Source organism: Arvicanthis niloticus, chromosome 28 (genome assembly GCF_011762505.2).
Source record: "Arvicanthis niloticus isolate mArvNil1 chromosome 28, mArvNil1.pat.X, whole genome shotgun sequence".
In the NCBI taxonomy this organism is placed as follows: Eukaryota; Metazoa; Chordata; class Mammalia; order Rodentia; family Muridae; genus Arvicanthis; species Arvicanthis niloticus.
In genome coordinates, this window is record NC_133436.1 from 23,483,526 (window position 1) to 23,627,704 (window position 144,179).

General features: G+C 38.1%; 2 protein-coding genes and 1 non-coding gene across 5 annotated transcripts; all 3 read right to left on the reverse strand.

Annotated features, from left to right (window-relative positions):
• Positions 1-32,677: 32,677 nt before the first annotated feature.
• Vta1 (vesicle trafficking 1) lies at positions 32,678-89,268 on the reverse strand. 3 transcript variants are annotated; one of them, XM_076926915.1, is made up of 8 exons: positions 89,099-89,268; positions 68,796-68,890; positions 65,699-65,826; positions 64,546-64,621; positions 53,829-53,937; positions 43,940-44,116; positions 38,439-38,525; positions 32,678-33,181 (listed from the first exon to the last, which is right to left on the reverse strand). In XM_076926915.1, exons 1-8 carry the CDS (start codon positions 89,208-89,210, stop codon positions 33,036-33,038), a joined length of 930 nt encoding a protein of 309 aa, XP_076783030.1. In that variant the 5' UTR covers positions 89,211-89,268; the 3' UTR covers positions 32,678-33,035. The 3 variants fall into 3 exon arrangements, with proteins under 3 accessions (XP_076783030.1, XP_076783031.1, XP_076783032.1); XM_076926916.1 differs by lacking the exon at positions 38,439-38,525 and having other exon boundaries at positions 32,816-33,181; positions 89,099-89,261; XM_076926917.1 differs by lacking the exon at positions 68,796-68,890 and having other exon boundaries at positions 32,816-33,181; positions 89,099-89,260.
• Positions 89,269-92,974: 3,706 nt separating this feature from the next.
• Positions 92,975-93,093, reverse strand: LOC143440191 (5S ribosomal RNA). Its single transcript, XR_013108034.1, has one exon. It is a non-coding gene; the product is annotated as a 5S ribosomal RNA (ribosomal RNA).
• A 3,142-nt stretch (positions 93,094-96,235) lies between these two features.
• On the reverse strand, positions 96,236-99,461 carry Gje1 (gap junction protein epsilon 1). Its single transcript, XM_076926530.1, has 3 exons — positions 99,167-99,461; positions 98,313-98,495; positions 96,236-97,869 (listed from the first exon to the last, which is right to left on the reverse strand). The coding sequence occupies exons 1-3, from the start codon at positions 99,203-99,205 to the stop codon at positions 97,474-97,476; spliced, it is 618 nt and encodes a 205-aa protein (XP_076782645.1). The 5' UTR covers positions 99,206-99,461; the 3' UTR covers positions 96,236-97,473.
• Between the last annotated feature and the right edge of the window lie 44,718 nt (positions 99,462-144,179).

The window sequence follows — 144,179 nt, forward strand, 5'->3', positions numbered from 1 at the left end:
ATCTCAGCGTCCTTAACCTTTTATCTTTTTCTTGTGAATGACTAGTAAGTGGTTATCACTAGTAATTCAGAATGCCCTTCTGAGCACTTGATAATCATTTTCTTCTTAAAGCAAGGTCTGGCATTGTAGTCCTGGCTACCTAGACTAGGTTAACTTCAAGCTCATAGTGCTCCTTCAATCTCTGTCCTAAAAGTGCTGGGATGAAAAACCATGCCTGTGCTTCGGAAGGCAGAGTTTGGCCTATCTCTAAATTCAAGATCAGCCTGGTCTACAGAGCAAGCTCCAGGAAAGTCAAGCTTAAGCAGCAAAGCAAACAGAAAGCTGGTGAAGATGTAATTGAACGAGGAGGTCATGTTCTGGTCCTGGCAAGCAGCAGAACCTGGCAGTTTCAGCCACATGGTTCTAGATTTAGAGTCAAAGATAGAAGAAAGGGGTTATGGAGTCTCCCTCTGTGACTAAGGAAAGCTGCTGTGGCCAGGCATATTTCAGGCATGTCTCTGCATAGAGACCTAGAGAGGCCATTGTGTGAACCTGCAAAAAAGAAACTTGAATGGCTTTGCAGACTTCAAAATGTTAGAGATGCCAGAGCTGTGGGATACCTGCCAAGGAGAGCTGCTAACAGGGAATAGAAGCATCCCAAGACAAAGGAGTGTACTGCAGTCAACAAAGCTGTAAGGAGTTGAATATCCGAAGAGCACTTTGACATCAGACATGGAGATGCAGAGTTTGGAGTTTGCCAGCTTGGTTTTGGTCTTCTTTTGGTCCAGTATTTCTCCACCATGCTCTTTCCTTGAACATGGAATGGTAATGTACATGCTGTGCCGTTATATGTTGGAAATATGTGATCTGCTTTTTCATGGTTTTACAGAGAATTACATGACTCTCATAAAAGACTTTAAACTTTTAAAGTCATATGGAATGCATTTCTGCATTACATTAAGGCTGCAAGCCTAAGGGGACCAGGGTGTGGAATGTGGTAGATTGAATAGAAATGGCCCCCATAGACACATGTGTTTGAATGCTTGGTCTATGGCGAGTGTCACTATTAGGAGGTGCTGCCTTGTTGGAGTAGGTATGGCTTTGTTGGGAAAAGTGTATTTCAGTTCTTTTCCCAATCCCTGTGGATCAAGATGTAGAACTCTCAGCTGCTTCTCCAACACCATGTCTGTCTGCACACCACCATGCTTTCCATTATGATGATAATGGCCTAAATCTTTGAAACTCTAAGCCAGCCCTAATTAAATGTTTTCCTTAGTGACATGGGTACAGGAACGTTCTGTACAAGTCTGGATAATCCAGGTAGGGAAATAGAAACAATTAGAAACTTGACATCAAAAAAGAAATCTTTTGAAGTAGGAGGCTCATTATGGTGGGGAAAACCTATAAAATTTCTATACACAGAATGCAAAATTTTATAGAATTTGCCTCAACCAGGTGTATCAGATAGAAGTCATTTAGTCTGGGAAAGATGTGATGGCCACTGAGATATAATTATATCACAAGGGTTCATATTTTCCAACCCACAGGTATTTGGCTTGTTCAATTGAGTAAGTTTACTGAAGGCTAATTACATATTAATAGGAGCTGATACAAAAAAAAATAAATAAAGCTGTTTCTTCATGCAGGAGTTTGGCAACTAAAGACCTGATGAGCTGAGTTCTGAGTTCTTACCAACCTGCCTGTCAGTATTATATGTCCATATGGAGCCTTTTGCTTCTAAAGATAAAATGAACTCAAATTACTTTGCCTAATGGGACGTCTTCATCCTCTCAGGGTTCTTTGTTGAAGAGGGGCAGCTCCCATTTTTATGTGTGCCTTGTCAGGCAGCCTGACTGGATTTAGAATCATCTAGTGAGACAGACTTGTGGGTGTGTCTATAAGGGCATTTCCAAGGAGGATTAATTAGTTGAGTGAGAAAGATCTCTGAATTTGAGTGTCACCAGCCAGTCTGCTAGGAGGCTGGACAGAATAAAAAGTGGGAGTGGCTCACAGGCATCCTTGCTTCTTGTCTGTTGGGAAGTGAACAGCTATATTCTGCCTCATTCTCTCTACCTTGACAGATTGGGCTTCTGAAGCTGTGAGCTTTTCCCTGTCTTTCCTCTCTTAGGTTGTTTCTGCATGGGGATGGGAAGAGTGACCAATGGAGTATGTGAGTCTAAAGTTTGCCATTTTGCTCATGGTTCTTATCTTCCTATTACCTATATCACTTGAGTTTTACCACTGGGCTTTTCTGGATCTTATTCTATTGACATTTGTTTTATTCTTCTCTCAGATTTCAGTGGTTTTTTTTTCTTGATTTTTTTTCCTTTGTGTACAAAATAAACCCAAAAGAACCTTTCTATAAAGTTAAAAGTAAGGTTTTTAAAATATAAAAATATTTGAGTCCCTCCATACAAATACAACAGGGTATTTGGTTAACAGATTGGGTGGAGAAAATTATGATAACTAAACTTCATTTATAAAAAAGACAGAGAAAGAAGTCAGAAAAATGTTACTACAGTCCTCACTAGCCAGGGCATTTAGGAGTTCTATCAATGGTCAAGGCAGAGTAAAGATATTTACTTGTGGTTAATATCTTAACTGTGACGGTCTTAGTGTTTTATTGTTGTGAAAAGACACCATGACCAAGGCAACTCTTATAAAGAAATTTATAAGAAATTTATATTTAATTTGGGCTGGCTTACGGCTTCAGAAAAACAGTATGTTATCATCATGGCAGGAAAGATAGTGGCATGCAGGTTGATATAGTTCTAGAGGAGCTGAGAGTTCTATATGCGGTGACCTGCAGGCAGCAGAAGGAGACATGTACCACACTGGGTGTATCTTAAGCATATGAGAGCTCAAATCCTGCCCCAACTGTAACATACTTCCTTCAACAAGGTTACACATACTCCAAGATTACACCTCTTAATAGTGCCGCTGCATTCAAACACATGAGTCTATGGGTGTCATAAGTATTCAATCCACCACAGTGTCTATTGTATTTTACTCCTCAGTGAGTTTTTCCCTTGGAACCTCACTGCCATGGAGACTAGAACTGAACCTAATCTTTTTGCCCAAGTATAGCAGAGGCAACGGATACTGCCCAGAGAACAGAAATCAATGCTTTATTTTGAACCTCAAAATAGAGATTCTTAGAATCTGTGATGTATTAATGGCCTGAAGGTTTTTGACTTGGGAAACACTTGATTAACGGGAGCTATAAAATGTTTTCTCAAACAATTGCAGATCTCAGATTTGAATCTTGAATCATACTTGGACTACCACAATGAAGTTTTAACATTGAGCTAGGAAGAAATGGTAATGGAAGAAGTTTCCACTAAGGAAAAAAAAAAGTAGATAAAAGTTCTTTGGGATCTGGGGATATGATCCAGTGGTAAAATTATTACTATGTAAAATGCTTAGGTGCTGGTGCCATGCATCTATAATATCAGCACTGGGAAAGTAGAGACAGGAAGATGCCTGGAGTTAACCAGTCTACTTGAGTCAGTAAGTTTCATGTTCATTATAGCACATCTCAAAACAGAAGGTGGTTAACGATTGAAGAAGACATATAACATTGTCCTGTGGCCTCTACATGAACGTCATGGAGGAGCACAAGTGCCCAAATGTATAAACAGCATGTGTGTCTGGGTGTACACACCTAGATGCTTATACACACACACACACACACACACACACACAGAGAGAGAGAGAGAGAGAGAGAGAGAGAGAGAGAGAGAGAGAGAGAGAGAATTGGATGAAGAAAGATAAAGAGAGCATGTCTTCACTATTAAATTAAATACAGCAAGATGGGAGTCAATTGGATGATCTAATCTATAATATATATATATATATATATATATATATTATATATATATATATAGTAGCATTCCTTATTTGTCCATATGAATGTTGTGAAAGCAATCCAGGACTTTCTGCTTATTGTGGAGATGATGTGGAAGTGTGAGAGACCAAGATACAGAAACTGAGTGAGGGGGATGCCAGCACCAAAGACCATCTTCAAGACATCAGCATGGGAAATGTTGATGCTGAGGGACCAGGATATGTCCAACTATGCCTCACAGTGCAAGTCCCATCTCATAACTAGAGACCAGGGTGTCCATCTGGATCATATGAAATGCCCCTAGGGCAGGGATTGGTGACAGACTAGACTGTAATTTCCCTCCATGTGACTGGGCACATAAAGTACTTGAGGCATGAAATGATGTCTAATATGACAAGTAGAAAGGAAACAATGAAATGGGGCTGGGCAGATATACAAAAGGTAGTTTCTTATCTAGGGAAATTGTGTGGGATTTGAATTGGGAAGACTAATAAACTTAAGGTGGTCTGGGGAAATGTGGAAGGGAAGACTGATAAACTTAAGGTGGTCTGTGGAAATGTGGAAGGGAAGACTAATAAACTTAAGGTGGTCTGTGGAAATGTGGAAGGGAAGACTAATAAACTTAAGGTGGTCTGTGGAAATGTGGAAGGGAAGACTAATAAACTTAAGGTGGTCTGTGGAAATGTGGAAGGCTCTTTGGGTTGACGTTTGTAACATAGTCTGATGAACTACAGGAAAATATATTTGCAGGGTTCTGGGTCATTGAGGGTTCATCTTAACATTGCTTTAGATTGCTTCTACTCTTTTTTTTTTTTTTTTTTTTTTTTATTTATGGTCCCCAAACTACTTGCTTTAATTATTTGTTCTTGACGCTAAACTCACATATTGGGTTGTAATTTAATACAACTTACAAAAATCTGTGTGCCTTGTAAATATACATACCCAGGGCAGTATCTCATTATAATAACACAGCAAGAACATGGAATGTAAGAAAGCCAGAATGCTGGGAGCTAAGATAATAATTTAGGTTTTAAAATAAAAATATAGTTTTAGAATACCTTTAGATGAATAGAAAAAAAAAAACAAAACAGAAAAACATCACATAACACAGTCAGTTTTTATTAGGTTTGTGTAGCACATTCATCACAACAAACAAATCAATGTTGAGACCTCATTACTAGACAAGAGCTACTGCTCACTCAGTTTCTTAATTTTTAACCAGGCATCTGTTTCTGTCCTGCGTAGGGTTCTACATTACGTTTACTTGCCTTGTCTCTTTGCTTCTCTTGGAGATGACATTGTCAGATTTTATTAGGATACTTCCTGCAGCTAGCAGGCATCCCATTAAATGAATACATTATTCATAAGCTGTATGAGTTTTTCTGCATGGTTATTGCTTTACTCCCTTAGAGATGAGCTGCTTAGAAGTGATGAACAGTAAAGTAGAAGATGAAAAAGGAGGAGGAGTAGGAGAGAAGGGGAAGGGGGAGGGGGAGGGGAGGGGAGGGGGGAGGGGGAGGGAGAGGGGGGAGGGGGGAGGGGGAGGGGGAGGGGAGGGGGAGGGGAGGGGGGAGGGGCAGGGGGAGGGGCAGGGGGGAGGGGGAGGGGCAGGGGGAGGGGGAGGGGCAGGGGGAGGGGGAGGGGGGGAGGGGGAGGGGAGGGGGAGGGGAGTGAGAGGGGAGGGGGAGGGGAGGGGGAGGGGCAGGGGGAGGGGGAGGGGGAGGGGGAGGGAGAGGGAGAGGGAGAGGGAGAGGAAGAGAAGAGAAAGAAAGAAAGAAAGAAAGAAAGAAAGAAAGAAAGAAGAAAAGTTAGGAACAGAAAGTTTTGCTTTCTCTGAGACTTACATCTCATTTTACCCCTGATTTTTTTTATTGTATTGCTAGTCTGATGCTCTGATGTCTCACATAGTGAAAGACCAGTAACTGTCATTTAGACCCATTTGCTCACTTATTTGAGTAAAAGATGAGCTTTGTTGTTTTGTATTATAATAAATAGTTTGTCTTGACTATTTTGGGCTATTAGTGCCAGTGCACAATGCAATCTCCTTTTGCAAATAAACATCAATTAAGTGTGTATCAAGAATTCCGTTTTAATAACTTTTCACTTGGTTTCAATGCCGACTCATTTACCAAAATAAGAAAGTGAACTCTTGAGGTTTGGTCTGTGGTTATGTACTGTAATGCTAAATGCTGGCCCTAAGATTTGGTTAATTCTGATGATAATGAGAAGATCCTCACATACACCAAGTGATGCTATGTAACCTTGCTCCTTAACTTAAAACTATTGGTTGGATAAAGATGTTTACAGCCTATAGCTGGGCAGAAGAGAGGTAGGTGGAGTTTTGGTTCCCAGACTTGGTGTCTGAGGCAGAGACCAGAAGAAAAGAAGAAAGAAGAAGGAAGAAGGTACCATGGGGTAGGTGGATTGTGAGAACATGACCATGAGGGCCAGCCTGTTAGAGTAGGAGCAGCCCAGGCAGAACATGGCCTGTTAAATTTCAGGGTGATTGACAGAGAAGTAGACAAGATAGCATAGAGAGTTGATATCTGCCCAGCTCTAATGCTTTTAAGGTTTATTATAAATATAAAAATTTCATCCTCTTATTTGGGAACTAAATGATCTAGTTTGGGGTAGAAACCCCCAGTTAATATTTACCACAACAATGAACACATGGACGACTAATTGACCCACTGAATAAAACTTCATAACGTGGTTCCATCTATTGAACTGAGTATCAACATAATAACTGAGGTAGGTATTTTATGCACATTATCTCTGATGCTTGAAATAACTCTTCACTGTTATTCAAAGTCACCTTCAGGTAAATCAATTGCTTTTCTTCATTTTGTGGAGTCTGCAGATAACCTGTGACAGGCCTATTGGGCCAGCCTATTGAATGCAGCTAAAAGCAGATATTCTGAAGACTTTATACAGAAGGTCTCTTATGACTACAGGGGATGTCTAACATTGCCTGTCTCTAGGTTAAAATCTTTGCCAATTTATGATATGAATCAGAAATGTTTCCCTTAAAAGGGGCAGAAAGTATCTACCTTAGCTTTTATGGATGATACTGTCACTGTCTATACAGCTATTCACATTGTGGCCTAAAAGCACAGCAGACTATGCATTAGTGAAAATGTATGGCTGTGTTTCAACAAAACTTTATTGAAGAAGAAAATTAATGATAGGTCAGATTTATCTCATGGATAAATCTGTGTCTGTTTTCTATGTCTGATACATGATACAGAATCCCGGAACTTCTTCCTAATGGTAGCATTGTATTAGCATTGTTTTGCCATTGCTAATGACAAAATCAGTCCTTATCAGTGAAAGAAAGCTCTTCTAGGTAAATATTCAGTAAGTGTTCTTAATATTTATAATACAGTGTTAGCTTTAGAGTAAGATATGCCAAAAATCATAAGCAGTGAACTACTCTCCCATGCTCTCTAGCAGTTGTTCAGAAAAACTCTAAATCTATAATTAAAGAATTTCTATTTGTAAGTAATCAACAAATCAAATACCTTTAAGTATACAATAAGATACTTAAATATCTGGGGTTAAACATGAGGAAGATTGAATTACAGTGTTGTGATTTGGAAGATAATTGCCCCCATAGGCTCATAGGGTATGGCACTATTAAGAGGTATAGCTTTGTTGGAGTAGGTGTGGTCTTGTTGGGGGAAATGTGTCACTGGCAGCAGTCTTTGAAGTTTCCAAAACTTACTCCAAGCCCAGTGTCATTCTCTCTTCATCAGTGCTTACAGATCCTGATGGAGAACTCTCATCTCCTTTTCCAACACCATGTTTGTCAACATGTTCCTATGCTTGCTGATATTATGACGATGGACTAAATCTCTGAAATGGAAGTCAGCCCCAATTAAATGTTTTCCTTTATTCTAAGAATTGCAGTGGTCATGGTGTCTCTTCACAGCAATGGAAACCTTAACTAAGAAGGTGGTACCAGATGTGAGTTTTTGCTGTGATATGCCAGACCATGAGTTTCGTTGTTGTTTGGTTGGTTTTTTGTTTGTTTTGGAGAAATATGAACTTTGAAATTTTACATTAACAACTGGATATTTTAAGCTGAATTTAATGAACCATAGTAGTAGGAGTGTAGAAGACAGTGATGCTGGGGGTGATTTGAACTGTGGCAATCTGGTTCAAATGGGTTCAGAGGAGAATAATATTAATATGTAGACTAGAGACCATACTAGTGATATTTCAGTGAAGAACATGGCTGCTTTCTGCCATCATCAAAAAAAAAATCTGTCTGAGGCTAAATTGAAGAATTATGGATTAACAGCTTTAGCAGAGGACAGTCCAAATTTAACCATGCTGCATGGCTATTAGTGGCCAGCCTTATGCAGATCTATCATGAAAAAGAGCCAGCTGAGCAAGGAAAAATACAAAATGCACTGTTGGAAGAGAAAAGGAGCACAGAACCAGGAAATGTTGTAGGATATTTAATAACTCTATTATTTCTTAGTATGAACCAGCCAGTCCTTCAATAATCAAGACATAGTCCTACTGATTTATTTAATCAGCCTGAGCACAATTACTAGACAATTACTCCTAAACTATTTTTCTTATGCTAGCCTGGCTATTTCCCAACTGGCCTCCCCAAGTTACTTGCTGTTTGATTCTCGACTGAGTTATTTCTGCTCCATCAGTCTGTTCTCAGGGGCCACTCATCTGGCCAGGTGCTCCTGGCCTATTCCATCGCATGGATCTCTCCTGCACCCTCCATCTTCTTTCTCCTTCTTCTCTTGTTTTCCCTTTCTCTCTCATGGTACCTACCTGTGACCTCCAGCCTGGAAACTGAAGACCCTCCTACCTCTATTCTCTCCAGTAGTTAGCTGTAGCCACTTTTATTTAACCAATACATTTAAAATGGCAAACTATGTTTACATAACAAAGGCTGGCATACCTGAGAAACCTCTCCTCTTGGGGCAAGCATATCTTGGGGTTCAGGATATAGTGGTTTTATACACAGCACCAGACCAATCCCAGTCAAGGAAGTACTAACAGATTAAAGACAAGGCTGATGGTAAGTGGAATAAAAGTACTAGTGACTGATAGACTATGGGGAATTGAACTGAATGTATTTCTGCATTATAAGATGGCTATAAACCTATGGGAGCCAGAGAATAAAATGTGGTGGTTTGAATGAAAGTGGCCCCCATGGGCTCATAAGGAGTGATATCATTAGGAGGTGTGGTCTTGTTGGGGTAAATATTGGAGAAAATGTGGCTTTGGAGGTGGACTTTGAGTTTTCAGAAGTTCAAGCCAAACCCAGTGTCATTCTCTCTACCTGATCCTTCAGATTCAGACATAAAACTCTTGTTTCCTCCAGTACCATGCCTGCCTGCATGCTGCCTTGCTTCCTGCAATGATGACAATAGACTAAACCTTGGAAATAGAAGCCAGCCCCACTTAGGTGGTATTCTTTCTTAGAGTGTCTGTGGTCATGTTTGTCTCTTCACAGCAATAGAAACTCTAAGTAAGATATATAGAAGGCATGGAAGTTCTACAACAGAAATTTTATGTAAGCATTGTAAAAGAGTTTTTCCTATTGAAAAATTGAAATTTCTTGTTTCTTTTTTATTTTGTTTCTTGTCTTCATGAAAAATGACTATAGTAAACATGAACGTCAATGGATTCACTCTCTAATCAAAAGTCATGTAGCTGGCCAGCCATTGTATTATGAACTCGCAATTCTAGCATGCAGAAGGTTGAAGATGAAGAATTATGAACTATTCTATGTATGCTATATAGTTTCAACCCCTCTGTTCCCACAGAAAAGGCTGAGAGAGACTGAATGTATATTAAAATTTCAACTTAACTACATGTTGCATATAAGAAACTTGTCTCATCTCTAAGAATATAAGTAGAGTAAAAATAAAAGTAAAAGATATGCTCCACACAAACCAAACCCATATGAATATATGAGTAGCCATTCTTATATAAAGTAAGTGTCTAATCAAAAGCAGCAAAAAAAAGAGAAAATGTCCAAGAAGTTATTGTGGTAGTTGGAATGAGAAAGGTTTACATAGATTCATGTATTTTAATACTTGGTTCCCAGTTGGTGGAACTGTTTGGGAAGAATTAGGAGGTGTGGCCTGTTGGGGGAGGTGTGTCAATAGGGACAGGCTTTGAGGTTTCAAAATACTGGTGTGATTCCCTATGGTTTCTCTTTGACTTGTGGTTGTGGATCAAGATGTGAGCTCTTGGCTATTCCTTTGTTCCACCATCATGGAATCTAATATTCTGAAACTGTAAGCTGAGTTAAACACTTTTTTTTATATGTTACTCTGGTCATGATGTTTTATCACAGTGACAGAATAGTAACTAAGATAGAAGTAATTATATTATGGTTAGGAGATATACTCATTAATTGGAATTAACATTTCTAAATATATATGCCCCCAATACATAATTTATGAAACATTCCCGGAGAATGGTATTAAAGTTCTTTAATATTAAATACAATATTATATTTAATATATACCATATTTATATATTTAATTTTTATGTATAATATTATATTTAATATTGTACTATATAATTAAATAATTAAATGACATATTTAATATTAAAGATAGTTAATATTCTATTTTTAGCAACAGAAATATTGTCTAGAAAAAATCCAAAAAAAAGAAATACAGTTAAATTGTATTCTAGAACAACTAGACCTAACACACATTTACAAAACATTTTAGCCAATGGCTGCAGGATACACACTCTCCTCATCAGTACATGGAACATTCTCTAGGAGAGATTGTATGATAGACCACAAAATGGTCCTTAGCAAATTAAATAGAAAATTGAAAACACATTCAGTATCTTTTCTAAACATAATGAGGTAAAACTAAAAATCAAGAAAGAAAAATACTTAAAACTGCAAATCATGGAAATAAAACTACTCATGAGAAAATAATGGGTTATGGAAAAAGTCAGGAAGAAAATTGTAAAAATTTTTGACACAAATGAAAATGTAGTGAATACAGCAAACACAGTATTGAAGGAATTTTATAAGAATCAATAGTAAATTGTATTCAAATATTAATGACTATTTCTACATCTCAAGAAAGTAAAGAAGTAAGAGTGCATAAAACTATTTGAAGAAACAGCAGTGGTCAAGGCAGAAATAAATGGATTAGAGGATTCAAAACAACACAAAGCATTGTTTCTTCAAAAAAATTAGTGAAATTGGCCAAGGTATAGTAAAACTAAGAGAAATAGAAAGACTCAAATAAAATCAGGGATGGAAAGGGAGTTAGTACAAATATCATAAATATAAAAGATAATTTGTATAATTTGAACAACGTACTCAATTCAATAATGTGGAAGAAACAGACAAAAACCTGGGACTATATAATGTATTGAAATAGAATCTTAAATAGAAACTGGAACAGACCACTTACAAAGAATATGATTGAATTACGATAATGCACCTTCTCAAACAAAAACATAAAACCAGTTTCTCAGCTGACTTCTACCAAACATTTAAGAAACTAATTTCTATCCTTCTTATAAAAAGAATTATTTCTTACTCAATTAACAAAATTAGGATTATCCTGATATCAAAACAACTTAAGATGGAAAACTACACACTAATATCTTGAACCAAGATGCAAAAATTCCTCAAGAATACACAAATAAGTCAATTCTGATAAATTAAGAAGATTGTTCACTATGATCAAGTAGAATTTACCTAGAGATATAAGTATATACACACCCCAATATATAATATACCTAATAAATACACATAAGTCAATGTTTGCATCTTGTTACATCAATACAATGAAGAACAAAAACCATATGGGTAGCTCAATAGATTCAGAAGAGAATTTAATGAAATGCAACATTTATTAATGTTAAAAGTGAACAAGTTTGCTCCTTCTGGTCTGGGCCAGAGCACTGGGCAGATCTTGGATGGCAGCTCTGTCCCCAACCTTCATGAACCCAGAGGAAGCAGGGATCCCAGGCGCTTTAACTTGGACAGTGTCTTAGAAACTAGTTCTCAGATCTGAGGCCTGGATCAGACCTCTGCCAGGTCTGCTGTTGTGTGGACCCCGGATTCCACCTGAGACATACTGGAAGGTCCACTCAATCCAGAGCCACAGAGGAACAAATGAACTCAGAGCTTCAGATAACATATCCTGAGATATTCTAGAGGAGACACTGCACCCAGAACAGCAGACACCTAGCTGGACTACTACCTTGGAGGCACCATATCCTGAGGCATCCTAGAGGTACCACTGTAATCAGTGCAGCTGGAAAAGATCACAGAGACATCTGGACCCCTAGGAGATCAGACACAAGCTAGATAACTAGAAAGACAGGCTTCAGTCAGAGACAGCAAGTACAGGCAGCACTAGAGTTAACCAGATGGCAAAAGGCAAGAGCAAGAACATAAGCAACAGAAACCAAAGTTACATGGCATCATCAGAACCCAGCTCCCCCATCAGAGCAAGCCCTGAACACCCCATCACACCAGAAAAGCAGGAATCAGAATTAAAATCACTTCTCATGATGATGATAGAGAGCTTTAAGAAAGACATAAATAACACTCTCAAAGAACTTAAGGAGAGCACTGGTAGACAGATAGAAACCCTTAAAGAGGAAACACAAAAATCCCTTAAGGAATTGCAAGAAAATGCAACCAAACGGGAAAAGGAATTAAACAGAATCATGCAGGATCTAAAAATGGAAGTAGAAACAATAAAGAAATCACAAAGGGACAATACCCTGGAGATAAAACCTAAAAAAAAGATCAGGAGTCATAGACACAAGTATCACCAACAGAATACAAGAGATGGAAGAGAGAATCTCATGTGCAGAAGATACCATGGAAAACATTGACACAACTGTCAAAGAAAATGCAAAATACAAAAAGCTACTAACCCAAAATATACAAGAAATCCAAGACACAATGAGAAGGCTAAACCTAAGGATGATAGGTATAGATGAGGGGGAAGACTCCCAACTAAAAGGACCAGTAAATATCCTCAACAAAATTATAGAGGAAAACTTCCCTAACCTAAAGAAAGAGATGTCCATAAATATACAAGAAGCTTACAGAACTCCAAATAGTTTAGACCAGAAAAGAAATACTTCCCGCCATATAATAGTCAAAACACCAAATGTACAAAACAAAGAAAAAAATACTAAAAGCAGTAAGGGAAAAAGGCAAAGTAACATATAAAGGCAGACCTATAAGAATTACACCAGACTTCTCACCAGAGACCATAAAAGCCAGAAGATCCTGGACCAATATCATACAGACCCTACAGAGAACACAAATGCCAGCCCAGACTACTATACCCAGCAAAACTGTCAATCATTATTGATGGAGAAACCAAAATATTCCATGACAAATCCAAATTTACACAGTATCTCAACACAAATCCAGCACTTCAAAGAATAATTGGTGGAAAACTCCAACACAAGGAGGGAAACTACAACATAGAAAAAGCAAGAAAGTAATCTTCCAAAAACCCTAAAAGAAGATAGTTACACAAACATATCTCCACGGATGTTAGCCCAAAAGCTTGGATTAGCGAAGACTCAACCCACAGACCACATGAAGCTCATGAAGAAGGAAGACCAAGAGGGGATGCCTCAGTTCTACTTAGAACGAGAAACAAAAATGCTCAAGGGAGCAAATAGGGAAACAAAACATGAAACAGAAACTGAAGGAGGGGCCATCAGGAGACCATTCCACCTGGGTATTCACCCCATGTACAGCCACCTAATCTAAACACTGTTGTGGATGGCTGGAAGTGCATAATGTGAGGAACATGATATAGCTGTCTCATTAGAGGTCAGCCAAAGACTAAAACACTCAGAGGACAATGTTCACAATTAACCACTGATATGATCAGGGGTTTCCCAATGGAGAACTTAGTGAGAGGACTGAAAAAGCAGAAAGGGTTATTGACCCCAGGTGGAAAGCAACAATACCAAACAACCAGAGCCCCCCAGGGTCTAAACCACCATTCTGGGAACCCATAGGGAGGGACCCAAGACTCCAGAGGTATATGTAGGTGAGGATGGCCTTGTCGGACATAGGTGGGAGAGGAGTTTCTTGGTCCCATAAAAAAATGAACACACAGTGTGTGGGGGGGGATGTGAGGGCGGGGAGGGGATAGTGAGGGGGGGTAGGTGCGGTCACTGCCTCATAGAAGCATGAGGAGGGGGATGGGATAGGTTTCTGGGTGGTGGGAGTTAGTAGGCTAAGGGGATAAAATCTGAAACGTAAATACTACAACCAATTTTAACAAGCGGAAAAAAAAAGTCTTCAGAACCAACATCTTTAAAAAAAAAATGTCAGCCCCCCGGGGGTGGGAAATTTTTTTTTCTTGATACTTAAACTTGTTCTGAGAATTGTATATTGCAGAATACACAGCCTTGGTGTATCTACTCATCAAGCATACTGAGAAGACCTGCCCAAACCTCTGATGTCCTGGAATTCCATCTGGATTCAGTGAAGACACAGCATCAGAGGCTTATCAACTTACTTTCCCCCCACCCCTCTTCTAAAATCTCAACGCCCTTAATCAGCTTGAAGAAGTTAAAGAGTCAGTGCCCCTATTCCCTGAGCTTGGGGACTAATGTGGTTAATAATGGTCTGTCTTTCTAGGGACAAGTAGTGGTTTTGTTGGAACAGGGGGGATTAACTAGGACTTATTGCATAGCCATAACCTATTGGTAGAAATCTGTATAATTATTATCAAGATGAAGTTATAATTTCTTAAATGGTACAAAATTTACTTTGATCTCAAATTTAAGGTTTTCATTGGTACAAGCCTCTTATTAATATAAAAATGAGATGAATATTGATACACTCATGGGCATTGTGCCTGTATAACACATTTAGGAATACAATGCCTAGACCCAGCCCTTTTTTTAACTTTTTTAACTGATTTGGGACGGTTAACCTATGAGTTAAGGGACTATAGCAAATTCACATTTTTGAGTTTATTGTTAGGGTGTTTTCCATATTTTATTTAGAAATAGCTGAGAGGAGTGAACAGACAACAGTCCAGGTTACCTTACATGGATAGTTGGTTTTCAAAACATCAGAAGTCCATAGAACTGATGCTACAAATATTTATATATTAATGTTCATATTGATTAGAGACCTGTCTGCTCCTGACAGCTTCCTGTCATGGATTCTAAGAAGAAATTCTTGGAGTTACTCCAGTTGTGTGGTAACAGCCACTAGGCAAGAATTGCCTCTCTCCATCTACAGACAAATTACTGTCCAGAAAAGGACACACATGCAGAATAGTCGACTGATTATATCTGCCTAGACAGAGTAATCAGTCCTTAATAATCCTGCATCACCAAGGTCTGTCAGATGATTCTGGGCCAGAAGGCTGAAGATTTGATGCTCCAACGTTCGGTTGTACAGGGGCTTTTCAGGTGTTCAGAGGTCTCTATAAATTGGCTAAGTTTTAGAAGCTATGCTTTGTGCTTCCCACAATTATAGTTAACTCAGTCATTCTGGATTTCTGACGGGGTTGAAAACTTATAGCTATTTTACCGTAAGAGAAAAGATTTGAGTGGATGGTCGTCAGCTGACATTCATCCTAAAGCCAGGTTCAGAACTAAATGTTTTAGTTAGGATAGATGACAGAGGTGCTGGTTAGTCAACAAAAGGATGGACGGGGTATTAGGACTATCTTGTACCTCACTGGTACAAATTGGCATAATTATGCTCTAATTGTATTTTGAGAGAAAAGTTTCATTTTAACAGGAAGGGTGATGTGTAGGAGGAGCTAAGGTAGGAGGAGTACTGAGAGGAAGAAAAGGAGTAAGAAGAGGAGAAGAAGAAGGAGAGGAGAAGCTAGGTGATGAAAGAGAGAAAGAGGGGGGAGACAGGGAGGCAGATATTCATGTATCTCCATCAGTCAAAGAGAGTTGTTATATCTAGGTTGGTCAGTGGGTTACACCTCTGATTGAACAATTCCAAACTTATAACGCTTATGATTAACATTATTTAAAAAAATGTATAAATGCAAAAAGGAAAAGGGGGCATGGGATAGGGGTTTTCTAAGGGGTGTGGATGGGGAAAGGGGATGGCATCTAAAGTGTAAATAAAATATCTAATAAAAAAATAAAAAAAATTTTAAAAAAGAACAAAAAAAATTAAGAAAAGAGGAAAAAAAGTGAACAAGTTTGAAATAGAACTAATATATGAAAACATGAAAAGCCATATACAATAACCAACAGCTAATATAAGACTGAAACTTTTAACATTTTTGGGAAATAATACAAAATATATGTGAAACCATGAAATGTGCAGATTCTTTTATTTATTTCACTTTAGAAAAAATTTTAAAACTTAAAACAACAACTCACCACAAATTCTGTAATGGTTTGGGTATAAAATGAGCCCATGAACCTGTGTTCAAGTTTTGATCCCTAATGCAACGTTCAGATTTGGATCTTTGGAGGAATGTTGGTTCCCAAGAGTTTGACCTAATGACAAAATATTTTATTGATGAATTCAAAATTTTATGCAATCACTGGGAAAGGATGAAAATTATTATACAGAGCCTCCATGGAGGAAGGAGGTCAGACTTGAAAGGTAGTCCTTGGTCTGCAATTCACTCATTCTCTCTGTTTCCTTTCTGGTTGTCATGAGTTGATGGCAGGCACATATTCCTGCCAACGTAATGTTCTGCCTTAGCACATGAGCAAAGTAATAGAGCAGCCAACTACCAATCAAAAGCTCTGAAAGTTTGAACCAGAACAACTATTTCATCCTTTAATATGTTATCTCAAGCATTTTTGCCATCATGACAAGATAAACAAGACAACAAACCCTTGAAGTTAATCCTATATGTTTCAGGCTATATCCAATTTTTACTTAAATAATTGTCAGTGATAGGATAAAGGAAAGAGATTAATTAAATTATGTTACTCATGCATATAATACTAAATAGTGAGTTTCACAAATCTTGGTGATATAGTTCAGGTGAACTCCTGAAGATTTTCTTTAGTAGTTACTATGAAAAGGCAACAAATGCTCACAAATAAAAATGATCAGGATGTAGGTCTATGTGAGCAATGATATTGTATAATACAAACTTATACACGTCTTCACATAAACACATATAAAAGTAGAGATTTCATCAAAATATGTATAGTGCTCTATGCTTCAAGGAAGTGTTCATTTCCTTATTCTTTCCTAGAGTGTAGATTTTTCTCATTGAGAATAAATTATTTTTCTAAGATGAAATTTATCTAAGATGATAACTATGAAGATCAACCTAAAATAATGTTAATACTAGTTGGAATTGGGTAAAAAAAAAATGAATCCTTTTATTCTGGGCCATACATATATTCTGGGAAGAAAGATCATGAACCTCAGGCTAGCCAGTGCTACATAATGAGATCTTGTTTCACCCGCTTGCTCCTATGAGAAAGGCATAGAGCGACTAAATGGATGTAAAAAAATAAAAGTCATTCTATGCTGCTTAATAGAGGTGCTATTTTGTTACTCCTTCTAAGTAGAACCAAGGCATCCACACTTGGTCTTCCTTCTTCATGAGCTTCATGTGGTCTGTGTGTTGAATCTTGGCTATTTCAAGCTTTTTGGCTAATATCTGCTTAACATTGAGTGAATACCATGTGTGTTCTTTTGTAATTGGGTTACCTCACTCAGGATGATATTTTCTAGTTCCATTCAATTACCTAAGAATTTCTTGAATTCATTATTTTTAATAGCTGAGTAATACTCCATTGTGTAAATGTACCACATTTTTTGTATCCATTCCTCTGTTGAAGGACATCTGGGTTCTTTCCGCCTTCTGGCTATTATAAATAAGGCTGCTATGAACATAGTGGAGCATATGTCCTTGTTATATGTTGGAGCATCTTCTTTGTATATGCCCAGGAGTGGCATAGCTGGATACTCAAGCGAACAAATATGGAGACAAAGTGTGGGACAGAAACTGAAGGAGGGGCCATCTGGAAACCATTCTACCTGGGTATCCATCCAAAGGTAGACACTGATGTGGATGGGAGAAAGTGCATGCTGACAAAAGCCTGATATAGCTGTCTCCTTAGAGGTCGGCCAGAGTCTGACACATTCAGAGGCAGATGCTCACAGTTAACCACTGATCTGATCAAGGGTTTCCCAATGGAGAAGTTAGAGAAGACTGAAGGAGCTGAAAGGGTTTGTGGTCCCATGAGGAGAGCAACAATACCAACCAACCAGAGCTCCCCAGGGTCCAAACCATCAGCCTGGGAGCACATAGGGAGGGACCCATGACCCCATCTGTACATGTAGGGGAGGATGGCCTTGTTGGGCATAGGTGGAAGAGGAGATCCTTGGTCCCATAAAGGCTGAACACTGAGTGGGGGGGATTTGAGGGTGGGGAGGTGGGAGTGGGGGGGGTAGGTGGGAGCATATCCTCATAGAAGCATGAGGAGGGGGGATGGGATAGGAGGTTCCTGGGTAGTGGGGGACATGGGGTAAGGGGATAAAATCTGAAATGTAAACATAATATCCAATAAAAATTTAAAATGTGGGAAACACCACATTCTTTACAGGTAACTGTAGCATGTGATTAAAAGTCTGAGTAGACACTACAAACTCTACTGGGCAGAAGCTTTAAGGAGATGTAGATCTCTTTGGAGATCTCTCTCCTCTTTGCCCAGCTGTATGAAGATGGTAAAAATACTCCAGGTGGTGGTGCAACAGCAAGCTAGAAAAGGCTGGCTCCATCAGTTGCCATTAATAGAAGGGCCGGCCACCTTTAAGTAGATATGCCCCTTCTGGATCTTCAGAAATAGGAGAAATAATCCTGATAATATCTTTGTGATGCATTTTGAAGCATATGTATATTCTAGTAAAATAACCCACCTTAGCAAAGATGAACTCCAGAAGATTTTATTTAATATTTTGAGACACTACTTCCTTTATTAGAGTAATTGAATTAGGTCAATTGAAACACAATGGCCATTATAAACTAATTCTGTCACTAACAAATATAATGTTATTTTATATCATTTACTGCTACAACACTCATACTTGCTGGAAATATTTTTTTTTTTAAATGAAATACACTGAGGGCTGGGGAACTAGTCTGGTGGCAGCAAACTTGCCGAGTGTAGGCCAGGACATGAACTGATCCTTAGCCAGCAAAACCAAACAGACCATCTTAGTTGAGGGGATTAGCAGGCATGGGACTCTCCTCCCAGGCATTGGCATAGACCACTGCTCTGAAAAAAAAAAAGTAACTGAAAACTCTATGAAGCACAATTCCATGTTTTGAAGAGTTTCAAAATGAATTCTAAGAGTGAGTCACTTTCCTTTTTGAAGAAAGCTTTCTGCAAGACATTTTGCAAGTGTGCCGTGTGCAATTTAATAAAAATGACGAGTGTTCAAAGTAATGGTAAATATTGGTTCCTGAAGTATGAAAAGTGGATTTTTCTGTTTAATTCTTCACCCTCTGCCCACACGGTGGAAAGCCGGAAACATTCCTGTGGTGATTCTCTTTGGTGCAGTCGCCAGATATCACACTTTATCTTACACTGTATATTCTTGACCTGGCTACAGACATCAGCAGCCTATTTGCCTTCCTTTGGCAATTCTTGGAAACAATAACTATATTCCAGTACTCATGGTTTCTAAAGCAACTTGATAAATAACCTTTCAATTTGCAGTGTTTGCACGGTCAGTTTGAATTTTGTCCTTTTTGATTTCTAATGACCTGTGAGCCCACTTTCTACAAGATTGTCACTATAGACTCCTTCTCCCTCCTCCCTCCCTCCTTTCCGCCATCCCTCTCTTCTTCCTTCCTCCCCCTTTCTTTCCCAGCACTGGGGATGGAACTCGGGGCCTTATGCATGCTATACCAGCTGCCTACCATAGACCTATATTCTCAGTTTTCAAATGGGTTGTGTTTTGTTGCATTAGAAAGGAATACACATTTTTTTAAATATATTAAAAACCAAACTTACTTCAACAGAAATAAATGAGTTTCAAATAAAACAAACTTCAGATAGAAAAAAAATGCACCTTTAAATTATAAAAAGAATTCCTGAGAAATATAAGGCACTTGGTGATAACTGTTAATTTTACTTAGCCAAACACTTCAAAAAGTGCTATTTACACTTAATAGAAGAACAGAAAGTATCTTAAAAGTTTATTTTGACAGTAATGGAACGGTATTAGGATGATCCCAAGAATTCCAATCAAGAAATGTCCGAAGACCCTGTCACCACTGGCTTATGTCCTCTACAGCCATTACCCAGAATGACACTGTACAAACCCATGGGCTCACTGGAAGCTCTTAAAGCAACAATGCCGATTAACAGGGCTACAGTCATTCTTCCCTTGGCCCTCATTCCTGCCTGAATGAACTGCATATATAAATGTAATCCAAGTGCAAGAATGATGGAAGCCAGAAAAAATATGAATCACTGAGAAAGTAGAAGGGAAGGTCAGGCCTGGGTAAAAATTATACTTGCAATTTTACTACAGAAGCTTTATCCAAAATGTTTGGAAAATTGCAAACACACACACACACACACACACACACACACACACACACACACACTGTTAGCTAGCACTAAACACTTATGTCAGTATCAGATCAGTACAAATTTAGTTTTAATTTTATTTTCATTGTAGCTTCAGATATTCCTAGGCAGGTTTTTTTTTTTTTCTTTTTTCTTTTTTTTGTTAAATAATGTGTGCCTTTGTTTAAAGTTCCTCAGAATAATTTTTAAGCAAATACAAGAAAATGAATAGCATATTCACTTTCTAGTGCCACTCTAACAAGTCCCATAATTTTGGTGAACTAATCAGAATAGATTTATTATATGACAGTTCTGGAGGTCAGAGTCTGATAGAAATCTCAGGGGGGCTAAGAGTAAAGTGCCAGCAAGACTGAGTTTCTTGGAAGACGTATGATTGACTCTCTCTCCTTGTGGTTCCCAGCTTTCTTTCCCACCCATATTCCTTGGCTCTTTGTCTCCTTTTCCATTGTCAAAGTCTACAAAGGCAGATCAGTCTTTCTTAAGTCGCCCACTCTGCTCTGCTCAAGTCTGGAAAAGTCCTTTGCTTTCAAGAAAGCATATGCTTAGCCAACAGGGCTATCATCTCAGCACTCAGGAGGCAGGAGAATTAGACCATATTAGCAGTTGCTGCAATGATTACACCACTATCATAATCTGATGAGGATAGCTAAAGAAATGGCCAATAGCACGTTGATGTTTTAAATTCATACTTGTAGGTAATGCTGCTTCAGATAAAGATTTAAAGCACTCAAGATGTTCTTTTGCCCTTATCTTATACCAGAGGCTTTGTTGTGGGGCTCAGCTCTTATGCTCGAAGGAAACATCAAGAGATGTTACAGCAATGTCCTCCCTACAGCAGGTAAGTGAATTTCCAAAATGTTAGAAAAATCCACTTATATCTAAGGCCTATTTTCTGTTGCCATGAGCATTTGCAAGGGAGAACACTTCAAGCTGTGTGTGTGTTCTTCTACTAGGTTGGTGTTTTATCAGACCCAAGAAGTACCTGTTCTTGTGGATTCTTCTTCCTGTTCTGATGAAGTTGGGAGACTTGCAAGCAGAAGTGATATCCTTTCCAGAGTTGGGAGCATTTTAACACAGTGATTGAATATTTGTGAAGAGACTAAGAAATTAGCCAGTTAATTATTTGCACTAAATTTACATATGTAACTTGGCGACAACAGCAAATTTCAAGACTTACTTGATTAGTTGACTGGCATTATTTTTCTTCATCTGGTTCATATTGGACTCAAATTAGCTACAGATGAGATGCTGACCTTGAACTCCTAATCCTGCTGTTTCTAAGTCCTAATACTCCTGAGAATAAAAGTGAGCACCACCATTCAAGGTGGTTCGTGGATTATTGATGTGTTCCTCACCTTCTCCCTTCCCAACATCCCTGTGATACTGAGCAAGTAACTGCCTTCATTCTGTCGGTTTCATTCTATACTAAATAGAAGCTTTTAATTAGTTACTAAGGTTGCTTTATCTTAAAGTTTTTGTGAATGAGTGCCAGCATCATTGCAACCCTTCATTCTTTAGGACTGAAGGAAAACTTCCAAGATTATTGAACTACTTCAGGTAATAACAACGGAAGTGCTTAAACACTACAAATTTCTTGAGAAATAATTTGTGACTCTATCAAATACACCTCAGTTAAATTAATCCCCATTGTCTGAGCGTGGTGGTACAGGTCTGTAGTTACAGGCAGGAGGATTCTTAGTTTAAGACCAGGCTGGACTAAAGAGAAAGACTTTATTTTGAAAAACAAACAAGCAACAAACCAAGCAGATAACAGTAATAAGATAGATATTTACTGCTATGAAGTTTATCTGGAATGATGTTATCTCTACTTCTAGTCCAAAGAGGCAAAAAGCTTAGTTAGCTTGGGAAGTCCTGTGTTTTCTTTTGAAGACTTTTTTTTTAATGTATATGGGTGTTTTGTTTGCATGCATGTATGTGCACTGCCTGTGTGCCTAGTCCCAAGGAGGCATGATGAAGGTGTCAGATTCTCCTGAAACTAGAATTACAAGCCATCATGTGGGTGCTGGGAACCAAAACCAGGTCTTTAGCTAGAGCAGCAAGTGCTCTTAAACACTGAGCCATCTCTCCAGTTCTCAATTTTAAAAGAATCGCATGCTGTGAATCATCATTCTCTTAAGCACTACTATAACATTTTAGATTGCCCCTAAGTACTTGTGAGACAACAAAAACCTGTTACGGAAGGACTTCTTGACTAGAAGAAGTCCCCTAGAGATAGTGGGGCCTAAACTACACATTTACTTTTGTCTTCTATGGTCCTTTGTAAAATATTTTCTCCCTTGATCCACCTCTTTCCCAAATTCCAGCTCTTCTGCCTGCTTCACAGGCCCTTCCTTAGGGGCCACCCAGTGCTCACTTTGACAGTTAAGATGCCTTAGAGACCTAAACCAGGAAGAGTGGAAGACACTAAGAGGCAGAGACTCTACAATATTGGTATATGCAGCTCAGCTCTAGAGAGGAAAAAAATACAGTTGAATGTATCTATGTATCTATTGTTGTTTTCTCTTGCTTTTTTCTTGATGTTGGCTAAGAACATTCTGCTGTGTATCTGGTTTTAAATGCAACGTTCATTTTTATTGACACAATAAAAACTACAGCTATGAAAATGGACACACTATTTTTGATGGTCAAAGAACTTATATTTATGTGCAGAAAGTGCACCGTAAACAATCTATTGTCTGAAACTTTGCCTTTTGCAAAGTTGCACATTAAATGAATCCCTAGGGCAGCAGTATAAAGAGTTGGGGCCTTGAGGATTAACGATTTTTGTCTAACAGCTGGTGGTGTTTGTTACTTCTTTTCCATATGAAGACACAACAAGAGAATTGGCCTTTACTAGACACTCAGTGGGCTGATGCTTCGATCTTGGACTTGCCAGTATCTAGTGTTCCGAGCCCCTCCGTGTCCCCTTCGCCCTCGAAAGAGACACGTGAGGCAGTGTTCGGGTGGTTACCACAGCGAGGCTTTATTCTTGTATCAGCAGAAGCGGAAAGACCCCAAGCCTGGAAAAGGCACTGCTATATGTACCCTAGAGTGGCGTGTTCACTTCTGATTGGATGTTCTCTCATTATCCATAATACGCCCCGGGATGGGCAGTGACTTTGGCGCGCTTTTTGCCTTTTGCACCTGCATAGTTAGTTGTTTACTAGTGGGAGCACAGGATGCCCGCGCCATCTTGTAATGGCGAATGCTATCATGCTCACGCAGCTCCTAACAATCTAGAGCTATTGGCTATTTCTATTGCATACAATTATTCTGATGTTGTAGCTTTACAGTCTATGACAAGGCAGTGGGTGAACATGAACATTCAAATGAGTAGAACATAAAAAGTTAGTGATTTTCCTTCAGAATATTATTTGGTGATACATTGATGGATCTGTAAACTAATGAGGACACTGAGATTGACACCTTCCTCACTGTGAACAGTGTGATCCATTGTACCTATTCTGTTAAGAGTTCTTAGGATCAAATGAACATTTTGTCACAGTTGTAGAGTCACATATCTTCTCATAAAATCCATTTTTCTCTAACACTCCCCTGTCATTCTTAACTACCACCAAAGTCCTCCACTGAATCTCTGCTCATTTTATATAGAACTGGAATAGAATAGAAAATTGGAATATACCTCTTAGATTTGAGAAGACTAAACCATGGGAAGATTTAGTTTTGGATGTATCTATTGGTTTGTGTCTTGATTTTCTTCATGTTTTCTTAAAAATATCTTTACGTTTTATAGCAGTTACCCAGCTTTGGGAAATAATAATTGCTCTAATAACATAGTGTTTTCTCAAGATCACTGAACGAGGACCATCAGTTACTTTTCTACTTGTCTTTAAGTGGCCAGAAACATCTAATTGGAATGTTGTGCTTTTAGGTCCACATGGTGCTTGGCACTTTATAACTCCTTAGCCAAAGCTGGCTGATCTGAAGTTGACTAAATACCCACTGGATCTATACAGAAGTTCAATATTATTCATCAGAAATGTTCTAACCTTCATCATTCACAGTATGAGAAGACCAAAACATCGCACCTTTACATTTAACAAATGTTATCAGAATAGCACATAAGCTACACATTCATTGCTTCTGTTAGATTAAAGTGTTTTCAATATGATTGCAATTTCATCTGTGTATTTGTTTTCTGATACACATACAGACAGACATGCAGTTATGCAATATAATAAGAGGACTCTCTTTGATTTTCTACCTGCAATACTTTGTTTTTTTCTTTTTTATTCTATATTTTATTCATATACATTTCAGTTGTTTTCCCCCTTTTCCACTCCCCCCCCCATTAACTTCCTATCCCATCCCTCTTTGCCCTTTTTTGCTTTTATGCCATTTAAATAACATGCTAGTATTATGGTCAGTTCTAGGTTGAGGAACTAGCAATACGATAGATGCAAATAGTCAAGAAACAAGCAAGACAATAAACCCAGATAGTCAAAGAACACACAGGACAATAAACAAAGTCCCATGATTGCTTTTTCTAAGGGCTTATCAGGATGACCAAAATATCTGAGCCTACTTCCCTGCCGTAGCCCAAAGTCATTTTCATGCCTGAAGCCTACTTCTTTGTTCTAGCTTAAGATTTAGATACCTGCCTGTGATTACTTCTTTGTTCTAATGCCTAATGTCAGATTGCTGTCTGCAGTCCATTTCCTTGTCCTTGGCCAATGTCAGATTCCTGCCAGCAGCCCCAAAAGCTCTCCACATCTCCCCCTTTATTATTGCATAAACCAGACTGAGCCTGTTTTAGGTGGTTCTGACAAGAATGCCTTCCTTACCTGTCGTGGAATATGCATTATCAAAAGCAATGCACTTCTGTCAAATTATTGGAAGGAGGTTCAGAGTTTAAGAGTTAGGAACCATCTTGAGTGTTATGCCAAATACCATCAGAGTTGTTACTTCTAAAATTTACAATGATAGTCAGTATAATTAGAAAAGTTTAAAGACACTTGTAGGTTATTTGGCATAATTCCAACACCACTCTGGATGTTTTAACTTTGCATAGTGATATTATGAATTTAAAGAATGCTGCTCTGCTGAGCTTTGATGCTGCAGATAATGCTGATAAAATTATCCATGGCCTGAGGTCAGTATTTCCATTTTGGTCAAACCTCAAAAATGGCATATATAGCTTGATCATGCTAGCCCTTTTTGTCCTGGAAATACTTTTATTTTTGCCCATCGTGTTAAAGCTTGTCTCTAACTACATCAACATGTTGGCAGCCAAAGTACATGACTTGAAACTTAAAACGGACTCCCAGACAGTTATTAATTTAACAGGCTGGCAAGCCAAGGATGGGTAAGATTCTGCACAGAGCCTTACCAACCTAATACTTTGATTTTTTTCTCCTCATAAATATCAGAAAATAGTGAGTACAATGAAGAGTCTGAGAACTTTTGTTATAGTGACTTGCAATAAAGTTCTCTTTAAAAGCTGCTAGACAGTCCTTCAGATACATTTATGTAATATCCGGAAATCTTTATAAAAAGACTTTGAGAGGTCTGGAGAGTATTGAGAAGTATATATCTTAGATATCAAAAGTATATAAACACATTTGTAACTAACTGTGTACATCATATTTCCTTCTAAGTTCATGTCTATCTATAATCTTTGCCTATGTAAAATTAAAACAATGAAGAGCAAATACATACCAGCAAAGAAGAGAAGAAGCCCTCTCCAGAAACAGAAAGTGATGGCTGGCTTTGAGTTTCCTAAGTATAGGATACTACTTACAGGGATATTTTTCTAATTGGTCTACATCTTTTGAGATGGTTTTGAAAAACCTACGTCTCCTCGGAACTGTTGAGCACAGGCTGAGCGTTTCTTCTCTGGAATACTCAGGACCAGATTAGCTTGATGTCTGGAGGTTTACAGAATTCAGAATTCTTCTAAGGCATCACTTGCTGAACACTTCTAATCTGAAGACTTCGTATCTAAAATGCTCTAAAATCTAAACTTTATTGAGAGGGTTATGTAGGTAACTCTGCTTACACTTTTGATTTTGGATATTCTGACAACAGGGATGTTCAACCTCAATAGTGTTTGCTTTGCATGTTATGAAACTCTTGGGAAGAACAGGGGGATTGTGTCCCTTTGGGTAACTTGATTAATTACCATTAATTAATTTGGGTAACTTGATTAATTGCATAATGATTAATGCAATCATTATGGTTTAACTCTTTATCCCTGGTTATATTTTTGCTCTAACACCTTCATCAGACTTACTTTCTAGCAGCTTGAACCCTGGCAGAGAAACCTCCCTGCCGCCCAAAGAGCAAATTTTTGTCCGTCGTGGTCTATGGTTTCAATTTTTCTCAAAGGCATTTATTGACCAAATTCTTGGCATATTATCATACAGTGTTCAAGAGTATTTACTTACTCACTAGGACTCATGCCAGGATTTAGGTTTTGAAAATATGCTATGTTTCTGGTTACAATGAGAAGTCGTTCAAGGGCCATAGCCTCTTCTGAGTTTCGTATGCTGAAGCCTAAGTATTTGGACTTGAATTTCAGTTCTTCCAGAGATGCTAGCACAATTTAATTCTGCAGGATCATTTTTTATGTAAGAAAGCTAACAAGAAAGTAGCATGGGAGGGTCAGGAGGGCAAATTTTCTTTAGTTAGGGAGAGCAAATTAAGGCAACGAGGGAGAGAGAACACATTTCCTGAAACTAGGACACTGTACTACCTTTCCTTCCCCCACAGCTTTATAATCTCCGTACTTTGTCTACAATTGCTTGGCATTGAACTTGTGGGCAGTCTATTATATACTCAGGGGAAAAATAATCAAATGACATTTGACTTCGATCTTCAAAGCTCCATAGTAGTTTTTGTATTTTAAATTATTTGCCCATTTATCTACAAAAATGTTATTAATTTCTTCAGATGTCATAACTATATTCTGATCTAAATAAGTATGTTTTATGATCTCAGTAGGTTTTCTTCTACAGTTTGCTGACTCCTATGGGCTTGAATGTATATACATGAATATGTATGTGTGTGTATGTATGTATGTATGTATGTATGTATGTATGTATGTATGTATGTATATGCTTGTAGATTTTTCAAAGTACTTTCAAAATATTTACCAACCCCAAAATTGGGGATAAAAGCTATGCCTTTGCACATAATAAGCAAATGGTTTGCGACTGAACTACATATCCAGCCCAGATATAGAAACTTTAGATGCAATTATCATTATAATTTCATCTCATACTTTGATATTAGAGAAGATAGGTTTTGGAACATTCATTTTTTATTTGGTGATTTCTATTTAATTCTTTCACTCATTCATGATTGAGGAGCTGAAATATGCACCAGACTACATGTGAGTTACTAATGATTACACATGAGCAAATACCTTTTAAAACTATTGGCTCACCATGTGATGGAGGGACAAACATAAACTAGTGTTCAATTTATGTACAGTTAAGAAGCAGTAGTAATTCTTCCAAGTTACTGGTAAAGGATCCTTGGTGATTTTAGAAAATAATGTGTGCCCGTGTCATGGACAAATGTCCTTTTCTTCCTCAAGGGGTAGTGAATGTTCCTTATACCTACACAAATGACAAAGTCCTGGAAGAAGAAAATTCCATTGGTTACTAATCAAGCAGGCAACCCCTATGGCTAAGAACCATGCTGTTTCCTCATATGGCTCCTCTGTTCTTATGCAGAGAGGGCTCTTGTGTCCACTGTGGGGATATCAACCCCATAGAATTGAGGTCTTATTCATCTTGTGGCAACTTTATTCTCTTAAAAGCTTTACATTTTAACAGTCATATTGGGAGTTAGGCCTTCTAAGAATGTATCTAGAAGAGATACAAGTGCAACATTTATAACTCCTGTTCTCTGCATAACACCACCAAGTAATCAATTTTCCTGAATTTTGAATTGTTCTCCTCTGTTTGTAACCTCTTTGTTTATTCATTGTTGCTCTGGGAGTCATTCAGATTCAACCTGTGTGGTGAAATCTTTCTTGGCTTCCTCAGGCAGAACCCCGGTGCTCCATATCCCACCTCCAATGTAGAATTATTGTCCCTATTCCTACCTTACAATGCATCATTATCATGCCCTGTACCCAATTTGAATGTGGCATTACCATGCACCATACCCAACTTCCAATGTGGCATTACCATACCCATTCCCAAGCTCACCATTGACATGTCTTGTACCTAATGTCCAATGCAGCAACACTATGTCCTGTTACCAACACCCAAAGCAGTGTCACCATGCTAAACTTTGATAGCAGATCTTGAGTACTTTATTTTTCAACAAGTGACTAAAACATTTCATATCTTCCACTTAAGGTCACTCAGTTATGAAACCATTTTTCCATATAATTATAGACATGGGATAGTACTATACATTCACTTTTTTAACCCTTTCCAAACCCTGGATCTGAACAGAGCCTTGCTCTTTCAAATGGAAACTTCATAGAAGTGATTATTAGCAAACGTTTTTGTTTGTTTTATATTGAAGTCCACATCCCAGTCTGATCCCCAGTTAGTTGAAGGCTAACAAGGAAAAGCAGTGATGTTCTTTAACGTCAGAAAAAAAAAAAAAAACTGGCAAATTTATGCTCAGGATTCTCTTGTGATGTGGTGTACTTTCAAGACGACACACTAGCCTACTGGATCAGTTATTTAAACCTACTTTTTATTTCCTGGAGTCTTTGCTTTCAGGCCATAGTTCAGTGTGTGTCCCAAATATGTAGGTGTAATAGGACTTTCAAGTTTATTCTTAAAATGACCTTTTGTTCTCAAGTACAGCACCTTGTCCACTAAAATATATGGCTCAGACAGAAAAAAAAAAATCTAGCTTCTGTACACATCCCCCCACCTCCACTGCCCTCAATGGAACTGTTCGTAGATCTCCATACTATGGAGTTCATTCCTGGGAGTCAACGGAGGTGACTGTAGCTGGGATTCCTAGCAGCTGGAGATATGAAGACTCAAGAGGCCATCTCCTGTAGCCAAGCAGGACCTCCAGTGGAGGGAGGGGGACACCAATCCATCCACAAAACCTTCAACCCAAAATGTATCCTTCCTACAAGATGTGCAATGATTAAAGAGGGAGCAGATAAATGGCTAACCCATGACTGTCCGGACATTAGACCCATCCCATGGGAAAGAGTCAACCCATGATACTATGATACTCTGCTATGCTTGCAAACAGGAGCTTAGCATAACTGTCTCCTGGGAGGCTTTGTTCAGCAGCTGATGGAAACAGATGCAGAGACCCAAACATTAGGTGGAGTGTGTTGTGGAAGAGTCGGGGGGGAAGGATTGAGAGAACCAGAAGGGTCAAGGAAGACCTACAGTCAACTAACCTGGCCCCATGGGGACTCAAAAAGACTAAACCATTACTAAAGAGCAGCATGGGCTGGGCCTAGGCCCTGTATGTATTTGTAGCAGATGTGCAGCTTGGTCTTCATGTGGATCCCCTGACAATTGGAATGAGGCTATCTCTGACTGTTGCCTGCCTTCAGATCCCCTTCCCGTAGCTGGGTTACCTTGTCTGGTCTCAGTGGGAGAGGATGGACTTAGTTTTGCTTTGAGGTGATGTGTCAGGGTAGGTTGGTATCCATGGTGCGGGGGGCTTCTTCTCTAAGGAGAAAGGAAGGAGGTAGTGGGGGGAGGAGCTTGTGAGGGTAGGACTGGGAGGAGAGGAGAAAGGGGGGCTGCTATAGAGATGTGAGGTGAATTAAAAAATGAATGAGAAAACATTGCTATCATCACAGCAGACATTTCTGTTCCCCACCTGCTTGCTGCTCTCCATATTCGAAGCCAAGTTACTTATATTAACCCTGTACTGTCCTAAGGCTGCTTCTGGCTAGCCGGTCTTCCTCCCCCATACACTCTGTGACATTATTTCTTCCCTCTTATCAACCACACCGCACTGTGGCTTTGTGCTACCACTTCCGCTTTCCTCTGTGAGGCCTACCTGAATGACCAATTCAGATATGCACACACTGCACATACCCAGTCTCTTAGTTCACACTTTAGTTTCTCCACATTTACAACTACAACATGGAAATTCCCTGAATGTAGTAAGTGAACTTTCTCACTAGTGGCAATTGTTTCTGATGTCTTGTGGACCTGGGTCTGCATCTTCAGGGAGTACAGCTCTGTTGATTTCACCTTTGTTGCCCCTCCTTTTGATCTAGATAGTACTAACCCAGTGAAGCTGTAGATCATTAGACAAAGTATTTGTGAGAGCACACAAGGCTGTGTCCCACTGCTTGGATTTTCTGAATGAGACAGCAGAGGTAGCACCTGAAAACTACATTTCTAACAAGCATCCTTGAGGAACATCAAATATATAACATGTGGTAACTTTTATTTATTAAGAATGGCCATTTCCTCCCCTTTAGAATGTAAACTGAGGCAGATTTTATTTTCTGCCATTTCCTTTTGAAAGAACAACACCTGGCACAAAGCAGCAGCTTAATAAATACATGTTAAGTCAGTGAAAAATGTTTATCCAATTACACCAGAAAATGTGCCCTAACTTATAGGAATACATATGAAGATATTAAATATAGTTTAGTTCCCTCATGCAAGAAAATATTTCTTGATACTTGGAAAACAAATTATCATTAATCTCTTACATAATTTTAAAGCATTCAAATGAATAATCCATAAGTATAGAGTGCTACTGTGGGCGACACACCTTACACATGGCATGGCATGTAATTCTTTAAGCAAACTCCAGTGGTGGCCCTTCTTACAGAGGTTCTCTAATTTGTGTCAGTGAACTTCATGGCTGTCTCCTTACCTCTGCTAACTAGGAGTGAAACAGGAAGTGACAGTTTTAACTCCAGTGTGCAAACATGTCTAGGTGTGTGCTAAAAGTTGCTACACTTTATCAGTTATACTTGTTGGGAAGATCAATCACCCAAGTCATGTTTTAATTCTGATATTCTATAGAACCGTACCAGAGTACTGGGTTTCCAGATGCAAATGCTGAGCCAGAGTAATGTTTATGTCTTGAGAGCACTTTCCAGGAGATATATGCCATGGATTCTTTGTGAGGATGCTGACAGTTCAGTCACTATGCATATCTGTTCTATCTAACTGTGCACAATAATATACTGATGTGCAGAAAATGGACACAAATTATAAGGAGTTAGTGACGTTTTCACTCTAGTAAGTTAGATTTTTCAGCCAATTTTTTAAAAATGGGCTAGATAGAAATAAACATTCAGATGTATAAACCATGTAACTCTGCAACTCTGAAAGCCATCCAGACAAAATATAAATGAATGGGTACTGTGTCGTTAAAATAAAACTCTATATATGACAGGTGGAGTCCATAGGCCATGGCCTGCTGTTTCCTGTGTTAAATACATAGTGTAAGCCATGGCCTGCTGTCCCCTATGTTAACAAAGTCTATGGGCCATGTCCTGATGCCCTCTATGTTAACAGAGCCTATGTCCTGATGCCCTCTATGTTAACAGAGCCAACCTATGTCCTGATGCCCTCTATGTTAACAGAGCCGACCTATGTCCTGATGCTGTCTATGTTAACAGAGCCTATGTCCTGATGCCCTCTATGTTAACAGAGCCTATGTCCCGATGCCCTCTATGTTAACAGAGCCGACCTATGTCCTGATGCTGTCTATGTTAACAGAGCCTATGTCCTGATGCCCTCTATGTTAACAGAGCCTATGTCCCGATGCCCTCTATGTTAACAGAGCCGACCTATGTCCTGATGCTATGTTAACAGAGCCTATGGGCCATGGTCTAACATCCTATAATAAGAGATAATGTGCCCTAGCGAATTCCAGTCCAAATAGCATAAGTGACAAAGACCAGAAAAATTTCAGGTGAATCTGCCAAATTCACCTTCATGCAGGCAGTGCATACGCCCTATAAAACATATCAATTTGAGCAGGAATCCAAAATCCTATGGCCTTCTTTATCATTCCATCTACACTCTATGATTCCACAAGAGCAGAAGAGAATCTTTAGAGCACTGAGTATGCAAACATTTGGACAAAATTCTTTTCTTCACTTGCTAATACACAAGTTAACTGAAGAATAGCAATCCATTGTATGTGCCAGCGGGCAGGAGGATCTTGGGAAGCCAGTGTGATTTTCTAGAGTACAGTGATTCTACCTCTCCACTTGGGTTCTCCTTCCTTGACTTTTATCTAAACATGAATATAAACTGCATTTAATCTCTCTAATCATTCTGGATGCTCACATTTGTCTTGCAAATCCTAAGGAGGGAAAAAAAAACCAGGATCTCTAACCCAGAATATTCTGGTAACCTTTATTAAAAGTTTAATTTAGAATATTAAAGCAACATAATATGGTTTGTTTGTCCAAATATTACAGATTTTTCAAAAACTTCCTTTAGTGTGTATAAATTAAGAAAGCATATTATACCCAACATGATTTTCTACAAGGACATTTTATAGCAGGGTTTGATAGCTCTACACACTCAATGACAAGTGGCCGAGGCAGCCCATAAATGCTTCTGAAACACACAGGAGTCACTGTCTTACTCAGGGGAAGTGAGGTCTTCTGCAAACCCATGCTCCTGAAAGGCTGAGGAGAGTATAATGGACTTTGTTAGTTCTCTAGGTGGAAAGCACACGGTTCCGAGAAGAGGCCTCACTCCCTGCCTGTGGTCAGCAGCCTGAGAGCCTTCTGTAGGTTCTGCACAGCGGTGCCCACATCTTCGTACTGCAAGGCGCTGCCAGCATATTTGCAGTACTTCTGAGCTCTAGCGAAGTCCTCTGGGGTCAGGCGGACATCCCCTAAAAGAAGCACATTCAGACACAGCACAAATTACATCATGTTGTGCTGTTCCTTAGGTACCTATTTCAACTCAAGATGCAGCAATGTATTTACACTTATGTAAAGAGAATAATCCTTGTTTTGCTACGATTAAAAACCAGACACTTGCTAATAAAATACCTCATATGCATAAAGCTTTCTATCAATAAGTAATAAACCAGAAGTCTGTATTTTAGCAAATTAACTGTGAAGGGAAATAAAACCAAAGCCCTGGTTGTGTGAAACAAGAAAAGCAGGTTGGTATTTGCCATGGACTGCCGGGCTCTCTTCATGGAACACTACAAACAGACTAAACCCTTCAGCCCTCATTTGAGCTAGAATAAATATATCCTCCAAAAAAGTGTATGTGTGTGCAGAGTCTGCAGAGCTATGGTTCCTTTTTTAAGCATTAAAATATTCTGCATTTCACTTTGTCCATGGAAAAAGACACTTACTTCAGGCCACCTCCACATTTTTATCATTAAAACATACCACTAACAACAAAAACAGTCATTACAAAACAATTTTTCAAACTTTATTTCCAGCAGTTTTCTATTTATAGATAAATAACATGCAAGAGCCTAACTAATTTTGGTAGAAATACATTATTCATTTAATATAAGATATGAGTATATATGTCTTTATATATATGTATTTCTATGGTAAGATAAAGAGCAGATATAGTGTATTGTCTTTGGAAAAAACCAAACAATCATTCATTCATTCATTCATTCATTCACTCATTTATGGTGTTAGAGATTTTGAGGATGGTAAGGCACACTTCCTGACAAAAAGGCAGAAGCACAGAGAGATGGGCAGGTGGCTTACTTTAGGTGTTTTAAAGGCTGTATTGACTCATAGGTTATCCCCCCTCCCTCAGGTTATTTTTAAATGGTATTTATTTATTTATTTATTTTTGCCATTGATGCAGATAGCGAAGTAGGACACTACCTAGTAAAGAGGTAGCCACGGTAGTAGGCACACAGTAAATCTTATCAACAGTGACACAACGAATGTACTTTTAATATTAACTTGTGCGAGGAAGCTGGTGGTTCCCAGCTCAGTGGCTCACTGAACTGAGTATAGACAGGCTGCCTTTGTTGTCAGTAATCCCCCACATTCTAAATCTAACCCATGAACACTTAAATACTTATTAAATCCAAGATTTTAAGATCATGTGCTTACAAATTTATATACAGTAAATGCAGGGTGCTACATGGAGTAAGCCTTCAAAAAAATCACTGAATTAGTAAAACATTAAAGCAATTAGACATTCTCATTTTATCAGAAAATTCTTTTAATTTCCTTGAATTTCTCACTTGCTTTAAAAGTAATTCAAATCAACAGATGAGTAAAACAACAACTGTAAATTAAATATTCAAGCACAATCCACTACCATTTCTCAGTAGTTTGTGGAGTTGTTATTCAGCACCCACTAAAACCTAAGTACACTAATCTTCAGTTCTGTTCACAATTTTGTCAGGTGCACTTCAGTTTATGTTTTGCTTGACAATAACTACAAGATTCCTCAGTGATTTTTCAAAATTACTGAGGCTCTGGCCACCTGGATACACACAACTTCTTAGAGTACAACATTTTGTAGATGGGGTGCACCTTAACACTACCCAGCTCCTCGCAGCTTCTCCCTCTGAGTGAACGTCAATGCAAAGGCGAAGGCGAAGGCTGTCTGTACCACACTGCCGGAAGGAGCTGATGCCCACAACAACCTCCTCTTTACAGTATCACATTCATTAGTAAGAGAAAAGGTACAAAATAAGAAAGCATCACTATTTTATTTTCATAAACTAAACTGATCTACCAATAATAAAACTAAAGCACACTGCATTTTCTTATAAAAATCATTGCAATATTAATAGTGTAAATGAAATATCACTACCAAAAATACAGACATATGAAGTTTATGGAGACCCATAAGACATTAATTAATTCACATATAAAAGATAGTAACTAGATGGTAGAAATCAACATGTAGATTCATATTCAAAATTTCTAGACATATAGAGATGTTAGGCTTTTTTTCTCAACAATTTAAAGAAGTTAACCATGCCATGACAAATAATTACTTTTTGTAACACATCAGGCTTTCCTTCATTTAAGAAATATAATTAAGTCACCCACAATGAAATACAGAAACTCAACTTTTAATATGAATTAAAAATAAAATCTTGTCACCTACTTATGATTCTTGAAAATTATCATATAAAATTTCAATAGTGAAGGCAGAAACAACAAGAGAGGAGAATTTAACATCTGTGTACCTAACTTTTTACTCAGTATCATAAAGATGGTCTCACTGTACCAAATAAAGCCGTTTTCTTAGGCAGCACAGGTGAGAAAACACGACATGGTCCCAGGGGGTGATGTCTAACCTGGCATCTCTCTCAGGTAGTCTGTGATCCTTTGGACCAAGCCCACTCTATTATGAGAGTGTTTCTCCCCTCAGAGCAGGCCCAGAACAGGCAGAGAATAGCTGCTCAGCTGCCAGTCTCTGTTGCTGTGGTGAGGGAAGCAGGCCAAGCACTGCCAACGACAGTTTCAGGTGTAAAGTGAAATCACTGAGTACACAGTTGACAAAAGCACCCTTTTTCAAGATACATGTGCACTGCAGAGCATAACCAGAAATATTTCCAGGATAGACTTTCCAATATCTGTAGACAGTTTTATAAATTAGTATGTCAAGGGCTCTGTGTAACCTCACTAGCATATACTCCATTACTGATTTGAATGTGCAACACAAGACACAGGCAGAGAAAACAGAAAAAAGTTCTGAATTCTTATAAAAAGGCATTGTTTAAAGATGCCATTTATGGTAAGAGGAATTATGGATAATTATGGATATAGGTAGTTTCATTTTTTTCAATATTTTGTAATTGAATATAATGACAATATTCAATATTTTTCAGATATAACATTTAAGACTCAAAAACATTGAAATTAGTTTTAATTCATATTATAATAATATATAAGGTAAAAAAACCATACTAAATTTTGAAACTTTTCAGCTTTCCATTTTCCTCTCTGTAATCAGTCACATTAGCACAACAGGTGTACTTCTGAAGCATGGGAGTTATTAAACACTAAGAGAGAAGGCAGAGTAGAAAACGGGCACAGGAATTGCAGATAGTGAGAGCTGGAGTCAATACAGAACTCTCTATTACTTTTCTGATAATAGAGAACTTCTTAAGATTAGTTCTAAGTTCACAGCTAAATTGAGAAACACAGATTTCTCATACCTGACTGCATTTCCAACTGATGAGCCTTCACTGACACACTGCGACCCCCGAGGCCACTGTGTGGTTCCCTTTTGGTTTTGTGCATTTGATCAGCTTGGACTAATTTATAAACCCCTTCTGTTCCTAACAGAATATTTCTTACAGCCGTGAAGTTCTTGTTCTTTACCCTTCTCATCCGTGTTTTTCTCACCACAACTGATGACTACTAATCTGTTCCCTGTCTCCACTCTCTTGCCTGTCTGTGTCACAGTTGGGATCACACCGTATGTATGAGCCCTTTGCATTTGTTGTTTTGGTTCCTCAGGCCTTGAATCAAGCACTGCGTTGAATAAGAAGCACATCGGAAGTAGCTGCAGAGACGTTTCACCACGGAGGTCTGGAGGTATTTTAGTTTCGGTTCTCTACTCATATACTGCAGCTTACGCTCTCTGTCTTTACAAAAACCCATCCCAGCCCTCCATATAAACGTGGGGTCATATAAATACACTGTTGCAGTGTGTTTAGATTAGTGAGACACTTGACTACTTAAGACAGTGGGCTGTTCATACAGTAATAGACACCTTTCTTTTCCTTTCTTTTCTTTTCAAAGGGTGGGCAGCTCATTGGTACTTCACATGGGAGAATATTATATCAGGGTATTCAACACTTTATCCCTTTATCAGTGATAGAGATCTTGACTTCTCCTCAGTTTCTGAATAAGGACAGCATTAACAAGTAGGTGTATAGTAGTTTGTGGGCACAGGTTCTCCGACTCTCTGGATAAACATCAAAAGGGGTGTGACTTTCTTTCTAGGCATGAGGTTATTTTGAATAAAATTTTTCAAAGTTTTTTTTTTCTCTTTCAATGACTTCATCCCTGTTTTATTTTTACTTAACAGTTGACTAGTTAGGAAATATGTTCCCCATCCTAAGGGCTGTCTCCCATTTGTCAACTCTGGCTTTCACTTGCTGTCCCTCAGGAGCCACATACATATAAAGTCACTGGTCCATCTGCATCTATTAGCATTTCCTCTCTCTTTTCCTCCAGTAATTTTCAAGTGTTAAGTCTTGTCTTCAAACAATCTTGGTTTGATTTTGTACAGGAGTTAGGAAGGGATGACATTAGCCTTCTGTAAGATATCCAGTTTTCCCAGCACTGACTACTTAAGAGGTGTCTTTTTCCAATGTGGTTTTGGCTTCTTTGTTGAGAATAGGTTAACTGGAGATTCACAGATCTAAGTTAATTTTTCTACTATCTATTCTGTTACATTAGGGTATGTGTTTCTGCTAATACCATTCTTTGGTTTTATATCAGCCATAAGAAGATTTAAACTCTGAATGAAAAGTTAAAATATACCTCAAATTTAACTAAAGGCAAAAAAGTAGAAAGAAATTAAAAAAGTAAAAGATTACATCATCATGCCAGTCACTTAAAGTGTGAGCCAAGCAAAGACTTAACCGCAGACAGGGATGCTGATTTTTATCATGGTTAGCTCTTTCCTTTTTGGACAATCTAATAGTGTAGTGTAGAAAAGAAAAACGATAATGACAGGACATATTGATTTTGAAATGAAGAAAGGTAACCTTAAGCTTCCACAGTAGCTGTGGCTAGACATTGGTGTCATTATATCCAGTACAGAACAAACAAGAGAAACAAAAGTACAGAAACAAAACAGAAAAGACAGAGCAGAAAAGGAAAGAAAAAAGGAGAGATAAAAAAGAAGAAAGGAAGGAAGAAAAGAGAGAGACAGAGAGAGAGACAGAGAAAGAGACAGAGAGAGACAGAGAGAAGAAAGAAAGGGAGGAAGGAAGTATCTTTGGATCTTGGTCCCTGGGACCATCTTATAGAATCTTGGTTCCCATGACAATCTAGCAGACACAGTGAAAAATGCTTGTTTCAATAACCTAGATACTCAAATTTATATGGTCCTTTCAAGGAACAGTTACAAACACCATCTCAAATAAGGAGTGAGACAATGCAGCCTATAGCCAGCAGCTGACTCACCCTGGGAAGCTGTGTACAGGTCAGGATCAATGGCTGGCACAGCTGAGACAGTCTGTGGACTAGGCTGGACAGCAGTACTCGTTACACCTGTGAATCAAAACCAGAGATATACAGAAAGTGCTTCATTCCCTAATTTCATTTCAGGAAAGAAGACAAGGGTTGACAATTATGTCACTATTTCAACATTTTCTTGAAACCTTAATTGATTCTGACACATCAATTTGAACTTATTTTACAAACTGGAACAGAAAATATGCAGGAAAATATGAGTGTTAACCTTCATGACTAGTGAGTCAATTTTTTTGTTCTTTGAAATTAAGGTTTAATTACATCATTTCCCCATTCGTTTTCCTCCCTCTAACCCTTCCTATGTACCCTCTTACTCTCTCTCAAATTCACTGCTTCTTTTTCAATGTTTTTACATATTACATATATCTGTATATATAAATATATACACATATCCTCACATTCATAAACATAACAATGAGCTGTTCATACCGTATCATATTACTTACACATACATGACCAAGTGGTCAACTGCTTCTTAAAGCTTGCCATATATCTTTAAAGGAAGAGACTCCCTTCTCATCTTTTAATCTCTTAGCCTGCTAAGTACCGTGAGGTCAAAGAGACATAAATGAGATTTAAGTCAGCAGAAAAATATAGTTCATAAGTATGTGAAGCTGAACACTGAAATTCTCCAGCTGATGTGTCTAAGGTGTTATTTTATAGGTAAATGAATGATTAGTTTGACTTCCTGTCAAGACTTGTCAAAGCTTTCATGTCAATGAGTACCTAGGAATAGGCTCCAGGGACTGCCTGTTACTCATCTAAAACAGCAGAACGCACTGAATTCATACACAAGACTGCACTGACTCAACAGCAGGGAAAGTGTATGAAGACAAGCTGATTAACTCCAGAAGTTAAGTGATTTCTGAAAACTCAAAATTCTGTATGCATGTGTCTTGCAATAAAATTAGTTCTACATAGTATACTACTCTGTCTGCTTTGCTGCTCTTATGGCTTAGCAGCTATAATTCCAGATCAACAATATAATTCTTGCTTTCTTTTTAATGGCTTTACAATGCTCCTTCTTTTCTATTTTAAAATCACTATTTAAAAGCCAATCCACTATTTAAAAAAACGACGCACAGAACTACAGTGGGTATACCTATTACTGAAAAGCCAGGAGACATATGAAATTTATGCTGCACAAATTCAGTGACCTTTTGTTTAATTCTGATAAGTGCTAACAAAGTATACTGAGCAATTAGTACTTGCCATACTTTCCCATACAAACCTTTAAAGGCATATATCAAGGTGACATTAAAAAGGATGTTAGAAATCAGGTCGTGGTGGTGCATGTCTTTAATCCCTGGATTTGGGAGGCAGAGGCAAGCATATCTCTTTCAGTTTCAGGCCAAGCAGGGCCACACAGTGAGACTCTGTCTCAAAAAACAACTAAATAAAACAAAACGAAAGACAAATGTGAGAAAGTCAGGAGATGTGAGCGGGATGTTTGGAGCCTAGGAGGGCGTTTCATAGCTATATCTTAAGTGCATGCACATGGCTATGCACATTCTCCAAGCAGGTAACACTACTCCTTCCCCAGCAACCCATACTCATCCACAGACTAACACTTTCAACAGATTCCTTCATGGGAGGGCACACTTTCTGGCCAGCATTCTATGGCAACTTTTAATAATTCCGCGTACAGGTCCTATGAACAAGCTGTATTAAGAACACAGTAGGATTCACAGAGGCTGCTTATTTCCACAGCAGTATGTCATGTGAATAATGCTTTAAAAGGCTATGTGAATCTTACTAAGTTTTTGGTCAGTCGTTCAGCTGTCATCTGCGCCTGAGGCAGGATAGTCTGGACATGTCTCTTCCTGTTTGTCTTGAAGCCCTTTTGCCACCACCAGGAGCTTAGAATACTGGACTGATGTAAGCTCAAAAATATCTCGTTAGTTGGTAATGTTTTTTAGGCTACTATTTATTCACTAGGTGCTCTAATCTGTTATTTTTTTTCTCTGTTCTGGATTTGGATAGGACACTCTGGGCAATCTACACAACGATTGCAACTCTTAGACTATAATATGTTGGAGTGAGGTGATCTTTTACAATGCACTCCTGGGAGGAAAGCAGTGAGTTTGGACATTAATTCCTTATGTTACTCATTAATAAAATGCAATAAAATGTTATAGCCACACTTATGCAGCATATTAAGAAGGCATTCATACATGTTCAAGAATACTGTTAACATTGTTTTGTTAAGTAATATCTTGTTCTACAGGCTAAATGGCATAGAAAGAAGGGTGACATAAGAGGTAATTAGGAAGCTAAGGAAGATTGTCTCCCAGCTTTCAAAAGAACCTTGAAATGGAGTGGAGTTAGACCCTAGCAAACGTAGGCAGACACAGCTACTTTAACCTATAAAGAACACCAGAAGCAAAGGTAAGAAAACAGAACGGATATGACAGATCCCCCATCTAACCAGGGGAAATGGCACTGAGAGAAAAACACAGGCTAGGATGTCAACAAGCAGATGATGACACCTCACAGAACCCAAGAGCGTAACTTCTCCCTCCAGTTCCTCACAGAGCTCAGGTTTGCAGTGGAGTAGGTGAGAGGTCAAAAGACTAGCAGAGGTTGGGTGTGGTGGTGCCCATCTGTAATTCTAGTACTCCTGAGGAGGGTGAATATGAATTAGGGGCCAGATTATACACATAGAGAGTTCCAGACCAGCCAGGGCTACATAGTGAGACTCTGTCTCTGGAAAAAAAAAAAAAAAGGCTAGCAGTAGTAATATAGTTGTACCATTTTATCAAGTTAAATTTCTGGTAAGGCCTTCTGTGATACAGCCTACGAGAACCACACATTTTGAATTTTGAGAGACACAGTGAACATTACTAATGTCACCATGTGAAACAACCACCATTCCTGCCCTCCTTTTCTGTGGAAGAACTAAAGCTTGTCAATGAGTACATACTATTCTTTTCAGCTATCTGAAGGATTTCCCTTTGATAAAAGTGCATCCTGGACCTATTACATGAGAGAAGGTAAATCACTCTTAAAGACGGCCAGAGGGGAAACATCTGTTATGTTTATAAACTAAAAATGTTATTGCTTTCTTTTATTTGACAGCTACGAACTGAATAAATGTACCAGAAGAAAAAATAAGTTAAGAGGAGATCCGGCATCAAAAATCAGTAACTAAATAGAGGCATGCCACTGAGAAAGCAGGTTTGAATTGGAAAAGATTTAGGTCCTTGTCTCCCAAGGATCACACATAAGGGACACAGACAGAAGGAGGCAACTTCCTAACTAACTCAATGAAGCCAGAGTCTTGAGTTCAAATTCTGACTCTTCACTGGGTATGTTTCTTAGAAGGTCTTTACTTTTATTTGCTTCTTTGATGAATGAAAGAGGATGTGGGGAAGGGATAATCAGGATATAAAAATGTGCTACATTCATACACATATGAGCAGGTAGGGAGAGACAGAACACACAACCAGCACAAGTCTCAGATAACCAGCTCAAGATGCACTGTGCACACTAGAACACTTCCTAGAGCCTACTTTCTAATATTTATTATTATCATGAATATTCACAATAATAAGTTCTGACTATTAGTGTGACCACATGAAGCTATCAAGATTTTAATGATTTCACTGTACAAAATGTTAATTTCACATAGGTCAATTAAACAGTCCCCCAACTAAAAGTATGGTTTGTTATTTCCTATACATACACCAGGTCTGTATGGATCCAGCGTTAGTAACTTTACTCCAGAACTGCCCGCCCTCAGATCTCTTTCTACAGTAGTACCTTCCAGATAATCTTTCCATACACTCTACACTCACATATGACATTTGTCTTGATTCACAAAAGAATTTGGAATGCTCACTAACTTGTCACAAACAGCTCTGTTTCTCTGGCACAGAGGACGGAAGAGGAAAAGAAGGACATGAATCTGTGGAATGCGTATTTTTGTGTTATGTCTAAGTACCAGTCAATTTTATGCTTTCCCCTCTTTAATAATTAAGCACGAAAAATAGGTACTAACTTCACCCTAGAAAGAAAAAAGCCATAGGGTGAGGGAAGTGGATGCTAGCTGAGCTATGGCAATGTTATACTCTAGTGGGAACCAGAAGACACTGGGATCTGCTTCAAATGCATGGTATGCTGCTTCTGAAGGAATGCCAGAGTTTACTCAGTCAGGTACATTCTGACCAGAATTGTCTTCTTGCAGATTCACTGGGGTAGCTGGTTTTGCTTAAGCACTCTATGTGAGGAGTGGGTGTGGCGGCCAACCCAAGATGGCGCCCAGGACGGCTGCCAAGTCTCAGGACTAGCGCCTGACTTCCTCATATACCCGAAAGAGCCACATCCACAGTTTGCTACTGCGTAGAGTCGCAGCTACGCAAGATCAGGCCATTTGACGCGCACCTATGATGAGGGCCCATGTGGCAGGCTGGGAGTGGACAGGCACGGGGTTAAAAGGACTGAGAGACGGGAGAGGGGCTTCCTGAGAATTGTTGTAAAAGGTTCCTGAATAAACTGGGTTGAGAAGAATCCCGTGTGTTACATCGCTCCTTTCTGCGGGTCAGAACGGGAAGCGACAACTCTAGATTAAAAACAATGAATGTTTCCCACATTCGAAGACTATAAAACATTCAAAACAGTGTTTTATAATATATGTACTAAACCAATTCACAGTGGCTGACCTAGCTGTGTCACGACACAAACCTTAAAGCCTTGTAAGCCAAATAAATTACACTACACAATAACACAAGAGAGATTGAGGATAAAACGATCAGTTTCATCAATAATAAAAGCAATATATTAACAATATGAACAGAAAACATTAAGTTTTAAAATGGGAAGAAAAAATGTAATTGCTATTTTAATGGTGAAAATAATTTTTAACTAATTGTGAAACCCATATAAGATGACCTAAAAAGTTGTGATGAAATGAGGCTGGCAAATGAAAGCCCAAGATGTAAGGGCACAGTGTCACAGCAGTTGTCAATGTCATTATGTGGACTAGAGATGAGTGGAGTGCCTTCCTAAAAACACTCTGTGTGTACGCCTGACTGTGGCATACGTGTGAGTATGTGGTGCATGTGCACGGTGTCTGCGTATGTGTGAGGATGGTGCTTGTGTGTGGTCTAAGTATATGCAGTCTATGAGAATGGTTGTGTGCTGAGGCCAGAGAAGGACACTGGTCTCCTGTGCTCTGTTACTCTCAGCTTTTCTTTAAGGTAGGATTTCTCAAACAGCCTGGATGTAAGCTACCAGCTAGCAAGCCTCAGCAACGCTTGTCTCTTCACTTCCTGATGTTGGGGTGATAGCTGTGTGTGTAATCATGGCCAGCTTTTTATGTGGGTGTTGGGATCAGAATTTAGGTCCCCATAATTGTGGTTACTCATTAACCTATGTGCAGCTTCAGAACTCTGCAGTTTTTATGAAATGGGGACAGAGTATTGTGTTTATACCTGTGCTGTGTGGCACTTCTGCAGGGGTATTAGCTGGAGCATGTGCACCTGGAGGAATCTGTATCCCACTGTAGCTGCCTGTTGTCAAGTTGCTTGGGTCATATGTTGAGGATGACGATGGCTGAGGTGGCTGGGTGGGCAGAGAGGTTGCACCAACATCTTCATTTTCTTCAACATCTGTATATAAGACATGTAAACTGTTGAAGCAGGGATTTGAAATTCAACGACCAAATAACTTTCACTTTCCTCTACTCTCACATGACAGAAGGAATCTACAAATACAATTTCATCTACACGTAGCTAATAAGCAGGCTATTTCTTGAAATCATTGTTACATTTTTAAATTGTTTATTTTTTAAGAAGTTTGTGGCTGACAATGAACACCATTTCTTTTGGACAGCGTCCACCAGGTCTACACATTCGTTACACACACGGTTATTTCTATAAAACAAACAAACTTCAAATGAAAACTAAGGTCATTTTTGGTAAAATAGGTCACATTTGTGCTGTCAAAAATGGACTTTTTTGATAACCGTCTTTTATCTTCTACACGTAGGCTATTAAATGATGATCTATTACTACTGTTCAAAGTAAAATGCAATATTTTGCTTTCTATCAAATTTCTAAGTATTTGTCTGATTATATATACCTCTAAAAGTAAAATTTTAAAAAAAGTATATCAAATTACTACTCTGAGATAAACACTTTTCTAGACAACTTTGTGAATATATTTATACTTCAAATATACTGAAATCCTTTTCCTATATCCAGAATTCTTAACAATGACATATAGTCATTTTAGTATCTGATAAGACGAACTTCAAACCAAAATTATTGAGAAGAGATAGGGAAGGACATTACATATTTATTAAAGGTAAAGCCCACCAGGAGGATATTACAATTCTACATATTTACACACAAAACACAAGGGCACTATATTTCATAAAAGAAACATATTAAATCTCAAATTATATATTAATCCTCACACACTGATATTGGGCACCTAACTCCAATATCCCACTCTCATCAATAGATAGACAGACCATCCAGACAAAATGAAACAGAGAAATGCTAGAGTTTAGTAACATCATAAATCAAATGGACCCAACACACATCTACAGAGCATTATAACCCAACACTACAGAATACACTTTCTTTTCAGCAGCTTATGGATCTTTCTCCAAACTGAACAAATATTGGGACACAAGGCGAGTCTTAGCAGATATAGAAGAACTAAATCCTATTTGACTACCATGGATTAAAGTTGGATATTAACAACAAAAGAAATGACAGAAAGTACACAATGTTACAGAAGCTAAACAACTCACTAGTGAATGTAAATTGGGCCAGGATAGTAATGAAGTAGGAAATTAAAAACATTTTAGAGTTAAATGAAAATGAAAATTGACCATTTGCAAACTTAAGGTAACAATGTAGGCAGTTCTAAGAGGCAAATTCATAGGACTAAATGCTACATCAAAAAACTGAAGACATCTCATATTAATAACTTAATGATACATTAACATCATTTCCTCAAATTATTCAACAAAAGTGAAACTGAAAGAACATTTCCAAATTCTTTTTAATGAAGCCATTAGCCTAATGCTAAAACCACACACTCAAAAAAATTATACAGCAGTATCCCTTATGAACATAGATGCAAAAGATTCTCAATAAAATACTTGCAAACTGAATTTAAGAAAGATTATCCACCATGATCAAGTTTGCTTCATCCTGAGATACATACACACAAACACACATATTCAAACAATATACATAAGTTCCTAAGTGTAAACTACCATATAAACAGCCCCAAAGACAAAAACACATTATCATTTCATTATATGCCAAAGGACCTTTGTCAAAACATAAGATCCCTTCGTGACAGAGGTACTGGTGAGGCTACGGATAAAAGGGACATACCTCAACATAGTAAAGAGAAATACTTGCAAGTTCGTATCCAGCATCAACTTTAATGGAGAGAAACTCAAAACACTTTCACTAAAATCAGTAGCAAGACAAGAATATTCTTTACCTTCCTATTCACTAAATTACCTGAAGTTTTGCTGGAGCAATAATGTAAATGAAAGAGATCAAAAGGATAAACATGAGGAAGAAGGCAAAGTATCCTTGTTTGTAGATATGATTTTATGCATAAAAGATGTTAGAAACTCCACTAGGAACCTTTTACAGCGGATAAATACTTCCAGCAAAGTAGCAGGATTTAAAAATAAAATCAATACAAATTAGTATTCTTATATACACCAATGATAATTAGACTGAGGAAAACAAAATCAAGGTTACAGTATCTTTCACAATAGCACCCCAAAATATACTGGATAACTCTACCCAAGCAAGTGAGAGACTTGTATGAAATAAACTTTAAGACACTGAAAAAAGAAATAGAAGATAATAGAAGATGGCAAGATTTCCCATGCTCATGGATCAGTAAGATTAATATTGTGAACATGACTATCCTATCACATATGATTTAATACATTCAAGAAAATGTTCCTTGAAATTCCAACACAATGCTTCATAGAAACTAAACAACAACAACAAAAATGACCAACTTCATATGGAAATGCAAAAAAACCTCAGGAGAGTTAAAATTACTCTGAAAAATAAATGAAGTGCCGGAGGTATCACCACTCCAGACTGTACTGCAAAGCTCTGGTAATAAAACAGCATGATATTAGGAAGACAGACAGAGAGGGAGGAGAGGAAGAAGGAAAATGGAAGGGAAAGAGACAGACATTGGTCAACGGAAATGAACTGAAAACCCAGAAATAAGCTCCCAAACCCCACAAGTCTACTTTTGATAAGCATGCCAAAAATACACACTGGAGAAAATACAGAATCTTCAATAAATGGTGCTGGCATAACTCAATAGCTGCCTGTAAAAAATGAAGATAGATCCCTATTGATAATCCTGTACAAAACCAACTGCAAATAGGTCAAGGATCAACATAGTACCAGATTCCCCGAATCTGCTAGAAGAGAGGTGACGAATAGGTTTCAAGTCACTAGGACTAAAGGGACTTTCTGAACAGGACACTTATAAAACACTTAACAAGTGGAAACTCATGAAGCTAAAAAGATTCTGTACAGCAATGGACAGCATCATTTGAGCAAAGCAGCAGCCTGCCGATTAGGAAAAAATCTTCACTAATTAGATAGGGTTAGTTTAATAAGAAAGGGTTAGTATCTAGAATATATAAAAAACTTAAAAAACAAAAAAACAAACCCATGAGCATCAAGAAAATAAATAACCCAATTAAAATATGGGACCTTAAAAACTCAATAATTCTCAAAAGATGCAACAAAACTGGCAGAGAAACACTTAAAAATGTTCAGTATCTTTAGCCATCAAAGAAATGCAGATCAAAAGATTTTGAGATTTTGTGTTACCACAGTCAGAATTGCCAAGACCAAGCAGATGCTGGTGAGGATGCAGGCAAAGGGGAAATAGTTATTCACTGCTGGTGGCAGTGCAAATTGGTACAGCCACTAAGGAAATCAGCATGGCAGTTCTTCAAAAGTTGAGAATCAATCCACCTCGAGAACAGCTTGGCATATACCCAAAGGACTACATCTTACTACAGAGATGCTTGCTCAGCTATGTACATTTCTGCTCTATTCATAATACCCAGAAATTGGAAACAGACTAGATTTCTATCAATGGATAATAATGAATGGATAATGAAAATGTGGTACATTAGCACAATGAAATTATTATTCAATTGTTAAGAAAAATAGATTATAAAATTTTCAAGTAAATGGATGAAGCCAAAACCAACCATTGTGTGTGAGGTAACCTATATTCAGAAAGATAAATATTACGTGTTTTCTCTCATGTGTGGATGCTAGTTTTTAAGTGCTAGATACATATGATTTATTTAGAATAACTACAGAGAACAAGTAGGTAGCAAGAGATGGGTTGTGGGGATCTTCTAGGGGAAGATCTTTCCAGGGGAAATAATATATGTTATAAAGAGATAGTGAAGAGACTAGAATAGGGAGATTAAATGGGGGATACATATGGGGGGCTAGGATAAAGGGCAACTAACACTAAAAGCTTTTAAAAAGTCATAAGGAAATCTATTACTGTAGAAGTCCCCTTAAGTATATACACATATGAAAATAATTAAGAAGAATTACCATATAAAGTGGGAAACAATAACCTAACTAGGTATCTTACACCACTAAGTAAAACAATTAGTACCAGGGATGGTTATCTTTTGTAGAATCACTGGCCGATGGGGTTCTTATACCTCCCCTGTCCAAGTATTATATCTACTGCCAATGCTATTTCTATTGCTGAAGATACCACATATGTTATCAAACATGGAGAAATTGAGCTGGTCCCAACTAAAAGCTTCACCTCTGCTTACTAACAGCATACATTGTGTTGGAGAGTACTACACACAAGAGAAAAATAATCATTATATTCAAGCTACGCACCCTGTGACTTACAATAGTGACCTGCGTGCAAATATACTGTTTTTTTATATTTAAATATACTGTGTAACAGTGGCACAATGCTATAGAAATGACTAAGCAGTTTTAAAATTTGACTAAGGCCTACCCTGTAATACCAAACCAATTCCCGATACTGCTAAAGTGGCCAAAAATCTGTAACTGGGTAAGTTTCAGGCCCTAGAGCAGTGGTTCTCAACCTGTGGGTAGAGACTCCTTTAGGAGTCAACTGTCTGTTTTATAGGGTTCAACTAAGACCATCAGAAAAAAAACCACAAACACAGAGTTACATTATGATTCATATCAGTACCAAAATTACAAGTATGAAGTAGAAACAAAAACATTTTATGGCTGGGGATCACATGGGAAACTGTATTAAAGGGTAGGTACAGAAGACAGGTGATAGGAAAACCGAAGAGTAATACTAAGGATGAAGAGATACTATGACCAGGGCAACTCCTAGAAAGGTAAACATTTGATTGGAGCTGGTTTATGGTTTCAGAGGTTTAGTCTATTATCATTATATTAGGAAGAATTGTAACATATAGGCAGACATGATGCTAGAGAAGGAGCTGAGAGTTCTGCATCATGATTCAAAGGCAATCAAGAGAGAATCACATCCTTGGGAAGCTAGGAGGAACTCTCTTCTATAGTAGGTAGAGTCTAAGCTTAGGAGACCTCCAAAGACCACCCCCACAGTGACACACTTGCTCCAACAAGGCCACACCTCCTTACAATACCACTGCTGATGAACCAAGCACATTCAAACCACTACATTCCATTCTCTTTGACCCACAGACTTGTTCAAACACATGAGCCTATTGGTACCATAATTAGCCATAGCATAATGCAGAATACATTTATTCTAACTTCCAAAATCCCCATAGTGAATCAGACTCATCAATGTTTAAAAGTCCAAATTTTCTTCTGAGATTCATGCAATCTCTTATATTTGTAATCCCCTACAAAATAAAAATAAAAAAGCAGATCAGATACTTCCAACATATGGCACAGGATCTGTATTATTGTTCCAAAATATCAGAGCCTGGAAATACTTGACCAAAGCAAGACTAAAACCAGCTGGTCAAACTCCAAACTCTAGGTCTCCATGTCTGACATCAAGGTCTCCAACCTCAGATCTCCGACTCCTTTCCATCCTTGTTGACTGCCGTTCTTTTAGGTTAGATCTACTCCATGTTAGCAAATTCTCCTTGACAGGTGTCCCACAACTCTGACATCTCTAACATCTTGGGGTAGCCAAGGCAACTTCAACTTCACAGCTACTTGTTCCAATGTCTAGGATCCACACATGACCTTCTGGGCTTTTCCAAAGGGCTTAGGCCACTTCCCTCTGCCCTCTGTAGCACTATAGCTAGGCTCTGGTTGACTCCACTCCACTGCTGCTGCTGTTCTTGCTGGTCATTCCACGGTACTGGCATCTACAATACACTGGGGTTTTCCATTGCAACTAGGCTTTACCAACTGTCACTCACAGGCTCCTTTCACGGTGCCAAGCTCAACTTTGCATGACCCCTTCAGTCCTGAACCATCCGTCAACTGCAACTGAGGCTGCACCTCCTTCAACAATGGCCTTCTTTGGCCTCTCACAGTGGCAAGCCTCAGCTACTCTCCATGGGTGATTCTTACACCTTACCAAGTCCAGCTAAAGCATGAAGTGCAACTTTGGTTATCTCTGGAACACAAGTTCTCTGTACTCTTGGAAAACACTTCACAGAAGATTTCACCTCAATGAAGCTAGTCTCTTCTTAATCACTGCTAATTTCTTAGCTCCAGTTAGCCAGCATCAATTGTCTCAGTGGTCTCTACTATTCTTGACTTTAAAGCCAGAGGCCTGTGGCTCAAGCTCCCAAGATCTGCTGCTTACTGGAGCTCGAACGTGTCTCTCATCATCACCACCTTTCTGTTTTCTAACTTATTCATTGCCCAAGCTTGGCTGTCCTGAAATTTGTTCTGTAGACTGACCTTGAACTCAGAGATCTACATGGGTCTATCTTATGAATGCTGGGATTAAAGCCATGTAACACAGTATGCTTGGACTTAAGCTCTTCTCTATTTGGAACTTGCTCTGTCTCAGGCTGGCCTTGAACTCAGAGATCTGCTTGCCTCTGTCTCCTGGGATTAAAGGTATATACCAACATGTCTTCACCTAAGCTTTCATTATAGATCTTAATCAAGTTGAAAACCAAGAACAGCCATCACAGCCATCCCTTGTCAATTTGACACATAATTATATCTCCTTATGTCCAAATGAAAACAATAACTAGGCTATAATAAAGCCTACCATAACTATCTCTCTTGTACAATAGTAAATGCATAAGTTTTAGCTGGGTGGGATCTTGCCTTGAGAACAAGATATAGCTTCATTCTACCTCCTTGTGCCCCTTTATTTTGAACCATACATTTTGTATTTTTCCTTTCTAAGCTTGTTATGCTTGATTAAATGCTCTTTATGAGAGTAAACCAAAGGACCAAGTCTATGCTGGGCTTTTGTGAGACTTCTTTTGTCAACGCAATTAATATAAATTTCTTTACCTTAGCCTCAGGCAGACTTTCCAGACAAAGGCAAAAACCAACAACATTCTTCATCAAAAATCATAAGATTGGTCTCCAGAGTTGAAATCACTCTCAGCCCCAATGTCTTCCATAGTCCTACTAGGAATTATGCCCATTAAGTCCTAACGTATTCCACAGCTTTACAAAATTCAAGTCTCCAAATCCATATTCCTCCAAACAAAACATGTCAGACCTATCACAGCAATGCCCTAGTTCCTGGTACCAACTTCTGTCTTGGTTAGGGTTTCCACTGCTATGAAGAGACACCATGCCCAAGACAACTCCCAGAAAGGCAAACATTTAATTGGTACTGGTTTATAGATTCAGAGGTTTAGTCCTTTATCATCGTAGCAGGAAGCATGGCAGCGTGCATGCAGATATGGTGCTGGAGAAGGAGCTGAGAGTTCTGTACCTTGCTTCGAAGGCAATCAGGAGAGACTGGCATTCTCAGGAAGCTAATAAGAAGATTGCTTCCACAGTAGATAGAACTCAAAGCCCACCCTGACATTGACACACTTCTTTGAACAAGGCCACACCTCCTAAGAGTACCACTTCCTATGGGCCAAGCATATCCAAACCACCTCAGCAGTCATTACTTATACTTCCTTGTCTAGGGGTGAGACCCTGCAAAAGTTTCCCTCTTTTCCATTAACATGTCCCCTGATACTGTCATGTTCTGGTTTTCTTTATGTAGCCATTTCTAGGAGAGACTGCTTTATAGCACACTTCCTAGTATTCTGGGTCTTATATTCTTTCTGTCCCCCCTTCTACAATGTTCCCTGGAGCTACAGATACTCAGCATCACTGTCACATTTGTCAGTTGATACATACATGCAACCTTGTACAGGTATGCTTGTCTCTGTAGAGAACTAGAGAACTGTAACTTGGAGTTAATGGGAAGGACCACATTTACATCCGGAGATTACTAAAACGAGTTGAAAAGATTATTAATTTCGTTAGTGTAAATCTACTTACTAGGTGGGCACAGATGAAGAATAGTGCCAAAGAGAGTTTCACATCCCCCATCCCCAAACACACACACTTTTTTGTCTTTTTAATTTTTCCGAGGTAATATCTGCCAAATAAACCTGTTTGTCTTCTGCTCAGAGAAATCCTTTAGTCTCAGTTTTCCAGTGTGCTAGAATTAAATGGTAGGCAATGGCCACCATACTCAGCTACACAGAAAAAATTTCAAAAGCATTAAAGAACTAATAATTGCAGTCTATTTAAACTGTTCCAAAGAATAAAAAAATGTATGAGTACATTTCAAGTTTTATTTACAAATATATTTATTTATATGTATGTGTCATATATGTCCCAATGAGTGTAGGTGGCCATAGAGCCTGGAGGAACTAGATCTGAAGCTGAGCCTGAAACTGGGGATACAAGTGTTCCTGAGGCAGTTCATGAGTATAATAGTTTAATCCTCTTAAAAAAAATTCTAGGTCAACTTTAGTTATAAACATCAACAGTGCAAACATTCTCATTATAATAATAGCAATGAATGAAATTCATTTGTGTAATAAACACCATGACAGGTGAGATTTAGTCACAATGAAAAGTTGGACAGTCTCATCACTCTATTCAATACAATGAGAAACTAAGTTAGACTGTAGCTAACATGATACTGAACAGAACGCCATATCCCTGGCTGCTCACTGCCCACAGTCACTTTTCCATTGTAACAGCAGAACTGAAGATATGCAATAAGGATATGAAGTTCACAAGCTTCAAGTATATACTACCTCATCCTTTAAGAAAGCTTAATGAGTCCTATAATAAATGATGATCTCCACAGATGTTCTCAAATCATTTCATAAAGTGCAAGGATCATTTGGACTTTTCTCAGTTCAGAGAACAGTGTTATTCTCTTTTATTTTATTTTAATTTATTATAAGTTATTGACTACATGTCTAATTTTTTTTTTTTAACGTGAGAAACATTTTCTCCTTTCTTTTTTATCCCATATTAACTGACAGGTCAAGTAAAGATAACAAGATATTTATATTTTTTGTTATTAAATAATATAAACCAACTTACTATATAATAATGTCAAAATTCTCCTGTATGTAGTTTTCATTTTTCATAAGTGTAAAACACTGTATTCTAAACTGTGTAGGAAAAGTGGAGACTCCATGTATGCATATATCCATCCATCCATCCATCCATCCATCCACCCACCCACCCATCCACACATCCACCCACCCACCCACCCACCCACCCATCCACCCATCCACCCATCCATCCACCCACCCACCCACCCATCCATCCATCCATCCATCCATCCATCCATCCATCCATCCATCCATTCACCCATCCATCCATCCATCCTCCTATTTGTTTAAAAATTCATAAAACAATAATCTCTGTAAAGATAAACAAAAGGTAATGTGTTTATGAGTTTTGGTAGGGTCTAGGAAGACAAGTATACGGAAATGAGAAATCTATTTCTCACTGTTGTACACTCTGTAATTTTGGAGCCATGTAAAGTATCACCTCCTCCCCCTACCAATACACATCAAATAAATATGTAAAAATATCACAGCACTAATACAATATTCATTGGAGTTTGTGACTACTTCTAGGTCACATTGTAAGTGGACTATCTTTCCTATGCAGGGATGAAATCTGCACAGATATAGGAGTCAGCCAAGCCACTTAGCTAACATGGACAAAGAGAACATGGAAAGCCTTAACCTTACCTGTCCCTAAATTCCTGGTTTTATAATTACTATAAATGAAAAAATTGCTAGTACCTTCTGAAAACTTTAGATTCTCCTAAAGCATTTCTACTAAAGACTCTACCAAAACTTAGGATTAACAAATAAATACATACCGTTCTCTTCCTCTATTCCAACAGGGCCTGCTTGAGGAGTCTCCCCATTCTTTAAGCAGTTATGAATATATGTTGCCTTCCACCTTGCGTACTTTCTATGTTTCACATTCTAAAAGGGAATATATTTGCAGCACCATTAGACCAGGGTAAAATCAAAAAGAGAAGTACTTAACATGGGCTAAGCCACATTTCTGAGAGTCTGGCTATCTCTATATTCTACTGCTGATGATTCTTCAGTGGTCAGAAGCTGGGGACTCCATGAGAAGGCATTTTCATTAGAGCACAATGGCATCACATCACCTCACAACGTTCGCCAGAGAAGCATATGTATGTCACGCCAGCAAAATTTCTAACTCTTGAGTACCTAAAAAATTGGTTAAATAGAATTTTAAGATAAAATATAAAAGAAGCCGATAATGGTTCTGTAAAGATATATACAAATCCTTGAAAATAAGAATAAGACTTAAATGATAAAAATGATATGGTGGTTAATTTTAATTTCTAAGTTGTCATGTATTACCTAAGTACTTGGTTTGACTACCTTAGTTCTCAAGAGGGAAACCAGAGTCAGTCTCATTCTGTTGTCTAAAGAGGAACCCAAAACACCACTCAACTAAGGAGGCCGGAGTGCTTTACTGCCCTAAGACTGGGTCCCATATCCCTCCCTCCCCCAAGTCTGACTGCATTCTGCTCCATTTCTTTAACAAGCTTTTCAAAACAACTGTCTACACTCAGGGTTTTATTGTTTAGCTCACTGGCATGTGTGTTTGCTTTCTTTCTTTCCTGTCCACTCATACACAAAGTCATACAATCTGAACGTACCCACAAGTGGCATGGTCTACACCCCATTACTCATCAGAGGGGCTTTTTTTTTTTTTTTTTGATAATGTCACCAATAACCTACTCTTCTGGGGCAATCTCAGATGCCATTTCCAGCCTCCCCTGTTGGACCTGACAGCAGTACCTGGACCACTTCTGTTTGTTAAACCTTAGTCCCACTTTGTGACACACCTTTTCTTTTGCTACCTAAGTTGCTATCCAGCCTTCAAACACTTAGAAGGCTTCTCCTGTTCTAGCTGAGACTGCAAGCCAGTGGAGCAGTCAGAGTTGCTTATAAAGGACATTACTTATGTTTCCCACAGTAATAGCAAAGTGACAGGAATCCATTATTTCTAATTTTCTAAGAAATGAAGAACACTGGGGCTACCTTTATATTTGGCAGTTGTCTGAGCTCCTTCAGATGTACACTCACGTAGATTCATCAACATATCATCTCTCCCCTGCTCTCCCACTGCCTTCCCTCTCCCCACATCCCAGGTTCACATCTTAGCATTTATTATCAGATACAGTTCGTCACCTCACAGCCATCTGTCTTTCTTCTATCAGAACAGCACTCATTAAACTTGTTTCTGTCAGTCTCCATATTGATTTATACGGCTTCTGCCATCTTTATTAATCTTAAATGTATACATCTAGTCTGAATTTGCATCCAATAAATATCTGATGATGTGGTATTTCACTTCAAAGTCACATACACAACTAAATTAATCTGCCCCAAACTGCTTTCTTGATCCTCCCCAGCGTCTCCTCCTCCCAGTTAACTTCATTCAGTGATTTCTATTAGTGGGAGTCATGTTGAGCACCCATACCTTATCTTTGGCAACTTCCATCTAACTCACCAAGAATTCAGTTCTCTACCTGATGCTTCTCTCCAGTACTTCCCTGGTCCCCTAGTATGTCTCTATATTTTAATTTCCTCTCCCCTGTTTTCCTCATCCAGTGCTTAGACCAATCTTCTAAAATATAAAGTCATTCAGACCAATCTTCTAAAATGTAAAGTCATTCATACCAATCTTCTCAGTGGCTTCTCCATGCACTTGGGCTATAAAACTCATTCCACTTGGGTCATGGCTGTCTGGGGTTCTGTTTTCCTATCCCTTTTACTTTATTGTGTAGCTTTCTAGATAGATCTTTCTGTAAACATGTCCAGGCTATTGCTGTCTGTTTCTACCTTTCTCACAAGGTATATTTATTTACCTCTACTCATTCCCTATGGGGTGCATCAAATATTAATGCCTCACAAAAGTTTTCCTGATCTATCAAACATAAAACAACTAAGTAATCTATTTTTTCTAGTATTTGCTATAATTTATCATTACATGCTTGTGTTTATAAAATATTTTCTTGTCTATAAACACACTCATATCACCAAAGGCAGTTTATTCCAGTCTGCCCTTTGTAACATGCATCTTGTTTTATTCTAGCACATACTAGCTGGTTAACAGCATCCCACATCCAATGAGTGGACGCTAACAGAAACTCGTGTTCTCCACTAATGTAGTAGAGTTACTTGGCATTTCCCAAATTTGGCTGTTGAACTTTTTTGGGTATGGGGTGGGATGAATTGTGGAACAGAGTATCATTCCAAAGCTTATGTTTGCTGGGACTCAATGTATAATTCAGGCTGGGGCAATTCTCTTGCCTCAGCCTCCTATGATGGTATTATAGCATGAGCCACAACACAAGACTAGGCATTTTAGGCCTAAAGAAACATCATCAGGATACTGGTTGCTCTGTTTTCCTCCCTTCTCTTTCACTATATGAAATAGTAATAATAAAACGTCAAAGAACTGAGTTTCCTTTAGATTTAAGTTTTCAAAATCCCATATAAACTGGGACTAACGGTGGGCAAAGGTTCTTATCTAGCTTAAGAACCTCCAGGTTTAGATGCCCACTTGAATCCCAGATCTACAAATGACATGACTTAAGAGTGTTCATTATCTTATCTTCCAGTTGTAAAATTAAAATTACCTATTTTAAATATATGTGGAAACTATGGTTTTTTTATAGCTTAATAAACATTTTCTATTAAGACTTTAAATTAGCAAGCAAAGAGATATAAAGTAAGTCATAGCATCCATCTGCCCCTTGGAGCTAATTATCCAGCTACACACACAGGAAGCCTATTACATCAGCTATAACAAGTAGAAACATTAAACCTGTCTCTTGTCATATGTGTTTGAACAATTTAGAAAGAAAAAATAATGATCAAAGATGCCTGGTAGCAGACACGTTATTTTGCTTTGGTCTCCTAAGACAAAGTTGATATAGAAAGGTGGAGAGGATGGCAGGAGAGACTGGGGAGAAAGAAAGGCCTGGGTAGTCAGAAAGGTAGAGATAAAGAGAAGGAAGAATGAGTAGAAAATCAGTATGTTTTGGGTAAGAAGATCATGAATGAGTTGGATAAGAGAAATCCAAGGCAAGTTTTAGCCAAACAGTAAATATCACTCTCCAAAACACTTCTATATACTTTACTGTTTGGTCCTCACCCTGTAGAGTAAGCAAGTTATACTTTACTTCCTTTAAGACTGAGGCATCATGGGACCAGGTGAACAAAACCACTTTTGTCCAGCACTCAAAGCCTTGACATTCAGGATTCTGCTTCAGTCTCATCCATGCCATTTCCTGCAATCCAGAAGAGGCAATGTTCCTTACGCTATTCTCCCTTCCCTACCATGGTCACCATGTGGTCAAATGTCTCCTCCTCTTCAGGCTCAGCTTACATTTTTAATCTCAAAATAGCCTCCCTGGATTGCAGGAAGTTAATTATTTGTCATCTCCTCAAGGCAGGCACTATGCTAACTGCTGAGGGAGACAGGATGAAGGAGACAGCACAAACACTACATACACTCCAACATGAAGGCCAGCAATAACTGCCATCTCTAAATGTGAGCCGTTTTATCAAAATTCTATTGTTAGCTTCTCCTGGAGAGGGAAACCACATAGTTTACCACGACTAAACAAGAGAGAAAGGCCTGGATCCCACAGTATCCTTAGTGAACATGTTTTCAATGGCCTAAAAGACTTCTACAAGGTCCCACCACTTCCACATACTGGCTGTGAAGGAATGAGCATTCTAAAACTTGGCTATTTGGAGAGACCTTATCCAAACCACAGCAGGTACTTCTGCATCCTTTCCCTTAGGATTGATTAATTCCATCATTACAGAGCCGTCAATAGTCATGATATTTTAGTAAGAAAGCCAGGCACATTATTTGGAAATGATTTTGTAAGCTACAACAATCATAATAATGATTTAATTTGCAATTCAGATAGAAATATATAAACCACAGGGAAATAACTTTAGAAGGTCAATTACTTAATGCATGTTTAAGATAACAGTTGTAGTAAAAAAAAAAAAGACTACTTCTGCAAACAAATGATTGCATTTTATAGAAGTTAACCGTGCCTGTGGATTTACTGGAAGAGTTATATTATGACTATAAGATTCACTCCTAATTTCATATTGTGAAAAGTTTAAATCACTCTGGGTACCTTTACTAAATATGTAAAGTTTTAAGAAAATATTAGTTTAAGCTAAAGAGGGCCTATTTTGTAAATATATAAAAAAATTACCCAAAGCACATAAAGAAAAATATCTGTTTTTATTCCTATTTTTCAAAACCTTGCCATAAATAATATATAGCAGAAATTTCTGACAGTTTTTAACTTGAGTTAATACACATCTGAATACTGTTGTAGCAAAAATAAATAACATTTGATGATACACAGTATTTTAAGAGAAGAATAAGATGTCAATATTTGTAAAATTCACTCACTCCTTTGGGCTGATTAAGACATCCTTTCTGGGAAACAGGAATTGTAAAAGGAGCTTTTACTTTTGTCCCCTGGCCCCAAGTTCCTGTTTTGTAACTGAATTGATGAAAATCACTGACAATGGCAAATTTCAGCTCGTAGCAGCAGATACAAAGGTTTCCACTGAATTCTCAATTCACTGCCTGTACTAGCCCTCTGTGTTTGGACTGGGAGGAAAACACAAAACTGGATCAGGTGGTCTTGAACTAAATGCATACAGGAATGAAAAGAGATTTAATTAAAAACAAAAACCACATTTGTGTCAAACTTGCAAACTTGCAAAAGCCAATATGATCTATTTCCAGCACACAGGGCTTCAGTCTGGGGAAAGCTCCACCGACTTGCCTTTAATTCTTCCTCCTTGACTTTTCGTCTTGAACCTCGTAGATACAACATTACAAATACCCTCATTGCTCCCGATAACTGCTATTACCCAGGTCAGCTCTTTCTGAGCACTTCTGTACTCACCCTCACTGGTGCCCTCTGTGGACCATGAGACCATGCTGTATCACTTCCATCTCCATCTGTAGTTATTTTACTGGCTCTGTAGGTTTCCTAATCTTCTCTTTACTTGATGTCTTGCAGTCAGTCTTTGCTTGTTCCTTGTTACGCAAGGCCTGAGCTGCTACCACCTAGTTCTCAGATACCCTTCCTTCCCCATGGAGCCTTCCCTCCCCTATCCAGTGTGCTGCTCTGAAGAAGAATGGTACCCACAGCTCATGTTTGAAGGCTTAGTCCCCAGGGATGCACTATTGAAAGGATTAGGAGACATGCCCTTGTTGGAGGAGCTGTGTCACTTTTGGAGGAGGTTTGTAGCTTAGGGTGACTTTAGAGATTTCACAAGCCCAGGCCAGGCCCAGGTTTGTATTTTCTTTGTGCCACTGTCTGATATAAAGCTCTGAACTACTGCCTAGCGCTATGCCTGTCTGCTTCCAGCCATGATAATGGACTAAACTTGTGAAAATGTAAACTAGCCCTCATTTAAAGTCTTTCTTTATAAGATCTGCCTGTATCCATGACGGCTTTAACAACATACAGCACAGTCCCAAATTGACATCTTCTGTTCAGACCTCCTGCAAACCCCTCAACACTGAACCGTTTCACCCAACATTTCACTTGGAGGCTTGTAGCCTTCCTTACATGACAACCCCTGCCTCCGCCCCAATCCTACCTGTTGTTTTACTATTTACAGGCAATATGTGAGGAACAGTCACAGTTTAAAACCTAGTAAAAAGTGACAGATTTTGGGGGAAATTTTTCTTTCTCTTCTTTCTTTCTTTCCTTCCTTCCTTTCTTCCCTTCCCTTCTCCTTCCCTTTCCTTCCTTCCTTCCTTCCTTCCTTCCTTCCTTCCTTCCTTCCTTCCTTCCTTCTTTCTTTCTTTCTTTCTTTCTTTCTTTCTTTCTTTCTTTCTTTCTTTCTTTCTTTCTTTCTTTCTTCTTTTTTAGACAAGAATTTCTCTGTACAGGACAAATTGTCCTGGAACTCTCTCTGGTCTGGAACTCACCTGGCTCTGCCTCCAAGTGCTGTGATTAAAGGTGCCCAGCTTTCACACCACTGCCCAGCTGTGAAATTTTCTTATTATAGAATATTTTCATATTAGAAGAAATAAGTTACTTATGGTTCTAAATTAATAAATTTATAATGACCTTACACACCTCAATGTTGTATTTCAACTGGCAATAAGCCACTACTATACCTAGAGTCTTAATGTTCAGCTCCATGGACTGATGCCCTCACTAAACTTGTTCCTTCTCATGATAATTCTTTTATAATTTTGCAGTTTTTCTGAGGTACTAAACTTAAAAGAGGTTGGCCTTGAACTCTTGATCCTTTGGCCTTTGCCCCCTTAGTCCTGGGGTTACAGCATATGCAACCACCCATGGCATGCGACACCATTCTTAACACCTGCTCACAGCCAAGCTCCCAGTAATGCCCACTCATATCATTCCATTCTGTCGGTGTATGACAGGAACACAATCAGAACATGACTACTTAGAGTCACGCCCTCCACTACTAATTCTGGTCTGAGCAAGCAGTATCTAATATTGATTATCTAATGTCTGCTTTCCCATTCAATCCTGGTCTACTACACTGAAAACAGTTAACTATTTCAATAGACAATTCTTATCAACTATGTCTGAATTTCCCTCTTCATTTTATCCTCTATTATTCTTCCTGTTCTTATTTTTAATTCAGTCAAGTATCGCCCTTGCTACTTCCCCGTCATGGATGAGAAGAATCATCCATGAGCTTCAGAATCATTACAGCACTTGATAAGAAGAAAGCATAAGTCCCACATAATCTGCCTCCTCCCAGACTCTCTGTGATTTTCTCTCTTACCACTTCAAGGCTTGCGAAAATGCAGCCTGATTCTCAGCAAGGCCTTCCTTGAATCAACTTACTCACCAATTCTTATTTCTATCTTCAGTCTCTTAATTACAGATATCTCAAATGAGATCATCATGTTTACTGTCTTTACAAACACTGTCTGTTTCTACTCAGGAAAGTGATTCCCAGCCCTGGCTGAACTGCAATGTGTGAAAGAATCAGTGGACACATTTGGAATGCATTCCTTTTATCAAATACTGTAACAATCCTCAAGCTGGGTATTTAGAAACCACATTTAAAAATCATTGAAATATGGCAGTAAACTTTTTTTGTTAATAAATATAAATTTATTAAACTTGAATACATATTCAGACTTGGGTTTCAGTGGATAGTATTGAGAATATTCATAAAATCCCCAAGTTATAAATAGAAGTTAAAAAAGAAAAAAAAAGGCTAGTAGTCTCTTAGTGCCTATAACATAATTACTTTTGGTCCTGAAGATGTATCATACAAACAATAGGTGTTCTATATAATACCAGGAGCAATAAATTGTAGCAAGAAATAGTTGAGAAACAAGCAATAAAAATTATTATTATATACTGAAATTCTTAATAATTACTTATTCCATGTTTCTTGACAGCTTTTAGACAAGTTTTATAGTTGCATAATTTTTAAAGCTACCATAATCTCATAAAACAAAATTTTAAAGAGAAGAACAAAATTCTACTACAAAAGATAATTAAAATTTAATCCACATATTTGGATTTATCTACTCTATTATCATAACACTGGAATGTCATAATATCTTAACACATTCAAGTTAGATTTCCAAACAAAGTATTTCCAAACAAAGTAACTATTTAATAATATAGTTTCATTAAACTTATAAGAAAGTTTTAATAACAGGATATGCTATATTATATAGATATGTTATATCTAGTCAAGGTATTCCACATATCTTGTAATCATTCTAAAACTGTTTAAAATACTGTCTCCCTATCTTTTTTTTTCCCTCAGATGAAAGACAATCTCATATACAACAGACATCAAGATCAGGAATATTTACACACAACAGTACTGTGTGGCTCATAGTCCCAACATCTTGTCAGCTGAGACAGTAATGTCCTCTGCAGTCATTTCTCCATAAGGCAGAGACAGAATCTAAGAAGCATGCATTATTTAATAATCATAGTAATCATGTCTATTTAATTTCAATCTATAAAGGCTATTTTTCTGACCCCAATATAAAAAATGCTAACTGATTTATAAAATGTATATTGATTAGATCTGTTGAATGTTACTTCATGTTATATATTTTAAGTAGCATTGCCACAGACTATTTAATACTGAATAAGATCCTAGTGGTGCTGGCTTGCTTCAATACTAGGGATGCCAGGTTTCACAACCTGGTTAAAAAGGTCCTTTTGAATTTACCGTTTTTCCCGTTCAAGCTATAAACTAATCTGAGGGGAGAGACGTAACAGAATCTAATACTACAAAGAACTTTCTCTTTTCTGCCATCACTTGCTTGTTTTATTATATTTAGCTCTATGCACCAGTTGATTTGCAAAAATAGGTTAGTGTCCATTGTTATCAGACTTGCACTGAGGTTCAAGTTTTTTGTCTCTTTCTACCCCATCTATCCACCCACCCATCCAATCCATCCATCCATCCATCCATCCATCCATCCATCCATCCATCCATCCATCCAGAAACAGGGTTTCAACACAGCTTAAGGTGGCCTCCAGCTTACAATCTTCCTATCTTAACTTTTGAAGTACAGAATCATAAATGTGTGTCAGACTCAGTTGACCTTGTTCTTTATACAGACAACGGGGCCCTGCTAAGGAGGCTGCCAGGTCTCTCAATTATGGCAACACTTAATAATTTGTTAGCACAAGAAGGTCCAACCTAATGCAGTATTTTCTTGACCAGAATTATTATATAGTCATTTGTATCAGAGCACTGGTTCATGTTAGAAAAGACTAGTATTCAAAATTAAATCAGGTACTCAGGGTGTTCTGGTTTTCATTGTTATTAGACTGTCTTGAAATAGAGAAATAGGAACTAAGTTGTGTATGGTTTTGCACATTTTACATACACACTGTAAATATGTATTCAAGAAAACCTGCTATTTACATAAATCATAGTATGTATACATGTGCATGAATGTGTATAATAGAAACTAATGTATTCAGAAGCATGAATTAAAGTCCTTTAATTGTGCAATACAATACACCTGCCTCTCTCTTCTTGTGCTTAATTTTTCCCAGTGACAAACCTGTTTCCCTCTGTATTTACCCATTTGCTCAAACACAGAGTAAGCTGCTTTATAACAACCACCACAAATAAGCCTAGAAATAGTTCAATAATAAAAGTTTTGCAATAAGATTGATACATAATTTGAGATGTACAAATGTTAAGTTTATAAATTATAGCCTCGATAAAGAGATGTCAGTGTAAATCATACGCTTCTCAATATACATAATTTCCAACTACGCAAAACATTTTATAGCCCTTTCCAGATCCATTTCCCTTGCCTCCCTAAAAATGCCTTGAAAGTATTTTTCATTTTTTATTAGAATGAGCTTGTCTGTAGCTATACATTATATACAAGCAACCATGGACAGTATACCACTTGATTCTTCTTGATCAGCATTTCTACAAGATCTATCCAGATTCTAGGCTATGTAAGTAAGTTGTCAATTCTGTAGTATATTGAGTAATATCACAAATTTGTTTAATATTTATTCAGATGTAGATATCTACATTGGGTCAAGATTTTAGCTATTATGAATAAGTTTCCAAAAAGCAAGGTCTTTTTCTAGACATATGTTTTTATTTCTCTTGGAAAAGTACCAGAAAAGGAACTGCAGGGTAAAAAAGATAGGAGTATGTTTAATTTTATAAAACCTGCCAATTCTTTCCACTAAGCAGCTGTAACATCTAATATTTCCACCAAGCAAAGTCTGAAAGGTCTAGTTTTTCTTCATTCTAAACATTCCAGGGCCAGTGTTTATTTGTTTGGTTCATTTTACTGATTATTAAAGAAACTGTTTGTTTTTTTAATCAGTGACTGAGGTTTTAAAAATCTCCAACAAAAATGACACATTTTTACGGATTTCATGTAATTTGAAAATCCTATTATCAAGTGCACAGACATTTGTAACTGTACATTTTCTTTATGAAGTGACGCTTGAGCACTAAGGGATGTCTTGTGCTGCCATCACTGATCTGTTCTTTAAAGCTCTGTTTATTAACGTTACTTGGCTTTTGGTCACTTAGTATTAGCTATCGGACATGCCCTTTTCTATATTTTCACATTAGAGAGCAGCCAGTACACCTAATTGCCAAGCTGCCTCTCCTGCCCATATCTTCATTTTTCTCAAGTGAATATCAAGTGCTATCAACAGAATTCTGGTGAATAATTTTTTAATTTCTGCTTTTTTCCTCCATTTTTTTCTTTAAGCACTTGAATATTTAATTATATTATTTTCTGGTTTGTCTGTCTCTCTCCATTTTTTAAGTGAAAAATCAAGTATTTGTCAAAGTATTGTTATCCTGTGTGGAAAGTGTGGAAAATCAAATTCATTTGATTTTCAAAATGTATTTAGAAAAAATAATTACTTTTTTTGTTTCCATTACTGTTCTGACAGACATGCTTTTCTGAATAAATAATGCAATCAGAAAACTGATAACAAGTGACATTACTTGCTGTCAGCTAATACTCACTTCATCTGTGAGTTCACCAAACACTGTGATGACATCTATTAAAAGGCTGGCAGTGTAGAAGGACTTGATCATGTTTCTGGAAGAGAAAGGGTATTCTAATTTAAATTAAAAAACAAACAAACAATGAAATGTAGTCATGTACAAAAAATAACTTTTAAAAACACTGAAATTAATGTTTGAAATTAAATCTGTTCCAAGAACATAGATGAGAGTCAATTGCTAGTACTATCAGAAGTCGCTCACACACACAGTCAATCCCTAGTACTGTCAGAAGCCGCTCACACACGCAGTCAATCGCTAGTACTATCAGAAGCCGCTCACACACGGAGTCAATCCCTAGTACTATCAGAAGCCGCTCACACACGCAGTCAATCCCTAGTACTGTCAGAAGCCGCTCACACACGCAGTCAATCCCTAGTACTGTCAGAAGCCGCTCACACACACAGTCAATCCCTAGTACTATCAGAAGCCGCTCACACACACACAGTCAATCCCTAGTACTGTCAGAAGCCGCTCACACACGCAGTCAATCCCTAGTACTGTCAGAAGCCGTTCACACACACTCGAAGTAAATGCTGCAAGGTTTTATGGTGGAAGTTTTTTTTTTTTTTTTTTTCCTTTTAGGAATGTCAAGCATGGCCTGAATCTCTATCAAACCGCAATGTATTTCTACGGTTTTAAATACTATGATAATGACTAATCAGTCAGCTAACTTGGCTGATATAGTAGTCTTTCTTGTTTTTGTGTTCACTTGTTGAAGCGGTGCCTTGCCTTGCAGCCTGTTGGCCTCTAACGGTTGATGATCCTCCTATCTCAAAATAGCTATGTGCCACCACATCCAGCTAGGCTGGTATGTTTTTAAATTTTACTGCCATCAGGAAAAATTTGTTTTGACTATTTTTACTAAATGTAAAGAATGGTTAATTGGAATAAATTTACTGAGAAATAAGTTTGACATAGCTAGGTCCAAAAATTATTTTCTTTAAATAGAATGGCCCACATCTGTAACCTAAAAATCATTGTGGATTTACAATTCCACAAAATATAAACCATTACTCGGGTGGTCAGAAAGTATTCAGCTGGAAGCTGTCTGATTCTGGTCAGAAGGTAGACAAGCTTGCAAAAGCCTTTGTATTTGCCTGTGCTCACTTACTTGTGAAACCGTCCAGCCCGATCTTCATTGTCTGCGTACAAGAACATTTTCAAGGCATAATTTTCCAAATGGGCACAACCAACTATTTCTTGAGTAACAGCTTCATTATCTCCCAACTGTTTCTTAAGCTAAAATAAAATCAGACACATAGCTTATGATGTGAATTCTCAGAAGGCTCTACTTATGCACAAGTAATTCTAATAAATACTTGAAGTAAATTACATTCATTTCAATAAAAGCTGTAACAGCAAATTTTATAAAAATAGGTCTAAACCAGCCTTCTGTATTCAAACAAAAGCCTGATTCCCTCACAGAGCTGAAAATGTAGAGTTACAATTGAGGTCTAAAGATGAAAATAACCAAAAATAAAAGACAACATTGCCACGTATCCTGGTGAAGAATCAAAACCTGCTTAAGTATTACCTAGTCTCTAACAACTACCCTAAAATGGAACTAGAAACTTCTCAAGCACATAATTTAAAATTTAACTTTGACCCATTTCAGTTTGTATCAAATATAAAAAGACTAGAAGTATCACTGTGCCCTAAAATAGTGCCTTGAGAACAAGTTTAAATGTGAGCTCACACCAAACTAAAAGTATACAGTGACAAACTCAGTACCACACTAAACCAGGTACAGTCCAAGTCAGCAGAACTTCAGCTATGAAGAATTTTAGTTTGCATATCCCTCCACTGCATATACAGCAATTTGAAATATTTACAATCAAAGGAGCTTCTGTTTTTCTTGTCTAGGACCATTATATTAAAATAAATTATTTTCAGGAATATCAGATTCAGGCAACCATATTATTACAACTGCTTCTATTAGAGTCTGATTGGAGAGAGAGCTGAGGGGTTAAGAACATTTGTTGTTCTTGCAGAGGACATGGGTTCGGTTCCTAGCACCCACAGGGTGGCTTACAATAATCTGTCACTCAAGTTCCAAGGGACCTGATGCTCTTGTCTGGCCTCTGCAGGCACTATACACATGTGGAACATATACATGCATACAACCACACTCATGTGCGCAAGCACACACACAGACACATGTGATATCAAGATTGGCTACTAAGCAAGCTAATGTAAAACTCTAAAAATTAAAATATAATAATTTAAAGATCAGAAGTGATATATGTAATGTTGGAATTTAAGGTAATTTTGACTAATCTGATTCTGAAAAACAGCAAAAAAAAAAAAAAACAAAAAAAACCCAAAAAAACAAAAAAAACCCCAAAACAAAAAACCACCCAAATGCACACATAATACAATTTACTATGTTCAAGCTAAAAAAAGATTTGCAAAACCAGATTTCATTCTAAAAAATTAGTGAGAATATGCCACTTCATCTTATTCTCATCAAGCAAGAAAATTCTGATAAAACCACGACATATTTGATGACTTTACGGTATAATGCAAACAATGCATCATAGATATAAGCATTCATATGAATAAACTTACCTGACATCATTTAAACTCCTGGTGAGTCTCTATATAAATGTGACTATATGAACTACAAAAAACTGAGATCTGCTTATCCTGAATTTTTTTTTTCCCAGAGTTGAGGACCGAACCCAGAGCCTTGCGCTTGCTAGGCAAGTGCTCTACCACTGAGCTAAAGCCCCAACCCCTATCCTGAATTTCTATCTTAGTTGTTATTAGTAGTGCGAAAGAGACATGTTCTGTATAGATGTGTGTACAAATTCACTTCTACGTGTGAAAGTCATTTCCCAGCTTCCCCAGCCGCATCCTTGCTGTAGCACTCTAATTCACCTTACAACCAGGGAAGCAACACTAGGAACCAGGAGATAGTGACAGCCCGTTAGCCACAGGGGGCACTATAGCTATGCTTGCCAATTATCACTAGGCTCTAAGTTTTTACCTTGGACTGGCCCTTTCATATGAATAGTAACTTTGGAATAATAACGAAAAGCAACCAAAACCTTAACACGTTCTGGACTAACATCAATTATTTAATTTTAGTATGCATGATTGTTATTTCCTTAAGCAAAATAATGCAGGTGATCCACTTAACATATCCCTAAGTAGACAGTGTGCCCACAGCTGTCAGAGGACTCGGAGTGTGTGCATGGCTGCCTCACTGTTTTGCCTTTCTTAAGAGATAAATCAGGTGGTCTGGTTTGCTTTTCTGTTGCTGTGATAAGAACAATGACCAAAAGCAACTTGAGGAAGGAACGGTTTATTTGGCTTGCATTTCTCGGTCACAATCCATGTTTAAGGGAAGTCAGGGCAGGAATTGAAGGCAAAATTCTAGAGCAGAAACTATGAAAGAATGTTTTTAACTGGCTTGCTCTCTGATTCTCTTAGGTAAGTTTTCTTACACACCCATCTGTCTAAGGATGGTATCACCCACAGTGGGCTGAGACTCCTGGACCAATTATTAATCATGACAGTTCTTCATAGACATACCCATAGGCAAATTTGATCAAAGCAATTCAACTAAATTTCCCTCTTTTAAGTGAATTAAGTTATATCAAGTGCCAGTACAAAGTAACCATAACACCCGAGTAGCAGGGCAAAGGGTTACTAAGACTGTTAATGGTTGGCTTTGCAGTCTTTATTCAATGGCATCTAAGCAAACAACTCCACTTTCCCTCAAACGACCTGCACAGTGACCTGTAAAGTTAAACCTTGTTAGCTGCCACCAAAACCATCCAACAAGTATAGGAGGGTATGTGGCCTTGCCAGTAAGAGGAAGGGAAAGAGAATATGTAATTGGTACTTCTTTCTTCACGATTCCTTTCACTAAATAGCCCATTTTATTACAGTAAGAGCTATTAGAATTGTTCAATCAACAATCCACATGATTATGTAAAGGGAGGCAAGAAAGGCCTTACTACTTAGGAAAGGATGAGCAGAAAGCCCTCTATAATAATGTGGATGCAACAATGATTGGGCCTACTTTATACCTGAAACTCTCCTGGATATGGTGTGGGTTTTTAAGATTCCTCATTTTTCTCCAGGTATAATGTGACACAGCTAAGAGTTTCTAGGGGAAGAACAGAAAATACATGCACGAACATACAAAATGAAATGCCACATAAAACATCCAGATAGTAAGTTATTAGTGTGTAACTTACAGCTTCTAACTGATCCATTAGCTTTGATAAAAATTTACGACATTCAGGAGTTTTACTATCGATCTTCATTCCAGTTTGCATAGCATATAAACGACCTATGCAGAAAAGAAAAATATGTTGGTTTTAAATTTCTATACTTTAAAAAAATCATCCATCAGTTATTTAACTAGGTTCATGGTTAAGAAATTGACGACACCCATTCGTGAGGATAACTTCCATTGGTTAGGATATACGCAGATGACACACAGACCTGGAGCTGGGGAACAGCTTCGATTTTTGGCAAAATGTCTAAATCATGAGTCCACAGCTTTCTGAGAAATTTTAGCTGCTTGATAATTTGGTATTTTCCTTTTTCCATTACCTCTAGCTCATCATCCTTGTATCTAGGCTTTGACAGTTGCTGCTCTTGAGGTAAGCAGTACTGACTGGACACAGGAGTTGTGCTTACTGCAGGGCTTGTTTTTCTTTGCCCCTGGGGCTCAAGAGCCTTTGCATCATATCCTGAGTAGAAAAAACACCTAGAAATTCTGCTAAGCGTACAAGCTAAGGGAACACCACTCTTGTTCCCAGCAAATGGTTTGTGAACTTGGTCTTCATAACTTAGCAGCTGTGCATGTCCTCTCCTACATGTCCTTTCCAGAACACACAGCAAGACTGGGAACACGGGTCTTGTCTCGTTTGCCTGTTGAAACACACCAACAACACTGCTTTCTTGGGTCTAGGCTTTACCTTTGGTTCAGCTTCCTGGATTTTTTTTTAAAGCACCAGCGTATGAGATAGGAAGCAGTTGAACTTTAATAAATATTTAAGTGACTGAATGTTTAAAATATATTTTGCCTAGTAAAAAATTCAGAATTTGTATAAATTTAAAATAAAGGTTAGATTTCTTAAGGATTTTATTTATAAAAACCACAAAATCCTACCTAAAAATGCAAGACAGGCATCATGTTAACACATCTTTACAAGTAAGGCCTTCTTTTTCCATCATGTTAAAAACAAATAAAAAACTTAGTAGGCCCTACAGTGTCAAAAGGATATGTAATTTAACTGGTGAGTCAAAGCATTAAAAGACAAGACATGACAAGACAAAACAAAATAAAATAAAATACAATCCCACATAAAGTGTGCTTGCCAAATTAGTGGAGCTGACAGACAACTTGAGCTAGGGTGGTGCCAACAGAGGCTTGAGCTGAAGTTTATAGGGAGAGCTGGTTCAGTCATTTCAATGTACTTTTTCCCTTTAAATAAATAAACCCCTTTAAAAACTAATAAAAGCATTTGAGATAAGGCTAAAACTGAAGCCCTCTCTAACAAACATCCCAGTTTCAACAGTTTCCAGTGTGGAGAACTAGAAATGTTTATTTGGTGACTTTACAGGATCAACATACACATAAAGTCTGTATTTCCTCCTCCTACACACTCAGCATGTCCCAGAGACAGCAGGGCCACTGTTTCACAGCACACATGGCTTCTAGCAAATACATACTGGGGCAATTCTAAAAGTCGACTGTTATAATTAATTTTGTGTTACAGTACTTCCCATGCACATATTTACAAGTTCCTTGGGTTAGAGAAAAGAGAGAGAGAGAGAGAGAGAGAGACAGAGAGAGATAGAGAGAGAGACAGAGAGAGAGAGGTAACATTCCCTAGTGCCATTTGCACTGACAGATACTTGAAGGTGTGCTTTAAAACAAAGTACCACTATCTAGTTATTTCTATGATATATGCAAGTACCCGTATTTCTTAAACTCACACAAGCTGATACTGAACAAAATCCTGTCAATCTAGGGATTGTTTCTTGTTGCATTTCCTGATGACTAAACTGACATTACATATTTCCTAGATATCTTGGTATTCTACTTTATGAATCAGGACTTCTTCCAATATTAAAATCTCTACCAAACATGTTTTCTTTGTAATAAATAGTTTGAAGAACTATTGTTTTTGGCCTTCTTTGGGAGGTGGGGAGGAAGAGGTAGAGATTAAAACTGGGTTATCATGTTAGGTGAACATAATACCATCATCCTTACTTGAGATTAGATAGCCAGAAATGTTCTCACCCAAAGACACAATACACTCTTGTCTCCCAAACCCCCAAATTAGTCCTATTTTTTAGTAACTTGTCCAGGGCGTTATCTGGGAAGACTACCTTAGTTAGTCTTCAGCCACTCTGACCTCTTTAGAGTATGGTTGAATACTATCTCCTTGTTAAACCACTTTTATTTCTTTTTAGTTGGTCAAACTTGGGTCTATTTTAGTTAGTTCTTTTGTACTTAAACTTGAATTCTGACCACTTTTTTTTGATGAGCTGCCCATGTCCTCTTATAGGGTTTGGTGAGATTTCTTCTTACAAGTCTATTACAGAAGCTCTTCAGATAGAAATATGTTAGCTATAAATACTTTGGGCACTCTTTAAAAAAAAAATCACTTACGTTTATGACACTTCTCCAAATGAACCTAAGTTTAGGAACTTCTTTTATCTGCACATTTACAATTGAGGTAGATGACTTTACTGGTTTTCTTATGGTTTAATTTTCCAAATTTAACTCTATCTTATATTCTACCTTTAAGTGACTCATAGTGGAAAGTCATTTAATACATTATCTTTTCTTTTTTAGTGATCTGTGAATCTTTAATATATTTTACTTTGTATACTTTCTGCCTGTTTGAGTTTGTTGAAATCTTGGATGAATGCCTTTGTAAACATTACATGATGATGTCCGTAAATGCATTAGCCGTTTTGTCTCCTAAAATTAATCCATGTTTTACAGTATTTTTAAAGTTACTTAAAAGACATTAAGTGTCTTTATGCTTATTTTTAAGAGTAAGGCTTCCACAAGGAAGGAATAAGTTCAATGCCAGTGCCCAGGCCAGACTGCTTACATCTCTCCCAACAGTCAGCATCCTCAGCTACACTAAAGTGGAAGCCTCGGTATGCACGCAAGCCTGGGTCAGCAAGACAGCTGAGATGAACTGTGGAAAGATCTAATGACATTTTAATCTCGGTTTTCTAAAATAATTACTTTCATATATTCATTTAAAGTAAATACAACAATATGTAGTCAATAAATTATAGACAATATTAATGAAGATTGGGGTTCAATACATATTTTTAGTCCTTCAGGGTAGATGAAAAATTTGACAAGCCTCCTCTTCACATACTGCTTCAGACTTAGCATCTACCGAGTGTTTCCTCGGTCCCCATGCTTTGTCCTAACTGAAACCTGCTATCACTTCAGGGCATCAGGACTGTAGTCCTCAGGTAACCATTATTCTTTAAATCCCTCCCCCCCCCCCCCAAAGATTGCCTATCTGGGATTTACAAATTCTGCTGTTATCTAATTTTAATCTCTCCCCAGTGTCTTCCCAACTCTCTCAGGCTGCTTGTGACCTCTCCCACCCAATATTATCATGTCTGCAATGACTTGTGGATCTCAGGGTCTTTCCTTGTCCATCCAGCATACTCCTGATACTTTCCTGGTTACATGGATCCTACTGTAGCAGAGACTTCTGGGTGCCTTCTCCTATGCCTGCTTCCAAGCTTTTTGCAGACATGTATACACTTTGAAATGAGCATTAAATTTTGCAATGCTCAAAACAAAAGTATGGCATTGTATAAGAGCCAAACCTAACTTTGCAGAACTGGAAACTGCTGGAGTATACTTTCATAAAGTCTCCTTCCAGCCATAAATGGCAGGGCAAGATCTAACTTTCTCACTTGTTCCTTGCCATCTAGAACATTACCACTTTGTAACTCAACTCTAATGTTCATATCAGACTATATGCAACTTTTGCAACGTGCTAGTTGCTAGCTCTGAAACTACACTTAGCTTGGGGCCTAGCAACTTCACAGAGATTCACTGACAATGTATACTGCTAACAACTCTTTCTTTTAAATGGGGAGTAGATCCTTATTTAATTTGGTTATTAGTTTGAATGTTCTGTAATAAGCAAGCCAATCTAATTTAAATGTAAAGTGGCATGCTTACTGACCTCTAAACTGCTACATGTTCTGCCTGCACACTCATTCCACAACTCAATTACCATCTCCTGCTGATATACACAGGGGAAGGAAGTCTGTCAAACACAGCTCTATGAATGCAATACTCTGTCTTCTAACATTTAACTATTTGCACCACTCCACGCTTCCAGTTCTTGAGCATCTTTCCACTTTTAAACTATATTCTGTCTTCCTTCATCTATCTCTGTAACCATATTTAATATTACAATGCATTTTTCTTTTAGCTTTTTTAGATAAGAGTCTTGCTATGTATGTCAGGCCAGCCTGGGACTCCCTCAATATGTAGCATCCTTAACGTGGTAGGACTAATAGTTTGTTTTTATAAATAAATATTATTTGATGATGAGTAATGAGGTATGTTTACAAAAGGATTGAGTACTTTCCATTCCAACTTTAATTTAATGTGAGGCAGTCAGGAGATAAATATCCACTAATCATGAAAGTATGCATTATTCAAGGTTCCACAGACGCTGAACAGAAATATTCTAACAGATCTTGCTTATCCAAGAGAAATGTAAAAATACCTAACATAAGTATAAAATTTTAATATATATGTATGTATGTATACACACACACACACACAAGAGTGAAGAATAAGGTTTTATTATGTTAAAAGAATATGGCTTTGAAATACTAGGATATATATTGACATTAAAAAACAAAATTTATTTTTTATTTATTGAAAAATAATTAAAAATACTATACTATTTTCAGTATGTACCTGCTATATGCTCAGTATTATCATTTGTGCAGCAACGACTGAGTCAAACACTGAATTATATGTACTATTTTTATAGCAGGTATAATTTTACTACTTCCCAAAGTAAAACTGCAGTAACAATCTCTTCCCCTGCCAATATACACAGTTTGACCACAAATCAAATCAAAACAATGAGAAGAAAGGCAGAAAAAATGAATATCTACTATAGAGTATACATTCACCCCTCATCAAACAAGGATTTTGCAGCTCCTGTCATGACACAACTACTTTCGACGTATCAATTAATATATCTAGGTTTTAAATATGTACAAAAGCATGCTCACACCTTAGATTACGGATAGCAGCGTTGTGCTGATGCACAGCAGGCAGGACATGACAACTGATTACTCAGATGACACCATATGCCACACTGGGTGGAGCAGGTCTGTACTCTAAGACACTTTTATGGCTGAGGCAAGAGAACTGCTAGGTTCAAAGTGGGCCTGTAAAACTGAGTGATTTCAAGGCCAACCTAGGCCTTAGAAAGATATACGAACAAAATACCTAAAATACATTTCCTAACAGCAGAAACAACAATCCATGGTATCTAGAGAAAAGACACAAGCACGGAACACCCAAGATCAGCCCAGAATTGTGCATGAGGCACATTCTAAACTCAGAGAAACGACCACAGTTCCAAGCAAGGACAGTATGTCTTCTGGTTGAACTGGGAAAACAGAGTTCACTCTTAGGAGCCTCCCTTATCCCAGGACTCTGTTTCTTCCTGGAGATGCACTCTACCTCCCCAACCCTGTCAGTTGCAGATCTCCATTCATTCTCATGGCCATCTGGCCATCCCTCCTGTCCCTCCCCACACCTGAACCTGAAACCCCCATTTCCCCCCATTCCCCTCACCATCAATTCCCTCTCAATTGCTTTCCTCTACCTGTCTCGAGAAAGGAGTGGGGGATGGGAGGAGGACTGTGGGAGGGGGTGACCAGGAGGGGGGCAGCAAGCACTATATAAAGTGAATAAGTAAAATAAATAATTAATTAAATTAAAAACAAGAACGACAACAATAAAGAAAGAGTTCAGTTAAAGGCCAGAGTAATGACCTGGAGGAACCTATACAAAAAGAAGTCCATTGATCTGCACAGTTAAACACAGTTGAAGTTGGCCAAACACTACTACAGGTCTGAGCACGGGAAAACTCCACAGGGCCAAAGAATGCACAAAAGCTACATGTCTACCTCTTCCTAAGCATACACACAGTGCTACAATACATTTATATTCCAACTAGACTGTGGAGAGTCCTGGATATTTACCCAGGATATTCAGGAGACTCCGAAACCATACTTTAGTAGTGGGGCAAACCTGTCCTTAACCTGTCTTTTATCCATCCTCTTCAAAGGCTACTGTACTCATGTTCCCTACAGAGCTAGAAACATCAATAGTGACAACACTGGGAAACAAACAAAAGAACAAAACACAGAAGGCCAAGGAACCACAAATACCTTGAATATTGGCCAGATTAAATCTCTTCAAAGTGTTGTATGTCAAAGCAAGAATTACTAACCATACAGGTGTGAGAATATGACAAAGCAATAGGCCAACATAAATGAAGGAAATATCAGATGATAATCAAATACTAGGAAACTAATATTAAAGCATTTAAAGGAAAGCTAGTAAAGAGAAGAAACAGAAATACACATAAAGGGACTCAAATGTAATACCTAGAAAAAAAATTGTCCAAAGTGAAAAATTTACTTGATAGGATTAACAGTACAGTATAAACACAATAGCAAAAGAGAGGGAGAGGGAGGGAAGGAGGGAGGGAGGGAGGGAGGGAGGGAGGGAGGGAGGGAGGGAGAGAGAGAGAGAGAGAGAGAGAGAGAGAAAGTGAGTTTGTTAGTAAGCCTTAGAAATAGCATCAGAAACCACCCAAAATAAAACTGGGAGAACCAATCTTAAGAAAAGAATAAAGACCTAAAAACCAGCCTCTGTTGGTTCAGGGAAGTGTCAAGTGTCTAGCTTACATGTGACTAGATTTCAAATGAAGGGATCCAGCCAGAAAGGTGTCCAAAAGGAAGTGAAGGGAAAAACAAACTGTCAAGTCCAGTACACTGCAAGTGCATCTGTCAAAAAGAAAGGCTGAGGTGAAAGCTTACTTCCTGCAGTAGAGGCTGAAATAATCTCAGCATCAAATGAAGTAGGAAATGACAGAGTTCTGGGAGAGAAATGGAATGCCATCATTCAAAAAGGAAGGGGACTGGTAAAAATGGTACTTATGTGATCAAACACAGGAAAAAATACCTTCTCACTTTATAAAACAGAATGGTTTAAAAAATGTAAAAAATATAAAAAAGTAAAATAAAAATACAGGGTACATAACATATGTATGAACACAATACCAATTATAGGCAAAAGGTAGAAAAAAATCAGTAAATACTTTATGTGTAAAGTTATATAGTGTATGATGGCAGACTGTAATACCTTAATACAAATTTTATAATGGTTATTAACAAATAAGAAATACTTATTAATTATAATATAAATATTATTTGAAGAATGACAGGATTCTTAAAAACAAATGCTTGAGAGAACTGAAGAGCTGTCTTAGTAGTTAGGAGCACTCTAGTTGTTCTTGCAGAAGATCTGGGCTCTATTTTCAGCACCTACATGGAGGAGCACAAAACTGTATTTTCAGTTCTAAGTGATTCGATGCCTTCTTCTGGCCTTTGCAGGCACTGCATGCATATACTACACAGACAAACAGGCAGATAAAAATACTCATTTATACACACATACCCTTGCCCCCCCATCACACCAAAGAGTACCCCAATTATCTGTCAAAGAGGAAGAAAAACAAAACCCAGAAAACACAAATACAACACTCTTGCGATCAGTGTTATATTTGTGTTTTCTAGTTTCTGCAAGAGTATTTGAATTCAAGCACATTAGTAATTTGTAAAACAAATGATTTACTCCAATTAAAATGGCGAAGGATATTGTAGGAGGAGCTAAGGTGGGAGGAGTAAGGAGAGGAAGAAAGAGGAGGAGTAAGGAGAGGAAGAAAGAGGAGGAGCTAGGAGAGAAGGATGAGAGAGGGGCAGATGTTCAAGTGTCTTTCGCAGCCAAAGGCAGTTGGTGTATCTAGGTTGGGTATTGGGTTACACCTCTGACTCAGTGGGCATCTTGTTATTGATCATTACCAAATATATAAGCCTTTGGATAATCTAAGCATTAGAGTCTCATTTGTACCGAGCCCACGTGGTTGGCGGGATGGTCTGGGCAATGACCAGCTTTGCAGAGACAGTGTGGATGATTGGCAGAGCCAACTCCCATGCTGGCGTCTTGTGGGTGGTAGGGCTGGTGTTTCTGGCTGGCTGTTTCTAGCTGTGGGGCACATGTGGCCTCTGGCCACGGAACATGGTGGCTGAGCTGGGCAGAGCCACCGCAGTTTATTAGTTGGCTTGACCAGAGGCCATTATATAACACTCCAGAATATATGTTCTTCAAGACTCCAGTGATCTGGAATAATAGTAACTTAAAGATAACTAACATTAAGTGAGTATTTAAGAATCATGTACTTAGTTCTATACCCCATTTTTTGATCAGGTTGTTTGGTTTTTTTGGTGGTTAGCTTCTTGAGTTCTTTATATATTTTGGAAATTAGCTCTCTATCATATGTGGGGTTAATGAAGACTTTTTCCCCAGTTTATAGGTTGCTGATTTGTTTTATTGGCTATCTCTTTTGCCTTAGAGAAGCTTTCCAGTTTCATGAGGTCCTATTTATCAATTTTTGATCTCAGAGCATGAGCCATTGGAGTTCTGTTTAGGAAGTTTCCCCCTGTGCCAATGAGTTCAAGGCTCTTTCCCACTTTCTCTTCTATTAGATTCAGTGTATCTGGTTTTATGTTGAGGTCCTTGATCCACTTGGACCTGAGCTTTGTGCAAGGTGACAAATACGGGTCTATTTTCATTTTTCTACATATCAGCAGCCAGTTAAGCCAGCACCACTTGTGGAAGACGCTTTCTTTTTTTCCATTGTACGTTTGCCTTCTTTGTCAAAGATCAAGTGCTTGTAAGTGTGTGGTTTTATTTCTGGGTCTTCAATTCTACTCCACTGATCAACCTGTCTGTCTCTGTACCAATATCATGCAGTTTTTAATCACTACTGCTCTGTAGTAAAGCTTTTGACCCTGAGATTCCACCTTACACCAATTAGAATAAGTAAGATCAAAACCTCAGGGGACAGCACATATTGTCGAGAAAGAGGAACACTCCTCCATTGCTGGTGGGATTTCAAACTGGTACAACTACTCTGGAAATCAATCCAGAGGTTCCTCAGAAAACTGGAAATAGATGATCTACCTAAAAACCCAGCAATACAACTCTTGGGAATATACTCAAAAGATGCCCCACCATGCCACAGGGGTACATGTTCCACTATGTTCATAGTGGCCTTGTTTGTGATATCCAGAAGCTGGAAACAACCCAGATGTCCCACAACAAAAGAATGGATACAGAAAATGTGGTTCATTTACACAATGGAATACTACTCAGCTATTAAGAATGAGGACAGCCTGAGTTTTGCAGTGGATATTAGCCAAAACAAAAAAGTGCCAAACATTCAAGATACAGCCCACAGAACTCAAAAAAGTCAACAAGCTGAAGGCCCAAGTGAGGATTCCCTCAGTCCCACTTGGAAGGGAGAAGAAAGCAACCACAAGGGGGAAGGGAAGGATATGGGAGAGAAACAGTATGAAAACATGATCTGGTATTGGGTGGGGGGAAAGAACTGAAATCTTTGAGGACCAGCAGAAAGAATGGAAACATACAACCTCGGGAGGTAGGAGGTTGGGGGGGGGGGACCAGAATGTACCAGAGACCCATGAGAGACTCTCAGGACTCAAAGAGAGGAACCTTAGATGAAATGCCCTACATTGGGGAGAGGGAACCTATAGAGCCCACCTCCAACAGTGACAGATAGGGTTGCCATCCCACAGTCAAAACTCTGACCCATAATTGTTACTGTTGGAAAGAACTGCAGAGATGTAAATGAAGAGGAGACTGAGGAAAGGAAGGTCCAGTGACAGGCCCAAAGTGGGATTCAGCTCAAGGGGAGGTCCCAAGACCTAACACTATTACTGAGGCTATGTATGGAATGCTCACAAAAACGGACCTATCATGACTGCTTCCCGAAAGACCCAACAAGCAGCTGAATCAGATACAGATATTTGCACCCAAACAATGGACAGAAGCTGTTGTGGTTGAATTAGGGGAAAGCTGGAAGAAGGTGAGGAAGAGGGTGACCCTGTAGGAGGAGCAGCAGTCTCAATTAACCTGGACTCCCAAGATCTCTCAGACACTGGACCACCAACCAGGCAGCATACACGAGCTGATATGAGGTGCCCAACACATACACAGCAGTGGACTGCCGGGTTTGGCTTCAGTCAGAGAAGATGCACCTAACTCTCAAGAGACTGGAGACCCCAGAGAGTTTACAGGTCTAGTGGGGTAGGGGGATGGGGAGTGGGGACATCCTTGTGGAGACATGGGGGCAGGGAGGAGGTATGGGATGTGGAACAGTTAGATGGTGGACCGGGAGGGAAATAAAATCTGGAGTTTAAATAAATAAATAAATAAATAAAATCATGTACTTATATAATCATTTAAAAGTGTTAAGTAACATCAAAGTAGTTCACCACAAAAATATTGTGAAGCTGATGTTACTTTCGGCCCATGATAACTAATAAAGTACACACTTCCTGCCATCTGATTCTTCATATGTCAGAGACAGATGGACTCTTAAACAAATAGTGCTAGGAAACTGGATAGTCAGGTGTAAAAGTGTCAATCTCTATCTTTATGGCTCTGAAACTCAACTAAAAATGGATGCAAGTCCCTAATCAAGGCCTTGAAATCATAGGGGAAACACTTCACATTAGAGGCACAGGCAAAGACTTTAAGAACAGGATTCAAAACAGCTTAGGGAATAATACCAAGAATTGATCAGTGTTAATTATATAAGATTTCACGGCAAAGTAATTACCAAAGAGGAGACAATCTGCAGAACACAAGAAAATCTTTGCTATCTAAATATCTGGGAAATTAATATTCAGGATATATAGAACTTTAAAAAAAATCTAAGAAATAAGTCAACAAATGCGTGTTGTTCAAAACAACTCAAGAGTCAATCCACAAATAAAAAAACTTCATTATTGTCAGTCATTGTGGAAATGTAAGTCAAAATTATACTGAGGTTTCTTCACCTTATCCTGATCAAAATGACTAAGACGACAACCAATGCTGGTAAGTGTGGGGGTCACATTCATGCATTAGGAATGGGAATATAAAAAAGTTCAACCATCATAAAGATCAGGATGGAGCTGCAACATCTCTGCTTCCTGAGGAGGCTTTTTTTTAGAACTGCGTGGCTCCTGGGCTCCTGGGCTCTTATGTCTCAGGATTCCCTTCTATTGGGACACTGTCCCACTTCAGAGCTGTGTGGTTTCTGGGTTATTTCATCACAGGATAACCTTTTCTTTAGACATAGTTAAGCATTTTTCGCTCAAAAGAACTGAAGTCTAAGGATGTTGTCAGTTGGCACATGAAGTTACAGAAGATAGGTGTGAATTTGCACACAATTTTACATTTTAATCACTCCAAACAAATAGTATGTGTAATGATTTTAAGTAGAAAGATAGTGAGATTCTTTATTTTTTTGTATTAAAAAGTTACTAAAAACAAACAAACAAACAAACAAAAACAACAACAAAAAACCCCAAGCATTATTTTTGAACAATGTTTCTCAAAGGTGGCAAAACAGTACTGTCTATTGCTTCTAGAGGGAACAGGAAAAACATGGGGGTACACTGTAAGTTATGGGCACATGAATACCAAAAGGCAGTGTTGGGTGTTTACCTTCAATGTCTGCCACAGTTTTTGTTTGCTCTTCTGTTTTGTTTTGAGGCAAGGTCTCTTAATTGAACCTAGAGCCTGCTGATTAGATGGACTGGCTGCCTAATCAGTTCCTGAGATTCGCCTGTCCCTGCATTGCAAGTGCTGGGATTACAGAGGAGTGAACTTGTCTTGCTTGGCTTATATGTGGGTACTAGCAATCAAAGTTGAGTGGTCATGCTTGCATGTAAGCACTTCACAACTGAGCCACTTTCCCAGTAAATGCAGTGTGGGGGAATTGTTGCCACTTATAATGACTTTCTTTCTATTTTTTTTTTTTTTAAAGATTTATTTAAAGTATATGAGTACACTGTCACTCTCTTCAGATACACCAAAAGATGGCATCAGATCGCATTGCAGATAGTTGTGAGCCACCATGTGGTTGCTGGGAATTGAACTCAGGACCTCTGGAAGAGCAGTCAGTTCTCTTAACCACTGAGCCATCTCTCCAGCCACTACAATGACTTTCTAAAAAGTGCTGGGCGATCCTGTCAACAGAGAATTGCTCTTCCATGATGTCCAGCCCTCTTTCCAAAAGGAAACCATAATAAATTGAGTCTCAATAAACAAACGCACCCCTCCCAAACTTAATGAGCCCCAGGATAGAAAAACAAAAGTAATCATAACAGCCAAATGAAGTGGAATTTAGCAAGCATGCCCAGTGAAGCCTACTATAGACGGTCCACTGCTGTTCAAAAAGGATGCAGGTTTTCACCTCTGAGCAGCCAAACGTAACTATTATGAAAAGCAGGCAGTACCAGCTGGCTTGAATTTTCTGAGACGGCAAAGAAAGAAATGAAAGCTGAGGGGCTGCACAGGCTCCAGGCCTGCAATCTCAGCTTTTTTCTGAAGAGCTTTATTTAAACAAAGAGAGTATTCGAATGACTAAAATGACTCCAGTATAGGGCAAAATATGGGTGCCCTTATACTTGCACAAATAAAAGTAATGCAATTATAATGCATGGAGCAGGGATTGGTCATCCAAAATATTAACTGTTAACCTTTCACTGTCACATACAGTTGGCCTATAATAATAAAAATTTTCAAAAAAGTCTATGGTGCCAATTTATTATTTAAGTTTGGAAACCACAAAGATAACAAGATTCTTCCCTTATCTAACTTAAAAATCCATTGTTTTCTGTGTGATTAAGAACAAATTAATGATAGTTTATCAATCTTTAATGTTAATTTCCATATACTTTATCATCATTAGCAAAAAAACCCAACATTATTGGTATTTAAGTTACACTTTTCTGCTTTTATGTTATATAATATCTGACTGAAACAGTTGCATGTATCTACAACTTCCTTAGGAATTACTTAATTTTTCTGTGATCACAAAGACAAATGGACTCTCAAGAAACTGTTCTCAAGGTCGCTGAAGGTTTATGGTTTTACAATGCCACCCTCTAGAGGAATCTTTAAAAAGCCAAACTGGAAAGTTCATATTTTTGGTTACAGTGAACGTACTGAGAGATCTTTCTGGATTTGGCCTATATCCTCAAATCTGGTGGTGTCAAAATTGTTATAATACAATTTTGTCAGTGAGGACTCAAATATTTTCTGGTTTTCTTAAAGAAAGGGTGGGGGGAGCATAGACATAAAAGACCCTTGATACTTTTTGATTAATATTTGAAGCTCCTCACTACCTATGCCTTTTAATAGTTTTGATTTTAGGTTTTAATAGCTTTATTTATTTTTACAACATGAAATATGTCAACTTAGAGAAAGGAGACAAAGCAATCAAAAGCAAAAATTCCATACATATACAAACATTCTATTGCTTATAAATGTATATGAGATTCTTTGTCCTGCATTTTCATATAACTTGTCCTCTTATAAAATGCACTTTGCCATTTTCGACAATAATTTCTACCAGCAATGCCACTTACACCATTTTCATAACTTATTTATATATTTGTGATATAGTTAACACACACACACAATTTGTGCTTTGAAAATTTACACCTTTATTTATAGCAAAGCCTGTGCAGTACTTGGGCCCCACACATGCTAGGCAAATGCTCTAACAGGGAGCCATTTCGCTAGCACTATTTCTTTTATGAGGCAGGTTTTCACATAGCCCAGGTTGGCTGTGAACTCTTGATCCTCTTAACTTTTATCACTTGACAGGTGTAGATTATGATGCTCAGAAAGTTGAGAACGTTAAGATCTTCCTGCATTTAGTGTTACCCATAAAAACTTTGTGCCAACTCACTCAGCTATGTCAGTGAAGACTTTAGTACATTTAGCTGCACCAAGTTCAGTTTTTATATTAAAAAAGGGCACTCATTTACCTTATACTTATTACTGATCATTTTAGTTGGGGTTACTATTGCTGTGATGAAACACCATGACCAAAAGCAACTTGGGGAAGAAAGGATTTATTTCCTTCATAGTTCATCACCAAAAGCATCAGAACAGGACTCAAACAGGACAGGAACCTGGCAGCAGGCACTGATGCAGAGGCCACAGAGTGCTACTTAATGGCGTGCTTCTCATGGTTTGCTTACTTTGCTTTCTTAAAGAGCTCAAGACCACCTCCCAGGGATGGCAGCACCCACAGTGGGCTGAGCCTTCCCTCATCCATCACTAACCAAGAACAGGTCCTACAGCCGAATCTTATGTCGGCATCTTCTCAATTGAAGTTCCCTCCTCTTAGATGACTCTAGCTCTGTCAAATTGACATAAAAACCAAGTGAGACACTGATTAAGCAGAGTGTTAATAATTAGCACTTCATCTTTCATTAGTTTGCATTTTTGTTTACTTATTCACAGAGATTTACATCTGTAAAAACTGCGGCTAGGGAGATAGCTCAATGGTAAGGTTCATATGCAAGCACAGGGAAGTTTGTGCAAGCAAGTTCAGATTCTCAGCACCAACTGTCATTCAGACTGTTTGTAAATGGGAACTAAGATGATAAAAGAAGTAATTTCAGTCTTTATATCTCCGAGAAATTCTTGGTGACCATGTTAACTTTATTCATAATGTAAATAGGAAATGACCTGAATGTCCTTCATCAGTTAAATTGCTAAGCTGTAGTAAACACATAAAACATTATATGTCTATACATACACACATGGAGAGTAAGGCAGATATGGTAAATCGCACCATGATGGATGTAAGGAACATATAAACCATTCTGTGTAACTTAGACACCATTTATGTGACTTGAAATAATACGATGACTGAGTCTGCAATCAGGCATCTCCGATAAGAGCTATTCCTCAAAAGCAAGCTCTAGGCAGGGTAGCTACCTGGCAGTTCAGATACCTCAGAAAGGAGCCTAGCACAGGACAGGCCTTGACATTTTAATGACCTAACTCCAAGGTGGTGTTGATGTGCTAGTGAACCAGTCCCAAGCTCCGAGAGCACAAAGTTACCAAATAGTCTCTAGGAACACACTGCTCCCAAAACACGGCTTCTCTAGCTTCTGTGCTGATACTCACTGGCAGAAGGACCTGAGACTATGCACAGATGGCCTTGGCCTTGGTGACCACTGACCTTTCCAGCATTGTCACTGGGCCTACTTGTTAGCACTAGCAATTGTCCTATGCTTTCAAGGACCTCCAGTACTTCCATCAAGTGCCACCCTCACAACCTGCCACAACTGAAGATGGAGGCTGTAAGCTTCTTCGAGTCCTTGCAGGAGACGAATCACCACTGGGATCCTGCAGCAGCATTTCGGCCCCAACAACTGTTCACCACTTGGGAAGATGTCTATTTAACTTAGATATTATCATGACTTTTATAAGGAATCTTTGTGTGAATAAACCAAGTGTATTCCAAGGACAAATCCTGTTTGGGCATCCTATTGCTAATAGGTCATGCTTTCCATAATAAATTCTTAGGCTGTTGTGTCTTGACTGTGTATAGGAACCTATACAGATGAAACTGCTTGGAATTAAGTGTGTATACACATAAATAAATGTGTAAGACTTGACATCTAAGAAGAAAATTGGTGGACTGCACCAATTTCAATTTTCTGGCTAAGCCATCATAGGACATTTTTGGGAACAACAGACTTTCTCTGTATTGTTTCTTACACCTGCACATGAATCAAATGTGACCTCAAAAGAAAAATGCCTAATTAAAAACAAACTTGCTGGCATGGTGTCTCACACCTGTAATCTCAGCATTCAGGAGGGAGGGGTAAGTGGGTCTCCTTGAATTGGAGGGAAACCAGAGTTACAAAGACTATGTTTAAAAAACAAACAACACAAGACAAATTTATGGGATTCATTCTTGGAATGGACAGATTTTTCAATTATGGTGAATTTACTATTTTTCTACAACTACGTTAAATAGTTCAAGCAAGTAAACAAAAAACCTTAGTACTGCTACAGAGGAACAAACATAATCTAATACATTATTTTAGCATTATCTTCTGATTTTAAAGAACAAAAGAGCAAGCAACCTAGAAATGTAAGACTACTAAGGTAACAACAACAACAACAAAACAAAATAGGAGTCCAGGAATCATTTTTTTTTAAATCACATAATTACTCAGGAATAAATATAACAAACATAACGTATTTTGAATTTGAATACTCTTAGAAATTTTTAATTATAGTGGTATCTGTACTAAGGATCCAAGTGAATACATAGTTTCATTTCATGAGTGTTTTATACACAGAGACTGCAGATAACTTTTTGTGCTTATGTCTGAATCCTTCTGCAGGGATGTATGCCGGCAGGGGTCAAAGATGGGAGGTTTCTGCTGTTGCTTTCCATTTTATTTTCTGAGACAAGGTCTCTCATTGAACCTGGAGTTTATCCCCATTGGCCGGGTCATATGGCAGAAAACTTCTGTCCAGCTTCCCAGACTCACACTACCATGAGTCTTTTATGATACATCATGCTATGTTTTATGCAGGTGCTGGATGTCTGAACTCAGTTCTCATGTTTGCATAGTAAGCACTTCATCTACTGAGCAATCTCTCAGCACCCATCTCTCTAGCATGGGAGGAAAATTTATATATTTCAGTAGTCTGAAGCATGAGACAATGTTTCTCAGTGAGAATTTTTTTTACTTGTGCCATCATGTTGACATTAATAGCCTTTTAGATTTTAGAGCCTGCAGGTACGTGTGGAAGAATGTAATTAAAAGGTTTAAAGATGAACTCAGTACTAAGAAACTACCATAATTGGCCAGACAGATTTGAACACAAACAATAGTCAGAAATAAAAAATAAAAGTTGATATCAACTCAATAGCTGTGTTAAGCAACAGATATGTGGAAGTTAAGAGAAGGCTTTAAGGATTTACACAACATACCACAAATGAAATATATGAGAGAATTAAGACAAGACAGTTAAGTGGAAAAGGATTACACACATGCAATAGAAACTTCACAATAGCGATAAAATAGCATCAACAACATTAAGTTTCTATAATTGATAAGAGATCCATTTACAGTCTTAAGAAACAAAATCCCAAGTGAGGACACAAAAGAAATCAAGGCCTAGCCAACTAGAATGTATCCTAGAAACTGAGGATTCATATCAAGTATTTTGGAAAAAAGACTTCTTGAAGAAAAACCAGACTGAACTGGGAGAAAATAGCTGCAACAAAGGATGAGTATACATTATTAGGAAATGACATTTCAATAGAAGCAAGGCAAAAGCAACAAAAGGCAGTTTAAAAGAAAATCACACGCTCAATTAACATATGAATAGATGCTGAACCTCATTAAGACTCAGAATTGCAAATATCACTTCAAAGAGACAGCATCCACAGCCACCAACTTAGCAAAAATTAAAAACTTCAGTAACATTCTTCCTATCATTCCTTAAACTCTGTATGGATATTATGCAGGTCTCATATCAGAAACCGCATGACAGCCGACTTTGTAAAAAATGCCTGTATATGACTCTAGGGAGAAGGGGTTCCACTGAAATTAAAACACCCATAAAAAGCAGATGACAGCAGGCAAAAAGGTCCTCACCAGAGAGGGCTAGGACAAGAGTGGACTCCCATTTCAAATTTACCTATGACAGGAAGCTGTAAGGCTTGATTTTAGGGGAGTGTCATGAGAAGATCTTCTCTTGTTGTTGTTGTTTTTTTGTTGTTGTTGTTGTTGTTTTTAGGGTTTTTTGTTGTTGTTGTTTTTAAACAAAGAAAACAGGGGAAGAAGCTTAGAACAAAGGGCAGGAATGGACATAATGACACAGGAAGGAAAAGTTCCTGGGTAGTCACAAAGATGCGCAGTAATAAGTGCATAAATAAGAATTAGCTTAGAGGGAAACAAAGGATCCTGGCTCACAGTCCAGAGTCAGCTTCTTTGTCCTGTACTAGTTTCTCTCTGGCTCTATACTCTGGATCCTAACTCCTCCTCTTTTAATCTTGCTTCTGGACCTTCAGACTTTTATTCCTTCTAACAGTATATTCTAGACAATTGTGCACAAAGATCTGGCTTCATCTGTCACCTGAGCAATGTGTTTCTTTTTTTTTCTTTTTTTTATTTAATATTTTATTTACATTTAAGATGCCATCCCCTTCCCCCATTTCCCCTCCCTAGAAAACCCCTGTCCCATGCCCCCCCCTTTCTTTTTGCTTTTATACAATTTTTTAAATGTTAATCAAAGGATTTATAAGTTTGGTAATGCTCAATCAGAAGCATAACCCAATACTCAACCTAGATATAAAAACTATCTTTGACTGGTGGAGACCTGTGAACATCTGCCTCCATGTACCCCCTCTCTCTTTCTCTCTCTCATCATTTTCTCCTTCATCTTCTCTCCTTACTCCATCTCTTCCTCTCAATACTCCTTCCCACTTAGCTCCTCCTACATATCACTCTTCCTGTTAAACTTTTCTCTAAAATACAATTAGAGCATACTTATTCCTAATTGTACCAGTGAGGTACAAGATAGTCCTAATACCCAGTCCATCATTTTGTTGACTAACCAGAACCTCTGTCATCTCTTCTAACTAAAACACTTACTTTTGATCCTGGCTTTATTTTTATTTCTTTTTTTATTTTTTTGCTTTAGAGTGAATGTCAGCTGAAAACTATCTACTGAGATCTTTTCTCTCAAAGTAAATAGCCAGGATTGGCTATGAGACTATAGGTCTTCAACCCCGTCAGAAATCCAGAATGACTGAGTTAACTGAAGTTATGGGAAGCACTAAACATAGCTTCTAAAACTTAGCCAATTTATAGAGACCACTGAACACCTGAAAAGCCCCTATACTAGTGAACGTTGGAGCATCAAATCTTCAGCCTTCTGGCCTAGAGTCATCTGACAGACCTTAGTGATGCAGGATTATTAAGAGCTGATTACTCTGTCTAGGCAGATATAATCAGTCGAATGTTCTGCATGTGTGTCCTTTTCTGGACAGTAATTTGTCTGTAGATGGAAAGAGGCAATTCTTGCCTAGTGGCTGTCTCACCACAACTGGCATAACTCTAAGGAGAGCAATGTGTTTCTGAACACAGGAAAATGAGGTCCCCTCTACACTACTGTGGTACTTCTACTCCCCTTCCTGGCTTGCTTTATATAATGCAGAGGTACTGTGCAAACCCTCTTCTCAGTAGTCCTATGAACATTATTTTTTTTTTAAACAGTACTTAGGAATGCTTGGGAATAGGTAAAAGGGGTCAATAATTACCTGCTGCATGAACGGTTACTAGGATTTTCAAAAGAACAAGCATGGTGGAAACAACAGTCATACGATTTTTATAATAGTGAAGTAGAGTCACCTTGTGGTTTGCAGAAGAGGTGAGAATTCAGATCTTAAATCAAGTGACGTATGGCAATTATTGGTGGTGGGGGGACATACATGCACATTTGAGAAATGAGGTACATGTCGAGGAGGGAAGGGTTGACTTGGTCCAGATTTTTGCTAACAATGTCCTTACAATGTCCACAACGGAGGACACATCATTTTTCTATTCTGAAAGTTCTTTAGCCGCTCAGAGTAGCACAGCCATTTCTTTCAACAAAGATATGAGTCTAATATTCAAAATATAGTTTACATAAAACTACTAGTCCTACCCACTTTACCAACTCTAAAAGTCTGAACGAGGTTCAACCTGTTTCCCCTTCAGAGGCATAGTAGTATATACATTTCAAACTAGGAGGATTGTTGCTAAACTTCTTAACTTTCAGGATAGCTAAAGGATGACTGATAACTCTTATCGGTGGTAATGAGGAGTATGGAAAAACAAGAGCAGTCAAAATCAAAGTTTTCAGTAGTAGACACTGTCCACTGAACCGTTTACGAGTTTTGGAATGGACCTGAAAGCTCTCGTGTAATTAATGCACAGTTTTTGTTATGTTTTCTATTAGTCTCCCTTCCTACCCATCTCTGGGAAACCGACGAGCGTTTCACCCCATCTCAAAGGCTCGACTATGGAAGTTATCATTCCCAGAAGACAGGTAGCTTTGGTGTACACAGAAAAAAGCCTGGAGGCGTGTGCACGGTGCCCAGGAGTGGGTGCAGTCAGTTCCGAAGCACGTAGCAGTAGAGGCGGGGGTCGGGGTGAGGGCGAGGGGGACACTCGGGTGCCTGGGGCTTCCCTGGGCTGGCCAGAGGTCAAGGCTCAGGTCCAAAGCCAGGGGGCGGGGCGGGCCTCCAGAACCGAGGGAGGCGCGGGGCTCGGAAGGACTCACAGTAGTAGGCCACCACGGGGTCCCGTTTGTCATGCTCCTGCGCCGTTCTCAAATGGTGCTGTATGCTCTTAAACTGCGCGGGCAGCGGCGGCAGCGGGGCCAGCGCAGCCATCTCCACTCCCGGAAGCAACACTTCCTACTAGCCGGTCACAAACACTTCCGCTTCCGCCTCCGAGTGCGGTAAAACCCACCCACACTTCCGTTTCTGAGACGCTTGTCTTTGACGGATGCCCGAAGGAGTCAAACTTTGCTGCCTCGCTCAAGGCACGTTCAGAGAACGAAAGGCTCTATGTTGCACACGGCTCCAGCGCTCTCTGCTGGATATAAGAGGAAGATAGCAGTTTTTTTTAAATTTAACTTTTGTTTTTGTGTGTTTGTTTGCATGGAGGTGTCATTCATTTTAATGGAGCAAATATCACAAAATAAAATTTTATACATTCACACACAAAAAAGTACATGCTGTAGCCTTTCTAGAAACTGTAGCGAGATACTGGAAACACATATGTAGAGGAGGTTGGAACTGGAAACAACTATTGCTTTTAGTTTAGAAGTTCTAAATTCTTATATGAGAAATACTATGTTTAAATACTAAATTAAAATTTGCATGTTCACGTATTGGACTAAATAGCCAGCTCTTTTCAAGTTTGAAAGCTAAACACATGCGCACTAATAAAAAAAAAAAATGGTTCGGAGGGAGATGACCAACATTAGGAAAGCATTAGTCTATCTTAATACTTGACAAGACAGAGTCCTGGAGAGTGCTGACTCATGGCATTTTATAGCATACCCCACCTTTCCTTTACAGCAGAGATTTATTTATTTATTTATTTATTTATTTATTGCCTCCTTTCTATTCCATGGTATCATCCTTAAGAACTTACATTTCATTTGAACTTTCTTTTTTCTTTTTTCTTTCCTTTTCTTTCTTCTTTCCTTTTTCTCTTTCTTTCTTCCTTCCTCCCTTTCTTCCTCCCTTTCTTTCTTCCTCCCTTTCTTTCTTTCTTTCTTTCTTTCTTTCTTTCTTTCTTTCTTTCTTTCTTTCTTTCTTTCTTTCCTTCTTTCGTTCTTTCTTTCTTGCTCCAGTACTCAACTTTGAGGCTTTATTTTAAAACTATGTTTTTGTCACTAAAATCCTAGTACTGCAGAGAAGTAAAATCTGAAGCGATGAAATTTTCTATACCTAAAATTTTGTGATCACTTGCCCACAGTGTCCTTGTATTCGGCCCCTCTATATACTTTGTCTATGGGTGTTTTCTACACTTTGTCCTTTTATTTATTTTTCTATAATTTAATTAAAGTTAATGTGCAAAGTAATGGTTCTTACTGTGTTTCTAATGGCATTTTCATATATATGAATTATATGTGACATAATGCTGTATATTATGTAATTAATAAAGTAATATTGAACTTTGTCAAAGGCCTTTTCTGCATTTATTGAGATTATCTTGCAATTTCTGTTCTTAAGTATATTTATGTGGTAAATTGCTTTTATTGATTTGCATATGTTGAACCAATCTTGCATACGTGGAATGAAATCTTGGCCATCATTAATAATCTTCCTGATGGGTTCTTTTTAAAAGTATTTTTCTAAGACATTTTATATCTATGTTTGTTGGGAGCTGACTTTAAGCAGAAAGAAGCTATCAACTTTGCAGCCATCTGGAACCATATACCCTGATGAGAGACTTGTTTTTCAAAAGCCTACAACAGCTGAAGCACACTCTGATAAATATCTTGTTTATCCCACATAGCTTGTTTTGCTGTTTAGTGACCCCAGCTGCATGGTGCACGTGGTAAAATGTCTTCACCTGTGTTCCCCTGCTTGTGCTTATAAATACCCAGGATTTCCTTGTAAGGGTGTGGTGTAGGAGTGGGAGTGGGAGTGGGAGTGGGAGTGGGAGTGGGAGTGGGAGTGGGTGTGTATGGTGGTCAGTAGGAGGTGTGAATATAGTCTGTGGGGGACAGTAAAGGAGACTTGACTACAGATCCTCTGGTTTGTTTCCATTCTTCGCGTCTCTCCCTCTTCTTCCCCCCACTCTCTCTCTCTCTCTTGCTAGACCCCAACCTGCGGAAACAGAGAGGGCCGTTACAGTTTGGCGCCCAGAGTGAGGCTCCAGTAAGCATTACACATGTTCATTGCCAATATTGGTATATAGTGTTCTTCTGCCTTGTGTGGTTTACCACCAGAGTAGCAGTGGTTCACAAAGTGTGATTGCTAGTGTCGCTTCCCTTTTAATACATGGAATATATTGAGAAGTATTGCTATAGGCTCTTCCATAAAGATTCATTAGAATTCAACAGTGTCAGGAATGGTCGCACACACTTTTAATCCTAGCATTCTGAAGGCAGAAGTAGGTGGATCTCTGAAATCTGAGAAAATATGGTCCGCAAAGGGAATTTCAGGACAGCCAAGGATACAAAGCGAAACCTGTCTTGCAGGAGTAGGAAGGCATCCAATAGTAAATGTTACTAGTCATGTTATTTATCTATTCATTTATTCATCTTGCTTTGTGGACAACCTCTTTTTTAAAAAAAAATGCTTCATTTTCATTCCTGGTTTTGAGCCTTTGTAAATTGTTTATGTCTCAGTTTGGTAAGTTATATATGCCTAGAAAATTATTTCCTTCAGATTTTTCAGTTGCATTCATTGAATATGTTTTTGAAGTATTCTCTAATGATTCCATGAGTTTAATTGGATGCTTCCCTAACAACCTGTGTGACATTTGTAATTCTGGTCTCTCTCTCCAGTTAGTTTGATTGGGAGTTTCTCAATCTGGTGTATCTTTTCAAAGAAACACATTCTTTTGAAACTGATACAATGGTACTCTCGTAGCCTCTGGTCTGTTAGTTTCTGCCCTGTCTTTTGTTGGTTCTTGATGCCTACTTCTTTGGGGTTTAGCTTGTTCCTTTTTTTTTTTTTTTTTTTTTTTTGAATGTTTAAAGAATGCTCCTAGGTTATTTACTAGTAATCTTGAATTTTCTTTTTTAATGTAAGCACTTACAGTTTTATACTTTCCAATAACAACTGTCTTATCTGTATCCCAGAGTTCTGGTAAGTTGTCCTGTGGCTTTCACTTGATACCAGCAATTTTAAAGTTTCTTCCTTGATTTCTTTAATGGCTCTGCTCATCTAGAGTGTGTTGTTCAGTCTTTAAATATGTATGGTTGTTTCTAGTTTTATTCCACTGTCTCACAAGATACAAGGAATTATTTCAATTTTCTTGTATTTATTTATCCTCGCTTTACAATCTATGATATGATATATATGATAGAAAAAGTTCTGCAGGATGAGTAGAAGAATGTATATTTTGTATACATTGGGTAGAATTTTCCATAGCTATCCATTAATACTGATTGGTCTTTGATACAGTTTAAGTCTGAACTTTCTTTGCTGATTTTTTACTTTGTCCATTTTCTGAGAATAAAAATAGGATATTGATATCTGGCATATTGATTGAGCATATGTCGGAACTTTAATGCACATTGCTGATTAATTTATTATTTTAGAGGCCCACATATTCAGTGAACGCATTGATACACTTACAATTGTTAAATCTTTGTTGGGTCACTTGACTTGTATATAATGGTTGTCTTTGTTAATTTGGGTTTGACATCTCTTAGCTTACCTGCAGCACCCTGGTTTGTTTCTATTTACTTAATACCTAATTAAATAGTATTAATTCATTCTATCACTTGCTTTCAGTTGTATTTCCATATGAAATTTAGAAACTACTGGCAGATATTTATAATAATTTGCTGAGATTATATTGAACTTATAGATCTATTTGAGTCAGTATCAGAAGTTCTAAATGATTAAGGTTACCAACATAGTTATGGTCATGGTGTGCTTTTTTTTTTTTTTTTTTTTTTTAACAAAGCCTACAACACCCGGTATTCCCAGGCGGTCTCCTATCCAAGTACTAACCAGGCCCGACCCTGCTTAGCTTCCGAGATCAGACGAGATCGGGCGCGTTCAGGGTGGTATGGCCGTAGACATGGTGTGCTCTTTTTAAAATTTTCTTCAGTATTGCTACATTATTTTTATTGTGCCTGTCTAGCAAATATTGTGTGATTTTCCCCCTATGTGTTCCTGCTTTTTAGTCTATTCTAAAAGGGAATACTTCTACACATTTCAATATTTTGTTGCTTATTTTTGTTGCTATAGTGTATTCTTGATGCATTTCACTATTTTTGTAGGTTTGTAAAAAATATTTTAGAATTTTCTATGTACTGCTGTATTAGTGGAGATGATTTCCAAGCTGCATGTCAGTATATCTTTTATTAAATTTATTGAAGAAATTATTCAGCATATGTATTTTTTGTATTTTTTCTTGCTTTAATGAGCTACAGTTCAAATTAAACCAAACAATAAAAGTGGAAAATTTTCTCTTTGCTCATTATGAGGAAAATTGTTCATTCTTTCAATATTATGTGGTATTTCTAAAGATTCACACATACACACACATGTATATGTATGTGTGTGTAATCAAATTTAGATAATTTTCATATTAAATGAAAAGTTTTATTTTGTTTATTTCATCAGAAGTGAATGTTAAATATAATAAAGTACTTTCACTGGCATCTGTTAAGATGGCTATGTGCTTTCTTCCTTTATTCTTTCAATACAGTTCAATCACATCATTCCCTTTTAAGTGTTAAAAAGTCTCTCATTTCCAGGATAAACCCAACCTGCACATGTTTTATCTTTGCATACATAGCTGGTTTACATGTGTTAATATATTGTTACTAGGAATTTTGATACCCAAGTTATGATACAAAAATTAAGCTGCTCTAATTAAATAAAATGAGAAATATTCTTCACTCATTCCAACACGGTCTTGCCCAAGAAGCTAGAAGGGTCCTTTTTCTTTCTTCCCAAAGAGATTTTGCAGTGTTATCTCTTCCTTAAACATTTGATGATTTCCACCAGAGAGGCCCTCTGTATATGGATTTTTCTTTTTTTAAAACTTATTTTATTAGATATTTTATTTACATTTTAGATGTTATCCCCTTACCCCATTTCCCCCTGCTCAGGAACCCCCATCCTATCTCCCCTCCTCCTGTTTCTATGAGGATGTGCCCCCACATGTCCCCCCACTCCTCCCTTCCCACCCTCAAATCCCCCCAAACTGGGCATCCTGCCTTCATGGAATCAATGATCTTCTCTCCCACCTATGCCCACAAGGCCTTTGTCCCCTACATATACAGCTGGAACCATGGGTCCCTCCCTATGTGCTCCAAGACTGGTGGTTTAGACCCTGGGAGCTCCGGTTGGTTGGTATTGTTGTTCTCCCCATGGAGCTGCAAACCCTTTCAGCCCCTTCAGTCTTCTCTCTAACTCCTCCATTGGGAACTCCATGAACAATTCAATGGCAAGCTGTGAGATTCCAACTCTGAATATGTCAGACTCTGGCAGACCTCCAAAGAGACAGCTATATCAAACACCTGTCAACATGTACTTTCTGACATGCACATCAGTATCTACCTTGGTGACTACACATGGGATGGATACCCAGGTGTAACAGTCCCCAGACGGCCCCTCCTTGAGTTTCTGTCCCACACTTTGTTTCCATATTTGCTCCCTTAAGTATTTTGTTACTCCTTCTTAAGGACTGAAGCACCCACACTTTAATCTTCCTTCTTCATGAGCTTCATGTTGTCTGTGAGTTGTATCTTGGGTATTTCCAGCTTTTGGGCTAATATCCAATTATCAGTGAGTGCATACCGTGTGTGTTCTTTTGTGATTGGATTATCACACTGAAACTAATAGAAGAGAAGGTGGGGAAGAACCTTGAACACTTGGGCACAGTGGAAAAGTTTCTGAACAAAACACCAATGGGTTATGCTCTAAGATCAAGAATAGACAAATGGGACCTCATAAAATTGCAAAGTTTCTGTAAGGCAAAGGACACTGTCAATAGGACAAAAAAGCATCCAACAGATTGGGAAAAGATCTTTACCAATGCCACATCTGATAGAGGGCTAATATCCAATATATACAAAGAACTCAAGAAATTAGACTCCAGACAACCAAATAACCCTATTAAAAATGGGGTACAGAGCTAAACAAAGAATTCTCAACTGAGGAAACTGGAATGGCTGAGAAGCACCTAAAGAAATGTTCAATATTCTTAGTCATCACGGAAATGCAAATCAAAACAACCCTGAGATTTCACATCACATCAGTCAGAATAGCTAAGATCAAAAATTCAGGTGATAGCAGATGCTGGTGAGGATGTGGAGAAAGATGGACACTCCTCCATTGTTGGTGGGATGGCAAGCTGATACAACTACTCTAGAAATCAGTCTGGCAGTTCCTCAGAAAATTGGACATAACATTACCTGAGGACCCAGCTATACCACTCCTGGGCATATACCCAGAAGATGCTCCAACATATAGCAAGGACATACGCTACACTATGTTCATAGCAGCCTTATTTATAATAGCCAGAAGCTGGAAAGAACCCAGATGTCTTTCAACTGAGGAATGGATACAGAAAAGTGGTACATTTATACAATGAAATATTACTCGGCTATTAAAAACATTTAATTTGAGAAATTCTTAGGTAAATGGGTAAATTTTTGTTTATGAAAAGGTTTTGAATTTAAATTTTAAAATTGACTTAAGAATGTTTACAATTTTATGTACTTATTAGTTCTCCCTCTCTTAGTAATATTGGTTTCAAAGATTTCTTCATCTTTCCAAATTTACTGTTACATTATTCAAATACTTATGCTCATGTTAATGTCCATCACTTTCCATTTATTATAAGGCTGATTTCTTTTTCTTTATCATCTCAAACTTTGTAACTGACAACTTACTATTTTCACCAAACTTTCTTTAATACATTTTTTCTTAACTTTCATCTTCATCTTTCTATATTTTGTCTTTACTTTCATTGTTATCCCACTTCTTTTTAGTTAATTTGTTGCTAGTTTGTTAGCTTGCTAATTTGTTGAAATGAGAAGATAAATATATTTATAATTTTTAATTACATAATGTAGAATTTTTATAGGCTGCCAAACACTGTTTTAATTGTTTCAACAAATTTCACTAAATTTTGTTTTCATTATCATTTGTTTTATTGTACATTTTAAATTTTTGATTCCATTTCTTCCTTATTTCATGGACTATTATAAACTTATCAGTGATTTTTCAAAGATTTAGACATTTGCTAAACACGTCAATTTTTATTTTATTTACAGTTAACTTTTGTTATGACAGTTTACGACTCTCTAGACATATCATTGGACAATAGAATATGACCTCCTTTGGGTACCAATTCTTGTTTTTAAGTTTGACCTAGCAACATTGTACATATTTAATAATAGGTCCTCAGTAGGTATTTGTTCAATGAAACAAAGTTGGATTTTCTTTTGTGCTTTTATGTGGTGCTAAATCAATGGTTTTAAAAGCCTCATACAGAATTTTTAATATCAAGTATCAGCTAAACATTGCTCAAAAAATTCCAAAATTTTAGTATCTGACTATGCATGGTTTCCTACCAAGGTGCTAGCTGGCATAAAGCAGTAGGACATAGAGAACTTTAAATGACATAAGAGGAGAATGGTTGTTGATAATACGGGCAAGTAGAAGAAAGTGCTCTGATTTTCTATAGTATTACCTATGGCCTGATCACAAAACTGTCAAGGAATTATAGTTTCATGGAAACAACATTTCCTTTTCAATACTTTTTAATATGGAAGTTAATTGTTGCAGGGTAGGTATGGGTACAGCAAAAAACAAGGAAACCATACACAGTGTTTTCATAGCAACTCTAATTTATTTTTTTAACTATCTCCATAATCATTTAATATTGATTTCAGCAACACAATATGGGTTTAATATTTAAAAAATTCAATTGCTCATCTTCTTTGAGTTAGAGATTAAACTATATGACTCTTAATTCATTTATATTTTGTGTTTAAATGTACATTTTAGACAAATGCGAGATACTTATGTCCTCAAAGTTAAAGGTACATGGTTCAATGTATCAAGAAAGACCTGGATTCTGGTTTGGTTGTGTGACATCTCTGAACATGAATTTTCCAGTCTTTAACCTACATAAGAAGTCTCTTTGGCCAAAAATAATGTAATCACTCAAAGTATTGTATATGAAAGAAGCCTACAAATTTATTATTTTAAAAAATGAGCTATCATTAGGCTTACATGTACATAATAACATAAAATTTCAATAGGAGGAAATATTAGTTGGAAAACACCTAGTTTAGAACTTTGTATCTTATTTTCTAGTATACATAAATTACAGACACACTAAAGTTTAAAAAACATATGGAATTGAAGTACTAAAATTGTAAAACTAAATGTAAATGATTTATAGGAACTACGGCATGATAATGGGCAATCAACCCAGTCATTGTTTAAAGAGGAAACATGATCTTCTAAATATGATTTCAAAGATCTCAGCAACACATAATACCATCGTAATCACAGTGAATGTGTACATTGCAATGAGAAAAATAGTCTTTTCAAAGTGTTCTGGAACCATGCATTTTAGAATATTTATTTTTTTACCGAGAGACTCAGCATCACACAAATATATAGGCTTCACTTGGAAGCCAAAGAGGTGAATCTGAAGCCAAAATGCAGACACCTCCAGGCTAATTCTTAACAATACGGAGAGGATGTAAATCACAGTGTACATGGGCTTTTGAAGAATGCATTCTTGATTGATGCTTTTGCATGCAGCATAAAGGTGGAAAATAGCCCCAGGAAGCAGGACAATCACTAGCTGTAATGCCCAGAACACCTAAAACATATCAGAACCATTTTAGTTAAATCAAATAAGCAATAACCGAAGGCACATGGAAAATTCACAAATTCACCAACGGCTAATTTTTTTGCAAATACCTTATAAAAATGAAATATGATAAACAAACATAGTGGTGCTGACATATATCATTTAATTATTAAGATTTTAGAACTTTAAACATCTGGCAGTTGGAAATAATATTTTATCATTGCTGATTATCTGCTAATGAAATGGTACATTAGTTGATTATAATAGCTGCTTAATGTCTTTATGCTACATATGTCGATAGAATACTGGATATGGAAGAAATTTCTGAGGACCTTAAGTTACGTTTTCTGAACTATTCAGCCAATAAAAAAGCAATACAGTTCTCAAAACTGTAGAGGAAGAAACTATGAGTGTTGGGGAGTCAATGTTTGTATGCAAGCTGGAAGACTTACTTGGGGAGTTATTGGCCTGAACTGATTGTAACAGAACAGGTTTATCTCTCTTTTATCTGGGTCACAGCTGAAGTGCAGAGCCTCATTCCCATAGACAGCAAAGCCCAGCACTCCAAGGAAGAACATCCGCACTGAGCTGAAGAAGAGTGTGTGGAACTGGCCGATCACGGTTGGAGGTTTAACCTATTGTTTGTGGAGACAGAAAATTGGTTGGGAACAAACATTTAAAAAGGACAATTGGAAGGATGTATTTATGATTACATTTTTTAAAAAGTTTAACAATTTTGTGATCTGAAAAGTTTTTAACAAGATAGACTCTGAAATGGTCAAGTTCACTGTTAAGCCCACATTGTGACATTGTTATTCCACTTCACTCATAAAGTACAGAAGTCAAATAGGGATTTATTGCCTATCACATGGATAAGTTTACAAATACTTTAAACAGCTTTAAATGTGAGGAGTATGGAGTTCCTTTTTTTGTAATCCCTTTGAAATAAAACCATAAGTATCTTAGAATGTCTGATTTCCTCTTTTGAAAGATTAGATGATAAATACAGCATTAGACTTAGAACACATACTATCATAATGACAGAACAATATTTATTTAGTTTTGGCAAATTTTTTATACTTAATATTGAATTAAGAGTGTGAGCTACTTTAATGTATCAATGGATGAATGTACCTCCAGAGTTAAATCTAGTTATAATTTTAAATTCAGAATATTTTACAGCAGATAGTTGTTATTTTATTTTCTTTGTACATGTACAGTAAATATATTCATCACCACACATGTCAATGGGTTTAAAATACACAGACAAAAACTGATGAAATTGATTTTCTTGCTTGCTACTTACACATCCTTCACAGAAGTTCTTGATGTAATTTAGAGACATCTTTCAGGAGATGTTATCCTGGCATCCCTGTGGGCCGATGTTGAACTATGCTGTCAGATTGCTTCTACCAGAATCAAACTTTTACACTCTCTCTTGACTTGTACAACAGAAACCACCTATCTCTGCAAATTTCTCTCCCCTCCTCCTTTTCCTTTCTTTTTTTTTTTCTGTCACAGATCTCTGGGGCCCTGGTCAACTTTCCTATCTCCATCTCAAAACAAAACAAAAACAAAGAAACAAAAGCAGAGGGCATGTGATCAGTTCTAATAATCCCTTGGCTTGCAAGATCAGCAAAGCCCGCCAGTCAGCCAGGAGTGCTAGCTAAGCAGGCCAGCAGACAGAAGCCCTGAGCACCCAGGGGCCCCACAGTCTCTTGAGAATTGCTTAGATGTAAATCGGCACCGTCTATACTCTAGAGTGTTATGTGGTGTGTCCTAAAGTACATGGAAATAGTTACGGTATGTTCCAATTGACTTCCAGGACATATTGCTAATTTCCAGGAGGTCTAAGAAGTTATAAATAATTATAATTATAATTACTCCATTGCTAAATATTATCAGTGTGTCGTTAAATTTATCTTTTTGCTGAAATCTTGCAAGGGACGTGGAAAAAGATGCAATTAGATGAAGATGCAATTAGATTTCTAAGGAGTCATATGTAGGATGATGATCAAGATAAGACTAGGGTCTCGCTTAAATCATAACAGTCTTTTACTTTTGTTCTTTAATAGATACACTGTCCACTAGATATTGTTATTGGTGCTGAGGTACAGCATGGATCTAGACAGACAAATTACTTCTATCTAAACTGATTGCTGTTGTTTTCTGTAGAGCAGAAGGAGCACGTAGCCTAAGATGGCTCTTTTCTAATTTTTTTTTTTTTTTTTTTACTTATCTTTCTTTCTCTTGTGACATTCTGAAGATTAACTCTGGGCTGGTTTGTTGTTGTTGTTGTTGTTTCCAACAGTGGAGAAATGACATTATATAGAATTATAACCAATGGGAAAAGACAGTTACATTCCTGAGTAACAGTGCTGTTTTAGTAGGAATAAAAATGAGCAGCTTAATGATTGGTTAGAAAATAAGCTCATATTCTTACCTCTTCAGATTCAAAATATGGGCATATGTTAATTCTTTCCTAGAAAGAGAAGTACAAAAGCTCTTACAGTTACTTTTTGTGAGGAGATCCTGCTTTGGATTCTATGAACAGAAATTAATGATAGTGTTTAGTTAAATATCTACAATGTCATTTGTGAATCACTGCCATCCCCATGTGGGCTACTGGATCACAAGGGGAAAGTCCTGATCTATAAATGTTATATATTTACTCTTACATTCCAGAGGAGTGTTAAATTCTCCGGGTAAGAACACTTCTTGGGAGAAGGGCCTCACACATATGACAACATTTGGTAGGGTTGTTTATTGAGTGATCATGTGGGTTTACTTACATGCAGGTTCTTAAAAAACACAGGTTAAGCAGGGCCTAGCGACCTGCTCAGTGCATGTTTATTAATGATACATTAAGTAGTGCAAGTTATGATAACCCAGATGTGAGAAATAGCTTCTGCTGTTTCATCTTGAGTCATGGGACAGAGGTATGGGTACTAAAATAAGAAAAAACTTTATGCCTAAATTTATATTCTATTATAAATATTCTACCACAGATACTCATATCTCTCTCTCAGTTTTCAATATTTTGCCAGGATGCTAAATATCCTGTTTAATAGCAGACTTGAGCTATCATGCCAGGGCGTGGCTTAGATATTATTCTTCTCATTTTAGAGTCTGATGATACAAAGGGAAATGTCTTCTTCCAGTCACCATCCACAGAGAACACTGAAGCAGACCTGTGATCTATCTATTCTTCCACCTGACCTGAAAGAGCAGCAGAATACACCCATTGCTGCTGCACAAATTTGAAACTCACATGGGAAAATACCGCCAGGTTATTGCTTAAGAGAAAAGGTTCCCAGATCCACAGCTAGCTATGGTTTGTAGCTCTTCAATGCCTATAATTCTGTACTCTGTTCTTGGCTGAAAGCATCTTCCCTCTTTTATTAGGAAAACAGTGGATGTGTTAGAGCCAAATGGTTTCCTTAACTGGTGTCCACAAGGAGAAAACCCAGGAACAAATAGTCTTATAATTGACCAAGATCTAGCTCTTTAACACATACTAGCAATTCTTTGGCTACTACAGTCTTAAAAAATTACTTCTTTTATGTATATGAATGTTTTTTCTGCACATATGTATGTGTATCACATGCATATCTGGCACCTGCATAGGTCAGAAATAGCGTCAGACCCTTCTGAGCTGGAGATAGACTGCTGTTAGCTGTCATGTGGGTATTGAGAAAGGAAACCAGGTTCTCTACAAAAGAGCAAAGACTGTAAACTGCTAAGCCATCTCTCCAGCTCCTGCTGTTGCATTCTTAATTCCCTTCCCCCATTTCTGTGTATCTGTGTATCAGATTTAATACACTTAGATATTTCTTTTGTTTTCTCAAGACAAAGTTTCTCCATGTAGCCTTGGCTGTCCTGGAACTTTCTCTGTAGTCCAGGCTGGACACAAGCTCACAGAGATCTGCTTACCTAGGCCTCTGAAGTGCTAGATTAAAGGTGTGTGCCATCACTGCCTGGAATATGCTTAGCTTTTTGATAAGTCATAAACATCTTAAATCCTTACTTTTCTATCCTTATATGTATTTGCTACTATTTGGGGAATAAACATTTTGTGAGACTATGCATTGAAGATTCTTAGCAATCTTTTGTCTAACTGACATGACCATTACTCATAACCAAGCTACAATTCATAGAACCTCACACAGAGGTTAGGTATAGAGTGAGGGACTTAGTGCAGGGTGGAAGAAGATACATATCCCTAGAAAAAAATAGTTAGAATAGATGGTTATAGATGACTGGGGCTGTGTGGCTGGAATAGGGACATCAAGTTGGCATGGGGAGGGAAATGAGGAAGGGAGTACAGGGAGAAACAGCTAAAATTAAGGGCCGTATGAGGGATAGTACGGAAATCTAATATAGTTGAAGCTTTGTAAAATGCACACACACACACACACACACACACACACACACACACACACACGCACACGCACACGCACACGCACACGCACACGCACACGCATGAAGGTGATTTAAATGAAATCACCAATTATGGGGGTAAAAAGCCCTAACTGGCCATGTCTTATCACCAAATGAAGCTCATAGAGCTAATGCAGTTGATAGACAAAGGGATCCCATGAGAGCTCCAAATGAACCAGGCTGTTGCCAAGACTATAGGTTGCTCTCCACAAACTATGACAATGACTCATTGCTGATGACAACACCTACACAACTCATGGAACATGGAAAAGTTAACATTGTGCCTGCCCAGAACCTTTACCTCCACATGCTATCATCTTTGGTACAAGAAGTTACTCTGCCCACTACCAACAGAGAAACATAACCACAAACCCATCAATAAACCCTTGGATCTACAGTGGTGGTATGCCTGAAGATATGCTAGTGTAGTGTGTCACAAAGCTTGTGGGAGTAACCAATTGTTAGGAGCCACGGTGAGCATGACAGCATTCGCCATTACAAGATGGCACAGGCATCCTGTGCTCCCAAAAGTAAACAACTATCTGCGCAGGTGCAAAAGGCAAAAACGCGCCAAGCCACTGCCCATCCCGGGGCGTAATATGGGGTGATGAATGAACAGCCAATCAGAAGTGAACACGCCACTCTAGGGTATATATAGCAGTACCTTTCCCGGGTTTTGGGTCTTCCGCTTCTGCTGATACAAGAATAAAGCCTCGCTGTGGTAACCACCCGAACACTGCCTCAAGTGTCTTTTTCGCGAGTGAAGGGGACTCGGAGGGGCTCGGAATATCTGGTGCCGAAACCTGGGAATTTCAAGGCGCCGCGGAGACCCCCCCGAGATTCGGGTGGATTAAAAGACTACAGGATCGAGGTATGTCTCTGAGAGATATGTTTGGGGTGGAAGCCTTGGTCGCGAGCGTATTTTCACTCATTGCTGCCGCTACACTAGTTGGCCTCTTGCTTGTGTTGCTTTCGTTTTTAGCTTATTTGTGTTGTGAGGATCCAGCTCGCAACACAGCTATTAGGGCAAGTCAAGAGATTTCAGGAGAGGTCCACTCCAGGGTATCAGAAACAGAGCGTGTTAGCCGGCATCAGGCCAAGGAGCCTGGGGATCAGGCCAAGGAGCCTGGAAAGGAGAAGCAGGCAAAAAAGCCTGGGCAACAGAGACAGGCCAAGGAGCCTGGTCAAAGAAAAGAGTACTCAAAAGGAACAGGGGACACTGCAGGGTCTGTTAAGGTTAAGGACCCTTCACCGGCTGGTGAAGAGAGAGTGGAGTTCGGGGGGACCCCCTGTACCCCATTAAGGAGCTTGCCTCCATAGTCCTTGGCAGCTCCAAGGAGGAGAGCCTAGAGGAGGAGGCAGCCGCCTGTGCAAAGGATAGCCATTCTGGGTTAAGGCTAAGAAAGACCTTGAGCCCCTCGGCCCTGCCCTTGCCTCTGGCCTATGTCCCGGGCAGCGTCTCTGATTCATTTCTCAGCCCAGGAGATCTGAGACAGCTACAGCTGGCATTTCCAGTCTTTGAAGGGGCAGAGGGAGCCCGTGTTCATGCCCCAGTAGAGTATAGGTAGGTCAAAGAATTAGCTGAGGCAGTACACGCATATGGAATTGGGGCTAATTTTACTGTATCCCAAGTGGAGAGATTAAGTACAGCTGCTATGACGCCAGGAGACTGGCAGGACACAGTGAAGGCGGTATTTACCAATATGGGCCAATATTTGGAATGGAAAGCACTCTGGCATGAGCAGTTACAAGCACAAGCCAGAGCTAATGCAAACACTGAGGGACAGCAATTATGGACTTTTGACATGCTGTCTGGAGTTGGCGTACACGTGAACGACCAGACCACTCATCCCTGGCAGGTCTACGCACAGATAGCATCAGCTGCAATAAAGGCATGGAAGTCTCTCCCTAGGAAGGAAGGCAGTAATCTTTATTTGTCCAAAATAACTCAGGGGACCAGTGAGTCCCTCTCTGACTTTGTGGCCCGCATGGCTGAGGCCGCTGGCAGAATCTTTGGGGAACCAGAGCAAGCAATGCCATTAATTGAACAGATGATCTTTGAAAATGCCACAGCTGAATGCCGTGCAGCCATTGCTCCTCGGAGAGCCAAGGGATTACAAGAATGGTTAAGAATCTGTCGTGGCTTGGGAGGTCCCCTCACTAATGCAGGACTTGCGGCAGCAAATTTAGAGATGGCTGCTGTCCTTCTCCAAGGTCATGGACGCGATAGACCCCCACCATGGCCGGGGAGGGGAGCTGTCTGTGTTTTTCCACAGGGTGAAGACAATCCAATTTGGGTCCCCATGTGGCTGGTGTAGATCGTGAAGAATGAAGCTAGATTGCAAGATAACGGCTCTGATTCTCCTGATGCTGATGTTCGATTTGGGGATAAGTATACCACTATGGGCCATAGTTAGATCTTGGCCTGTTCCCATGCCAGTACATTCAAATTCTGCAGTGCTGCCGTTGTTTACAGCTACTGAGTGTTACATGGATGCCCCGTGCTCCCGGCGCACCCACCAGCAGCCTGAGTTATATAATGCTACAAGTTTTCCATTAAATTTTACACTTTGTTTTGTGTCAGCAAGCAAGGATAATAGACAAGTAAACTACATACACCTTGTATGATTCTTAAGAAAGCTACTCTTACTAATTGGGTGGATCCTGTGACTTACAGTAAGGTAGAGACAAGAGTGCTAGGGGCTGTCTTGAATCAGATTAGTTCAGGACAGATGGAAGGACCGGGAAATGTCAGTCTGAATTAATCAGCACCTATAAACATTACCATCACCATGATTAGAAGTAATGTTACTATAATTAAGAGGTCCAATTGGCATACCAATAATGAATGCCACTTCGCAACAGATGATATCATGGTGCTATCCAGATTTGTCCTTTCCAGTGGTGTTTTCACCTTGCCAGTCTAAGATTAAACCCAAAAAACAAATTGCCAGAGGATTTAATTTATCCCCTCCTCTCGATTTGGCTATAATGAATAATACAGGTAAGAGCACTGGCATAGAAAATATTTGGCCCTTTTGTCATTGGGTGTTGAGTAATGAGTCTGGAGCTAGTGCCAGTGTATCTGCCTTTGTCTTGTTGAATGGTATATTTCATGAAGTACAAAATGTTTCAGCTACACGATCTAATATCTCTAGCCATTTGAATAACATTAAAATTAATAAGGTGTTTAGGAATGCATCTGCACAACCGGTGTCGGTGTGTGTGGACCCCCCCCCCATTTTTCTTTATGTTATCCAACTTTTAAAATAATTCTGATATCTTGGATTGTAAGAATGTTACATGCCTTTTGGCACAATGCTGGAATGGATCACTAGACCTAGCCTTGGTTGTGCACGTGCCTACCTTTGTGCCCATCCCAGTAGAAGCCGATCCTGAAACTTTCCCTATTACATCATTAATAAGACATAAAAGAGACTTTGGCATTACTGCAGCCATTATCACTGCTATTACCATCTCTGCAGCTGCAGCTGTGACAGCCGGCATAGCCATGGCTAATCAAGTTACAGCAGCTACTGTTGTTAATCAAATTTCAGAAAAGACTTCTGAGGCTTTGACCACTCTACAGAAAATGGATGCACACTTGGCATCAGACATTCTGTTGGTCAATCAGAGAGTTGATTTGCTCCAAGCCCATGTAGAACAACTCACAGATGTGGTTCAAATGAGCTGCGTGTCAGCAACCCCACATCTAGGTATTACACCTCTGACATTTATGAATGATACATTTATTCAAAGCCATAATATTTCTGCTTATTTACAAGGAAAGTGGACTAGGGAGCTGAACCAGATGCAGCAGCAATTGCAGATCTGGATCTTGAACCTTGATGGAACACGAGTGGACCCTGTTACCCCTGGCAATTTTACTTCTTGGCTTACCTTTGCCTTTTCTTTTTTTCTTAAAGGGTGGGGATAGGCCTGTTTGGTGCAGCCCTATGTTGTGTATTAGTGTTCATGTTATGGTTGGTCTGCAAGCTCAGAGCCCAACAAAAGCGTGACAAGGTCAATATCGCCCAAGCACTCGTAGCCTTGAGCAAGGATCTTCCCCTGAAATTTGGCTATCTATGCTAAGAAAGTAACTGATGACTGGAACCCTCAGTCGATGCACCCCAAGGGTTCAGCCCATTGCACTGGGTCGATGAGAGGTCTAAGTCTAGCCAGCCCTTGCCTGAATAACTGTGGTACCTGAATATTTAGAGGTGTTTGCGAGTGGGTACTCAACAGGGAATATTCCACAAGTGTGGATAGATTTCCCGAAAGTATGTCTAATTGCACAAAGGTTTGATGCCAAAAACCTCCTCTCCTGGTGGTGCCCCAGGGAGGAGGCTCCCTTTCCCCGACAAAGGCATCGAGATGGGTATGGGAAGTATTACTCATTGCACGACGACAAGAGAAGAAACCCATTACAACATCTCATTTTGCACAGGGGATCAGGCCTCTGCTTTCCCTCACTGAGTTGGTGCCACGCTTGATAGTCAAAAGGCTGTTCCATCTTAATAAAATTGATAGGGGGAGATGTTAGGAACCGCGGTGAGCATGACAGTATTCGCCAGTACAAGATGGCGCAGGCATCCTGTGCTCCCACAAGTAAACAACTAACTGCGCAGGTGCAAAAGGCAAAAGCGTGCCAAAGTCACTGCCCATCCTGGGGCGTAATAGGGGGTGATGAGTGAACAGCCAATCAGAAGTGAACATACCACTCTAGGGTATATGTAGCAGTGCCTTTCCCGGGCTTTGGGTCTTTCGCTTCTGCTGATACAAGAATAAAGCCTCGCTGTGGTAACCACCCGAACACTGCCTCACATGTCTCTTTTGCGGGTGAAGGGAACTTGGAGGGGCTCGGAATAACCAATATCTAATTTGACTTAAGGCCTGTTCCATGAAATGCAAACCATTCTGATACTGCTGAGTTGGTGATCAAGAACTTAAAACTAGATAGCCCAGAGACCCAGGGTTAATCCACATCCCATTGTTCTAAAAAAAACAAATGAACAAACCAAGCAATAAAATGACTCCTAAGACATTCTACTATACTCATAGATCAGTGCCTTACTCAGCCATCATCAGAGAAGCTTCCTCCTGAAGCAGGTAGAAACAAGTATAATCCCCCAGGGAAAGATTATTCAGGGATTGAGAGACCTTAGGACACTCATGATTAAAGGGAATTTCTGCCGCAAATCCCTCGGACAATGACTCAAGGAACCTTGCAGGGAAGGAGCCTGGAATGTTGTAAAAACCATAGGGGCTAGAGGACACCAAGAAAACAAGGCCCTCTAAGTTAATATGATCAATGAATGTTATGAACCCACAGAGACCGAGGCAGCATGCACAGGACCTGCAGGGGTCTGTTCCAGATGTGGCTTTAGAACTGAAAGGAGAAGTGAGTGCATCTGTCTCTGTTTCTCCCCTCCTCTGTCTCTGCCTCTCTCTCTCTCTCTCTCTCTCTCTCTCTCTCTCTCTCTCTCTCTCTCACACACACACACACACACACACACACAGAGGACCCAAATGAAAATTATTCATATTTTAAATGAATAAAAACCCTGTCACATGATATCATATGGATAATAATAGAGGGTTTACATTAAGTAAAATAAACAATCTTTCAACTGGATGCAGGATGATAAATAGTCTTGTATATGAAAATTTTTTATTGATCATTTTTATTGGATATTTTATTTACTTTTCAGATGTGATCCCCTTTTCTCCCCCACCTAGCAATCCCCTATCCCATCCCCCCTCCTCCTGCTTCTATGAGGATGTGTCCCCACCCACCCACCACTTCTACCTCCCCACCCATGAATTTTCCCACACTGGGGCATCCAGCCTTCACTGGACCAAGGACTTCCTCTTCCACCTATGCCTGACAATGCCATCCTCCCCTACATATACACCTGGAGCCATGGGTCCCTCCCTATGTGCTCCCAGGCTGGTTGTTTAGACCCTGAGAGCTCTGTGGTTGGTATTGTTGCTTTTCCCATGAAACTGCAAACAGTCTTCTCTCTCACTCCTCCATTGGGAACCCCATGATCAGTTTAATGGTTAGTTGTGAGTATCCACCTCTGTATATGTCAGGCTCTGGCAAACCTCTAAGGAGACAGCTATATAAGGCTCCTGTCGTCATGCACTTCCTGGCATCCACACCAACATCTACCTTTGGTGACTGCACATGGGATGGATACCCAGGTGGAACAGTCTCCCGACTACCCCTCCTTCAGTTTTCTGTCTTACCCTTTGTCTCCATATTTCAGGTGTGCTGTCAAGTTGTTAGTGTATGCTCTCTCCAGTTTCTTTTTGTAGACATTTAGAGCTATGAGTTTTCCTCTTCGCACTGCTTTCATGGAGTTCCACAAGTTTCAGTATGATGTGTCCTCATTTTCCTTAAATTCTAAAAAGTTTTTAATTTCTTTCTTTATTTCTTCCTTGATCAAGTCATCATTGAGTAGAGCATTGTTCAGTTTCCATGTGTATGTGGGCTTTCCATTGTTTTTGTTATTGTTGAAGAACAGCCTTAGTCTGTGGTGATCTGATAGGATGCAAGGGATTATTTCAATCTTTTTGTATCAGTTGAGGCCTGTTTTGTGACTGATTATATGGTCTATTTTGGAGAAGGTACCATGAGATGCTGAGAAAAAAAGGTATATTCTTTTGTTTTAGGATGAAATGTTCTATAGATATCTGTTAAATTCATTTGGTTCATAACTTCTGTTAATTTCGCTGTGTCTCTGTTTAATTTCTGTTTCCATGATCTGTCCATTGCTGAGAGTTGGGTGTTGAAATCTCCCACTATTATTGTTTGAGGAGCAATGTGTGCTTTAAACTTTAGTAATGTTTCTTTTATGTATGTGGGTGCCTTTGCATTTGGAGCATAGATGTTCAGAATTGAGAGTTCATCTTGGTACATTTTTCCTTTGATGAGTATGAAGTGTCCTTCTTTTCTTTTTTGATTACTTTTTGTTGAAAGTCGATTTTATTTGGTATTAGAATGGCTGCTTCAGCTTGTTTCTTGGGAGAATTTGCTTGGAAAAGTGTTTAGCATTCTTTTACTTTGAGGTAGTGTCTGTCTTTGTCACTGAGGTGCATTTCCTGTATGCAGCAAAATTCTGGGTCTTGTTTGTGTATCCAGTCTGTTAGTCTATGTCTTTTTATTGGAGAATTGAGTCCATTGATATTAAGAGCTATTAAGGAGACATATTTGTTGCTTCCTGTTATTTTTGTTATTAGAGGTAGAACTATATTTGTGTAGCTATCTTCTTTTGGGGTTGTTGGAATATTACTTTCTTGCTTTTTCTAGGTTGTAGTTTCCCTCCTTGTGTTGGAGTTTTTCATCAATTATCTTTTGAAGTGCTGGATTTGTGTGAAGATATTGTGTAAACTTGGTTTAATTATGGAATATTTTGGTTTCTCCATCTATACTGATTGAGAGTTTTACTGGATATAGTAGTCTGGGCTGGCATTTGTATTCTCTTAGGGTCTGTATATTATCAGTCCAGGATCTTCTGGCTTTTATAGTCTCTGGTGAAAAGTCTGGTGTAATTTTTATAGGTCTGCCTTTATAAGTTACGTTACCTTTTTCCCTTACTGCTTTTAGTATTGTTTCTTTGTTTTATGCATTTGATGTTTTGATTATTATGTGGTGGGAGGAATTTCTTTTCTGGTCTAGTCTATTTGGAGTTCTGTACGCTTCTTGTATGTTCATGTGCCTCTCTTTAGTTTAGGAAAGTTTTTCTCTATAATTTTGTTGAAGATATTTACTGGCCCTTTAAGTTGGGAATCTTCACTCTCATCTATACCTATTATCCTTAGGTTTGGTCTTCTCATTGTGTCCTGGATTTCCTGGTTGTTTTGGGTTAGGAGCTTTTTGCATTTTGCATTTTCATTGGCAGTTCTGTGTTTTCCATGGTATCTTCTGCACATGAGATTCTCTCTTCTATCTCTTGTATTCTGTTGGTGATGCTTGTGTCCATGACTCCTGATCTCTTTCCTAGGTTTTCTATCTCCAGGGTAGTCTCCCTTTGTGATTTCTTTATTGTTTATACTTCCATTATTAGATCCTGGGTGGTTTTGTTTAATTCCTTCACCTGCTTGCTTCTGTTTTCTTCCAATTCTTTAAGGGATTTTTGTGTTTTTTTCTTTAAGGGCTTCTACCTGTTTATCTGTGTTCTCCTGTATTTCTTTAAAGAAGTAATTTATGTCCTTCTTAAAGTCCTCTATCATCATCATCATAAGAAGTGATTTTAATTCTGAATCCTGCTTTTCCAGTGTGATGAGGTGTCCAGAATTTGCTATGGTGGGGAAACTGTGTTCTGATGATGCCAGGTAACATTGGTTTCTGCTGCTTCTGTTCTTATGCTTGCCTTTCACCATCTGGTTAATCCTAGTGCTACCTGCACTCATTGTGTCTGATTGGAGTCTGTCTTTCCAGTTATCTTGCTTGTGTCAGAACTCCTCAGAGTCCGGATGTCTCTGTGATCCTGTCATCCTGAGCTCCTGGATGGAAGAGCACCTGGGACTCAGGCTGCCTCTGGTATCCTGAAATCTCACTGCTCTGAGTGCAGTGGTTCCTCTAGGATGGCTCAGGATATGGTGTCTTCACAGGAGCAGACCAGCTAGGTGTCTGCCCCAGCCAAAAGGACCAAGCAATGGGCAGAAGGGGACTGGTATTCCGGAGTGGCGGGGTTTTGGTAGCTGATGGGTCCTGAGTGCCACAGGCTCTGAGTGCCCCAGCTGTAGCTCTGGGGTGTAGGGTAGTGGGAGAGGATTCTTACCCATTGCTCTGAGTGCAGTGGCTCCTCTAGGATGGCTCAGGATATCTTGTATATAAAATTTAATATGGTCAAATATATAGAAACAGACAGTGGGGTGGTGGCTCCCAATGTGGGCAAATGAAAGGGAAAGTGGGGAGAAAGATTATGTCTATTCTGCATGGTTAAAAGGTGACTTAATAACGATGTAACTCCAAACATGCCAAAATTAAACACTTGTTACAGAGTAGTAACTTGTTAGCACACATCAATCATATTGGCAGGCATAGATACACTAGCAAGCTTTGCTATGATTAACAATATATGCAAATATAAAAACATCATGTGGTTCACCTTAAATAAATACGATTATTTCCCAAAGTCCTTAAATATAAGTTATTAATATGGTTTTCTTTCCACCAATGATTTTTTGTGTGTGTGTTCTTGTGTTTATTCTGTATTTTTTTTCATTCATTCAGTAATCATTGTGCACTTACAGTTTCAGCTGTTGTGCAAGGTGTTTGGAATGTCTGAGAAAATGGTAGTCCTTGACTTCAAAGAACTTACAAAGATAAAAGAGTGTGTAGGTCATGGATGGAGAGATGGCTAAGTGGTTAAGAGCAACTTTCAGCTCTTCCAAAAGACCTCAGTTCAATTTATATTACCCCAACTCAAGCTCCAGGGGATCTTATGCACCCTTATGACCTTCATGGGTCTTGAATGCATGTGGTGCACGTATACACCTACAGACAAAATACTGACACACATAACAAAACATCTTAAATTAAGAATGAATGGCTATATATATATATACGGGTGTGTGTGTGTGTGTGTTTAAAAACATGCTGAGGGTTTGCTTAAAATAGGACATGATTTGTATTTAATCTTTCAGAATATGGTCATGAATTATCTTGGATGATTTTGTATCTAACATATAAGGGGAGGTAATCTCACTATAAATTTCCTCTCTAACATTTTTTGACTTTCAGTATTTGCATTGTGTCTCAGTAATTTACATTTCCCTCATATGATAGCCAGTGACTGTTGAATAGGGTAGAATAGAGATCAATTTAGGTGCTCACAATAGTGTGCTTCCCAGAAGGACAGCTGAGATAAGGCAATCTGGATAGCTGCCTAGATTCATAAATCATGGTCCTTAACCAATTCATATCTCACTGAAATCTCTGACCTGCCAAAATTGGGTTTGTCTTTCTACATGAATAATTTATATTTTCTGGAATGTAATTGGGGATGGTTTAATGGAAAGGCCAATAACCAGCAATGTTATTTTGGGTAACTGATTTAACCTTCTGAGGTACACCTCCATTTCTCCAATAGGAAAGGACTGGATACTACAGTCTAAGTAATTTCACAATTCTGTGGTTTTATGAGCCTAAGTATTTATTACCATACATGTGATGATTGCTCAACTTTTGAGATTCATTGACAGTTATTTGTTTGGTATCAATAGTTTCTTATTCTAAGACTGGAATGGAAGGTTCTCTTTTCCATCCTTTCAGGGAGTTTATATTTTGAACATTCCTAGACTGCCTGCTTTCTACTTTCATAACACATGCAACTCTTCTTTTTTAGATACCTCATGATTATGATCAAACTCCAAGAAAACATGACATACAAGTCTAGAAGACTCAAGTCTGTACCTCTTACCTGCTATTGCTATTATTCAAGCATCTGTGTTGAATCTTTAGGTTTTGTTTCTCCATCTTTAAAATGGATAAGGCAACTCTTAACAGAGATGCTATGATTAGAGTCATAAATTATGAACTGCCTTGAATGCTATCTGAAAGATATATACTTAGTTTCTCAATAAACAACACTTCAACTACTGTTTTGGAGGCGATTCCTCAGTCTATCAAGCTTATCAGGAATTATACTGAGTATTCCTGAGACCTCTGTCCTTGAAAATGAATTAATAGGTATGGTGAGAGTGAGTGAATTCTTTAGATGGTGGGTCTGGGATGACAAGGACGCATCTCTGCGTTTCTTTATGTCTCGGGTATACTTGCTTGATTTTCTAGCATATCATTTAGGCCCTTGCCTGATGTCATAGTCATTCTTTTAAACTACCAAGCTTGCAGTATTATGAGCTAAATACATTGTAATTTAGGTAATTTGTGATACATTGGTCTATTTTTTTCCACTCTAGAGTCCTGAAACCACAGATAGAACCTAGGCCTAAGTCCTTGTATGTTTACCTCTCTAGGGGATGTGGGATCTGGGAGAATGGAGCTGAATGAAACAGACTCAAGTCTCATGTAATAGCAACTTTATTCAGAGCATCAGATAATTTATACTCTGTGGGTTAAGAAGAGTCACATGAGTAAAGTGTACAATCACAAGAACAGGGCACAGGTGGTCAGGCAAGCTGCATGAGACAAAAATGCAGAGACATATAAACAAATAACAGTAGCCAGTTGTAGTGACTAATCTAAAGTAAACCCATCCTTATTTACTCTGCCAGGGAGAAACATGAAAGCACATTTCAAGGACAACTCCATAGTTTGAAGAAACTGAGATAATAGACTCTTGTTTTCTTGGAGTTTTCTCACATGTACTCAGAATTCTCTCACAGTTCCATTCTTAGCCCATGGTCCTACATCTGTTATATTGTGTTATGTCTTAAACATAGTTTCTAAACATAGTATTTATGAAGAAATTTAACTTTTAAGTTAGGCATTGTAAATATATATATATATATATATATATATATATATATATATATATATTAACCAAATAGAAAATGTAGAAAGATCTTTTGATAAAAGTTCTGTGATGAGGTTATTACTTCTCTCAAAATATGTAGAGTACTCAGTGCTTTTTTTACATGAGATAATTCAGCACCTAGATGATGGGATGAGTTGTGGGATACAATTCAGGCATGCGTGAGTGTTAGGTTTCTGTGTCACAGTAATTCTGAGCGCAAGCACCGAAATACTGACACAATAGTCGATCTGGTAGCAGAGACAGCTGCTAAGTGACTAAGTGTGCTAAGTGCAAGTTAGCACACACAGAGAAGGCACGCAGATGGAAGGATGGAAGGAAGGATGGGAGGATGGAAGGATGGTTGGTGATGAGGCAAGACAGATTTCATCATGCTACTCTGGGTGATTCACAGTTTAAACCCTACAAATTGTTTCCTTTTGGGGTTTTCCAACAAAGGTAACAAAAGCCATGAGAAATAAAGTCTCCAAAGGAGGAAGTGATGTGCTCTGTCATAGCAATAGAAAACGAGGACTCTAGCTGATCCTTACTTATTTTTTTCAGTATCTTTTATCTTAAATAGTTAATGTCTAGGCTCTGGAGTTGAAAGTTTTCATTATAGACATACGTTATACCCAGAAAGAGGTCAACTGGGAAGCTGTTATATCCTTTGTGATTGGGAGTTTTATTGCAACACTGATATATATATATATATATATATATATATATATATATATATATATATTTCTTCTGATTGCTCTTTGGTATAAAATAAGAGCTGAATCATTGTGACAGCAATTAAGTGGTCCATGAAGGTAAAGTACTTACCATGTGGACCGTAAAGCAGAAGCTTGTAGGCCTTTCAGAGTGAGTCATGCTCTAGACGCTGAATTTAAGACTTAAAAAAATATCCTTTCTTTTTTTTTTGTCTAGTAATTATGTCAATATTTTTCCTCTCCTTGTTTAAGCAGACAGAATGTATTTTGGTGGCTGTCTTACATATTCTCTGCTTTCATGTTTTTTTATCACTAGGTTTGTTTCTTGTGATTGATTTTCATCCTTTTTAATTACATGTTGTAGCTTTCAATAAACCTGGTGATTTTTAACTGATTGCTTGGCTTTGAAAATTATATTTTGTTTGTTGTTAAACTTTATAGTCTTCTTTTAAATATGGCTATAATTTGTTCTGGCAGACAGCTATATTTATTAGATTCTGATGAATAGTTTTGAGGCTTGGTATAAACACTGTTAAGGTAGGGTTAGATTTGCTTTTAGTGTAGGAAAATTTAGACTCAGAACAAAAGTAAATCCTACTGAGGATAGTCACAGATGAATCAGGGATGAGGATAAATCCTGAGACATACACAGTTAATGCAAATTCAATCAGTGTTCAAATACCATAGTGTGTATTTACTGTGAACCAGCTAAGATGACTATATCACAGGATGACTTAATCTTATGGGGACACTGGAATATGAACGGCCCATAATTGACCCAAATGTAGTTTTCAGTGCGTGAATGTATTCTACAAAGCACATCCCGAATTATGAAGTATTTCCATTATGAGAATACATACAGTCTTAGGACATAGGCTACTTTTGGTTCCTTGTGTTTCAAATATTTTTGTTTTTATTTGGGGGAAAGGACATTGCTATTTAGAAGCCTGGGGCTGTAAGTTTCTGATCTTTCTGTGGCTTCCCTGAGTGCCAGGACAATCGGCATTTACTATTATGTCTCTCCGTCTATCTGTCCATTTGTCCATCTGTCTGTCTGTCTGTCATCTGTGTGATAGTAGTAGTTTGAACTTAGACCAGTTCTTTTTCAGGGTTTAGGGAGCCTTTTTGTCATATATGAGACAAGTCCTTAGCTGAAGCTTCAAGCAGACCTGTTTGCAGGTCTCTAGAGTCTCTTCTGCTTAATTGTCACCCCTACAATACTAATTTTGGCAAACCAGGCTTCTTTCCATTTCCCTAAACTGACTTGTGTTTTCTCAGTTCATGGAGATGCCTAGGCTCTGCTAGGGTTTCCTGTTCCTGGAAGAGCTTGGAAACAGATGGACAGAAGCTGATGTATTCACAGTTTCCTTGTTTGTTTCTTCTCTTTTAGTGAAGTTCTGCACTGTTTATTTTATAAGGACTTGGAATCTTTTGCAGTGATTGTAACAGAAGGTTGTTGTTGGTGGTGGTGTAATATCCTAGTGTTGAAAGCAAACACCCATCTATGGCACTATAATTCTTTCTAAACAGAGAACCCTTCAAACTGACTTTGTGGTTCTAAGTATTCTAACAATATTGTTGAAAATGCAGCCACGGGACAAATAGAATGCAATTTAAAAATTTCTGTTGTATAGCAGGTGAGACTTAGAACTAACGTGAGGAATTTAACAGAGGTCCTTATAAGTGTGAAGGTGTATACGGCCAGTATTAAGCCAAGTCGTAAAGGTTGTTTTTGAAAAAGACCAAATTCTTCCTAGTTCTGAGTGTTATTGATTATCTGTTTTGGTATGTATTATTTTTTTTCCCTTAGGAAGGAATGGAGATTTTACTGGAGGACCAGTACACAGATATTTCAGTTAATTCATGATTAGAATTTTACTATGTTTATTTCAGTATACTTGCTTGTGCAGCGCCAACCCTGACCAGCAGGAATTAAGACACGGAACAACCGATTCCTTCTCACAGCAGTTTACTCAGGATGCTTAGCAGTTGGTAGTCAAGATGGCGAGCCCACGATCCCTTCCCGGGCGCAGCTTATAAACCCTGCCAGGAGCCCATGAACTCATGCCATGTGCACCATACAGCTGAGGTCACTAAACAGCAAAACAAGCTATGTGGGATAAACAATATATTTATCAGAGTGTGCTTCAGCTGTTATAGGCTTTTGAAAACCAAGTCTTTCATCAGGGTATATGGTTCCAGATGGCTGCAAAGTTGATCTAGCTGCTTTCTACTAAAGTCGGCTCCTAACACTTGCTGTTTTTGCAGAGGTAGGGTATGAGTGTGCCATAGAGCATGTGTGAAGGTTAGGGTAGAAGACAATTTGCAGAAGTTGATTCTGTATTTCCACCATGTGAGTCCTAAAGACTGAGCACAGATCACAGTTTACTGATTATCATGTTCTCCATTGTATTAGATGGAATTAACCCCTCACTTATGGAATACTAAGCTGACATCCAAGACAGTCAATCTCCTGTATTTCAATATCTGACTACTTCCCAATTATACTGAAAACATTGTATTCCATTTATTCCTGAGTTTCAGCTTATAATCTATAACAGGTAAAATTGTATGATGTACCTCCAGGGCTTCTATTAGGATTAAGTGAGATAGTCTGTGTGAAGTGTTTAGTTTCATATGTGAACATAAGCACCAGATTAGTAAAGAAATACTATTGTTGATTTTTTGTGATCACTACTTGAAAGTTGGTCATTTGACGATGTGACATGGAGATTTAAGCTTTTAAGTCCCTATTATCTCTAGAGATTTTTGTTTTTTTGTGTGTGTTTTTATTTGTTTTTGTTGTTGTTTTTTTGTGTTTTTTGTTTGTTTTGGGTTTTTTTTTTTTTTTTTTTTTTTTTTTTTTTTTTGCCAAAACCATAAATATTTATCATGCTCTCACTATCTGGATCATTTCTCAGGATTAGGCAACAGCAACCAGTGACCTGAACCTACTAAGATTACTCCGTGTTATGAGGATAACTTGGCCCAAGTGTGGTGCAAGGTAAGAGTTCTCCACCTCCACACCAGCCCACTGCAGCTGGGGTTATTTGCTGGTGACGGGTACAGCTACATCCTTTCCTGAGCATAGCTATCTTTCAAGGAATTGTTAATGCTAGTTTATGTGCCTGTCTAGGGGTAGCTTGTGCCAGTAATAGGTTGATGCAGTCCTGGTGCAGTTCAGAACAGTTCAAAACAATGCTCAAAGGCTATCCCAACTCCACATCTCCTCTTTGTATTGTCCAAGATTCCACTGCCAACCTTGACATAGATGTTTCTCCCTTTGACCAGTCTTCCCCATTTTATTCTGCATCCAATTCTTGAGAGTACTGTTCAATAAATATTTTGTACTCGTCCTCATCTCAGAGTATGTTCATATATAGGTAAACTTAATACAATTTTGGATTGGTCAGTTGTCCTTCATTTTACAAATATCTGTGAGAGTCAGCTTTTAATGTTTATTTAGGTTCATGGTAAACCATGTTTAGTCCACAATCAATGATGGATCTGTTGCCCTGCGTGGGTGATGAGGCAGCACATTCTGGAGGAATTATGTAGCAAAACAAATTGCAGGAGGCGAGAGGCGAGAGGCGAGAGGCGAGAGGCGAGAGGCGAGAGGCAGGTTGGAGAAGTCCTATTATCCCTTTGAAGGCCATGCTGTTAATGACTTGATGACCTGCAAGTAGCTTTCAATTATTTCAGGCTTCGCCACCTCCTTTCAATGCCACACAGGGGATTCAGCCATTTTTTTTTGGGGGGGGACATATCGGGTACCATCAAAATCATATCACACAAGGAGCATGGGTATGACATACTCAAAAGAGAAAAGATACTACAATCTGAATGTATGCGTCCTCTGCTTGGTTCTCTATAAAACTTGATACAGTCGTGCCATTTAGAAAAATAGTTGTTGAGCAATTGTGGAGAGAGTTTTTGTTTCTTAACTACAGCCTTTACCATCTTAATAAGTCTGGAAATGTTTGTACTTTTACCTCAAGCAATATTCATAATACAGATGTTCCTGAATAATTCTATCTCTGCTGACTCAGGGCTATAAGATGGAGAAAGGCCATGAAGAAAGTGTAGAGAGAAGGGCAAGTGTAAGGATGACATGTTCAGAATCGATTAGCTAACAGCTCCAGCCTGCAGAGGGACATACTAAACAGTATGGAGAACAGACTCAACAGTAATCTGTGCTCAGTCTTTAGGACTCACATGGTGGAAATACAGAATCAACTTCTGCAAATTGTCTTCTACCCTAACCCTCACACATGCCCTATGGCACACTCATGCCCCACCCCTGCAAAAACAGCAAGTATACTGAAATAAACATAGTAAAATTCTAATCATGAATTAACTGAAATATCTGTGTACTGGTCCTCCAGTAAAATGTCCATTCCTTCCTAAAGAAAAAAAATAGTATATAACAAAACAGATAATCAATAACACTCAGAACTAGAAAGAATTTGGTCTTTTTAAAAAACAACCTCTACAGCTTGACATAATAGAAGATGGGCCATTTTTAGTCTCTCAAATCCAGATCATCTTCTGTGATGCTGATCATTGAGAATAGTTCCTATAATTCAAAAGGTCTTGAGAAGTAGACACTTTAGTTCATTTTGACCTAGGGTACTTAACTCTAAAGGGACATAAGAAGAATATCTTCTATGTTTGTTTTGATAATCTGCCTTGAATATAAACATGATCTTGGAGAGCTTTTATCTTAAGCAATCCCAAGTTAGCTTTGGCACATGAAGACTTTTGATCCTAAGGTGGGTTGTGGTACATGAATAGATTCTTTAAAAGTACATGAGTGAGAGCTAAAGAGGCATCTGAGTTGGAGTATTAACTATTCTTTTCAGCATGGTTAGATTTTTCTCATATCACTTCAAATCATTGTAATAACCAAAGAGCTATTGAGGTTATGGTGTCTTAGCTGGGTCACTTAGATTCAATGATAAGAAAATCACATTTCCCCTTGTGACAAATAATAAAACATTAAATTTATGAATGTTGAAATTGTTTTACATTGTTTGACAAACCAAATATTTTTGTGTGTGTGTGTGTATGTGTGTGTGTGTGTGTGTGTGTGTGTCTGTGTGTGTGTATTCGATGGCGAATGTAAAATTATTTACTACAAGTCAAACTTCAGTGCTTACACTTAATGCTTCCCTTTGTTGGTGTTTATATCTGACTCAATTCCAGTTTTTGTCAATGTAGATCCTAAATGTCCTCAATTGGTATCATTATGATATCGATTTTTTTGTCATTTTCAAATGTCACACATAATGAGAGATTGTAAACGCTTACGCTTCCTGCTTTAGTGTGGAGCAAAATTAGTGATTGCTTTGAGCTTAACCAAACATTATTCTGTAATGACTCAATATTTGGAAATATGGAATCATGTTTGAATTGCCGAGATACCATGCATGCCTTTAATTTATGACATGCTTCTAAAATTGAACTTTAGTTCATGTCAGCAGTCTTGTATGTGCATAAGCTTCCGATTACAGAATTAAAAATCTCACTCTAAGCTGTTGGGCTACCATGAGATCCACTCTTTATTCCTTTGGGACATGTTACTAGAGAAAAATCCATTCCTCTAAATAATAATGAGGTCAAGACATATGTAGCTTTTTGAAAGCTGATTAATGCTTTTCCCTGTTATGAATACTTAGTTTATACAATATTTTTTTCTCTCTTTTGTAAGAAAAATTTAGCGTCATTTTTATTACGCATTCTACTCATTATGCGTTGGGGATGTGCTAATGTGCCTCTGATGTAGACACATATGAGTTGGTAGGATATGGAGCCATATGTGTGATGATTATATTAATGTTCTACTTACTAGAACTGTTTGAGATTTCTGAGTCGTACAGGATAAAAGAATTAAAGGCATCTTAAACTCTTTCACAGTTTTAGACTGAATAGTTTCCCAGGTTTGTCAGTGGTACTTCTTAAGGTCCAGTGAAAGGTTCTGTAAGTATCCTATAGTGACGTGTTCACAGCAAACTTCATTGTACATAAAGTGAGTAGAAGCCAAACCCATAACTTGTGCTTGTACCTAGGATCCAAACAATGTAGGATATAAGCTTATATGCAACAAGTTTCTAGTAGCAATGTTACTATATGCATTTGCATATGTGATTTGTTCATTTATGAGGTGGAAGGTTGCTAACAATGTGAATTATAGCGTTGCTAGTAGAAGTTCATAACTAGTAAAGGCCATTGTGTTAAACACTGATGACTGTCAAACCCTATTTAGATAAAATTATGATAATAGTAAGCTGAAAGGCTTACTATTTTATTTTGTTTATATATATTGTTTATGCCAATGAGTTTGTTGCAGTAAAAACATACCTCTAAACTCTTAATGGAAACATGAATGGACAAGAAATAATAAAAAAAAAACTGTGCTCTAATGTTGCTTGTCTAAATATAGCTCATTAATTCCCAAATGGTGTAGAGGGACTCTGATCAAAAATAAGATCCTAGTAAAATGAGTTGTCCACAGAGCAGTTTGGAATCAAATGCTATCTCAGATACAGATGGCATGAGAGATTTCTCTAAAGTAGTAGCATTTCAAAACGCAGGAGCATTATCAACTTTGTAAATGTTGAAGCTGTTTCTCAGTCGATGGATGGTCTTAGTTATTTGTCCTTTCTGAAAGAGTGTTGGAATAGGACCACTTTCAGGCCTTTGTTTTGTGTTCAAATGAGACTTTAGTAACTACATATTCCTTTACAGCCAAATATTCTACCAGAAGTTTACTGTGACTAAATTCAATAAGCACTTCTGTTTTGATGTGTGTTTTAATGGATGTACATTCTTGTAAGACTAAGGGTGCAAAGAGAATCATGAAAGCTATTTCTCTCACCAACAAAGTGGCTTAGCATGCAAAGGTGCCAAGCTGATGGCCTGAGTTAGATCTCTAGAACCCCCGGGGTGAAATGACTACTGAAACTTTCCTAGGACCTCCATGGGCTTTCTCCATGTATATACCCATATACAAACGTGTGTGTGTGTGTGTGTGTGTGTGTGCACGCAATCAATCAATAAATCAATCAATAAATAAATCAATCAATAAATGTAGACTGTTATCCCCGTGCCTAACTTTATTAATTGATCACTTGGCTATGTGAGTTAAAAGCAAACCTTTCTTTCTGAATGTTTGAAACATTTGACAATATCCAGTGTACTATAAGGCCACTTGATCTTTTTGTATAAGTTGAGAAAATGAAAACAAGAACACTTTAGTTGGTAGAAAAATCCAAAAGACGCGCACATCTTCGTGGGCAAACAACTCTGAATAGATCAGTAAAACAGTACCCTTTAAAATATGAAAAATTCTTTAAAAATACACATATAATTTTTGGTTGACATACAGGACTTTAGTAATGTAATATTTCTATACAGAAGGCAATGATTACATTATGTTCAGTTTTTGCCACTAAAACAAAAATCCCTCAGATAAACAACTTAGATTTTTTTTGTTGTTCACATCTCTGGAGATTGCAGCTTGTGAAACACTTAATTGTATGCACTGTTAATGCATTGTTACAATTGTCGTTTGTTTTGCTTCTTAATCTCAAGAAGGTTTTCTGTAGTGGGAATTATTTTAAAAGGCACCATCTCGCTTTAGCGCCAGCTACTCTCTGTCCTGGCAGTCTCGCTGTCTCCGTGGCTAGCCCCATGCAGCGACCGCCCATCTTACGGTTCTGTTGCTGCGGATTCTGCTCACATTCCCAGCCCCGGTAAAAATCAAAACTCTAGAGGCTTGTGATTTATCAGTCAGATTTATATTAGTAAATTCTCAACCCACAAAATACCCGCATAATGAACTCAAAACTCAATTGATATAAACACAAGCTGCACACCTAGATGGGGCAAACGCACCCTACTATTATTTAATCACCTATGTATTAAGTCTCCAGTACTTATGGCTCGAAGGACTGTGTGGTTCTGGCCCCTCTTCCTCTCCTATAGGTTCCATCTTATCTCTTCCTCTCCTGTCCTTCCCTTCTTCTCTGTCCCTTTGTACTCTCTGTACTCCGCTCTAAAACTCTCAGCCCACCTTTCTTTTCCACTGCCCCATCACAGGCTCTCACTACATATAGACAGCAATATACAGTTTTCTGTTTTTCTTTCTGCAGTCTCTGGCATTTAATTCAATATATTTACAGACACAAATATACTTTTGGACTTAAATGCTCACTGATACTCGTTTATCAACTTGGTACCAGTAAAACAAATACTGCTCAGACTACAGTTTCTCGGCTATTGTGTTCTTTTCTTTTGTAATGGACATCAACACGACATAAAGCTATCTGATCGTTACACTTTTTAATACATGTATTGAAATATCAGGAAATTGAAATATCACAGTGTACTCAATGAACCCAGAGGGAACAGGTAAATACAATGAAGGATGAAGGAAGCATATTTATTAATAAACTGAGTTTGATTTAGTGGTGGAGGATGTAAAAAAATATTTTTATGATTCCTATTCTATTGAGAACAATTTTCATTGTTTGAAAGATGAAAGATAATCTGATCTTTTAGGATCAGATTACTTAGTAAAATGCTTGGACCATGTAGTTATCAGTAAAGAAAGAAAGAAAAAGAATGAGGGAGATGATTACAGTTCCAAAGTAAAAGGCCATGGCCTTCACCAGTGGACACTGTCCTTAAGGAACAAGACAATTCATATTTTTTCCACCTGGGCTCATTCAAATTCCTGTCTTCTCTGGCAGGACCACACAGGTTATATGCAGTGGACCAAATTCCTGTCAGCCCTTTAACCTCCACAGAGTCCTTTGTGACTGTGCATATTGGCTTTGAGGGAAACTTCCTATTTCATAATTGAGATCTCCATGCTAGAAACCTCTGGGGAATCAGGAAGGATGGCATTGGCGAGAGAATGCAGCAGGATTGTACCACAGGGTAACCTTTACTAAACAAGAATGTGCAGGCTGTGGAGAGGGGGCTTGATAACAGTATTTTGTGCATGTTTATATTTGCAAGTATGAAAGCCTCTGTGGGTAAAGGTAGCATTGTAGACAATTATCTTTTATGTTTATGGAAATCCTTTCAGTGTTTACATGTATTTTTCATGCTTTCAAATTTGGCAAATCTGCTTGTTCTACTTGTGTATCATAAGCAAGAAAAAATACAATGTGGCGACTATTTGATTCTTCAAACTGATGTTCTGTTGGTGCTATGAGTGTGTGGTTAATAAGGTATATGGAGTTATTTTGCTACATTTCTTCATACTGTTTTATGATAATTAAGCAAGGTTTGGAGAAGGATGGTAAAAACGTGTTTATTTATGTGGAATTTCAAACTAGCTCCTTTTTTGCTGTGACAGCACTTAAAAAATGGATGGATGGGATGATATTCTGGCCAGAGAACAGTCCAGTGGTCACTCTTTTGTTCCATTGATTTGGTTGTTTTGATTTTAGTTCGTTTCTGAGATTTAGAAAAGGAAACCAGTACTCAGTAGGTGGCGCTAATGAGACACACACTATTGAATTGTCAAATACTGCCACTAATCTGTTTGCTAGTTAAATTATGAAGTTCAGCGATAAGGATGCGGAGGGTGCAGACACATTCTCTCTCATTCGGGGAATTCCTATGATGGGATTTTAGTGATCTCCCTGACTCCTGATATATATGGAATTGGAACGTGATGCTTATTCTTTATTGACCATCTCATATTTGGAGAAAATAAAAGCAACAGCCATTTTCTTTTGCTGAAAATAAGAGTTACCTTTTTTTTTTTTTTTTTTTTTTTTTTTAAACCTATAAGGAGATCCTTGTTGTCATGAGTTGCAAGAGGAGAAAACTTGACTGTATGGATGATTTCTTTAATTATTTGCATAGGATTCAAATGAGAATCATGGCAGTTTCTGGAAGGAAGTTTTTACCTTGTTCGTCTTTGAGGCATAGTTGCTCCAAGTTGGAAAAACGACTCTCTCTCAATTTCATTGAACATTCAGAACAAAAATCAGATGCAGGGTGAGCATTTGGTGGATTTACTAAAACAAGAAAATATTAGTTAATGTTAAGAATTAAACTTCAAAACAGCATTGATTTTGTGCTGGAAGGTACCAGACTATTCCTGAGAAAGCTGTGAGCCACTGAAACAAGAAGAGTTGGGAACTAAGAGCCATTTATTGAGTCCACATCAGTTTGTGTTATCTGAAGCTACAGTTCCACACGGGTTACATCAACACTGACATTTCTCTTATCCTAAGATTTTCACTTTTCCATATTCTCTGGGCAATAGTCGGTCTCATCCAGTTCTATGCTCTGATTTGAACAAATCTACCCATTTCACCCATTTTGCAACTATTTGAAACAAGTGGTTGGATAAAACTATTTTCTAGTGGTTCCCTAATGTTACCAATCCTTACATAACAACCTGGTTAATATTCACAAGTAATCTTAACAGTAAGCTCATAATATAGCCAAAGCAACTTTTCACTTTAAGACATGTTTAATTTGACTTTTAGCCATGAATAGAAACTTTGACTCTTGAATTCCTTGCTTCTTTGTAACAGGATCTATCTCTTCTCAAGTATCTCTTTTAGTTGTACTTATCAGCACACATCAAAGATCAAGTTAGTTCAAGTCCCCAGTGTTTCATAAGCATTGTTACGGACAGATCTATTGTTTTATAGAATTAAAATGAAATTTTTGTAAAGGGAAGGATCTTTCAAGGTAACTCATCAGATCCCTCCTCTTCCTTCCTCTTCCTCTTTCTTCCTTCTCTTTCTCCTCCTCCCTTTTCTTCAGGAGGTTCAATGGATTGTTCTATAAATGGTTCTGGAAGTAAACATGAGCTGAAGTAGGAAGGTGTCTTCCTCCACTCCTTCCTGGCTTTGCTTCTTAGAAGCCTTAAGGATACATGGTTATATGCTACACCATTCAGCCACTTGGAGTGTACAGTTAAATAGTTTTTACTCTGTCCACCGAGTTTTGCCACCACTGCCATAATCAATTTTGAAGCACCTTTTGTCTTGCCCCAAAGAAACATCACATTGTTACCATTTTCCCATTTCCTCCCACTTCTTCATGACTTCGCAGGATGTAAGAAACGAGTCTAAAGGTTTTCAATTTCTTTAATTTTGTGAATTTTTGTTTTATATTCTGAGTGTTTACTTGATGAATTATCATATGCATGCTATCAGATCTACTTCAGATGTATATGAACAATTTCAGTAAGTTATAGTTTTATTTACTGTTTAATTTTTATTTTAAAATTGTGTGTGTGTGTGTGTGTGTACTATGGCATATGACATGGCATATGACTCTACCTTGTGAGTCTCAACAGTCAAATTTAGGTTGACAGTCTTATGTAGAACCCACTCCATTTTTGGTCATAGTATTATCAATGTCATTTCATTTACATGTGTTACTAGCCCAATAATACATTGTTGTAATTTTTATATCTTGTAATCTCTTTCTAAATGAAACTGGGAGGAGTAAGAGGAGCTGCATAATTACAGAGTTTGTTATATTAATCCACAGAAATTGGGATTGCTCTCAGTTGCTTACCAACTGAGGGATGTTCCTTAGCTCTTTTTCATATTCAATGTATTTGTTCAATCAAAGCTGTTATATGATTAGAAATGTGTATAATTACACGATAAACATACAACACCAATAATGGCAATAAAATTATCTATTAATTAATTAATATTGAGGGGAAATATAATCAAAATTAATAATTCATTGTTTAAGACATATATTCCCTTTTCATTTTGTTTTGAGAACATTCATCACAACTGGGGTTGACTGTTCTGTCAGTGGTCTTGTTCATTGGAGAAGAATCATTAACTGCTTATTGCTCCTCACTCATGCGTGGGGTTTTGTAAAACACCGCTTTTACATCAGGATGGTAACTAGTGGAGTCACGTGCAGCTCTTTTTTCTAGGTGACTATATTGTCAACATCTTATGGGTGTGGCTTCCCTACTATATTGGAGCAGATGTCCTGGGACTTTGACTCTTGCAATCTTTCTGTTCCCTCTTCTCTGGGATTCCATGAGCCTTAGGTGAAGGGGTTGTATTGCATATGCATCAGTTGGGATGCTATGTAGCATATACCTTGGAGCAAATCAGCAGCCATCGTATTAGACTTAAGGTCCACTCAGATAATTCATGCCTGGTACTCTAAACCCATTCAACTACCTGTGGTTGACAAGTTCAGGTACTCTAGAGAGAACCTACTAGTGTCACTCCCTTAAACCAGTATAGTTCCTAGGTACATTACAGAAATAGTCCTTATGGTTAAAGGTAAGTGTAGCTCTCATGCCTTATCAAGTAAGCTCTTTGCAGCAGAGGCAACCACAGAAATGTCCTTAGTGTTTCTTTTAAATGCTGTTACCATAAAGTACTGGTTTTTGTTTTGGTTTTTTTTTTTTTTTTTTTTTTTTGTCTGTGAATATATTTGCCTTTGTTTTTAAAGGATAGCTTGGCTGGTTATAAGATTCTTGTCTGGCAGGTTTTCCTTCATTATTTTGAATATGACAGCCCACTGGAACACAGATCTCCCTATATTCTTTCAAAAGAAAAAATGAGCTGTTACCCTACAGATGTTCCGGTTGTATTTGACAAGTCATTTTTCTTTGATGCTTTCACTATTTTATCTTTGAATATTTTTGTATCCTTGAAACTGCCTCTGTATAAATGTTTTTGTCCTGTCCAGTTGAAAGATTATGGGAGCTGTTTTCATTGTGTCTTAAACATGTTTCACCAAGTTTGAGAAATTTGTTTGAATATTTTATGTCTCTTTTTATCTGTCTGCTATTATGATATTGTTTATACTGCACACTTAATGACATGTGACAATTTTTCCAATTCTGTTCACTTTCATTTTCCTGTCTCTTGTCTTTAGATTACACACTCACTACAAGCTATCTTCAGTTTGACTGGCTTCTTGCCAGTTCAAACCCAGTTCTGGGAACAGAAGTTACTTGCTGTTCTTTTAGAAAGAATTTATCTCTTTTAAAATATGCTATTCTTGATGAAACATCCTAAACCTTCTTTCTGTTTTTAGACCAAGGTTTGTTTAGTTATGTGAACATCTTAACAATTGTATTTACATAGTATAGAAAAATCATGAAATAATTAACTTGAATGTTTCATGTTACAGTTGATGTTTTACTCTCCTCTACTCTTTCCCCAATGTATGTTTTGTTTCTTTTCATTGAAACTTTACAGTTCAGATGATACATTGTATCTACTCTCTGTCCTGACCACCATCAACCTATTGACTTCTTTATTTTTGTTAACCAGGTTGAACTATGTGGGTGATCTCCAGATTCTTCCCAGTGTGCAGCCTCTGCTGCCACTTCGCATAATTGGAAGCTGTGTATGTGAACAGTCACTCTAGTATGCAGGAGTCTGAGCAGCATTGTTTTGATAGTCTTTGTCCCTGAATCTTTAAATATTTATTTTAATTTTTGAAATTGTAAGTATGTGTGGATATATTCATGTGAGTGCAGGTGTTTTCAGAGGGTAGAGGCATGAGATTCCTTGTAATAGGGTTAACAGGCACTGTGGAGAGGTAGAAACCAAACTCTGGTCTTAAGCAAGAGCAGTCAGCACTCTGAAGCACCAAGCCATCTCTCCAGCTCCTTCTTGAACTCTTTATTTATCTATCTGCCTCGGTAAACATCATACCCAGCTGTTAGCTTCAACTAATTGCTGATTGATGCTCTATTGTTTTTAATAATACCTTTGGGGGCATTAAATGCTTCACTGTGTGGTTTAATTAAATTCAGAACCCTTTGCGTAGGGTAGACTCTGAGGTCAGCATTTGAACTTCGTTCTGTTCTGTTTCTTTGGTTCTCTCTTGTGAAGTAAATAGGTGGTTTATGATTTAGCTTATTATTCTTAGAAGCTACAGGGCATCATAATCTTTATTGATTTGAAGCATATCCTTCATCTTGAAATTCCCCATGTTTTATTCCAGTATTAGTTTCCTTTAATAAAGCTTTTGATTTCTCTTTAAGTCGTTTTTCAACACCCCAACTTAGCAAAAACTTCTGTTTCAGCTCTAAAATCAGGGTAATGGCTTCTTTTATTTGAATAAAACCACTACTTTACAGGCAGAGCAATGGGCAAGTATTGCAATCTAATTTGTTTTGACTTGCTCCTCTCTCTTTAAGAGAGCTGGAGGGAAAGTGAGAAGAACCCAATATTTATGGACTGCTACTACACCCAGGGTATAACTTCTGATCCCTGGTGGTAGGTCGTGGAGTAAGGTTGCTCTGGACTACTCAGCTGATATTGTCTACACTAGAGCTTAGGTATGTTGGTACTGATAACCAGTGGCACCCTGATGGTCCTGGGGGAAACTGCAGCATTGCTGGAAGCAGGGAAAGATAGAGTCTCGTATTTGTGGCTGCTCAATCACAGAAAAAAGATACCACTCTGTTGCGGTAATTCTCCAACCCAAATATGACTGGTCAAAGAAAACACAACTCAGTAATTATGAATATAAGCTGCACGCCTAGATTGGACAGATTCAACACTACACTACTCTGTTCCCCAGCTATTACACACTTATAACTTGCTGGTTTTCCAAGTCATGCATTTGTCCTTCCACCTCCTGCTCCTCTGTCATCTTCTCCTCCTTCGTCTTCCTCCTCCATCGTCCTCTCCCAGAAAAGTGGAATTGACATCAAAATACAAGGCCTGGGCTATCCACAAGACCACACTAATTGGGACTCATGAGGACTAGAGGTGATAGGTTGATTCTCAAATGCCTCGGGCTTATTATGATTATATTTGGATTTTTCAGGTATTTGGACAATCTCTTCATTTTTTGGTACATTTTTATTGACAGTGTCTAAGGTTACTAATGGTTATGTGTATTACTAATGCAATATTCTAGGTGTGCTCTCAGAGAAGGCTGCTGCTGTGTCTACATCTAGCCATTCATCTAAAGGATTTCCTTCTTCTAATTCTTTTAATAATTTGCATAATGTTAACAATTCTTCTATCTTTTTCTTTTCTCCTAAGGACTGAGGGTTGAACACAAGGCACTATGCACACCACTAGGCAAGTGCTATATTGGTGGGCTACATATTTATCTGAACACTTTTCACCATTAGGGAAAGAAAAAAAGTTATCAGACCTAGAAGCTTGCCACCATTCTCCCATCCCTTTCTTTAGAACAGTATTATTGTAGGATATCTCATTCTCCAAGACCTGCCCTGCCTCTGAATGTATCCCTTCACTGAGGTAAATCCTATTAGCAATAATTTTCCTACAGCAGTTACTGTTTACCGTAAGGTTTCTTCAATCTAGTAGTAGAATTTTTATTTGATCTAATATGTATGTTGTATGTATTGTGTGATAATTTCTTGAAGTTCAGAAGCAGTTACGCACAAAAAAAATGCACTTCTCAAGTCAGAATCATTTGACAGTAGTTAACCTTCACTGTACTATTATCTGTGTGTATTAAAGGGTTTTCTCTAGTACCATGGGTCTGCTGGTTTCAGTTACCTCCACATTAATTTTAAAAGGGAAAATATTTTGTATTATTGCCTGAATGTTTAGATTCCTCTAAAATTGATCTGTGGAAACTTAATCAGTATCAGGTCGTATAGAGAGGAACTTGAAATGGTGACTAGGTCACTAGAGAAGAGGCAATAGTGCCCTTATGAAAGAAGCCCAAGGAAGCTTGTCATTCCTTAATACCATGTGAGAATACAGAGAAATAATCCAGTGTGTGGTATTTTGTTATCATATCAAAGTTGACTAATATATTCAGAGAGTATTGACAAGGCACAGCTTAAAAGATGTCCTGATTCCACAGAGATATCCCCCAATATATTAATAGATTGTAACATATCATTGTATTTAACAAGAGTGGTATTTGTGCAACCATTAACGAACCTATGTTGTACAAACCACACAGAGACTATACTTTACATTGGGAGTTCCTCTTAGTTGTGTGTTATATGCATTAGATATGTTTATCATTATGGTATTGTACAGAGTATTTTTTACTAACCTAAAATTTTCTCTACTTTGAATATTCAGACTTTACCTTACCCCCAAACTGGCAGCCATTCGTGTCTTTATTGTCTCTAATTTTGCCCTTTGAAGAATACCCTATGATCATAATAATATAGTGTGCATCCTTTTCAGGTTGTCTTTGTTCACCTAGTTGTATGTATCTTTTTTAGAGCTTTTTTTTAGCATTTAATACCATCTATAGTTCTGTCTATCATAGTTTGCTTTTGTCCCATTGACTTGCAGAAAGACATCCTATTTCCAAAATTTGACAATAGTAAGTCCTATGTATGCTTCCATGAGCAGCTTTTGTTTTTGTTTTGTTTTGTCAGTGTCGATGTAGTTTGAATATGCTTGACCCATGGGGAGTTGCATTAGTAGGAGGTGTTGTTAGAGGACGTGTGTCATTGCAGAGGTGAGCTCTGAGGTCTCTACACTCAAGCTCCACCCAGTATGGAAAGAGAGCCTCCTTCTGGCTTCCTACAGAAGAGAATTTCTCCTTGTGGCTACCTTGAGATCAAAATGTAGAACTCTCAAGTCCTCCAGCACCATGTCTGCCTGCAGGCTGCCATGCTTCCTGCCATGCTGATAATGGACTGAACCTCTGAAACTGTAAATTAAACGCTCTCCTTTAGAAGAGTTGCCTTGGTCATGATGTCTCTTCACAACAATGGGAACCCTCACTAAGACAGATATATTTTTTGGATATGCTCATTCTAGTTTAAAGGGCTGGACATCCCAATGTGTTAAAGCTAAAGAAAGAAAACCAAGTTGAACTTGGATTGCACAGAATATAATTTATTGAGATATTACTTGGCGGAAGTATAGTCTTATATATTAATAAGACAGTTGAGTTCCCACATTTTGGATGAGAGGAGGCACATATATTGGATTAGAGCAAAAGTAATATTATCTTAGCTTGAGTGTAGGTGCATAGTGTGTCGTAAGCTAATAACAATGAATGAGGCACCCTCTGTATTAGCAGTCTGAGTTGTAATACTCAATATCCTGCTCTAAAAGTTTGTCTGCTTATATGGTTGGAAAGCTATCTAGGAATAACTAGGTAGGGTTATTCTGGGATAGTCATGTTAACTATAAGTCAAGATGTCAGCAGTCAGCAAGCAGAATCCACAGAGCAGGTATTTTCAACTCCTTTGGATAAACACCAAAACCAGTACTTAGATCATATGCTAAGGATTTAATAAGTTTTGCAAGAAACTGCTAAACTCTGTTCTGTATTTTTGCATTACATACATGCAAAAATATATTTTTTGTATTTTTGATATATATTTTGTATCCTTGAATGAGGGATCATGTTGTTACAAATTCTCATTAGTATTTAGTGGAAACAGCCTTTTGAATTATAGTCATTCTAATATATATAAAGAGAGTAAACCATGTTATTTTAATTTGCTATACCTTAAAAAGATAGGAGGTATATCCTACATGCACCATTTTTACCTGTTTATCTTCTTTTATCTTTTTTTTTTTCAATTTCTATTTTAAATTTGCATTCCAGTTGTTGCCCCATCCTTGGTCACCTCTCCCACAGTTCCGCATCCCATTCATCCTCCCCCTTGCCTCTGAGAGAGTGTTCTCCCCAACCAGACTTCCCCCTTCCCTGGAGTCTCAAGTCTCCCCAAGATGAAGTACATCTTCTCCCACTAAGGCCTGGCCAGGCAGACCTCTGCTATATTTGTGCCAGGGGCCTCTGACTGTCCCTTGTATGCTCCTGGTTGTTGGCTCAGTCTCTGAGAGCTCCCTGGGGTCTGGGTTACTTGAGACTGCTGGTCTTCCTATGGGGTGTCCATCCCTTTCAGCTTCTTCAGTCCTTCCTCTAATTCAACCGTAGGGGTCCCTGACTTCAGTCCAATAGTTGGTTGTAAGTATCTGCTTCTGTCTCAGTAAGTTGCTGGTAGGGCTTCTCAAAGGACAGCCATGCTAGGCTCCATCTGTAATTACATCACAGTATCAGTAATAGTGTCAGGCCTCGGTGCCCCCTACCCCATGAGATGGATCCCAAATTGGGCTGGTTATTGGACTGCCTTTCCTTCAGTCTCTTCTCCATTTGGTCCCTGTAGTTATTTTAGATAGGAACAGTTCTGGGTCAGAAATTTAGACTGTGGGTTAGTAACCCTGTCTTTCCGTTTGAGGCCCTTATTCTGACTTATTATTTGAACATGCCCTACATGTACATAAGATGTTTTAATCTGATTTACACCTCACTACCTCCTGACAGCTTTCCTTGGGACTCAACATTCCATCTTACTCTCAGCTTATGACCTTTCCAAAAGATTATCAACATGATTAATAGCCTCTGTCTTAGTCATTGTTCTATTGCTGTGGAGAGACACCATGATCACAGAAACTCTTATAAAGAAAAGCATTTAATTGGAGCTTGCTTATAGCTTCAGAGGTTTACTTTATTGTCCGCATGGTGGGAAGCATGATGGCATGCAGGCAGACATGGCACTGGAGAGGTACTGAGATTTCTACTAACCCTGCACCCCAAATCAGATTAGTGCAAGTGGGCATGGGACAATCCACTAGGGCATAAACAACCTACCATTGGTCACATCACCTAAGTAACATTATATAAAACTAATATTTTATACAAAGGCAATAACATATAAGTAATACATGGTATATAAATACTGTATATTATAATATATAAATATGTGATATATAAAATAATAAATGTAATATATAAAAGTCAGCATTATATAAAAGCAGCTGTTAGTGGGGTATGGTGGGGTTGGGAGTGGAGGAGACTGACCTGCCAACTTTACTGAGGTGAGGTCTCTTGGATCTGTAGAGCACTCTGTAAATTGTGCAGTGAGCTCCAGGGTACAACTTTTATGGGTCATCGCCAGTGTTGGCGTGTAATCCCTGCCTCTCAAAGTCACCCAAGCTCCTTCTAACAACCTCAAGCCAACCTCATTGCTTCCTCAACTTTGATTTTGGAGCAAATCATTACTTTTGCCTCTCTTGGGTTCTCTTTATGTGTAGACTTGTATATTTTTTTTCACTAGGAAAATTCTTTCACCTGGTACTCATGCAGAGATGACAACATTTGACAGCTCTTCTCTCCATCCTCCAGCCCTTAAATTTTTTCCATCCTCTCTTCTGTGATATTCCCAGAGCCTTGAGGGGGAGGCTGAGATAGATAACCCATAGACGGATGAGCACTTGGTCCTTTAATTTCATCAGTTATGAGTCTGCATCAATCACTACCCACTACAAAAAGAAGACAAAGAAGAAGAAAAAGAGGAAGAAGAGAAGGAGGAGGAGGAGGAGGAAGGGGAAGAGCTTCTCTGTGCCCAAAGTTGCGAACAGCACACATCTATGTGTATAAACATGAATATTAAGAAGGAAGTACATCTGGCAACATGATTATTAAGTGAAACACCAGTAGATTTACCATGGGGGCTTATGATACTCTCAGCCACGAAATTTTGACCAGAAATGAAATCTTTTCTGTGCTTTGGAGGCTTCAAGTCCAATCAGAAAGTGGTTGGTTATGGTCACAACCACTGTGCCATTATTGTGACAGTGGATACAACTTTTCTGGCAAGTTGGTATTGTGACATTTAGCATCCAGTGTTATGTATGACCAACTTTTCTCCCCAGCAGTCTACATAGCACCTTCCAGCACAGTAAAACATACAGCACAGGGTGTTTGGGTCAGTTTGGGATTGCTTTCTCAAGCTCCTGAAACCAAAAGTGAGCAGTGTCTTCAGTCACAGGGTCTGACCTTTTAATGGTGAAGGGAAGCCAAGAACAGTGGCAATAGCCTGCATTACTTTGGTATCTTCGTGTATTCCTTGTCTAGTAATTCATTTAGAGGTGTCCTGTTCCTGGCACTGTAGTTTTAATAAATAACTCATGTCTTCCTGGAAAAGTAGTCAAGTGCAATTTTTCTGTAATGTTTGTCATAAGCTTACAGACTAGAAGATTAACATAAGGCTAATTTCTACATCTTCAGTATGGTTAACCCAACCCTAGCCCTTGCTATCCCCTACTCTTCTGCCCCATTAACATTTAAACCTGTAACTTTAAGTACTACCTGTTCCGTGCACCTCCCGTGTCCCCTTTTGCCCGTGGAAGAGAGACATGAGAGGCAGAATTCGGGTATCACCACAGCGAGGCTTTAATCTTGTATCAGCAGAAGTGAAGACCGCGGAAGGCCCGGAACACAGGAAGAGGCACAGCTTAAATATACCCTAGAGTGACGTATTCACTTCTGATTGGCTATTCACTCATCACCCAATATTACGCCTCGGGATTGGCCAGTGACTTTGGCGCTCTTTCTTTGCCTTTGCACCTGCGCAATTAATTGTTTACTAGTAGGGAGGACACGATGTCCGTGCCATTTTGGAATGGCGGCTATATCACCGCTAACCGCGGCTTCCTGCAACTACCAATCCCCATTCTTTTATCTCATGTGCATTTGGCTATCCCTATGATTATATATTTTTTTGACTTGAGTGACAATTTAAAAAAATTAAGATCACATGGAAACCTATTATCCTGATTTTTTATTAATATTTTTTGTGAAGTATATGTGTTTATATAAATGAGTATGTGTGTGGAGGAAGATATTGAGTATTTCATTTGCCACTCTGTACCTTATTTTATTTTGACAGGGTACCTCTCTGAACCTGGTGCTCAAAGACAGCTGGACTGACTGGCCATGAGGCCTAGAGATTTACATGTCTATCTTTGTTGAAGAGGTATGTGTAAGGTCTTTGACACATTTTTAAAAAATTGGGTCAGTTTTTTTTCTTTTTGTTGTTATTGTTGTTCTTTTCTTATTATTTAGCTTTAAAATTCTTTGCGTACATGGAGGTTAGTAGTGGCTCAGTAGTTTAGAATACTTGTTAGTCTTGTAGAGGACCCAGGTTCAGTTCCCAGCAACTACATGGTAGCTTTGGTTTCAGGAAATCTGATACCTTCTTCTGATTTCATAGATACTAGCCTTGTACTTGGAGCAGGTAAATGCATGCAGGCAAAACACACATACATTAAATAAATAAATAAATAAATAAATAAATAAATAAATGTACAAATAAAAAGAATTCCTTGCGCATTTTGGATATGTAATTACAACAGTTTCATCACAACTGGTATACTTAGTTCACTGATCTCAGTCAGTCTGTGCCTGTTCTTTGTATCCTCTCGACAGTAACTTTTACAAGGAAAAAGGTTATATTTTGATAATTAGTATGTATAACTTATCAGTTTTCTAAAATAACTCCATGTCGTGCCCATGTCATTTAGAGTTTTCCCTGTCTGATTATGAAGGAATTCTGTGGTTCTGTGTTTTACATTCAGGCCTGTGATCTACTGCGAGTTAACTTTTGTGTTTAATTTAAGATCTATGACTAGATGATGAAGATGGTGGAGATGAAGAAGAAGAAGATGATGGTAAGGTGATGAGGATGATAGTGGTGTTGGTGATGAAGATGATGATGAACATTTTGTATGTGCATTTGTTTCATTGTTTCATCACTATATGCTAATAAGTTTATGTTTTCTTGGCATTCCCTTTAGTTCTTTGTCAATGAACAGCTGTTTGTATTCTCCTGGGAACACTTTCAGGACCTGTCTTCTGTTCCACTGAATTTCTTTTCATTCTTTCCCCACCAGGACACTATGTGGACAACTACAGATTATGGCTTCAGGTAGAATCAGCTCTCTGATTTTGTTCTTTTCCTCCAACATTGTTTTCACTATTATTGGTCTTCAGAAAATCCATGGAAACCTTATTGTCATTTTGTTGATGCCCACATATTACTTTCTGGGCTATTGGTTGGGCTGAATTGAATCTGGAGATCCAGGTGTGATAATGGATAAATTAGGTCTTTCTTCCTATTTATAAATATGGACAGTTTCCAGTTATTTAATTTTATAATTTCATTTACTGGAATTTTACAGTTTTCCTCAAATAGATACCATATTTTCATCTACATATTTCATTTTGGAGACCCAATGAAAAAGCTTTCCTGTTCTGAATTTAAAACCCACACAGTGGTGATGCTGCATAGGAAAATAATTGACATCTGTACATTAATTTTAAGTCTTGAAATCATGCTGTGACTCATTATTATTTGCAAGAAGCATTTTTTCTTGTTGGCTTTCATTATCCAAGATTTTCTAACTCAACTCATATTCATCGATGAACAAGAGCCATTTTATTTCCTCAATTCCAGATTATTTTCCTTTCTTGTCTTATTGCATTGTCGAGGACAACTAGACTGGTGTTAAACAGGAATGGTGAAAGGAGTTACATCCAACCTTTATGACTGACCTTAGTGAGAAAGTTACAGGTTTCAAGCTGTGATAAGTATGGCTTCATTGTTCTGTCTGGGATTTATTAAGCTTCTTATATTATCATGGAATTTTAGCTTTCAATAAATACACAAAACTAGGGCAGTATTTCTTCAATAATATTGTTTTCTGGGTTTTTTTTTTTCCATCCACTTTCTGGCACTTCATTAAAGCGATGTTAGGCTAATTAGATATTCTGTGGTTTGTAATGTGTCTTCAATTTTGTGTATTAAATTTATTTAAAAGCTAAATTAAAGTTAAGTCTCCTTTCTGCATTTTATTTCATCAAGTAGCATATGTTTCCATCTTGAGAGTCACTGTGAGTTTTCCCTAGCAATTTTTTTCTGCAGCTTAGTGTATAAAGTTTACTTTTCATAATAGACATTTTTTGCACAATAATCATCATATAGCTTTCTTTGTTTTCTTTGTATTTCCTTAGAATGCATTTTTCTTCTCTGACTCAATGAAATAGAATTCATCCATTCTTATTATCCATCTACTATTATACCACCCGTATTATTGTTGGTTTAATTTTATTGAGCTGAGGTTCCATCTTTATTAGCTGTTTTCTGGTTGGAAGGATAGAACATAAAACCCTTTATTATATTACTAATTTCTTTTCAACTTTAGGCATAACACTTTTCAGAGTACAACATCAGAGGCTCTGGATATTCAAAGGTTTCTTATACTCCTGATGCTAAGAATATAACTTTCTTAAAGTACTTACTGTCTCATGAGTTGTTGACCAATCATTTCTTCATAGTTACAAAAATGATTTTCATACATTTGGTTAAGTATAAGGCACCCTCACTCCCCTTGGTAATAAACAAATTTTTGTTTTTTCTCTTGTTTTTCCAAATCTGTACTCACTTTAATTCACTGAAATTCCAACGTATTTAGTGTTATCTAGAGATTCATTCTTATAATGTGAACTGATTTTCCAAGTATTACCTATTAACTCATCTATACTTCCCTGGCTTCATGTGTTGCAACATATTTTAAATACATGTTTTCTTGTAGACAAAGTTGTCTTTGAACTTTCTGTTCATTTTCATGCCACCAGGTCCACTGTTCTTTGAGATTGTAACTCTGTATCACCATCTAGATTTTTTCAAACTTTAGACATTTTCATTTTTGTTATTGTAACATTGATTATAGGAGCCTCTAATTATTACATAGCCATGATAATTGTAGATATATTTGTGTTTCCAATGCTTTCAAATGGGAATCTGTAAAATGTTGTAATATTTAATATGTATAACATTTGACTTCTTCATAATACTTTGAAAGAATTTACAGTGGGAGAGATAAAGGTTATGAAAGAAATATAAGTTTCAAATTGTTTTAACTCACTTATAAACTAATTATATAACAGATTTGAAACAAGGACATGGTTCTTTATATTTTTTTTGTATTGGGGAAGTAAAACCTATAATGAAATAAAACCTATATGAGGATTCAATACATCAGGGTTAAAAACTCATCCTTTTATTTTTTTATTTATTTTATTTTTTAACTCATCCTTTACTTATACAGAAATTATATTTATTGATGAATTTATCTATCAATCTCATTTAACTTTTATTAATTATTTCTGTGTTTTATATGTGGTATGTATTTGTGTGTGTGAGTGTGTGTGTGTGTACATTCTTGTGTATGAGTATGTAGAGGCTTACAGTTATCTTAATCGATCACGCTCCACCAAATGTTTGAGACAAGAATTCTCATTAAAACTGGAATATTCTGTTTGGGGTAAATTGTTCCTTCAAGAATACACCAGGGTCTGTCTGTCTCTGTTGTTGTACTGCTGATCCAACAGACATATGCCTTCTGACCAGATTTTACACATATACTGGTGTTCTGAACCCTGTTTCTTTTTTTTTTTTTTAATTTTTTTTGTTATGTTTTGTTTTTTTCAAGACAGGGTTTCTCTGTGTAGTTCTGGCTGTCCTGGAACTCACTCTGTAGACCAGGCTGGTCTCGAACTCGGAAATCCTCCTGCCTCTGCCTCCCAAGTGCTGGGATTACAGGCATGCACCACCACTGCCCGGCGTGAACTCTGCTTCTCATGGTTACACAGTAAACACTTTACCCAGGGACCCATCACTAATAGTTTTATCCATGTTATTTTCTTTCCTTTAGGATCAAAGAAATATAACAGACATTGAGCTCATAGAATTAATTTCAACTTTACAGTTTTATTGAGATGTTTGTATAATTAAGCACATCTTACCTCACTCATTTAATTGTCTACTGTAAAATATAATACTTAAATGCTTACCTCAAAGGCTACTCGTACATATCAGTGAAATGTGAATCTCAGGGCATGTACGACACATTGAATGAAATAAAGAGTTTGTCCTTTAGTGAATGCCTATCTCTGATGTGTGTTGAAAAGTTAGATAGTAGCCATATTTTATCTGGAATTTTGTGATGCATCTAATAGTTGTTGCATAGTTTTAATCATTTAAAATTTTTTATAATGGAATTATCATTATTCAGATGATGTCTATAATCTTGTCTACCATGAACCATAACCTCTAAGTAAATATATATGGATTTATCAGCTTGAAGAAGTTAATGAAGAGTCAGTGCCTCTATTCCCTGGGCTTGGGGACTAAGGTGGTAAATGTTGGGCTGTCTTTCTAGGGAAAAGTAGTGGTTTTGTGGGAATAGGGAGGATTAGCTAGGATTTATTGCATAGCCATAACCTATTGGTAGAAATCTGTACAATTATTGTCAAGATAAAGTTATAATTTCTTAAATGGCACAGATTTACTTTGATTTCAAATTTAAGGTTTTCATTGGTATGAGCTTCATATTGATATAAAAGTGAGACGAATATTGATACTCTCATAGGCATTGTACCTGTATAATACATTTAGGAATACAAGGCTTAAACCCAGTCCTTCTTTAACTTTTTTAACAGATTTGAGATGGTCAGCCTGAGAGTTATGGAACTATAGCAAATTCATGGCTTGGAGTTTATTGTTAGGATATTTTCTATGTTTTACTTAGAAATAGCTGAGTGGAGTTAACAGACAACAGTCCAGATTACCTTACATGGATAGTTGGTTTTCAAAACGTCAGAAGTCCACAGAATTGAAGTGACAAACATTTCTGTATTAATGTTCATTTTGATTAGAGACCTGTCTGCTCCTGACAGCTTCCTGTCTTGGATTCTAAGAAGAAATTGAGCATCTTTGGAGTTACTCCAGTTGTGGTGAGACAGCCACTAGGTAAGAATTGCCTCTTTCCATCTACGGACAAATTACTGTCCAGAAAAGGACACACTTGCAGAATAGTTGACTGATTATATCTGCCTAGACAGAGTAATCAGCCCTTAATAATTCTGCATCACTAAGGGCTGTCAGATGATCCTGGGCCAGAAGGCTGAAGATCAGATGCTCCAAAGTTTTGTAGTATAGGGAGTGTCCAGGTGTTCAGTGGTCTCTATAAGTTGGCTAAGTTTTAGAAGCATACTTTGTGCTTCCCATAATTTTAGTTATGGATTTTAGTTATGGATTTTAGTCTGGATTTCTGACGGCATTGAAAACTTATAGTCTCATAGCTAATCCTGGCTATTTACCTTGAGAGAAAAGATTTGAGTGGATGGTTTTCAGCTGACATTCATTCTAAAGCCAAGGAAAAAGCCAGGTTCAGAACTAAGTGTTTTAGTTAGGAGAGATGACAGAGGTTCTGGTTAGTCAACAAAATGATGGACTGGGTATTAGGACTATCTTGTACCTCACTGGTACAAATTGGCATAATTATGCTCAAATTGTATTTTGAGAGAAAAGTTTTATTTTAACAGGAAGGGTGATGTGTAGGAGGAGCTAAGGTGAGAGGAGTACTGAGAGGAAGAGGAGGAGTAAGAAGAGGAGGAGAAGAAGGAGAGGAGAAGCTAGGTGATGAGAGAGAGAAAGAAAGAGAAAGAGAGTGGGGATATGGAGGCACATGTTCATGTGTCTCCACCAGTCAAAGATAGTTGATATATCTAGGTTGGGTATTGGGTTACGCTTCTGATTGAGCATTACCAAACTTAGAAAGCCTTTGATTAACATTTTTAAAAAGTGTATAAAAGCAAAAAAGAAAAAGGGGGCATGGGATAGGAGTTTTCTAGGGGGGAAATAGGGAAAGGGGATGGCATCTGAAATGTAAATAAAATATTCATTAAAAATGGAAAAAAATTATATATAGATTTATTCAAAATGAAAAACATCATTCATTACAAACGTTTTATTTCTGTGAATCCCTTTACTTGGATAGTTGCTCACACAGCTTTTGCACTACACACTTTTGTCATCCTAATGACATATTGGTTATGATCATACAGAGAACCAAAGAAAGAAAGTTATTCAATATTTTCATTTCACATACTTTCATATACATACATATTTAGTGATCACTATAGACTGACAGAATAACAGACACAAGAAACCTCCTTTCAGAGGGTTGATCAGAGTAGTCCATGTGATTTCCAAAACAATATAGCAATATAGCTTATATGTGTGTCTATGCACAATATATATGCAAGGAAAAACATTAAAAAGTAAAAAGTCAATAAAGCAGAATACTCTGATCTGGGAAGTTTGAGATTTCTCAAAATTCTGATTTCTTTAAAAATTTATTTTGTACAATGAGACTGAATATTAAAAGAGAAACTTAACCTGGGAGATAAAATTTTAGAGACATATTTCAATTTATATGTAATGTTAAATATTTTACAGAAGTATAATGTACAAAACTAGAAACAATATTTATTTGTTGAAAGAAATATACATGAGAATTCCATTTAGCCAGTCTAAATGTTGCAATGACCTAAGCAGTGAAGTACAAAAAATACTTGAAATCGAGCTAGGGAAATTGATTTTAATACCAATATCTACCTTGTTGTGTGAAATCTCTTTTGATAGGTGGTGTCTGAAAAGTCTCTTAACTGATAAGTGGGCTTTTACCTGTGTACATTTTATAAATTCATGGCTATGTCATTAAAGGTGATCTTTGACTAACTTCCAATTGTTAAATTTTATCTTTTAATACCAAACCCACATATACATGTTCCCCAATGACCAAGTTGTTTAATTGTGAGCCATTATATTTAGGCAGTTTAAATTATTTTGTTTATAATTATCATTATTTTGCTGTTGTTGTTGTTCTTGTTTTGTCAGGTATAGTGTGGAAGTCAGAGGCAGTGCATTCCAGTTGCTTTGCGCCTCCCGTACCTTAAACGGGCTCAAGGGATAACTTCAGTCTGTCTGTCTTGCTCTACAGCTGCATTATGCACTAAGCTAACTCATTGACCCTGAGCAGTTCTTTCATTGAAAAATTCTGATGTGGTGGTTATTCAGAAAGTTATATTATTCCTACTGACAGATTATTAAACTGTCAATTTGGCTGTAGGGTTAGGTTCTGTAGTTCCAAATTTCTGAAACTGAAGCAAAAGAATCAATCACTTAAGTCCAAGAACTCAAGACCACCCTGCGTGACATATAACATCACACTTCAGAAAATGAATATATTAGATTTTAAGCGTCTAAATTTATGACTGGCATTATTAACTATAGGCATACACAGACACACACAGATAATATTTTTTTTGGTGGGGGGGGGAAGAACACCTTGTATTTTTACTATTTGATCATGATCACTGAACCACTATGTTGTTTGACATTATGAAGACATCTTTTAATACACTTGTTTAACACATAAGAAAAATAGTCAGAAAACGAGAAGCACCATTACTAGTTCACAGGAAATGCAGTGTGGACAAACAGAAGTAGTCAACAGTGGATACTTTCTCTTTATGGCTCCAAACATACTAAAATGCTAGCAATCAGCGCTTGCAAACAATATGAATGGCGGATGTTTCCCAGCAGCTTTCTGGTAATTTAAACTGATTGCCAGTAGTGACTAGCAGCGTTGATGACACAGTGGGAGAACCTTTAATACCGAATGATCTGCTCCTAGGTGGTTTCATGAGTATTAAGAATCCCATGTTTGGGGCTGAGAAGTGTAGCTCAGTGGTCAAATGTTCACCAAGCACATGCTAGGTCTTCAGTTTGGTTCCCAGAACCACAAAAATGGGGAAGTATTCTCATGTTTTAATGGTAACACTGAAATGCATCAATTCTAAAAGCATATGCAGCAGGTGGGTGGGGCAGTGACAAGAAAAACAAGAAAAACGAAAGTTATCTGGTTAGTGTCTTTAAAGTCTAAAAGTCTGAGCCAGGCATGGTAATCCCCACATTTGGGAGGTAGAGGCAGGAAGATAGTAGTTCAAAGACAGCCTCAATCATATAATGAGTTTGAGGCCAGCCCAGGCTATGTAAGACCCTGTCTCAAACAAAAGTTTAAAAATTGAAACAATTTAAAAACCTCACATAGTTCACAGCCATCGGCCTACATGGTAAGCACTACACAGATAGTATTAATATCACGGTGTTATGAAAGGAAAAATGAGTTGATTCATATTTTAAAAAACTCTTAAGTTTTATAACATGAGCTCTGAGACTAGCAGAATCAAGTCTGGAATTTATGCAAGTATGTGCACCAGAAAAATGTGCAAAAATGTTCATAGAAATTTCCTTTAAATCAGCTAAATTTGTGAACCTTGCAAATGTTAGTGAACATGAGAATGGATAGGTAACAGTTAATCTGTTTCTAGATGGCCAAAACAACACATCTGCTCCTCTCAAAACATGTGTACTTCCCACAGATTTATGAGGGAGAAGTCGGATGATGACTGTATTCTGAAAAGTTCTGTCTCTGTGATCCTCAAGAAAAAGCCAACTAAGGTGAAAGCGGACATAGTGGTGGTTTCTACTAAACTGTCCTGATAGTAAAGCATACATGTAAGAGATGTCCACCTTACTCACGCTGTATCACAATAAAATGTAAGTTTAAAAATGTAAGTTTAAAAACTGTAGGAAAGAATTTCCAGGCTTGGGGTGGGGATAGTCGGAGGATGATAGAATTGAGTGGAGAGGAGTCTTTTGTTCCTGGCTGGCTTGCTAAATACAGTGTTTCAGTACTGGGGACCTGCCAGCTCAGATCTCCAATCCTCAGAGGCTCACAAACTTCCTGCGTGGGCTTCTCCTGCTTGGAGTCGCTTGAGGATGGATGTATATGAGGACACAGAATGAAAACAGATTCAGCCCCTCTTCAGTTCCACACAGTTGTAAAACAGGAACGGCTGAGAGAAGCGCAAAGCTGCGGGGGGGGGGGGGGGGTGCGGGGGGGATGGGGGGGTGCGGGGGGGGGTTGACTCAAGAGGCCCGCGGTAGTGGCAGCTTTTCAACTGACGCGCAGCTCCT

Excerpts from the sequence above, each read along its gene's own strand:
- Gje1 (XM_076926530.1), bottom strand. The coding sequence starts at position 99,205 with ATGTCTCTAAATTACATCAAGAACTTCTGTGAAGGATGT. Across the intron at positions 98,496-99,166 it reads AGAACTTCTGTGAAGGATGT|GTTAAACCTCCAACCGTGAT; the intron begins GTAAGTAGCAAG and ends CACAAACAATAG. Across the intron at positions 97,870-98,312 it reads TCAGGCCAATAACTCCCCAA|GTGTTCTGGGCATTACAGCT; the intron begins GTAAGTCTTCCA and ends GATATGTTTTAG.
- Vta1 (XM_076926915.1), bottom strand. The coding sequence starts at position 89,210 with ATGGCTGCGCTGGCCCCGCTGCCGCCGCTGCCCGCGCAGTTTAAGAGC. Across the intron at positions 65,827-68,795 it reads TAATGGATCAGTTAGAAGCT|CTTAAGAAACAGTTGGGAGA; the intron begins GTAAGTTACACA and ends ATTTTATTTTAG. Across the intron at positions 53,938-64,545 it reads TTGGTGAACTCACAGATGAA|AATGTGAAACATAGAAAGTA; the intron begins GTGAGTATTAGC and ends ATTCCCTTTTAG.